We start from the raw sequence: 144,179 nt of genomic DNA, 5'->3' as shown, positions 1-144,179 counted from the left end.
TCATTTTTATTCTTTTTACTCTAACCTTTATACTTCTTATGCTGTTGGTGACACTGACTCTTTTGCATCTTTTCTGTCCAACCTTGATTTACCTAGGCTGTCAGATTTGGATTTGGATTACCTGGCTGAAACGATTACCCTTCAGGAGCTGGAGTCAGCAATCCGATCTATGAACAAAGTGAAATCCTCAGGTTTAGATGGCATTCCAGTCGAATTGTATACTACTTGTTGGTCGGATTTAGGCCCCCTAATGTTAGATATGATACATTTTTCAGTTAATCAAGGCTCATTTCAACCATCTATTAATATAGCTGTTATTTCTCTCTTGTTAAAAAAAGATAAAGATCTGACTTCCTTTTCTAGTTACCGGCCACTTTCTTTGATAGGGACTGATGTTAAATTATATGCTGAGGTACTATCTGGCATCTAGAGAAATTTATGAACACAGTGGTAAACATGGCTTTGTCCCAACTTTTTTGAGATGTGTTGGGTCTCAGGACCAGCACCCTTCTCTGGTTGGGAGGAGGATTGCAACGAGTTGCTATAGCAATGCCCAGTCTCCCTTAAACAACACACCCACCTATATCCCATGGAAAGATGAAAAATCTTGTTCATCATTCTGAAAGGTCACCTGGCGCAACATAGACGTAATGTATATGTACTTTTGAAACATTAACCTTGTTCTGTTGCCTCTAGGATTCTGAGCTTATCCTGTTACCTGATATCCCAACGATCTCCTGAATCTCCTGTGTTTCCTTCGAGCTCAGAGGAAAGTTTCCTCTCCCGAGAAAGAAAGGGACAAGCATTAGTGAACCGTGATTGTGTGTCATTGACCTATCTTGGACAGTGTTTTGGTCGCTGTTGGACAGTGTTTTCTGTACTTACTGTTTGCCTTCTGTAGCTAATCGTTGCTCCGTGTAGCTGGTTTTTATATTTTTCTCTAGAATCTTTATCTTACCATCACTCTCTTTTTTTTTAAAGTGATAAAATATAACTTAATTCACACCATATTTCTGATATTAGCAATCAATCTTATCAGATTAATTTTGATTGTTCACTTTTATTTTATATCAGTGAGTGCAGTACATCTACTAAGCATTAGCACTCGTTAGTTTTTCATTAGCGTTTTCATTCAAACCTATCGCTGTTTTCTTTTCTCCTCTCCTCTCTCTCGCTCCAGTTTTTCACAAGTTACAATATTTAATCAAGCACGGTGAGTAATGGCTTCCCCTGCTATTGTTATTTGCACCTCTTGTCACATGTACGGTTTATCTATCTCTTTCGCAAATGAGGGATTCATATGTGATAAATGCAGGGAAATAGTTAGGCTGAAAGAAAAGATTTCAGAATTAGAGACACGCATCCAAACTTTAATTGAGGACAGTAAGAATGCTAGGGCTCTAGATATGGCTTTTGATGTGTCTAGCTCAGGGATTCCTGTACATTGTTTGGTTCCGGCAACAGATCTCCTGCAGCAGGGCAACTGGGTGACAGTGAGGAAGCATAGTCATGGGTCATAACACCGCTCTTCTGTTCCGATCAAAACATTAAATAGGTTCTCCCCACTCAGTGATGCACCCACTGAGAAACCTGATGAAAGTGCTCTAGTTATTGGTGATTCTATTTTACTGAACGTGAATATAGAGACACCAGCCACCATAGTCAAATGTTTACTGGGAGCCAGAGTGCCTGACATCTTGGCAAATTTAAAAGTGCTGGCTAATGCTATACGTCAATACAGTAAGATTGTTATTCATGCCGGCACTAATGATGTTCGACTTCGCCAGTAGGAGATCACTAAAAATAACATTAAAGAGGTGTGTGAACTTGCAAGCACTATGTCAGACACTGAGATGCATAGCAAATTGTCATCACTCAATGGCTGGATGTATAAGTGGTGCCTACAAAATAACATAGGTTTCATTGACACTTTTGGGGCAGACCTGACCTGTTTAAAAGAGATGGTCTTCATCCCTCCTGGGGTGGTGCCACTCTTCTCTCTAGAAATATGGCAAATAGTCTTAGTGTTTATACTTGACTAACTGGGGCCCAGGTCAGGAAGCAGACAGACTGGCTCAGCCAACCGTCTGCTAGCTGCCTCACTTCAACGTGCAATATGGAATTTTTGGCTACCAGGGGTCACTCAATCAAAATAATAACATAAGACGTACTTTGATGACGTCGGGACAGAGCGTAAGGCTCATGGGAGTTGTTGTTCATTAGAACACGTGCTCTGTCACTCCCTATCATTCCTCACTCATTCTAACTTATTATTTTGACAATCACGTCTTTTCGAACGGAGAGACGGTTTCAACGGCAACAACATAAACAAACGTTACTTCACATGAGCGCTTTTGTGGACCTAACTTAACTTCCGGTAGACTTCCAAATAGAATCAATAACAACAGCCAAGTCCCTCTAGAGTAGATATTTTTTGATAACAAACAAAATGTTTGCTGCGTGGATCAGGCACACTTAATGAAAAATCAAATTCATTATTTGCCAACAGGAGATGTTTTAAAGCATAGACATAAAGCGCGAGAAATAGAGGTTTCCCCAGTAACAGCTGTAAACGAAGCATAGCTGGAACGCTCATACGCTGCTATCAGGCATATAACATGCAAGTCTTTCTTCAGAAATACAGCAATATAAAAACACCTGTGCCTCGTTTTGATAATTAAACATATAAATGTAAGGAATTATTATTATTAAACGTGCAGTAAGTACGGTTACTCATGTTTATTCAATGAAGCCTTTTTGAAAAAAGATCAGTTTTAAAATTGTGGCGAGTCTCCAAAAATAAATGAATGTATGGGAAACACACCCCGCAGCACGACCACCTGAGCCCAACTTCAGTCTACTCATCACCTTGCCTTTAACTGCGTTTGTAGAAGGCACCGCAGCCAGACCGATATACACGACCGTGCACCCGATGAAACCGTCTAAATAGTCAATATAGAAGTCTATATAGTCAAGACTTTTCTTTTTGAGAAAACTGAGATCTTTTAACATTAGTACAAAGCTTTTAGATGTTTTTTATCAGGGGATCTTGGCTAGTGTTCTTTTTTATGCTGTCCTTTGCTGGGGGGGCAGCTTATCTGTTGATGATAAAAATAGGATAAATAAGCTGATCAAGAGAGCTGGTTCAGTTATTGGTCTTATCCCAGACTCACTTGAGGTCATTGTGGAGAAGAGGATGAGGTCGAAATTAAAAATTGTTATGTTTTTTGAAGGCCATCCACTATATAGTGTTTTTAATGGACTCAGAAGCTCTTTCAGTGAGCGTTTAATTATGCCTCGGTGCTCCAGTGAGCGACTGAGAAGGACTTTTGTTCCTGCAGCGGTCAGATATTTTAATTAACTCTGTTGACTGTCAAACTGTTAAACTGTTTGTTCTTTGCCCTGCATTCCTGAATTGTGCAATTGTATCTTGTTATAATCATGTCTCTTAGGTCTCTTAATCATGTTTTTCATAGGTTTTAAATGTTGAATTATTTATTTATGTGTGTTAGCTATGTGGTGTGCTTGTTGGCTGTATGTTTTAAGTTGGTGGCAAACCAGTTTCCCTTTCGGGATTAATAAAGTTTTCTCTCTCTCTCTCTCTATATATGAATTATGAGACCCCTATCAAATCAATATTCCATCTAGCTAGTAATAATATATGTTAAAAAAACACGGTCGCCTTTTGTTAATAATTATGATTACATTATACTATGATATCGAACAAGTTAGAGAACTGCATTTGAAGCTACTTTATTCAGCTAGATATAGAACAAATGTAGATTTACATGAGAGCTAGTCTGTCTGTGTTTTACACAAGACATCATCGTTTCACAAAATATACGGATAGATACAGTTAGCTGAATGGATGCATAACCTGTTTATCAGAATGCAAGCGAGTTCGGCATCTCTCTGTAGTTTCAGCTTGTCACGAAGCTCTCTCTATCTTGGAAATGCAACTCCAATATTTACCCGTGTCTTGATGCTTCTCTTGTCCCAAAACCATCTCGGGTCATTTATTTCACCCCGTGCGTTTGCGCTTCACAGAACGTGCAGGCAAAGCATAATCATGATCCATAACTAAGTTATTAATTGAGGTTTAAATACTAATATAAATATAAAATATAATAGTCTCGATCAAGGCTACTACTTTTTCTTCTTCGTCTCGTCTTTGTTTCTGTTCACCTTTGTATTTGGCGGTTCCGCAGGAAGTTAGATAAACTAGAGGGGTCGAAGTTTATATGACGCCATAGACGGGCGACAAAACGGAAATAAAGAAACGTGCCGTGTCTTCTAATTAAACTATAATTTTCTCCGTATTTGAAAGTTCGTGGAAACTGTCGGGATGATGTAAGTACACAACTAAAAAATATATATAACATAGATATAGTGATTTCTGCTATTTTTAAAGCAGAAAAATTACATATTGCGCCTTTCACAGAGGTCAGCTTATTCTCAGCACATAGAGACTCTTTCACCTAGATATCACACTATAGAAAATATATCCACCTCAAAAATATATCTAAATTACGGCCTATGCTCTCAATGTCAAATGCAGAAATGTTAATCCATGTATTTATGACTTCAAGGTTAGATTATTGTAATGCTTTATTGGTTGGTTGTTCTGCACACTTAGTAAACAAACTACAGCTAGTCCAAAATGCAGCAGCAATAGTTCTTACTAGAACCAGGAAGTATGACCATATTAGCCCGGTCCTGTCAACACTGCACTGGCTCCCTATCAAACAAAATTAAAATATTGCTTATTACTCATAAAGCCCTGAATTGTTTAGCACCTCAGTATTTGAATGAGCTCCTTTTACATTATAATCCTCTACGTCCGCTACGTTCTCAAAACTCAGGCAATTTGATAATACCTAGAATATCAAAATCAACTGCGGGCGGCAGATCCTTTTCCTATTTGGCGCCTAAACTCTGGAATAACCTACCTAACATTGTTCGGGAGGCAGACACACTCTTGCAGTTTTAATCTAGATTAAAGACCCATCTCTTTAACCTGGCATATACATAACATACTAATATGCTTTTAATATCCAAATCCGTTAAAGGATTTTTAGGCTGCATTAATTAGGTAAACCGGAACCGGAAACACTTCACATAACACCCTATGTACTTGCTACATCATTAGAAGAATGGCATCTACGCTAATATTTGTCTGTTTCTCTCTTGTTCCGAGGTCACCGTGGCCACCAGATCCAGTCTGTATCCAGATCAGAGGGTCACTGCAGTCGCCCGGATCCAGTACGTATCTAGACCAGATGGTGGATCAGCACCTAGAAAGGACCCTCTACTGCCCAGAAAGACAGCGGAGACCAGGACAACTAGAGCCCTAGATACAGATCCCCTGTAAAGACCTTGTCTCAGAGGACCACCAGGACAAGACCACAGGAAACAGATGATTCTTCTGCACAATCTGACTTTGCTGCAGCCTGGAATTGAACTACTGGTTTCGTCTGGTCAGAGGAGAACTGGCCCCCCAACTGAGCCTGGTTTCTCCCAAGGTTTTTTTCTCCATTCTGTCACCGATGGAGTTTCGGTTCCTTGCCGCTGTCACCTCTGGCTTGCTTAGTTGGGGTCACTTCATCTACAGCGATATTATTGACTTGATTGCAAATAAATGCCCAGACACTATTTGACTGAACAGAGATGACATCACTGAATTCAATGATGAACTGCCTTAACTATCATTTTGCATTATTGAGACACTGTTTTCCAAATGAATGTTGTTCATGCTTTGACGCAATATATTTTGTTTAAAGCACTATATAAATAAAGGTGATTGATTGATTTATTTATTCTTGACTAACTGGGGATCAGGTCAGGAAGCAGACAGACTGGCTAAACCGACTGTCTGCTTGCTGCCTCACGTCACAGAGGTCAGCTAATTCTCAGCACATAGAGACTCTTTCACCCAGATATCACAATATAGAGACTGTGTCTGTATTTCCCCGCTGCCGCAGCAGTTTTTGCTTCCACAGGAGCCTTTGTCTTTATTTTACACTGCCGCAGCAGTGATCTCTTCTGCAGAAGCCATTTTCTCTTTTCAGATGCTGTAGCAGTTCCCACTTTCACAGGAGATTTTTTTTATCTGGGCATTGCATTAGTGGATTTTCCAATTGGAATTCGTCCAGGAGGCTCTTTTCTGCCCTGCACCTGGATAGTTTTTTTTTTTGTTTATTTTTCTTCCCTCATTTGAAATTCAAGCCTGTCTAATAAACTGACCTTTTGAGCACCTGCAACTGAGTCCCAGTCTTGCAGTGACAGAACGATCTTACCACCATGGACTCAGCAGGTGCAGATCCCCTCAGATCAGCGGTCACCCAGCAGGGCATTCTCTTCAGCCAGCATGCCTCCCAGCTAACACCCACATCCCGGGAGGTTGAGTTTCTTAATGCTCAGTTTTAGGCGCTGACTGCACAGCTCCAGGAACTTCAAAGACAGACATCTGCCAGATCGGAGGACCCCACTAGCTTTTCCTCTACCCGTCATGACCCTGAGCCTCATGCCAACAACCCACCTCCCTATGATGTGAACCCTAACTCCTGCAGAGCCTTCCTGTCTCAGTGCTCCCTAGTCTTTGCCCTCCAGCCCCGCCGGTATGCTCAGGAAGATACTAAGGTGGCTTATGTTTTAACCCTCCTCACAGGCAGGGCCCGTGACTGGGGACCTTCAGTGTGGGAGGCCCGGGCTCCCTTTTGTGCTTCTTTTGAGGACATTCGACGGGAGATGGTCAAGTTATTTGAACGTTCTGCTCGGGGTGATGAAGCAGCAGCCCAGCTGGCACGGCTATGGCAAGGAGGCCATTCAGTGACTTAGTTTGCCATTGAGTTCAAGACTTTAGCAGCGGCCTGTGACTGGAATGAGGGGTCTTGCAGAGCTGTGTTCTGCGCTAGACTGGATGAGGAAATCCAAGACAAGATCACCACCCAGGAGCTCCCAAGCAGCTTTGATGATCTGGTCGACATGGCCCTCCGTGTAGAGAGCCGCCTTCGCCTTTGTCGCCAACGATTGACTGCTCGCACTTCTTGGAGGTTGGGAGAGATGACCAGCAATTCCAACCCTGTCCTGCCTCTGCCATCACCTGCTGACCCTGAACCTATGCAGGTGGGACATCTGTGTCTCCCTCAGCAGAAGCAAGAGAGACTCACCTGAGGCTTATGTTTCTATTGTGGGAGGACCAGACACTTCGTCGGAAAATGCCTGCTAAAAGCCAGGGCACATCTCTTCTTAATTTCCCCCACTCTTCCCGCACACCTCTGCCCATGGGTGTTCAGTTTGGAGGTTCCAGTCACTCCTGTTCGGCCCTGGTGGATTCTGGGGCTTGTGGTAGTTTCATGGACACGGCACTGGCCAAGCAGTGGGGAATTCCTGCCATTGCCCTTTCTATTCTTATCTCTGTTCGGTCTCTTGATGATTCCCCTATCACCACCATCACTCACCTCACACCTCCTGTAAGTCTTATCGTTTTGGGTAATCATCATGAGATAACTGGTTATATTCCCTGTCTGGTCCAGAAAGAGAGGCTATGGACAAATATATTCATGAGTCCCTTGATGCCGGTCTCATCTGTCCCTCCTCGTCTCTTGCTGGTGTAGGATTTTTCTTTGTTAAGAAGAAGGATGGCTCCTTGTGCCCTTGTATTGATTACAGAGGTTTGAATGACATTACCATTAAGAATAGGTACCCCCTGCCCTTAATGTCATCTGCCTTTGAACTTTTGCAGGGAGCCAAGGTCTTCAGTAATTTGAACCTCCATAATGCTTATCACCTGGTTCGGATTCGAGAGGGGGATGTGTGTAAGACAGCATTCATCACTCCTTCGAGATATTTTGAGTACTGGGTGCTACCCTTTGGCCAGACAAATGCACCAGCTGTCTTCCAGAGCCTGTTGAGACGTGTTGAGAGACATGGTTAACAAGTTTGTCTTTGTGTACCTTGATGACATTCAAATTTTTTCTCCTTCACTTCAGGTACACACCCAACTCGTGTGCCAGGTGCTACAATGGCTGCTGGAGAACCAGCTATATGTTAAAGCGGAGAAGTGCGTTTTCCACTCCAAGTCAGTTCCCTTCCTGGGCTATATCATTTCGGCAGAGGGATTCAAAGCAGATCCTGCTAAGGTAAGGGCCGTAGCCAGGTAGCCACCTCCAGACTCTCGCAAGGCACTGCAGTGGTTTCTGGGATTTGCCAACTTCTACAAGTGCTTCATCAGAAACTTTAGTCAGGTTGCTGCACCCTTGACAGCTCTTACCTCCACTAAGGTACCGTTTAGGTGGAATTTGAAGGCTCAGGAGGCCTTTAATGACCTAAAGTCCTAATTCATTTCTGCTCCTGTTCTTTCGTTTCCAGACCCTGAATGTCAGTTTATTGTGGAGGTGGATGCTTCTGAGATTGGAGTAGGTGCGGTCCTTTCTCAGAGGTCCCCCAGAGATGGGAAGGTACATTCCTGTGTCTACTACTCTCACCGCCTGAGCCCAGCAGAACGGAATTATTACGTAGGGAACCGGGAGCTGTTGGCGTTCAGGCTGGCCTTGGATGAGTGGCGTCACTGGTTGGAGGGGTCAGCGCAGCCTTTCTTGGTTTGGATGGACCATAAGAATTTGGAATACATCCGTTCGGCCAAAAGAGGGAACCGGAAGGAACGGAACGGGAACTCGGAGGACGAGAAGGCAAGGGTAAGTCTCGGGAGACGAGAACATTGGTAACACGAAGGGTAAGGACTCCATACAAACAACAGGGAAAGACAGGTATTTATAAGGAGACTAATGACAATAGATTTCCTGCACCTGGTGCGATTAACTGGAGTGCAATTACTGTGAAGACAGGACCAGAGGAATTATAGTGCCTATAGTGAAGTGCCTAAGGAGAAGTGAGCTCACTAGTGGACACCCAGGAAAAAAGAGACTGACAGCGTGACATTACCCCCTCCTCCACGGAGCAGCTGCCAGATGCTCCACCTGAAACCAAGGGAAAACCAACAGATAAAGAAAGTAGGAGGGAGGTGGAGCGGCGGAGGACTAGGGGAAGGGACGGAGGGCCAGAAAACATGGTACACAGAGACAGGAGAACCAGGTAGAATTGGGAAACAGAGACAAAACAACCAGGTAAAATGGGGTAACAGAGACAAGACAACCAGGTAAAATGGGGAGACAGAGACAAGATAAATGTAACACAAAACAAGGAGTCCAGGAGGGTGGTGGACCGGCGGAGGATCAGGGGGAGGGACGGAGGGCCAGGTCAAAGAAGGACACAGACAGAAAAACAAAAGAAAACAAAAACATAAGTCCATGAAGGACATCACGTGATGCCCACCAGGGCGGAGCAGAAGACCACCAGAACCATGTGGTCAAGGCAGAAGCCCACCAGGGCAGAGCAGAAGACCACCACAACCATGTGGTCAAGGCAGAAGCCCCCCAGGGTGGAGCAGAAGACCACCACATCCTTGTGGTCAAGGTTGGAGTCCCCCAGGACAGAGCAGAAGACCACCACCACCGTGTGGTCAGGGCGGAGCAGAAGACCACCACAACTGTGTGGTCAGGGCGGAAGCCCCCCAGGGTGGAGCAGAAGACCACCACATCCTTGTGGTCGAGGCCGGAGTCCCCCAGGGTGGAGCAGAAGACCACCACATCCTTGTGGTCAAGGTTGGAGTCCCCCAGGACAGAGCAGAAGACCACCACCACCATGTGGTCAAGGCAGAAGCCTCCCAGGGTGGAGCAGAAGACCAACACAACCGTGTGGTCAGGGCGGGAGCCCCCAAGGGCGGAGCAGAATACCACCACCTCCGAGTGGTCGGGACGGATGCCCCCCAGGGTGGAACAGAAGACCACCATGTCCTTGTGGTCGAGACCGGAGTCTCCCAGGGCGGTGCAGAAGACCACCACAACTGTGTGGTCAGACCAATGGGAGGACAAAACTCTGGTAATCCTATGGTGTTTCTACTGGATTCCAGAAGATCAGTGCTGACTTGACTCTGCTCATGAAGATTATTGGTGACTTGCATTTGTTCATGAAGATCCCCGGTGACTTGACTCAGTCCATAAAAGATCACCGGTGACTTGACTCAGTCCTTGAAGATCACCGGTGACTTGACTCAGTCCTTGAAGATCACCACTTGACTTGATCACCACTTGACTTGACTCTGAAAGGTCAACGGTAACTAACCTTGTCTCTGGAAAGTCCATGGTAGCTAATCCTGACTCTGGAAGGTCAATGGTGACTAACCCTGACTCAGGAAGGTCAACAGTGACTAACCCTGACTCTGGAAGGTCAACGGCGACCAACCTTGATTCTGGAGGGTCGACGGTGACTAACCCTGACTCTGGAGGGTCCACGAACACCTGACTCGACTCTGGAGGGTCAACCAGAACCTGACTCAACTCTGAAAGGTCAATGGGCACCTGACTCGACTCTGGAAGGTCAACCGGAATCTGACTTGATTCTGGGGAATCAACTGGAACGTGACTCGACTCTGGAAGGTCAACGGTTACTAACCCTGACTCTGGAAGGTCAACGGCGACCAACCTTGATTCTGGAGGGTCGACGGTGACTAACCCTGACTCTGGAGGGTCCACGAACACCTGACTCGACTCTGGAGGGTCAACCAGAACCTGACTCAACTCTGAAAGGTCAATGGGCACCTGACTCGACTCTGGAAGGTCAACCGGAATCTGACTTGATTCTGGGGAATCAACTGGAACCTGACTGAACTCTGGAGGGTCAACCGGAACCTGACTCAACTCTGGAAAGTCAATGGACACTTGACTCGACTCCGGAAGGTCAACAGGAATCTGACTTGATTCTGGGGAATCAACTGGAACGTGACTTGACTCTGGATGGTCAAAGAAGCCTGACTTGACTCTGGACAGTCAACTGGAATTTGACTCGACTCTGGAAGGTCAACAGGAACTAGCCCTGACTCTGGAGGGTCAACGGTAACTAACCCTGACTCTGGAGGGTCCATGAACACCTGACTCGACTCTGGAGGGTCAACCGGAAACTGACTCAACTCTGGAAAGTCAACGGGCACCTGACTCAACTCTGGAAGGTCAACAGGAATCTGACTCAACTCAGGAAAGCCCACTGTAACCGCCTTCCTCTGCAGTGGCTTGTGCAGTGGTGCTGGCTCCGCAGATGTGACGTGAATAGTTTTGTGAATCTCTAGGATTTTTGACAGCCTGGAGAAATAATCCAAAAATGTCTCTGCTGCCATCTTGGGCGTTGGCGCTGAGCTGGCGGCCATCTTGCACTGTGGCGCTGGAATGGTGGCCAATTTGTGCTGTGGGGCTATGCTGGTATCCATCTTGCCTCCTGGCGCTGGGTTGGCACCCATCTTGCGCTGTGGCGCTGGACTGGCGGCCATCTTGTGCTTTGGCGCTGAGCTGGTGGCCATCCTGCACTGTGGTGCTGGACTGGTGTCCACTTTGCACTTTGACGCTGTGCTGGCGTCCATCTTGCCCCTTGGCGCTGGGTTGGCAGCCATCTTGTGCTGTGGCGCTGGACTGGTGGCCATCTTGTGCGTTGGCGCTGAGCTGGCAGCCATCCTGCACTGTGGCGCTGGACTGGTGGCCACTTTGTGCTTTGGCGCTGTGCTGGCATCCATCTTGCCTCTTGGCGCTGGGTTGGCAGCCATCTTGTGCTGTGGCGTGGGGCTGGCTTCCATCTTGCCTCGTGATGCTGGGTTGGTGGCCATGCTGTGCAGCGGCATTGGGTTGGCGGCCATTTTGTGCAGCGACACTGGACTGGCGGCCATCTAGCACAGCGGAACTGGCTTAGCCGATTTGCGTCTCCTCTCACCTCTCTGTCCATAATGGGGAGATGGCGGCTCCCATCCGAACCCTGGGTCAACAGGAGACCAAAGTGGAGATCACTGCCGGACCTCCTCTCGACTGCTTACTCCGGAGCGACCTCCCCTGGTTCCACGGAACACAACCTGGCGAGTACCCTCAAAGCAAATTCTCTCCCGCTTGATGGCTGGGGAGGAAACCGGAGCAGACATACCGCTGGATCTCTGGGATAGAGTCCTTCTGTGATGATCGCACACCAGAGAAACACAAGGAGAGGGAGTGATCCAATTGCAGGTAAGTTTATTTAACAAAAAGGGTAATTCAAAATAAACAGTCCAAGGAGACAAACAAAACAAAAGAGGGAACCGGAAGGAACGGAACAGGAAGTCGGAGGACGAGAAGGCAAGGGTAAGTCTCGGGAGATGAGAACATTGGTAACACGAAGAGTAAGGACTCCATACAAACAACAGGGAAAGACAGGTATTTATAAGGAGACTAATGACAATAGATTGCCTGCACCTGGTGCGATTAACTGGAGTGCAATTACTGTGAAGACAGGACCAGACTAGAGGAATTATAGTGCCTTTGGTGAAGTGCCTAAGGAGAAGTGAGCTCACTAGTGAACAGCCAGGAAAACAGAGACTGACAGCGTGACAGTGTTGCTCAGATCAGTCAGGTGATATGTGGCCCAAATCAGGCTAAGATCTGGCAGCATATTTTGTGACCCATGATAAACAAGATGAATACAATATTGCATGATAATGGTTAAATGATCACATACATTTAAAAAAAAGTGTAGTATTGCTCAAATGTAGTCTCTGAAATGGCAAGTCAAAACAGAATTAAACAATATCATTTAAAAATGAAGCAAATCAGTCAAGTGCATTAAACTGCACTAAATTGTATATATTTTTTAATTGTACATCATTATTCTAGGGACAAATAATCTTAGAATCCTTAGATGAAAATAAAGAGAAAGAGTATTTAACCCTCATGTAATATTTATTTGGTTTACTATGTGAGACACACTGACCAATAAAAGAGAGTGGGAGCACATAATTTTTATTAGTATGCTGTCATTCACATGGCTAACGCATCCAAAAGGCAAAAGGGGAGGTATTGCTTCAATTTATAACAATGTTTTCAGGATTTCTCAGAGGGCAGGCTTCATGTACAACTCGTTTGAAGTAATGGTGATTCATATAACATTATCCAGTGAAACAAATGTTAATGATAAATCCCCTGTGATGTTTGTACTGGCTACTTTATACAGGCCACCAGGGCACCATACAGACTTTTATTCAATTTTATTAAAGAGTTTGCTGATTTTACATCTGAGTTACATCTGGCTGCAGATAAAGTTTTAATAGTTGGTGATTTTAATATCCATGCATTGGGATCAGCAATTATAGACATCAATCCCTCTATTGGGGTTAGACAACACATCTCAGGACCTACTCATTGTCGAAATCATACTCTAGATTTTATACTGTACAGTATCATATCAGACAGTGCACTATAAACCCCCTGAGGAACAGTTCCACTCATTCTCTACTATAGGAGAGGAAGAATTGTATAAACTTGTTAAATCATCCAAACCAACAACATGTATGTTAGATCCTATACCATCTAAGCTCCTAAAAGAGGTGCTTCCAGAAGTCATAGATCCTCTTCTGACTATTATTAATTCCTCATTGTAATTAGGATATGTCCCCAAAACCTTCAAACTGGCTGTTATTAAGCCTTTCATCAAAAAAAAATACAACTTGACCCCAAAGAACTAGTTAATTATAGACCAATCTCGAATCTCCCTTTTCTGTCCAAGATACTAGAAAAGGTGGTATGCTAACAATTATATTCCTTCTTAGAGAAAAATGGTATATGTGAGGATTTCCAGTCAGGATTTAGAATGTGTCATAGTATTGAGACTGCTCTCCTTAGAGTTATAAATGACCTGCTCTTATCATCTGATCGTGGTTGTATCTCTCTATTAGTTTTATTGGATCTTAGTGCTGCGTTTGACACAATTGACTACAGCATTCTTTTGCATAGACTTGAACACTTTGTTGGCATTAATGGGAGTGCATTGGCATGGTTTAAATCGTACTTATATGACCGCCATCAGTTCGTAGCAGTGGATGAATATGTATCATATCGATCACAAGTGCAGTATGGAGTACCTCAAGGCTCCGTACTAGGGCCGTTACTCTTCATGCTTTATATGTTACCCTTGGGAGATATCATCAGGAAGCTTTAGCTTTAACCTTTATGCTAATGATACTCAGCTCTATATTTCTACGCGGACCGGTGAAACACAACAATTTGAAAAACTAATGGAATGCATAGTCGATATAAAAAACTGCATGACGAGTAATTTCTTACTGCCAAATTCTGAAAAAACAGAGGTGTTAATTATATGACCTAAAAACTTTGCATGTACTGTAATAACCTACAACACTGTCTAATACTTGATGGCTGCTCTGTCAATTCTTCGTCATCAGTTAGGAACCTAGGTCTGCTATTAGACCGCAATCTTTCCTTAGAAAGTCACATTTCTAGCATTTATAAAACTGCATTTTTCCATCTCAAAAATATATCTAAATTACGGCCTATGCTCTCAATGTCAAATGCAGGAATGTTAATCCATGCATTTATGACCTCAAGGTTAGATTATTATCCAGTACGTATCCAAACCAGATGGTGGATGAGCACCTAGAAAGGACCTCTACAGCCCTGAAAGACAGCGGAGACCAGGACAACCATAGCCCCAGATACAGATCCCCTGTAAAGACCTTGTCTCAGATGACCACCAGGACAAGACCACAGGAAACAGATGATTCTTCTGCACAATCTGACTTTGCTGCAGCCTGGAATTGAACTGCTGGTTTCGTCTGGTCAGATGAGAACTGGCCCCCCAACTGAGTCTGGTTTCTCCCAAGGTTTTTTTCTCCATTCTGTCACCGATGGAGTTTCAGTTCCATGCCGCTGTCACCTCTGGCTTGCAAAGTTGGGGTCACTTCATCTACAGCGATATCGTTGAGTTGATTGCAAATAAATGCACAAACACTATTTAAACTGAACAGAGATGACATCACTGAATTCAATGATGACCTGCCTTTAACTGTCATTTTGCATTATTGACACACTGTTTTCCTAATGAATGTTGTTCAGTTGCTTTGACACAATGTATTTTGTTTAAAGCGCTATATAAAAAAAGTAAAAATGCTAAATATGCAACAGGGGTGAAGAGGTTTTAACCAGAGGTTTTGTAGCGCAATCATGGCTGTTTTGTGGTACCCATGGTTTAACTATAGTAACAGTGTTTCACTTTTTTTTTTTACTATAGTATAAACATAATTTCTGCTCCCTCATATACTGCAGAAATTTGTTGACTCCTGCCCTTAGCTGAATGGAAAAATTGATAGTATGCCTATTAAAAATAAATGTAGAACATGATATGTGTGTGTGTGTGTGTGGGTGTTTAATGTTTTTTGTATTTTATTTTAGTAGTTGCAAATTTCCATTCTGTTCTTGGAAAAGATCTTATAAAATTTTGTTTAATAAAAATATTTCTTCAACTTAAGGGCTTTTTTGACCTTCCATTTAACTATGTAAAACAGTTCATTCTTAACAACTCTGAAACACATATATTGTAGCATAACTAAAATTGTTTAGTGTTACACTTACACAGTAACTAAACGTAACAAGAGGGTAACAAGGGGTCACTAGATTATTAAAGCCCGCGGATGTTACACTTACACAGTAACTACACGTAACAAGAGGGTAAAAAGGGATCACTAGATTGCAGCCCGCGAATGTTACACTTACACAGTAACCACACGTAACAAGAGGGTAACAAGGGATCACTTAAGATTACAGCATGCAGATGTTACACTTACACAGTAACTACACACAACTGGAGAGTAACAAGGGATCACTTTAGATTACAGCCCGCGGATGTTACATTTACACAGTAACTACACGTAACAAGGGTTTGTATTTGCATAGTGGTTAAGAAAAATGTTGTAGTACATTTTATTCTACTTGCCTCAAACCACATATGGAAGCTCAAGTGCACCAACAGCACTACAGCCATCAAAAAAACATCAATTTGGTAAATGTATATACATATTATGGTGTTATATTTATATGCTACAGTATATCCTGTGAGCAGCTATTTTCCAATGTACTGCACCTCAACGGACATGATTCACTGCTTAGATGACACAGTATGCCAAACACAGTAAGTCATGCATACCACATAATGTTAGAATAGTTACACATTACTTATGAAATACTAACAGTATAAATACTTTTTCCAAGTCATTACATCCTTATCCCCCAAAATTTGCACATTGTTTCCATTTACTGTACCTACATGTACGTACAGCTGTAAATTATGCTTGCACGGAAAATTGCACTTCTGTGTCATACATGATGCTCTATAAGATAAGATGCATAAGATGCCCTATGTATAAATGATTGTAATTCTACAGGTTATTACCCCCTTATTCCCCAAACGTTGCATATTGTTCCTGTATATGAGTAAGTATTGTGGAGGTACTCCACAAATATGTACGCTGTAAATTTTGTTTAATTATGCAGTACATTGCGTGCTGTAATCTAAAGCATTACCAAAACACCATATTAAAAGTTAAAATCATTCAAAAATTTAATTTAAATGAAAATAAATAATACAAAACAGACTACATTGCATGATAAGAGGAATATACATTAACTCATTTGAGCTAGTAATTAGGTCTGTATTAGCTAGCTTACATGCGATTTACAGTAACTGCTATCATAAAAATACACTTATAAGCAGTATTAAAATTCTATGTGCCACATATAATGTCCAACAACAAATATTTTAGCAGAATGCATATTTTACTCAGTATTATTGCGCTATTATTCTGTTCCGTTCCATCTGTTTAGCATGCATGCGCACAGCAGCACTCTTTCACGTGCATAAACCTTGGCTACTCCTGAGAGCAAAATTTATATATTTGCATGTCTTTCTAACATTTAGAGAAGAATAAATATACTTGTAACGTGTCAATTATGCACCAGGGACATATTCGTTGTTTGCCGTGGTGGAAGGATTTGAATCATGATCAATATTAGGGGTTGCTTAAGAATAAGCATGCACATCAAACCATCCTGACTCATTGAACTTGGATCAAATTAGTGAGATTGCGTAAACTTAAATTGTCGTTTATGAAACCGCTTGAGTCAGGATTGAGTTGTTAGGTTATTTCAAGTCAGATTTTGGACTTCAATCTCCTTCATTCATGAAACATCCCCCTGGAGTCATAAAATAACTGTGCTTGTTTTCCTAGGCCAGAGGAGAACTGAAGTAATCTGTATTGCATAAAACACTATATAAATGAAGGTGACTTGACTTATCCTACCCAGCCTGATGATCCCACAATCTTTCTACACTTTTTGGCAACTCATGACAGGCTAGTTTCTTCAAGAATGCAAACAGCGAGCTTTCAATCTGTGGGAAATGCACCCCAGGTCATCCAGGAATGTTGGGGTAGAAAAATATATGATCAACTACACAAATCACATCTCAGCAACTGTCTCATCAACAGTTTCATGCTTTATCACAGAGTTCCTCAAATCAGGCCTAGAGGGCAACTGGCCTGCTGAGTGTAGCTCAAAAATACCTACCCTCCTTAAGATCAAACTAACCTACTGTACCTGTAATTGTCTAGTAACTCCAAAACCTTGATTAGCTGGTTCAGGTGTCTTCATGGTTATAACTAAACTCTGCAGGGCAGAGGCCCTCCAGGTTGCATCTGAGGAACGCTGATATCATATCAGGTCTGGTGAACATCTGGTGTTGCCTGTTGTGGTGTACAACCTCACACATACTGTCTGTCAGAGGTTAAATGCAATTCCAACCTCCAGCCAAACCTTATTTAACAAGTGAGCCATTTCAGAGATGATGGGAGTGTTTGGGAAATCTGTTTATAAGCATACATTATTTTAGCCATTATGAATGTCTAAAAAACAAATGCTAAATTGTAACTATCAAAAACATTGAAGAAACGAACTACATGAAGCAGCTATTTGCAAGTGAAAATAGCATTATTTTCTTAGTGATATGCTATTTACACTGTTAAAATAGAAATATTTTCTGCTGTTCATACTACTTATTGCAAATAGTGGCAATTATCTGCACCTCATAACATACTGAGTGTAAATTATAAGTTTTCTTAAAATTAAGACACGGATGATAACAAATTGGGACAGTAACCCTACCCAATACATTTTCAACTTTGCAATTATTTTCCTTAAAGGGGGGGGGGGGGGAAATGCTCGTTTTCACTCAATATCCTGTTAATCTTGAGTACCTATAGAGTAGTACTGCATCCTTCATAAATCCAAAAAGTCTTTAGTTTTATTATATTCATAAGAGAAAGATAGTCTGTACTGATTTTTCCCGGAAAAACACGAGCGGCTGGAGGCGTGACGTGTGGGCGGAGCTAAAGAATCACGAACACGGATAGGCTTTTGCGTTGAGAGCATGTGGAAGCTGTGACATTACCGTGAGGGAAAACCCATCATCCAAAACAAACCATGGCTAACAATCAGATTCAGCCGTTTATTTATGATCCAGAATCAGATCCCGAGGCTGAAACTGAATGAGAGCAGCAGCAGCAACGACTCGCTCCGAGCGGGGCTCGAACCCGGGTCTCTGGCATGGGAGGGGACGCACTAACAAGGAGGCAGAGATATTTTAAGCAGTTTTACTCACCGCCTGCGGTTCCAACACACGATTGTGACCCTTTTTCGTTGGGATTGCATCATCCTTAAGAAATAAACGATACGCAAATCCGGCGTCAAACTGGGCCTTGTTTGTAAAACAAGCATCTTCGAAATGCAGGGAACAAACACAAACACTTGCACAACTCCGTTGATGCTCTGTAAAAATAAACTCCATCCACTGGTCCCTTAATGCTGTTTTTTTTTTGGTAATCTGTGCAGGGTTGTCTTGCCCTGGCAACCAAAAACACACTCCTTTTGTGACTTTTCGCGACGCTCTCGCTCTGATCAGTGAAATGTCTGTGCTCAGCCTCGCTATACGGGAGCACGCGCTCTTCCGGCAGAAGTGCCTTAGGACCCATATAAGGAAATTCCGCTCCATCTAACGTCACACAGAGCCATACTCGAAAAAAACTTTCCGAAACTTGTGACAAACCGGAAGGAGTTTTTTGGGAACATAAATACTCCTTCAAACGTACAACTTAATTTTTGAAACTTTGTCCATGTTTAGCATGGGAATCCAACTCTTTAACAGTGTAAAAAACTCAGTATGCATGAAATAGCATTTCATCCCCCCCTTTAATTTTTATTGAAAATAAATGCCTTTCTGATAAGATATTAGATTAGAAAAGGGACAAGTATGAGTTCAGGAAAAGGTGGATTGGAACTCGGGTTGATCATGTCAAATAGTCTGTGCTACGTGATTTACCACAAAAAGTTGTTGTTGGAGCATGAGTATTTTTTTTTGAAAAGCTGTCTTTTGTCATGTTGTCTAGCTCAATCACAAGTTGGTGGGTGGAGTTAGTGTAAATGGCCTCTGCCAACAAGGTGGACTATTTGCACTTTGTGTAAATAGACACTCCAAATAAGGCAATATAAATTTTTAAGTTATATAACATATTATAACAGATAGTTATTAACCTTTAGCTCACTGGCCTCGTTTAAATGTACTTGCAATTGGATAAAATCATTTGCTTTATGAATACATCTTAAAAAATAAACATAATTAGTTGTCAAAAAATGAATTAAACTCAAACTTTCATATCTTGCCAGGTCGAAGAACGCTAGAAAAAATATCCATAACTCAAACAAAGCAACCATTCAAATGGCATTTAATTTTATACATGGACCGTGAAACATCTTTCCTTCCCCTGGTCATTTTAATCATGACCCTACCACTGCTTCCCTTGAGTTTTATGAGGCAGACAAATTTGGGGCAGCAATTTATCATGCACTGCAAAAAAAAAAAAACATTACATTACGCACAAAATGACATTAATTTTTATGTTACCAATTTTGCCATTTATTACAAATGTTTGCTGCTTTGATTATTTTGTCTGGTTATTTTCCATTACTCTGTGAGGGCCGGTGTGGGAGGACATAAAAATACCCCCCCCCCCCCCCAAACACATCTCTCCATATAAATAAATCTACGTGTTTTTTATTTTTATTTTTTTGTTGTTACCCAAAAGAGCCATTTTTGATTGTATCTTTACATTGCATTTGAGTGGTGCTGGAATGGACTGCAGAAAAGCTGGAGCCATGACCTTTTCCCCTAGTAGAGTGTGGCTTCAGAAATGACCTTATATAACTACATAATGCTGCACTCTAGTTCAACTGCTGTCAACTCTGTAGACAGAGAGATGAAACTACACACCCAGCACCCTGCTGTTAGACTGCATGAATCTTTGATGGCCAGTTAGCACTGCATAAAGACAGCTGCAGTCCTTTTCATTTGGCACAGTTTCCGGCAGGTCTCTGGCAGAATGCATTCTCTACTGCTAATGTACTCACTTTACTACAAAACTCTTTAAGCAGGTAATATGTATTTGACTGTATATTGTAAATGTTGATGTATGACAGGAATACAAGTTAAGGAATAATAACCCGAAGCAACTGAATGTACTAAGGTGTTGCAATTATCTTGTGGTGTTAGTTTTCAACAAAATGTTCATGTAAAAAAACACCCATTATTACCCACTATTATCATGTAAAAAAAAAACTGTGATAAAGTGACTGGAGGGGAGCAAGAAGGCTTATGATACCTAGTGAAAGCTCATTTTCATTATGTCATGGAAATGTATTTGTAAAAGACATAATTTAAGTGCAGTGTGTAATAGTGCTGCAGTGATGGCATCTTTTTTTAGTTAGCTGCACCATGTTCTGCAAAAAAAAAAAAAAAAAAACATACAAATAACAAATAACCTTTGTAATTGTTACAGAAAATATGCTCTGTGTGTGATTCTTATACATACAACAGGAATTTAATGCATATGCACATATACACTGTATACAGTATGTATGACTAATGAATTTTACAGATTTAATGCAACTGAACTGAATCAATACTCAACTGACTTGGAGCTGCAGAATGACACTATTGACTGTAAGAGCTGCTTTACAGCAGATTGTGAAGTTGCTACTGTTGTAAAACTGTGAAACAATCTATATTGTATAAAGCACTTTAGAAATAAAGTTTGTATGCATGTTCAGAATAAACATAAACTGTAAAATGATATATAATTTCGGATAACAGGAAAATAATATGGCATAAAGGTACAGATGTTAATTCTGTATTAGTGCGTTTTTACTCATTTTAGAATTATAAGAAAGTCTTCAAGGCTATGAAACAGGGACCATGGCAATAATTTAGTGACCTGATTTCAGCTCTAGTCATTCTGGATATTCTCAACCACCTTCATAACTTCATAACTTCAAGCTAGGATACTTTAATAAAAAGCATGTTTTATCTTTTTGTAATGACATATTTACATATATTTTCTATTTTAAAAAAAATTATAGGAAAGTTTATGTTGGTGAAAGTAGTTCTGTTGACTGGAAATGTACATCTTCTCTTCATTTTGTATTGCCCCTTGATACAAAATATGTGCTATCCCTTTTCTTTGCCATTGCGCACATTAATTCAACTGTTAACACACTGTGACATACTTGGAGCTCCACCAAATCAAACATATCAAAGTGAAGACATACCAAACAATTGAACCCTGTCAAGAGAGAGGTACAGTTTTTCATATCTTGTATAGGATTCAGGCAAAATAAAAATGATCTGCTGACAAATACGCAGATGCAAAGGTGTGAAAACCCTTTAATTAAAATCTGCCAGAGTCGGAAGTTATTAGCCATTAGTTAGTTAATAGTTAACTAAATTTAAGTTACATAAGTTTTCTTAAAAACAACAACAAAGACAAAGTATTTGTGCTTCTGACAGGACATCAGAGTGTACTATTTTGGGGGAACGCATCAAGTTCGATTTTTGTTGCGATATCATGTGACGATTGAGTTTATAAACCTTAATCAGGTCCAAGGTTCAAAGGCCTTGTAACCAGCTGCTCTGAGAAAAGGTTTTGTTTAATCTCTTCTTTTGGTCTCCTATGCGAACGTGGAAAGCTGTCATAATGTGTTCTGAGGCAGTCGATCACTTTAATAAAAACATACTTCTTATACTGTATATTTACAGATGGACAGTGTTCCTTAAAATTATTTGTTATGAAGAAATATTATTTTTATTTTCTTTAGTGTACTTAAACTGCGAATACAAAAGTAGACAAAATACACAAACAACAACAATAACAACAAAACATTCACAACATTTTATGGCATATTGTGAGAATTATAGTACGGACCAAATAAAATGGATATGATATATATGATATATATAAATAAAATAAAGTTTTCAAACATATATTTTACTTTTTTTTTCTCATCATAACCATTTTGAGTGAAATGTTAGAGAGACAATAGAGATGAGAAACCCTTAAAATGTCAGAAACACAATAGAGATGAATGTCTTACAAATTTAAGCACAATGACAGTTTGAGCTGACATGAACACAGTCTGTTTTGAATACATTCCAAAGCGCATCAGTGGTGGCGAGAAAATCTTGGCTTACATTATTTCAACATTTGAATTCATTTATACATTACATATATTAATTGCACAGCATTCATAGAGTATTATTTCATTCTGAACAGCCAATAAGCTAAGTGTAAAGCAGCTGTACTGTACTGTAAGGGATAATGTACAGTCAGATGAATGTTATTACAGGATAAACCCAGGTCATGTATCATACTAAAGGATTTTATTCAGAAATAAGGACCAGCTGAATGTACTGTACATTATCAAGACAGCAAAGTAACCTATAGTGAGAACACTTAAATTCAGTTCAGGTTTAGTGCTTCATGATCTTTATCTTGTTGATAGTTCATGGATCAGTACTATAGCTCATCATCAGTCAGCTTTTATGGGCTTTGAACCTTCATATCAGTAACAACTTGACCACACCACCCTGTTTCACACCCTCGTCCAGATATGACATTAAGCAAATTTCATTATAATCATCTCTTTTTTGTTATAGTAAATAACAACTTGTTATTTAAATCAGCATAAATTAGCATCATACACTAACATGATGTAAAAAGTATCCATTATAAAACGGATAGTTCCGGTCCTTGATTCTGATTGGTTGAGGCAAGTTCGAAGCTGTTGTAAATTACTCTGCTTCCCAGACAGCAAGCAGTTTCGGCCCAGATCTGGCCCACATTTGGCCCACACGGATTTCACGTTCTGGGCCGAAATTGCTTGCTTTTTGGGTTGGCGTCCTGACTAACAACGCCCCTTAGCTGTTATACATTCACTGTAAACCACAGCTTTTTGGGGCTTATTGCTTTATTAAATCATACAATATATATATATATATCTTTTTCACATTAGAAGATTGAGAACTGAGGGCACTGTGGCAAAAAAATAAAAGTCACAGTGCACAAAAAAAAAAATAAATAAATAAATAAATATATATATATATATATATATATATATATATATATATATATATATATATATTTTTTTTTTTTTTTTTATCTATGCTCATCTCTTTATTTTGTGTGAAATATGACTAGAAATGTTTCGTTTTCGTGAGATTCCCGTATTATATATCTAAAGCAATGGTATTTATTCATCTGAAGAGTGCATTATAGTTTCTGGGCCACTGTAAAGGGTTAAATCATCTTTGGCCAGACGTCAAATGCTCTCTGATTCCCCACAGCGATCAGATGAGAGAGCTGCACGTTTCTCCGCGAGTCTCGGGTCCATGTTGGCGTTGATCTGCTGGGTCATTTCAGGCCACGTCTGTCCGATCACAGGGGCAAACGCTGACATTACAGGCAAATCTAATAAAGGACATACAAACAGACTGTGTTGCAGCTTCGAGGTGAGTCATTATTTCCTGTGTTTGACGTCTGTGTGAAGTAAAACGGCAGTGCTTTGCTGTAAAATGTATCCGTGTTAAACATCGAGAGCCAAGTGCAACTCGGTATCGCGCCGATAGATATAAAGCTGCCATGAAACGTCATAGCGATTATTTAATGTTTCACGTGTGTTTTCAAGCGGATGTGGGTTTCTGTACTTTTAGAGTCTTTCGGCAAAACCATTAAGAGTCGTGAAGGCATTTGAAAACATCACCTTAGCCTGCTTTACCCCGAAGCAAAAACAATCCTTGTTGACATTCATATGAATGTTTTCTGGAATGTCATTAAAACAATATCCTTCATGTAGTGCTCTGCACTGTTGTTGTCGTTGCTGTTGCTGCTAAAGTTATGGTTGCAAGCATACGATCATGCATTCGTGCATGCGTGTATCCCTTTGCAAACTTTAGTCAGATGTTACAAGAAACTTTTATGACATCCGACCGCTTTTTGCTCTTAAATGCGTTAAGAGCTGGCCAGTGTTATTTGACTGGCTTAGGGGCAGAGCCCAACGGTTTGACCCACTTACAGAAACTGCATCCTTTCAACATATTCTTGAAGAAATATCATCATAATTTACCAGTACGTGATTATATTAGCCCAAAACTGCCCAAAATACAAATTTTGCCTTTTAATCTGGCTGCATGGTGTGATTACTAAAACAATTTTTTACATTTGTGCATACAGGAGTAGGCCAATTATGTTATATCTGTAATGATTTACTTTGTTTGCAATGTAATACTAATATACTGTGCTTATTATTTCTGTAGAATGCAATATGTGTACTTTTATACATGGAATACCCAGATGACCTTCTGCATTTTGCCAAATATGCAGTATGCAACAACAACAGGCTGCATGGAGTAAAACTGTATCTGTGAAATATAAACTGTATGCATGTAACTGTAAACTGTATGTACTATATTTAAAATTTTATTGTGCCCATTAAACGGAAAGTGTTTGCTGAATTAAAAATGCAGCATATATAGTTTGTGACTACAGTTTACGTACTACTGATTGAAATACTTGTCATTGCATAGAGCACAATATGCATAAAAAAATGTGTTTTGCATGAAGCATACAGAACGTTTTATTCTAGTAGTCCATGACATGTATCTGAACGTAAGAAATAGCCAAATCTACTTCTATAAATGCAATCATTCAGTAAGGGACAAACGATGCAGTGAACAGCTTATCACTTTTCTGTGTGTAACTGAATAAGCGATATAAAGATTTATAATGAAGTTTTTTAACAGGCAAGCAGAAGGAAAGGGGATGTTGAAATATGGAGACTATTAGTGTTCCTCTTGACTCTCTGTAGATGAGAATTTCTCTGCAGCTGTAGGGTTATTTCAGGTCAGCTGTGTGCCATGTGGATTGGTGAATCCATTTAAAAGCCTGGGCAAAACTGCAATCGGCGAGATGAGTCTTTGTAACAAAGTGCATTTCATGTCAATTTACCATCAAGGCTGACTGCAACCTTTTGTAGATCTACTTGCACTGGAAAAGGGGATGCAAGGATCTCTTTGTATGATATGTCTTCTAGAAGTATGGTGAATATGTATGCAGAATATACTGTACATAAAATAGTCAAGTTTAAATGAGGTGACCTGTGAATGTATTTAGTGAGACTGCTTTGGACCAATTAAAGATTTAAACCTCATCGCTCCCTATAATACACCAGGCGCAAAGCAAATGCATTTGTGCCCATATGTGCACACATGGGCATGCTGATCTAAAAAAGATGTGTTTAGGCGCATTGCTATTTTGAGGAACTGAAAAGTTCTGTAGTCTGGCGCAATATTTTTCTTTGTTATTTAAAGTGTGCTAGTAATATTTGCCTAAAGGCAGGTGTACAATGTGCATACACTTTGCTCATTACACATACTGGGACGGACAGCAGCAAACAAACATAAAAAAAAAAAAATCTTTGGTGTGAGAGACCAGAGTTCAAATTCACTGTGAGACACCAATGTGTCCCTGATCAAGACACTTAAACCCCTAGTTGCTCCAGAGGCTTGCGACCTCTGACATATTTAGCAAATGTAAGTCACTTTGGATAAAAGCGTAAGCTAAATGAATAAATGTAACCTGCCATGGCACGACCACAAATGGCTTTTAAAGAGGAGACTCTGATTGGTTTATTGCACGTTACGCCCAAAAAACACCCATTATTCATTGAAAGAATAGGGACAACACATTTAGATCATGCGCCTGGGCACACCGACCGTTTTCACGTCCTTAAACTAGCAAAAGTGGATTCGGACATGTCCTGAGTGTACCTGCGCCATGCACTTTAGACCATGTGCTTAAATCGGTAAAATAGGGCCCCATAAATTCTTGGCTAAAAATGCAACATGGAGGAAACTCTCGTTTTGGCGGTTTAGTGGCATCCTGCAACATGCAGATAGACTCAAATGTCAAAACACAAATTACAGATTTGAACTTGCCATTTGTCACTTGTGCTTAGGGGAGCATTGCATACTGTAATCACTCACAAAAATAGCTTCTTGAGAACACACCCAACAAAACAACTTCTTGTAAGATATCTCCGTAAAAACCTTTGGGACTTAGGCTGTCTAGTCTTTCATCAACCTTCTTGTGTCATTACTTGTCACAACAATGTTTTCATGTCTTTCAAAGTAGCTTAGCCATTCCCAAATCTCTCCTCAAGGTTGCCCACATAGTAATTACAGCATTTGTTGTTGCTATCAAATTCCAATAGTAGCATATCTGTGGTATGTGTGGAATAGTATGCTCCCCTACTACTAGTAATGTTTTCGCAGTGTGTGTACAGTGTGCAGATTTTCTGTATGAATGGAATACCCTGATGACCAAATAAAATAGCCAAAATGTGCACCAGAGCACACACAATATGCCCAACACTTGAAGGATGTTGTAACACATCCTCCTTGAACATGATACGGATATGAATGCAACACACATGTAGTGTAGTGTACTATACTGTAGAATTAAATTATTAAAATATACATTTTTAAAATAGTTTTCCAACTGTGTGGACTGCAGTCTATACTATTTATTAGGGCCAGAACAATATATAGTTTTGCCGATATTATCAGCTGATATGAGCCTTTCACCGATATATCGGTAGTGAATGTGGTGCAAGTTACATTGTAACTTGACCATATGACAGCTTAAATCTTATTTGATTGAATGAAACAAAAAAATATGCAAGACAAACTAAAATATTTTGTTAATAAAATAATATATATAATTATATTTATATATTATTATTATTATTTTTTTCTTCTTCACATAAAATAATGGGGCTTTTTTATTAATTAAAAATAATCTGATTTTAGAGCTAGCCAATGAACACATTTTAACCATGCTTGGGTCGGCCCACATAAATGAGCAAAAAATTCTTTACATGTCTTGAAATAATAATTTCTAAACATTAAACATTGACTATCATGCTTTATTAACCTGTTTTCCATTGTTTCTCATTAAAATGAAAGTAAATGGTGTAGATGACATCGCTAATGTAATATTAAAGCACATTGTAACGCAGTCTTACAAATAATAAATAAGATCGGAGATTAAAATAATAGCAGATTTGTCTCATTTTAAATGAATAATAAAAACTGAGATAAAATTTTCTTAAACCAGAATAAATTAGTGAACAAACTCTATCGCACACCTGTAAGTGATAGGTGCGTAGAAAATAAAGACCAGGTGGGTCGTATCAACATATAAATGCCAGTGGAGACGTAGAGGTGTACATATTCACAGTAAGTGTAAAAAAAAAAAAACAAAGTTAGGAAACTAAACAAAGAAAAAAGAAATTAAAAAAAGTAAAAATAGACACTTAACTCAATGCCCACTTTGATGTATAAAGAACAAAAGAAAAAACAAATTGCTACAGGCAGCAAAACATAGACATATACACTTTAAGCAGTATGGCCCCACCTTTTCTTCCAAGGTTCAGTTTAGACTGCAGTTTAGACTGGCTTATATAGCCTAAGACAGGCTCATTACACACAAGACGATACCAACTACAGGGGCATCAATACCAGAAATCTTTGAAGCATAGACACAATTTATCAATTAGCCAGTTAGACTATTAAACTTCCAATTAAAACATAAATGCAATTCTTCAACATAAGCAAAATGTAAACAACACCATAAGTCATCTCTTCATGTCTACATCACCAAGAGATAAGTACAAATGGTTTAACCCAACACAAGAAAAAGAAAAGCTGTAGTCCTGCTTCTTCCATTGAGTAGTCACATGACCAAGATATGGTGAGTATGCAGCATGCCAGGTAACTGTTTGCAATGTGGAGATAAATACAGACTTGAAATAATAAATAACACATAACTACACCGTGTCTATGTGTGGTTAATGTAAAAAAAACAAAAAAAACAATTCAAATATCATAGGGGAACTAGACATAACATGATATATGCTCCTATCTGCAATAAACACAAACCGCATGCTATCTTTAACTGTATTATAAATGAATATTAAAGGATAATGAACCAGATAAAACATAGTTGTATCTTAAACCTAATAAACTGCAAACTTGACATACAAAATACAACTGACACCAGAAATACAAAAACATTAGTAGCAGACTTCACATGCTCCCGATATCACGGTAGTGATGACGTTACACTAGCTCCCGTCATCACACGTGAGTGTTGCATTCTTTAACATTCCACCTGGAAACAAAAATCCTGCGGTGCCAAACCCCCTCATGAAAGAAGAAAGCCATCGAGTTTGTGACGATGAACGCTTATCAGGATCAATTAAACGTTGGATAGTCAAAAGGATGTAAAAAATTAAAAGTTCATGGCATAGAATCTTTAAAATACATCTGAGAGTTTTACACACCTGTTATTGTGGCGACATTTCCACGCCCCGAAACGTGATGCTGAATGAAACTAACTGTTATTGGTTGTTTGACATGTTGGCAACGGCCTCATGGGTGGGCCTTAGCCAATGAAAGCTGCCATAGATTCCAGACCTACAGCCATCAGTCTGAAGGTCTTGCTACTCGAAACTATGGACATTTCTCAACTATTTAACGTTCCAAACTGACTGTGTTTAACTGGATACTTGGCAAGATGGCCATTTTGACAATTTTGTATGTATTTGAATATTTTAGCGCAGTTAGACACTCATTTTGGTATTTGTGGCTCACAAGCTGTTTGCGACTGAGTGCCGGCCAGCTTGTGCACTCCGCTAATATAGATCAGTGGTGGTGCGCGCGCTTTTGGTGTAAGTGTGTAACCTGCTGGAATGACTAAAATAATGTGCAATACAAGCACTATGTAACCGGGAGTGAGAATACGGGACTGATGTCATTGCCTTTGTCACTGGTAACAAAACCGATTGGCTCTAAATTGGAAAGTAGTGAGACTGATTTTCCGGTCACCGATCCGGGCCGTTCATGAGGAAAAGCGTCTGATTCTGATCCATGGCCAATCGGTGCATCTCCTATTAAGATACAAAATCCATTTATTTCCATCAAGTCGGTGTGATATTTCTCATGATTCTGTACACAGTTCCGTCTTTTTACAAACTGTAATTGAATGTAAAAAATGTTTGATTTATATGTCCTTATCTTAACCTCCCTAAACTCATGTCTGGCATATTCTGTGGCCCGCCTTGTGTTCCAATGACTGTAAATCAATAATTCCTCAAATTCCTCTGGATTTCTGCATTTCTAATACAGTAGTCGTATTCATGTGGCAGAGATTGTTTTCTGTTCCATAAAGGAATGGATTTAATTTCAGAATCGTATTAGGAAACACAATTTGGCGGCTTTTCTTTCATGCCTAGTTTAATTTAGCTCTGTTTAAAAAAAAAAAAAAAAAAAAAAACAAGGTCTGTGAAAGGTTCTCTGAAGATTCACTTGTGAAAAGTGAAAGCATTGTAATTTCCTCAGGCTAAATTCTTCTTTGTCTATATCGTGCATTAGTTCACCTAAAAACAGGTAAGTCTGGTTTGCTTGCATGCATTTTTGTGTAGGAGTAGTCTGTGTGTCTTCATAACCAGACTGGGCTGAATACAAAATGGTTTTACACTGGGAAATGTTTTTGTACTGTGATATTCTTTGCATTATGGACACAATACTAGCAAAAGGGGGTGGTAGTAAATGTTGAAAATAGTGAAAATGTATGAAAATGGCTCCATACAAATCCCTGAGCAAACCTATGGTTTTTCGTTCCTGAATAAATTTGTGTTTTTGAATAAATTAGTTAAGTGAATGATTTAAATTTTGTGTAAACCATGATGCATCAGATCTTTGAACATGCTGTTTTCTATAAGCATCCAGCTATGACCCCAGAAGCTGCGTAGCATAATGTTAATGTACACTGATTTCAACCTTGGCTGTGTGATACATTTTGTAATGTAAACTTCATACTATAATGTACTTTCTAACATTTTTGTTTGTGTTGTGTATGCTGTTTCCATGAAGTTGAATTTGAGTATGCAAATACTGAAGGACACATCTGGTCTGCAAAATGTTTTTCATCTGGTATGCGACTAGCTTGAGAAGTTGTAAGTAATGTGTGTAAGCAATACATAACTATAGACGGTAAACATCTTGCTAGTTTTTGGGTATGAGCTCTTTCCTCTAATGTGATTTTAGGAAAATTCTGTGTTTCTCTGGATAAATATGTGTAGTGTTTTTTCATTTGATAATCGTAAAGTTTGAGAGGGGCAGATTTATTAATCTTATCTTCTGATATCGATTCATCAAAATGAAGTCATTAAATCCAGAAAAACAATATATATTGTATTATTATATGCTATATTATTATAAGTAAAGTATAAGTATTATATATATATAAGTAAAAATAGAATTTTTCTTAGCGATAGATGATATTTAGGATTTTAGCGATATGCTATTTCTACACTAAGTGCATGTAGCTTTAAAGTGATAGTTCACTTTCAAATAAAATTTTGGTACGTTTTAGCTTACCTCAAGGACAAATAAGATGTAGGTGTCTTCGTTTCCGCAGTAGTTCCCATTTTTATATTTTTAGGTCAAACCATTCTTGTCTGTGACTCATATAATGGATGTGTATGGTCACCACCTCGAAGTCCAAATAAAAAAAATTCCCCAACGTAAGTACACATTGATGACCTAAGACACAAAACGAGCGGTTTGTGTAAGAAAATGAACATTATTTATATAGTTTTTTACCTCTTGTACACAACCATGTCCAACTGATCTGAGGGCGCGTGTGCTTCCTGTTGTGTGACGTGTGCACGGGCTCTGGTCTGCGGAAGCACGCAAAGTGCCGGAAGTGACCTCACGCGCATGCATGTCACTCATTGTTTACTGTTTACCACACAATATGCCACCATTAGGGCTGGGTATTGTTCAAAATCTTTCGATCCGGTGCCAATTTCGATACCTCAGTTTCGATACCGGTTCCTAACGATACTTTTTTCGATACCATATGTTTTGAAACCCATTTCAACATCAACACAAATACATTAAACACAAAACTTTTATTTTTCACCTAAATTAAAACAAATTCTGGTAACACTTCCCAATCAGGATAACATTATTAATACAACTGTTTGTGCTTTTTGGATTGGGGTGTGCCATTTAAGGGCGGACTGGGACCAAAAAGTTGCCCTGGACTTTCTAGCCCACAGCAGCCCACCACATCACAACGCAAACGCCCCTGTTCTGATGTCATTTATTAATTTAATATTTAAGTAAACAGTTTGGGGATTTTAACCAATAGGGCAACTGATCCTCCGTTAAAAAAAAAAAAGAAAAAAAAGAACAGCAGCTGTTAATTTAGCGACTCCTAGTGAGCGATACATGCTCATCAAGACACAAACATTCCTCTAGAACTCACACTTTGCATTCAGTTAGCAGATCCATACGAATCATGCATGAAATAGAAGTTTATAAATTCAAACGATAGCTTTATGTGTTTTAGAGATGAATTTGAAGTCTTTATTCATTCGAGATGTTCAATAATAGATCATCTTTGGCTCGGTAAGTTCATGATCCGATTAGTGAACCGATGATTCTTTTGAGTCAATCTTTTAAAATAATCAGTTATTTTGTTTAACGAAACCAGTGTGGAAACCAGTGTTTCACAGACTGGATAGATCTGAGGGGCAGGGCTCGCAAAATCATTAGCCCCACGTCCTGGGGCTATTGTGTTTTCCAGTCCGATGGGCTATCGTGAATAGTGATGTAAAATTCCTAACTTGTTTCGCGTTGTTCACTCGCTTGAAGGGGTGAAACAAATCGTATCGTTTGCACTTGTTTCTACATATTGCTGATTCAAGCGTTGTAAACAATTCGCGCGCGTTCAGAGCTTGTGCTCACTCATTCAAAGCACACGCTGCGAGCAGCATTTCAGACAATGCGCGTACAGAGAATTAATTCATCTTTCGCGTGTCGTAGCTTCTGAATGAACACACACACACACACACAATTATATAAAAATAATTGTCTCTGCAAGTATTCTCGTAAACGCAGTTGGTTGTGTTTTAATTGAACGTATACCTGATAAATCTGTCTCTCGCTCTGTTTTTTAGACGACATGAAAGGGGGCATGTTTCATGATACGCAATGGAGTAGACCAAACTAAACAGGGAGGGAGGGCAAAACACTCATCCAAACAAATGTGCCGGCTTTGGTTGCAATACTCTTATCGCATATGTTGCACTTTGCTGACTCGGCATCCACTTTTATAAAGTGTAGCCACACTTTAGACCTCTTTGGCATTGTAAAATGGAAACGTTTTGAGAAAAAACAACTACACTTGTGTTGTGTGACTGCGAGTATCTTCAGTTTATACATGGCAAACAAAACACAACGTGCAAAATGCTGCAACTCAACAGCGGAGAAAACTCAGGATCTTCAGTCAGGCAGGTGTGTGATGCGATACTGTCAATGTCCTCGTCGTCATCTTGTAGTTGTTCCATTCATGACAACAGACTGTATGCTCTCCACTTCTGTTGCCATTTAACAACACTTGCTACTAAAACACCACCAATTTTGAAGAGATATGTCTCTCTGAGGCTTGAAGACGTGCTGCCTGTAGTGGATGATTCCTCCATCGCTCCTGAGTACTTGATATGTGTATTCTGGCTCAAATAAATATGGTTGTGAAAAAATTTAACGTTGTCTGTTGATATATTGAAATCGTCTTCCATTGCAATTTCCTGTACGTCTAAATATGTTTAGATCTTCACAGTGGAAGGTAACAAATCTCTGTGTAAACCATAGACAGTAAGTGTAAACAATGAGTAATGTAAATGCGCGAGAGATCACTTACGGGGCTTTCCGCGCTTGCACAGACTAAGCCAGAGCACGTGCACACACGTCACATCAGGAAGCACTCGTGCCCTCAGATCAGTTGGACGTGGTTTTGTACAAGAGGTAAAAACAATATAAATACTGTTTGTTTTCTTAAACAAACCGCTCGTTTCGTGTCTTAGGTCATCAATGTGTACTTATGATGGGGAATTGTTTAATTTGGACTCCTCTGTGCATGCTCTTTGAGGTGGTGACCATAGACCTCCATTATATGAGTCACAGACAAAAACTTTTATTGAAAATAAATGCCTTTCTAATGTGATATGAGATTTGAAAAGGGAGGGAAAAAAAGTTTGTCAAAAGGCAGATTTGATCTCTGGTTGATTGTGTCATAAAGCACACACTTTGCATCTACACCACTGGAACCAACCCTCTACGGACACTTTGGCAATTGAATCACTATTGGCTGGTAAATGTTTTAGTTTACTCGCCAGACTGCTAGCCATGTTTGAACGCATATTAGTCATTTTAACTAAACATTTTAACTAGACTGGTGGTGGTGCTTTTCTGGTCTTTCAGTGTTTCTGTAAAAAAAAAAAAAAACCTTGGGAAAAAAATCCTAACAAAAGTACTGTTAAGATAATGCTACGAATTCTACTAATAAGAATTATAAAATGCACCAAGGATTACTAAGGATTAATGTGTTGCTGGATTCAAGAATATTAATCAGGTGTGTGTTCGCTCGAACTGATTTGCTGAAATCAAAACTGGGACGATAATAGATGAGCGCCAGCCAATGAGATTGCCATTAGCGTATTAGTTACACCCATTACCGAAAAAAACCCTGGGAGTTCCAAAGGAATTCCAAAGGAACGCTGTTATTTTGACAGGAAAATACATCAAAGAATATCGTTTTCATGTAGCGCGTTAACTAATTAATATTAGACATAATTTTTTTTTTGCCCAGATTGAACATTTGGTCGTATATGCGAGTGATTTACTCGGAATGTAGAGGGTTGGGAACTGACGTTTAACAGTTGTCTTTTGCATTGTTGTTTTGCCCAATCACATGTTGGTAGACAGAGTTGGTGTAAATAGAGCATCAAAGTCCCGCCCACAGCCGGTGCCGGAAGTAAAAATTCAATACAATTTCTGCATGGACAGTTGGGGTATAAGCCATAAAAACGTAACTATACATGGTAGACTTAATACCAGCTCATATAAACGCCAAAGGTTCATGGGGCACTAACCTTGTTTTGAGATAAATGACTTTTATTCACGATGTCTTGGATAAGTACTTCATTACCCACAATCCTGAACAATCCCACAATCCCACAGTGATGCATCTGATTGGTGGAACTCGTGTAACCGTCTGGTTAAGCCCCTCGAAGGTCCGTGAAGACTGAAGATCATTAATAAAAAAATAAAATGAAAACCTGTTGCGTTTTTTTGCAAGGTAGACTTATCAGTGCAATCATGATCTCCTTGGCTGCCATCATGGCTTTTTTCATGGAGGAAAACAAAAGTGTTCAAAGGGCTAAAAAAAACACTTCAGATCAGGTCATGTAGTTGAGTGTAGAGTGTCCGAGGGTCAGCTTGTGGGTTTTGTAAGGGTCAGCATGAGGGACAAAACCTACAAAGTTTTGGTGAGTTTGCAGGGAGGTTACGTTAGCTAGCATTATCTTCCACTTTAGCTAGGCTACTGTAGCCTTCATATGGTAGAGTCATATCAAGCATTTTATAATGCCACTGTCAAAAAAATATTAAGCCTAGGCATACCTTTTTGTGCATTTACTGAACATTTGTGTAATGGCAACGACGTGTTGATGACTGAGCGGTGATTGCAGTCAGGTAAAAAGCACTGCACCATGTTGCATAATACCTATATAAAACACTATATAGTTACACGATTAATACTGAAAGAACTGCTATTATTGCACATTCACTATATAAAATAAAATTCACTGGAGGAAAAAGTTTGAGCGGCCGTCGTCATATTTGAAGTCGCTCAAAAGGCTAGTTCGCAGTTGTGGCTTCAGTCGACTTCAGTGAGGCGCGGTGGTTTATGGGATGAGTAGTTCCTTCGCTCGGAAATGAAAATATGTACACAGTCTTGTACCTTTGACTATTTTGGGATTTTCTCTTAATTTTTTCACTCAAAATTATATGTTATATGCTTATGTGTTTAGCCGTAGCTGGTTATCCTCACACATTTTCTAAAACTCTTTTTCGGAAACATTTTTCCGAAAGTCAATGGGAGAAATGAATGGGAAATTTACTTCCGGCACCAAAGCTCTCTCGGGCTGTGGGCGGGACTGTGATGCTCTATAGCCTCTACCAACAAAAGGGCTATTTGCACTTAGTGTAAATAGACACCCAGTTTAATATATAAACATAGCTCTTTTTTGTCTGAAATATATAGTACATGCATGTGTGTGTATTTCTATATACATTTAATAAAATACACAGTACACATTATGTAAACAACATTTAATTTTTATTATAATACACATTCCTTATAAACATTTTTGCACATTGACTGCTATAGTTGAGGGTAGTCTCTTGACATACTAAATCCATACACACTTGAGTGTTAGAGAACTCTGCAAACAGATTATTTTCAGTATAGATGGTGCATGACAAGGATGTTTATAAAAATGCAAATATTTGTAAAAGTGATGCTTTTAATGTAATCCATATTTGCTCTAATGCACTGTGATGTAGACATCCATCTCACCAGTGGGGACTTCCAAAGAAACTGTTCCAGTTATGCTTTAGGAATTCCCACTTCATTCAAACTGAGCCAACTACTTCCTCACCATCAAACCAGAGCTTGCAAAACCCAGTCGTCAAATGCCTCCCCAGAGATCTCTCTGTTGTGGAAATGCCCAAAGTTGTTATGGCAACCAATGTGGATACACTAGATATTCACCATTAGACTATCTAAAAGAACAGATCAGATTTCATCTCTGGAACAGTGGAGATGTAGTGCAATATATCTGATTTGAAAACCAAATCAGAATTGGTCTATAGTGAAAAAAGCCTAAGGCATTTAGCGCTCATGTTTTCAAGGGCGGAAAGTTTTTCCTTGCCGTTGTCAGATAGGACAGAGGCAAAATGGCATCAGTCTAACTGTCTTTTCAGCTGCTCATTTATTCAATCAGTGGCTTATCTCTCTTCTCTCCCTTTCTTGCGTCATCAGCCTTTCCTACAGTTATGTATCAGCACCTTTGACTGGCCTGCCTGCAAGTTCCATGTCTACCATTGTTCTATCATTTTAATCAGCTGGGCCATTAATAATTATGCAACACTGAAAAAAGCAGCTTTACCTCAGCCTTAAAAAGCTTTTTTAGATAAGACCTCAGGGCTAAAGGTGAAACCCACACAAACATCTCTTTGTTTCCTTCCATTCTTATTTAATTTTGTTGACTTCATAGTTTTCAGTTCTTAAATGTATATATGAATCAGTGATTTAAAAGTAATGTTAGCTTGCCAAGCTACAACAGTCTTTGACCTCACTGAAAACTAACAAGCTGAACAGTTTACATTTTTATTAGTTAAATAATGCAATACCTGTCTGTCAAGCTTGGCTTATTGGAAAGAAAAAATGTGCCTGTGATGACTTTTTTCATTTAAAAATTACATAAAATTTTCTTAATGTTAAATAACGTATTTTAAGTGAAATGTACAATGGCTTGTGAAATGTCAAAAGACTAAAATAATTTATCACATGTGAAAATAACATTGAACACTGAACCCTACCCAAAACCTAAACAAAGACATCGGAGGAAATCTGCAGTGTCTGTGGATAGAACTGCAGTCAATGCCTTACTATCAATTTTACAACTAAACAGTTTAAATTATTCAGTAGGTAAACATTTAGAAAAAAAAATACATAAAACAAAAATTTAGAATGGCTTTACTATGATTATTATATATAATACATTGATTTTGACATTAATTGAAATGGTAGCACTTCAGTTTAGGGACCAACTTTTACTATTAACTAGTGGCTTAATATCATGCAGCATATTACTAGCTTATCGGCTGTTTATTAGTACTTATAAAGCACATATTAATGCATTATACTGTATGACCATATTTTCAACATGCCTCTAATCTGACCCCAGTAATCAGTAATTCTACTCAAATTGTTAAATAAATCCAATGCACACAGACTGAAGTAGATTAAGTCTTTGGTTCTTTTAATTGTGATGATTTTGGCACACATTTAACAAAAAATCCACCAATGCACAACTCAACAAATTAGAATACTTCATAAAACCAATAAAAAAAGTATGAAAAAATATGTTCATTTACTGTAAATGTACTCAATACTTGGTAGGGGCTCCTTTTTACTTTAATTACTGTCTCAATTGGGTGTGGCATGGAGGTGTTCAGTTTGTGGCACTGCTGAAGTGGTATGGAAGCCCAGGTTTCTTTGACAGTGGCCTTCAGCTCATCTGCACTTCAATCACCTTTATTTATATAGTGCTTTAAACAAAATACATTGCGTCAAAGCACTGAACAACATTCATTTGGAAAACAGTGTCTCAATAATGCAAAATGATAGTTAAAGGGAGTTCATCATTGAATTCAGTGATGTCATCTCTGTTCAGTTAAATAGTGTCTGTGCATTTATTTGCAATCAAGTCAATGATATCGTGGTAGATGAAGTGACCCCAACTAAGCAAGCCAGAGGTGACAGCGGCAAGGAACCGAAACTCCATCGGTGACAGAATGGAGAAAAAAAACCTTGGGAGAAACCAGGCTCAGTTGGGGGGCCAGTCCTCCTCTGACCAGACGAAACCAGCAGTTCAATTCCAGGCTGCAGCAAAGTCAGATTGTGCAGAAGAATCATCTGTTTCCTGTGGTCTTGACCTGGTGCTCCTCTGAGACAAGGTCTTTACAGGGGATCTGTATCTAGGGCTCTAGTTGTCCTGATCTCCGCTGTCTTTCAGGGATGTAGAGGTCCTTTCTAGATGCTGATCCACCATCTGGTCTGGATACGTACTGGATCCGGGTGACTGCAGTGACCCTCTGATCTGGACACAGACTGGATCTGGTGGCCACGGTGACCTCGGAACAAGAGAGAAACAGACAAATATTAGCGTAGATGCCATTCTTCTAATGATGTAGCAAGTACATCGGGTGTTATGTGAAGTGTTTCCGGTTCCGGTTTACCTAATTAATGCAGCCTAAAAATCCTTTAACGGATTTGGATATTAAAAGCATATTAGTATGTTATGTGTATGCCAGGTTAAAGAGATGGGTCTTTAATCTAGATTTAAACTGCAAGAGTGTGTCTGCCTCCCGAACAATGTTAGGTAGGTTATTCCAGAGTTTAGGCGCCAAATAGGAAAAGGATCTGCTGCCCGCAGTTGATTTTGATATTCTAGGTATTATCAAATTGCCTGAGTTTTGAGAACATAGCGGAAGCGGAGGATTATAATGTAACAGGAGCTCATTAAAATACTGAGGTGCTAAACCATTCAGGGCTTTATAATTAATAAGCAATATTTAAAAATTTATACAATGTTTGATAGGGAGCCAGTGCAGTGTTGACAGGACCGGGCTAATATGGTCATACTTCCTGGTTCTAGTAAGAACTCTTGCTGCTGCATTTTGGACTAGCTGTAGTTTGTTTACCAAGCGTGCAGAACAACCACCCAATAAAGCATTACAATAATCTAACCTAGAGGTCATAAATACATGAATTAACATTTCTGCATTTGATATTGAGAACATAGGCCGTAATTTAGATATATTTTTGAGATGGAAAAATGCAGTTTTACAAATGCTAGAAACGTGGCTTTCTAAGGAAAGATTGCGATCAAGTAGCACACCTAGGTTCCTAACTGATGACGAAGAATTGACAGAGCAACCATCAAGTCTTAGACAGTGTTCTAGGTTATTACAAGCAGAGTTTTTAGGCCCTATGATTAACACCTCTGTTTTTTCTGAATTTAGCAGTAAGAAATTACTCGTCATCCAATTTTTTATATCGACTATGCATATTGGTCTCTGGTTTCTCATTTTCCTCTTGACAGTACCCCATAGATTCTCTATGTGGTTCAGGTCTGGTGAATTTGCTGACATGTCAAGCACACCAACACCATGGTCATTTAATCAACTTTTGGCAGTGTGGGCAGGTGTCAAATCCTGCTGGAAAATTTAAATCATCTTCAAAAAGCTGGTCAGCAGAAGGAAGCATAGATTGCTCCAAAATTTCTTGGTAAACGGGTGCAGTGACTTTGGTTTTCAAAAAACAAAATGGACCAACACCAGTAGATGACATTGTACCCCAAAAGAGTACTTTGGACAACTGGGCAACAGTCCAGTTGTTCTTCTCCTTAGCCCAGGTAAGATGCATCTGAAGTTGTCTGTGGTTCAGCAAATTTCTTGACATGTTTGTGTGTGGTGGCTGTTGATGTCTTGACCCTAGCCTCAGTCCATTCCTTGTGAAGTTTACTCAAATTCTTGAATCGATTTTGCTTGACAATCCTCATAAGGCTGCGGTTCATTTGGTTGGTTGTGCATCTTTTTCTTCCACACTTTTTCCATCCACTTTTTTGTTAACTTCCAACCTTCTGTTAACATGCTTGAATACAGCACTTTGTGAACAGCCAACTTCTTTGGCAATGAATGTTTGTGGCTTACCCTCCTTGTAAAGGCTGTCAATGATTGTCTTCTGGACAACTCTCAGATCAACAGTCTTTCTCATGATTGTGTAGTAGGGCTGTCACTTTTGTGAAAAAATAATTTCCGATTTTTCGATTTTTAAGACATAAGTGTTCATTGAATCGATTGTAAAATCGATTTTCCATGTAAAAAAAAGAAGTTTCCTTTTTCAACGTCAAATAACAGACGAAAGAGAGCGCTGGAAACACACAAGTCAGCAATATTTCTCATTTATTGGCATGAAGTTTCGTGCAGAATAACATATATAAAAAATATATATGCAGAGGGGACGGCTGCCATAACAAAAGAAAAACATCACTCCAGGCTTCAACCCGGCTGCATTTATGATTTAGGCAATTCAAAAATCTCCAACATTATTTTAAATAATGATTCAATGCATTTCAAACAACTGTTCAAAAAAGTCGATCAACATTTTCGGGGTCCAGAGCAGAGTGCTTTTTATTCACTATATGTCCAGCTGTTGAGTATACCAGTCCAACTGCACTGATGTCCCAGGGACACTCAGGTATAGCTGCGCAAGGTGGGGGTATTACTGCCAATTTTCCACCACAAAAGCCGGTCGCTGTCAGCTTGCAATGGTCCTTTTCATAACTCAGAATCTCCTGTAACTAGATGCACGAATGAGGTGAATTCGCATCTACCGCGCCATGAGACCTCCAGACGCGCTTAAACGCATCTTATTATTGACTTAACATTGAAATAATTTGCGCCAGATGCTCTATTCGCGTCTTATATGCGCATAAAATTGCTGGTATTTTATGTCTAACTTTCGCAAGGCATTCTGCACTTTCGGATTTCTTTATTTTCTTTTTCTGCTTGTTTGTGAGTTTTGTTACATCTGTTTTTTTTTTATTTCAAAATTAATAGTGTACATATTTGTTTAAAATCGATTCCCCATTTTCATTTTCGAAACTTTTTTTGGTTGGTCCGATCGATTGTGCAATCCATTTTTAACTAAAAGTGACAGCCCTATTGTGTAGCCTAGTAAACCAAACTGAGATACCATTTTAAAGACATTTGTAGGTGTTTTGAGTTGATTAGCTGATTGGCATGTCAGCATATTCTAATTTGACGAGATTGATAAATGTGAGCCAAAATCATAAAAGAACCAAAGATTTAAACTACTTCAGTCTGTACATTTATTTAATACATGAGTTAATTCGTATTTATTTCGCGTTAAAACTAATAGTAAAGTGGAAGAGGTGATCACGCTTACTCGTTTTAATTGAGGCTTGTTGACAGTTATACACCGTTGTGCCAGACCAGAGTGCCAAAACAACACTTATTGTCTGAATTTCCTGAAAAAAATTAACAATTAGTTTGGTACATGTGTATACCGAACCAAGATACCTGTACTGAAAATTTTCAGTACGAAAACGTGTACCGTTATACCCCTAATATTCATACAGCAAGGTTTTTACATGTTGCTATAACGTGCTTAAACGAATACCAGGACAGTATCTAACAGTCATTTGTGCAGTGGAAGCTTGTTTCTGCTATTAGCTTTGTGATTATGGTGGCCAAGGAAGCAGTTGGTCAGTTGCTTGAATGTGGCCCAAATGATTGACTGAAACACTAGGTTTCTCATAACTGCTTGATGTCCCAGTTTGCAGCTGTTCACACCAACTGTAAACCTGCTCACAAATAACACACACATTCACAAACACTGCTTACAGATGCTGCACATCTGAACATTGGCAGTAACTGGGATAAATTTTTACATGCTCTATATAAGAAGCAAATGTGTGTGGTTGGTTTTTGGTGTTTTTTTTTTCTTCTTTTTTCGCCTTAGTTGGTTTGGAATAATACATGTGAATTCATGCCAACACACGGCTTCTTTCAAATGGTTACCTTTTTTACGATAAACCACAGTAAAAGTCCTGATAGTTTCTATTACCATTAGACATTTTAATCATTATTAAAACTGTATTTGATGAAAAATCATGGTAAATAGCTCACGTATAAAATGCAGTGCATGAGCTGTCAAATGCATAACATTATAATGACAACACGATTACAATACAGTGTTCAATTCCTTGTGCTTTATAGTTGCCTGTTGCAGTGTGTGGTAGGGATGTGCAGTATATATTGCCTGCAATGATATTATATTATTGCTGTGTTAACATTGTGTGATTTTGCAAAACCATTCAAAACACACCTACAGTATGCACACATTAATTCAGTGAAATCTAGACTAGTGTGTGTGTGCGTAGAGTCGGGGTGTCCATGGTTAACCGATTAACTGATTAACCGTTAAAATTGCGTAACCAAGTGAAACATTTTGCTCGGTTAAGTGGCGTCAATGGCGTGCATTGAATTGAGTTATAATACATTTTTGCACCACTAGAGACTGCCAGAGCGCTCCCAGACATTTGTAATGTCCACAAGAAGAAGTCATGACCAGTTTTCTAATATGAAGCGGGCAAAGAAAAGTACAGCGTGGGAGCACTTTAAAATTGAGAGTGACGGGGCAAAATGCAAGTATTGTAATGCAGTGCTTAGATATACTTAAAATACAACATCGTTGTTGTACCATCTCAACAGCCAACACCCGGGCATCATTAGAGAGGCGGCCGAATCCATAAGGGGATTTGCAGAATGATTAAAAAAGGACATGATGCCAATTAGAATGGTGGAGGGCGAAGGCTTTAAAGAACTGATGAATATTGTTCAACCCCGCTACAGCATTCCTTCGCCTTCGGCAATCACACGCCCCATTGAAAAACGATATGAGGCAAAAAGAGATTCACTCAATGAAGATCTACAGTCACCTGATTTAGTTGCCATCACTACGGATTGCTGGACTGCTCTAAACACGGAAAGTTACATAACTATTACAAGGCTTTACATTACATTGACGAAGATTGAGTTTTAAAATCATTCGTCCTTTTAACTGAAGCCCTGCCCGTTCACCATACAGCTGATAACCTAGCAGGGAAGTTAATGGAGTCCGTGGAAAAGTGGGCTTTTACGGGACGAGTGATTGCCTGTGTTCATGACAACGCAAAAAACATTGTGGCTGCTAACAGAGGCCGTTGATTGGCATTCTGTGTCATGCTTTGCACATACGCTTCAGCTAGCTATAAATGATGGATTTTCTCTTTTTTTGAACCGCGTCATCTCCGCTGCAAAGCATGTGAGCCATTTCAACAACAGCTCAGTGGCAATAAAAGTGCTTGAAAAATAACAACAACAAATGAAACTGCCACACCGCAAATTAATACAGTCCTGTAAAACCAGGTGGAACAGCGTCTGTGACATGTTTGAGCATCTATTAGAACAGCGGTGGGCAGTTACTGAGGTGCTGTCAGATCGCACTGTAACAAAAGTTTAAGATGCATGGATTTTGGAGTTAAAGGGCGTTAAGTTTGGAGTTAAGCTGCACTTGCAGCTTATTGAAGATGTTGTGCCAACTCTAAAGGCGCAACTACAGTTATGTCTGCAGAAAAGGAAGTGTCCATTTCAAACACCTATCCCATCACCTTTGGACTAATAAATGCACACCTACAAAGCGAAGGCGACGCGAACAGGGTTCTGGTGGAGTTTAAAACTAAAGTCCAAAACTCCCTGTCTGAAAGAATGAAGGTAGGTACCAGACGGTTATTGATAATTTCACTAAGTTAAAGATTGCATGTAGTAAATTCTAAATACATGTGCGCAGGTTGATGAGCCAGAGATGTTGTCATCCCCAGCGATGACTGCGTGCATGTTGGACCCGCACCATAAGCATCTCGGGTTCTTATCTCCAGAAAAAAGAGCGCTGGCAAATGCAAAACTCGATAGCCTTGCAGCTAATGTTCCATACAATGTACCAAATGTAACAGAATCCGTTACGCAAAGTGTAGTACACTGGCAAGAAGAGGCGGCCGCGGCCCCAGCACAAATGCCAAAGACAGCGCAGCCACGGCGATGGCACTCATACTTGGCGAAAACTACTTTTCATCAGCCCTCAACAGTTGTGAAACAGAAGTCAAAAACTTTCCTAGCGACAGTCCCATTGGCCTAGAAATGAGCCCCGTGGACTGGTGGAAGCTAAACGCCAGTCAATTTCCCAGATTGGCCAACCTTGCTAAGCAGTATTTGTGCAAACCTGGCACATCTGTACCTTCAGAGAGTGTGTTTTCGGCAGTAAATAGACTGTGCACCAGTCTGACTCGGTGTGCGCACACCAGAGTTTCAGTTAGAATTTTTTTGATGATATGCCGGTCAAGTATCGCCTCTTAATAAGACAGGTTGAAGAAAACTGGAGGTAGGTTATGTAACTTAAAAAATGACACAATCAGTCCGCCGAATGCAATATGTTTATTAGCCTAACTTTCAAATAGACGGAAAAAACATTTTCTACTATGGTTCGTTTCTTCATTCGGCTCTATTTGGGATCGATTCCATTCATTAAGATAATAATTCATAAATGCACGCATAATTATCAGGTAACTTAATAAATGTTGCAGATATGTTTTACATGCGTGCACAAACAAATGCCTTTCAACTTACAGTATGTGTGCAAAATTCAGAATAAAATGAATGTGCAGCAATTTGTACAAACAGAGAGTCTAGGTCTACTATAGGTGTTGTAGCCATTAAATAAGCTTATTTAGTTTAATATTTGTTAAAATATTATAATGTTATTTTGGTTGCACTTTATTTTACAGTACGTGAACTAACATGTACTTATAGTGTACTTACAGTGTATTTATCTAAGAAAGTTCTGGTAATACAAGGTAACCACATGGGGTAGGGTTAGGTTTAGGGGTAGGTTCAGGGTTAGTACCTAGTTATTACATAGTTATTGTAATTACTATAATAAGTACATAGTATGTACATGAGGAACAGGACTGTAAAATAAAGTGCTACCGTTATTTTTTAATTTATGTTGATTATGAAAAGTGAACCGCACAAGTAAGATAGGATGCGCAATATCGAGAGACATGGAGCGGGCCAGACGTGATTTTGACCACTTAATTAAGTTTTGTTTTGTAGAAAGACTAAAACTAAAAGAAATAGGCTACTCTCTGATTATGTAATCCATGATGTGCATTTCTCTCTATAGGCGCGTTCACTACGGAGATGGCGATCGTCAACTTAATAAACTAAAAATAATAACCATGGCGCACACTATGGTTAACCAAGTATTAACCGCTAAGGGCCTCGGTTAACGGTTAATGAAAACTTGAAAACGTGCAGCCCTAGCGTAGAGTAGGGTTAACCATACCACCTTTTTAAGCCTAATTTTTTTTCTTCTAATTTTTACTGCTTTCTACTGTGACTTGCTGCCACCTACTGGCAGTTTTAATTTCACATTCAGAGAATCTTTTATTATTTAAATAATTTTTAATGTTGGTATTTAATGTTTTATGCTTAATAGATGAAAACATGATTTATGCATTTATATTTGCAGGTTAAATACATTAATATATTGCGTTACACAGTGTGTATCTGCATTTAAATGCAACTTCAGATGCAGCTTCTATGTTTCTCTGCATTGCAAATATGAATTTTGTTGATACAGATATTATTTGTTTGGTAACAGCCCAAAAGTCTTTATCTAAATAATTGATTAAATGTAAGAATTTGACTCAAAAGAAAATGGACACTGTTAGAAAAAAATGGCTTTATAAAGGTGAAAATGTAAAAATTTGTAAAAACTTATTGGAAAAGATACATTTCTATCTGTGTGAACTGACCACCACACAGAACATGAAGAATATTAGAAACTTTAAGAGTCACCTGTCCACGACAGTTCTTATGATACCAGCACAATAACATGCAGCATAAATATCATCAAATTATCATTGTTGCTAAAATCCCAGAAAATATTGAGCTATTATATTTTGGTCAATATCGCACACCCCTAGTGTGTGGTATTAAACATTGGACATTCTGTTGCCCCTTGAATACTGGATATTAGAGTTTTTTTTTTTTTTTTTTTTTTACTAAAGTAGCCTAAAAAATTGTATAGAGAAGGAGATGCACTTGCAATGCGCTGGCTAGGAATTTGCCCTCTGCATTGACTATGTTGCCGGTTTTACATTTTCAATGTCTTAGCTTTGTGATATATGTGCACTTCACTGCTGTCCATATAGACCAAAATAGCACATTCTATACCAAGATAATAGTCGCCTTGTGACTCCAAAACCAAAGTACGCATTCATTCTCTATGGGAGCTTTGTGCAGGCCTGTACAGGGATTGTGGGATTGGCAGCAGAGAACAGCAACTGGTGAGAGTCAAAAGTTGAGAAATGCTGCATTTTATGCAAATGAGATGCAAAAATAATGCTCTCTGGGGCTCATCTAGGTGATCAACAGTCATGACCTTGTCTCCTAGACAGCCATCGGGACAAGACCACAGAAAACCGATGATTCTTCTGCCAATCTGACTTGGCTGCAGCTTGGAATTGAACTACTGGTTTCGTCTGGTCAGAGGAGAACTGGCCCCCGACTGAGCCTGGTTTCTACCAAAGTTTTTTTCTCCATTCTGTCACCGATGGAGTTTTGGTTCCTTGCCGCTGTCACCTCTGGCTTGCTTAGTTGGGGACACTTAATTATCCGCATTTTCATTGACTTGATTGCACAGATACTATTTAAACTGAACTGAGATGGATGAGGACATAATTGAATTCATTGATGAACAGATTTACAGTATTAAATTGAAAATTAGTGTGTCAATAATGCAAAATGGGAATAGTAAACACTCAATTTTCTCAAATTCTGCCTTTCAGTTAATCATTGAATTCAGTGATGTTATCATCCAGCTCAGTTCAGTTTAAATAGTATCTGTGCAATCAAGTCAACAATATCGCTGGATATCAACCCTCTCAGGTCTAAGGGTGTTTTGGGGCCTGGAGAAGTTTTGTCATGCCCTGATATTTGTGCTTTTTTTCAGTTGCTTATAAACATCTAAATGTCTAAAGTCTAATATCACTGTAATCAGCACAAACTTGGCTTTAATAATATGTGAGCAGCATGTACATATATGGTTGTGTTTTTTTAGAAAACAATGTTTATGCGTGGTTAGTGAAAACTAAAAATGTTAAATCACTTGAATAAGGCAATAAAACACATACAGAAAAAAAGAGCCTATAATTTTTCTTTCTAAATTATGTGAAAATTATCTTGTTTACTCACTCGCAGAAAACAATATATTGATTTAAATTTTCTAAGACACTTTTTGTGTAGAAAGGGTCTATGCGATAGGGCGTGAACTATTGTGCATTATGTTGTGAGTTACACCTGAGAAGACAAAGGCCTGCATAATAAGCTGCATAATGAGCTGCATAATGAGCTGCATAATGAGCCTTCCAGTCAGCTGTGTGTCACTGAGAGGGAAGAGTTACAAGAAAGAATGTAAGGACAAAATAAATGTATATATTTTATGTTTGTAGTTTATTTAGAATATATTTAATTATCCAACAAAATAATTTGAGATTCACTTGCGAGTGCAGTTAAACAGTTATCAACTATGCATTCCATTAGTTTTTCAAATTGGTGTGTTTTGCCGGGCAACAAAGTTATATAGAGTGTCATCAGCATAACAGTGAAAGCTAACACCATGTTTCCTGATGATATCTCCCAAGGGTAATGCTAATGCAATTCCACTAATGCTAGCAAAGTTTTCTAGTCTATGAAAAAGAATGTTGTGGTCAATAGTGTCAAACGCAGTGGTAAGATCCAGTAGCAATAATAGAGAGATACAACCATGATCAGATGATAAGAGCACATACTTTGTAACTGTAATGAGAGCAGTCTCAATACTATGATACAGTCTCTTGTTTAACCTTTATTTCTTTTACTCAGTTACTTAGTCGCAGTCAGTTGACCAGTTATTATGCTTTTGAAATGTGTGTTCCGTGTCGGAATGTTCTATTTTTGTTTTGGTCTGTGTGACTCCGCCTAGTGACAGTTTGTCCAGTAGGGTTTCGATACCATTGGTTGCCAGTTGTTGGAAAACACTGCGTATTCCTGCAATTAAAGCCAGCATACGAGCTGAAATCGCAGATTCTACCCGACTTAAAAATCCTCGGCATCATCTTAAAAAGCTCTATGTCCAGAGGAATATTAAACAAGGATAAAACAACTCATTGTCTTATGCTGTAAGGCTCACTGGCTAACATTATCAGCTGTGCTCATTCCTTGTTGCATCTGGCAACCTGTGAAAAGCCTTGAGGAAGTGGTGGGAGAAACAATACTCTCTATAAAATTTGGACTGCAGTACCTGTTTAAACCTCTAGCTGTCGAAATTACATGCATTGCAATTTTAAGGTGTGCATCAGACAGCCGTATCAGTGACACACAAGATGCCATGACGATGTAGGCATCATTGCATTTTAATGTTTTTTTTTTTTTTTTTTTTTTAGCCTATCCAGTTGAACCCACTGCTACATTGTTTATTACAAATATTGCAGAAAAAGAGACCATCAATGTGGAGACATTATTTATGTCAAAACTGAAACCAAGCCATTCAGACAGAATGCATATTTATCACATTTACAAGAAGGATATTTATCACCATTGCACTCGCATCTCACACAAGTTCATCTTTTAAAAAATGTCTCAACTTTATGCCAGTTTTTGCCCATCCTACTGCATCTTACACTTTTTGTGATTTTCGGTCCTTTGTATTAAAGGGGGGGGTGAAATGCTATTTCATGCATACTGAGTTTTTTACACTGTTAAAGAGTTGGATTCCCATGCTAAACATGGACAAAGTTTAAAAAATTAAGTTGTACGTTTGAAGGAGTATTTCTGTTCCAAAAATACTCCTTCCGGTTTGTCACAAGTTTCGGAAAGTTTTTTTCGAGTATGGCTCTGTGTGACGTTAGATGGAGGGGAATTTCCTTATATGGGTCCTAAGGGCACGTTTGCCGGAAGAGCGCGCGCTCCCGTATAGCAGAGCACTGAGATCAGAGACATTCACTGATCAGAGCGAGAGCGTCGCGAAATGTCACAAAAGGAGTGTGTTTTTGGTTGCCAGAGCAAGACAACCCTGCACAGATTACCAAAGAAAAAACAGCATTAAGGGACCAGTGGATGGAGCTTATTTTTACAGAGCATCAAAGGAGTCGTGCAAATGTTTGTGTTTGTTCCCTGCATTTCTAAAATGCTTGTTTTACAAACAAAGCCCAGTTTGACGACGGATTTGCGTATCGTTTATTTCTTAAGGATGATGCAATCCCAACGTAAAAGGGTCACGATCGTGTGTTGAAACCGCATGCGGTGAGTAAAACTGCTTAAAATATCTCTGCCTCCTTGTTAGTGCGTCCCCCTCCCCTCCCGGAGACCCGGGTTCGAGCCCCGCTCGGAGTGAGTCGTTGCTGCTGCTGCTCTCGTTCAGTTTCAGCCTTCACAGCTGTCACAGCTTCCAAACGCTCTCAACGCAAAAGTCTACTGGCGCTCATGATTCTTTAGCTCCGCCCACACGTCACGCCTCTAGGCGCTCGTGTTTTTCCGGGAAAAATCAGTACAGACTATCTTTCTCTTATGAATATAATAAAACTAAATACTTTTTGGAGTTATGAAGGATGCAGTACTACTCTATGGGTACTCAAGATTAACAGGATATTGAGTGAAAACGAGCATTTCACCCCCCCTTTAAACTATGGAGAGAATGGACTGTTTGTTTTTACGCTTTGACTGGGATTCCAGCGCTATGAGCCACATCAAGCGAATTAGATTTGAAGGGAATCTGAACAATTAAATTGTTCTCCATAATCCTGGGATTTTTTTTTTTTCTCTGAACAGTGGGCTTGTGTTATTTAAAGGTGTTGTTTGATCTTGTTTTTCTGGATTTGTTTCCTGGACACTCCATTATTCCACATCTGCATTAAAAGTGCTAAAAGAAAATACAACAACAGAATCTTCCAGAAGGGTTCATTTTTCTTTGGTAAAGGAAACTGTTAGCAATTTGTGAATGCATACAGATTGAAGTAGGCCGAGTTGCTTAGTGACAGGGCTGATTTGGCATTGAGAGCGTTTGCCCTTGTTTGGCTGGATTTGAACTGTGATTGATTGTAGATGCTAATATGGGCAGGAACACATTTGTACATTTATCAGCTCTGTGTGAATCCAGTCACATTCCTTGCACTGTTGTTTGAGGTATTGGTTATAGAGCACAGCTCTAGGTTAGCCACAAATGACTTGAGAAGGTCTACATTAAAAAAAAAAAATTCTGTCAACCACAACTACTACCACAATCTTTAGAAATAGATGAATAGTCTTTTTTTCTTTCTTAAAATCATTTAGTGTGAAAATGTTGAACTTTTTAAGCACTGATCTCTGGCTCTTCATTAGATGTGGTGTATGTGCTAAGGCATCTATAGAGAGCAAGACCCTATGGCAGACAGTGGCGGCTCTGTCAGATATTTTCCATGTGGAGAATGAGGTTTCTCGCTCAAATCCCTGTTTGTCATCACATGCAAGACCAAAGATATTAAATTGCTTATAATAAAGTACTGTGATGGTACAGTATCAAATGGTGTTTGTCAGTTGGAGGCACTTTGAAATACTGAAAGGCTACACATGATGTGGATGAAATAATACAACAAAGAAGCAATTATGACATGAAAACCACAGCTTTAGCAAGAAAAGACAAATGTTTAGGACCTTCCTCAGTGCCTAATTCACAATTCCAATTAAGAGTCATCTTTAAAACAGTGAGAGAATTGAATGATCAAGGTTTTGGGTTGGGTTTAGGGATGCAACATTTCTCTATTTTCTCTTTCATTTTGTAAACGTATTAATCCTTTAAAAAATATATATATATAGCATATAACCCTATTTATTTATTTTATATATAAAGCTTTATGCTTTTCTCTGTTCGCAGAAGCTCTGTGCGTGACGTGACCATGTGAATCTTCATGTTCTGTTGTTAATGCTGCTTTTTACGTGTATTACATTTATTTAAAATTTATTCAGGTATTTTTAATCAGTCACAACCATGTATCATTTAAAATTAAATTTAATTGTCATTTAAAAATCTTCTAGGTTAACGGTAAATAATGGCTTAACGACCGTCAGTTGTCAGTTAGGAGAAATCAAATAACCAAAATGAACTATTTCCTATACAGTCTAATCAAGTTTAATCAGAAAAATAATAAAAATAATAAAACTGCACCTGCTTATGAATATTGCTTGAGATCAAGTATCTAAATAGTCTATAACAAAGTACCAAAAAAATTAATACAAAAATACACAGAACATTTTATGTATGCCTATAATTTAATAATAGGCTATATAATAGTTAAAGTAGTTTTTTTTTTTTTTTGGCTGCTAGCCAATATAATTTGCGCAGTAGGTGAAATTATGTGTTGAAACAGCTCAAGGGCAGTTTAATTTTATAATAAACAAATAAAATGATAAGTAGTTTTTAGGGATGATGTCATCACGCACACCATTTTCTCTGTAAAAGGCCAGTTGGATGGAAACGGGCTGGACACAGCAAATGTATTTATTATAAATTATAAATTATTATTTATTTTTAACAATCTCTTTGTTGATAACAAAACCGCTCAGAAACTGGATGGAAACTTGGCTATAGATGCTGAATAATTGAACTAAACTCAAGTGCATTACTACACAAAAATAATAAATGGTTTGCTAAGTTGTAAATAAAGGCTAGTAGGCATTTACTCTACACCCAGTTAATCATTAATTACTAGCTTAATCTTGCTTATCACATGAATGGGAATCCCCTCAATGGCTAAAATCCCCTAACTATATGTTCATTTAATCCAGTGTTGACAAGCGTTACCAATTACATAATCATGATAAGTCTTTTCATGACTATTATATCATATTATATTATATATTAGTGAACTTAACTAAGAATATAATGGTTATGTGTGTAGGTGTAAAAGTTTTATTTTGCTTTTGCTTTGTTGTTTTTTTATCCTCATAGCCTTTTTTGCAACTTTCTGCAAATTATCAGCTGTTTAGATCTTTGTGGATTATGCGTCTACAGTTTTTGACTTTTCAAGCACAGCGTGTTGTTGATTTATTCACTATTTGAATACTAGAAATCATGAAAATTTAAACTGCTTTATATTATAAAACACTTAGCACATGGAATTATTATTATTATTTTTTTTATGAATAGAGTTAACATACTTGGCTTGGTAGCATACACTGCATTATTAGCAGACAGCAACTGTTATTATAGTATTATAGATCATACTTAATGCATGTTATTTTGTATTTAGTACTGTCCTGAGTAAGATATTGTACATAAAAGATATTAACATTTATTCCACAAGACAAAAAAAATGCTGAAATTATTAAAATAACCCCACTCAAAAGTTTGGGAACCCTTGGTTCTTAGTACTGTGTTCTGTTACCTGATGATCCTCGACTGTCTTTCTGTTTTGTGATGGTTGTGCATGAGTCCCTTGTTTGTTCTGAACAGTTAAACTGAGCAGCGTTCTTCAGAAAAATCTTTAAGGTCCTGCAGATTCTTCAGTTTTCCAGTATCTTCGCATATTTGAACCCTTTCCAGCAGTGACTTTATGATTTTGAGATGCATCTTTTAGGACTGAGGTCATTTGAGGGACTCAAACACAACTATTTAAAAAGATTCAAACATTCACTGATGCTCCAGAAGGAAACAAGATGCATGAAGAGCTGGGGGGTGAAAACTTTTGGAATTTAAAGATCAAGGTAAATTGTACTTAATTTGTGTACCGGGAAACATACAAGTATCTTCTGTTGCTTACAAAGGGCAGAACTAAATGAAAACAAATATATATTTCAACAAAAAAAGACAGATTTGGCCATCTTCATTGTGTTCAAAAGTTTTCATGCCCCAGCTCTTAATGCATCTTGTTTCCTTCTGGAGCATCAGTGAATGTTTGAATCTTTTTAAATAGTTGTGTTTGAGTCCCTAAAATGTCCTCAGTCTGAAAAGATGTATCTCAAAATCATAAAGTCACTGCTGGAAAGGGTTCAAATATGCAAAGATGCTGGAAAACTGAAGAATCTGCAGGAGCTTAAAGATTTTTCTGAAGAACGCTGCTCAGTTTAACTGTTCAGAACAAACAAGGGACTCATGCACAACCATCACAAAACAGAAAGACAGTCGAGGATCATCAGGTAACAGAACACAGTACTAAGAACCAAGGGTTCCCAAACTTTTGAGTGGGGTTATTTTAATAATTTCAGCATTTTTTTTTTGTCTTGTGGACTAAATGTTAATATCTTTTATGCACAATATCTTACTCAGGACAGTACTAAATCAAATATAACATGCATTTAGTATGATCTCTCTTATTTTTTGAAAATTACTCATATTTTCACAGATTCTGCAAGGGGTGCCCAAACTTTCGAGCCCCACTGTATATTGTAAAACAGAAAATGTGTGAAAAAATAGCAAATTAACTGAAAGTATGATTTTTAAGGGAATATGAAAACATCCTGTCCTGATTTGGTACCAAATTATTTAATTAGGAGAAGCAAAAAGTCTGAAATGGAGAAATTCAGGCAGAAGTTAATAGTAATTAAAGAAAAAAATATTAAAATATATCCAATTTAATTTTTAATAATGTTTTGAGGATTTCTGGCTTTTTTAACAATATTGCAATAATACTAATAAGCAGGGCAATTTTTATAATTATAATCCTGACATAATCTTCATCTCCGTTTCATCTATTCCAGCTTCATATTGTGCCAGTTTTGTGTTATGTATTGTATTGTTACATTTTAAAACCTCAATAAAGAGACAACACAAAAACGGGTTAGTATATTAGTTTATTATATTTTTAATAGTTTAATGTTTTAATGTTTAGTTCATTTAAGTTTTAATGTTTATTTTTTGATTAAATAAACTATTTTTCTTTAACATCGTAGGCGGCTGTTAAAACTCCGAAGCAACACATGAAACATTGTGTCTCTACAGAAAAGTATTTGAGTGTTTTTTTGGGAAATGTATTCTGTGAGCAGAAATAGCTGCGCTTCTCAGAGACATAATTCAATGAGATTTGTGTTCCTCGTGATGGGCGGCTTTCTCTTTGGAGCAGTTGCTTGCTTTGTGCTCCTCATGCCCAGAACTGATAGCTTGATGAGCATGTCGGGGAATCTCCGAGCAGCTGGCAGCGGTTTGTCTGAGCTCTAAACATGAGCCCTTGAATGCCACTGCTCTTGCCTTAGACTAGACATGTGCAGGCATGTTCTTTGTGACTTATTTTAAAATATTTTTTAACAATATAGACAGAGAATGGGAATAGAGTCTCACTGTCCCCCATCACCCCAGCGAAAAGCGATTCGGTGCATAAATGTGGAACACTGAAGAGCACTGGTGTTTCAGGGGATGGAAAGGGAAATTTCTCCAGACTCTGATAGATTAAAGGTTTTAGTAAAAAGCTCTGTCATCATTAGCACCCACAGACAAACCCTGAAATTCAGCATCTTTGCTAACTGATAAAGTCTTGCAGAATGAATGTTAGATTCAAGTTTTAGATGCATTTCCATTTTGAATAGAGGCTATTATTAAAGTAAATTGAATAATTTTTAACATTAATTTAGTAATAATGAATAGCATTGTGCTAAATGAATAAATCATTCAAGCTGGAAGATTTGAAATATCTTACTGAAAATTTCAACAGCATTCAAAATCTACTATATCATTTTTCTTTAAGCAGTAAATTAATTAAACACTATTTTTAAGTCAGATTTTTGTGATGGAGTCCATATATTATGCTTGATCAGAGCCTGGTATGCCTTTAAACCTAATGACTTTAAAAACATGAAATCACGAATGTTAAATAAGAATAAAACTTAACAATTTAATCTCAATTATGTCATTTAAAGTGACATTTATCTTTAAAATAATAATTAACCAGAGATGGGAAGTAACAAAGAACAAATATGTATTGCTTGTACTTAAGTGGATTTTTCTGGATAACCATTCGATAATACATCATGAATCTGTTCTTTACTAGCAACGCAAATAGGTTCACACCAAAAGATTTCTGTCAGACTAATCAATACAAGTGACTTGTGAAAGGAGTGGACCACAGAGACAAAACTACTGACCTGTTCAGGACTTCAAGTGCAGGTCAGTCTCATCTGTAAACAGGCTACTGTTTTGTCTCCGTTTACTTAGTTAAGCATTAAACTCTTAGTAGCAGCCAGAGGATTAATAATACTGTAAACTAAAGTAAACTAAATTACTATCATCATTCAAAATACTGAATGCTAAATGACATTATTATTATGTACTGTACAGTAGTAATTTAGCAAACATAATGTTATAAAACATTGTTTTATAATACGTTTAGAGGGAGCTAGGGCAGATAAAAACACAACCCTTACAAAAATTGAAACCAAAAGCCATAGTCACTAAAGGTAAACCATGGTAACCACATATGAACCAAGGATTTGCTACACTAACCATAGTCTAGCCACTGATGTTTGCCAAAAACATGGTTACTATACTTTTACTGTAATAAACCATAGTTAATTTTGGTATATTGTCATTATGTAATTATTATTATACACTTAGGTAATTTAGAAAATATAGTTTTGTTAAAGTATAGTTTTTAAGTCATTTTAAGATAAAACAACAACACATAGTCATAATGTGATGCTTTAAGTTGAACTAAGAGTCTGAACTAAAGTTATTGCTAACAGAATACAATGAGGTGATTGTTTAGCAAAAAAGGTGGAGACAGTTCTGTTCATAAACATAGATAGCTGATAGAAAAATTGACCGTTTTTTTTATGATGGCCATACAAAGAAATAGGGTTGCCTGTGGTTTCAGAATTTGTTGTGGGTGTATGGCATGGCCTGGATGAGTGTGAGATTTCCTGCACTGAAATTTTGTCCCAGTTCTACCCTGTTGTGAATGGTGTTTGTTCTGCCTTGATACATTCATTAGATAACAACATTTTAAATGCAAGTTATTTAGGATTAATGTGTCAGTATGATGTGAGGTCCACTTACCAGCGTGACACTAAAACAGGTATTAGTACTTTAAAACTTAAACTTGAGTAAAAAAGTGTAGTCAGTACTTCTACTTTTACTAGTATTTTTAAATATGAGAATATGTACTTTTACTTGAGTAAGCTGTATTGTCTTTTGCTACCTCTGTAATAAACGTGATATGAGTGGAAAAGTAAAAAAAAAAATGTTTACTGTTTTTAAAATGTCCATGTATTGAAGCCTAGCAGAGCACTAAATCATCTTGATTCCTAATACAAAGTCATTTTTGTTGACTGCATTTGCCCAAACTGATAGGCTGAAATCAGTAGTGGGAGGCTGGCATTAGCAAATAAGTTTTCTGCTTACACAATAGTTCCACCCATGATCAAAGGAAGGTGTAGGTTTCTGCTTGGTCTTAAAGGGGACATGAACTGAGAAATCAAAATTCCCTCGCTCTTTTGATATGTAAGAGGTCATTGTACTATAAAAAACATCCTGTAAGTTTCATAGCTCAAAACTTTGGTTTTGCTCTAAAAACAGCTTATATTAAAGGCAGTCTGCAAAACCACAGCTTGTGGAATGTTCTACTCTATGATGTAGTAGTGTGAATAAGCTCCGCCTCCACAGAAGAAGATCAATACCTGCTTCTACATCACTGCCTATTTAGCCCCGCTCCACGATTCTACATCACTGCCTGTTTAGCCCCGCCCACAGATTTTTTATCCCTGTCGGTTTAGTCCCACCCACTGATTCACACATGTAGTGTTTCGGAGAGAGGCGAATGAGCAGGTCTACACAGAAACCAATTGGGCTAAGCTTGTGTTGCCTTCCTTCTGATCACAACATTAAGAAAAAGTGAATTAACTTTATTTTAAATGAAGTTCCATACTGTGTCCATAAGAATTTGTGACAAACATGTAATATTGATATATAAACAGTTCATATACTGTACAGATTGCTAGATAGCGGTCTTCAATCTCTGAACAGTGACAGGAAAATGAAATTGCGTAGTAGGGTCACGCTGGTGGGGGTGTTTTGTGTAGTTGGGCGGTGCTCACATCGCGATCTCTGAGATTCCAAGCAGAACAGAAATACAAGTTGAAAAACCTGTATAATCCAAGTTGAAAGGTTCTGAGAATGTTCAACATTCGTATTTATTTTATTATTTTACAATTAGTTTTTCACTGATATTAAGCAGATGTAATTTTTTGCTCAGATCAAAATGTTATGCCATTGTATGTCACAATTGTAAACATAAAGGGAGGCTATTATGCTTTTTTCACTTTTTTTCACTTTAGTTAGTCTGAAATGTTGCTGTTTGAGCATATTGAGCATATTAGTGTGTGTGTGTGTGTGTTCTTAATGATAGCTTTCCTAAAAATATATTCTATTCCAAAAATAAGAAATATCCCAATATATCACCTTGCTTATAGAATCATAATATATCGTATTGCAACCCATGTATCGTGATACATATCATATCACCAGATTCTTGCCAGTACACAGCCCTACTTTCCTGCCAGACGCTCTGCCTGAGTGTGCTAATATAAAGAGGTCAAAGATACAACTCACTGTGAAAATATGGCTGTGAAAAACTTGTTCTTAGCCTCTAACTCTGTCACTGGTGAGGGAAATCTAACAGTTTATCAGCCAATGATTAAAAAACAGGCATTATTTAGGGTAAACGTACAACGTACACAACAAACAGACATTTTGGAGAATCTGAGCAGTAAACAGGCAGCTTAAGCTCTTCTGTGTCAGCTACACTGCATTGATGCACTTTTTTTCTTTCAAATCAAATTGTAAATATATGGAGAAAACGTATCCTTGTGACGTGGCTGACATCAGCTCAGTGAATACACTCATTTTCACATAGCTATGAGATGCTTTATACATAGACGCATATGCAGTTGCCTTACTCTATTACAGCTTTAATCAGGATAAAACTGTATATTAAAAGCTAACCGAAGCAGTAACTTTACAAAAATTTACAAATAGCAGCATGTCTAAAAGTAATGGACAACAACTAACAAAAAACGTACCATTAAGAGCCGTGCTTGCACAGGTTCTGCGAGATAATCTTCACTAATATCCTCCGCATTTCAGTCGGGCTCAGATTGATAAGCAATATAGACAACGCCAATGTTTACAAATGAGGTGACTGTGCGTGCTGCTCCGATTCTCAAAACGGCGCTACGCTCATGTGGAGTGACACTGAGGAGACAAATGTTTGAATAAAGTCATTATTTTTGTTTTATTTGTGTACAAAAAGTATTATTGTCACTTCATGTTGAACCACTGATGGCAGATGGACTATTCTGACTTTGCTTTTTATACTTTCCTGGACCTTGACAGTGCATTTTATTTGCCAGTCTATCGGACAGTCACAAGCCTCCCAGTTTTATCCCTTTAAAAATGACTGATCAATAAATAATTAGTGAAAACAAATCTAGATGAACTTTAAGTTGTCAGAATAGATGCTCATCGTTTGAATTGTCAGGATTGGACCAGTGAGAGAGTGAGAGAGAGAGAGAGAGAGAGAGAGAGAGAGAGAGAGAGAGAGAGAGAGAGAGATTGTGTAAATGCAGAGAAAGCTGTTGTGGTGTGAATGGTTGTCTAGAAAAGCAGCAGTAATGTATTGATGTTCTTTGGGCTGGCTGGATGGATGGAGTGAATAATTGATGAGGTCAGGGAGGAGGATAAGAGAACCAGAGAAGCTAATGTGCTCATTTTCATGTCTCTCTCTGGCCTTCATTCAGGGCAACTTGAACCAGAACCAGAACTTAAAGAGAGTCAAATGACATTTCTAAAAAAAAAAAACATTATTTTGTGTATTTGGTGTAATGAAACGTTGTTTATGCGGTTTAAGGTATTAAAAAAAAACAACAACAACAACATTATTTTCCACATACTATACATTATTGTTTCTCCTCTAAGCCCTGCCTTTCTGAAAAGCGTAGATTTTAACAAAGCTCATCCTTCTGAAAAGCGAGGTGTGCTCTGATTAGGCATCTATCGAATGCGTTGTTTACATAAGCGTAACCCTAAAACATGTCTGGGGCCAAAGGCCACACTAAAATCAAGCAGAAGACGAATGGGTAGTAAACCAGAGTCAACCGCTGGAAGGAGGTCATTCTTGATTTTTATGATTGCTGTTTCTGTGCTATGGAGGAAATGGAAACCAGACTGGAATTGTTCATATAAATTATTCTAAGCAAGATGGGTATGGAGTTGAGCAGCAACTATTTTTTTTTTTTTCAAGAATTTTGGAGATGAGTGGAAGATTTGACAGGATGATAATGATTAAGGTTGTTGGGATCTTAACCAGGTTTGTTGAGAATTGGAGTTACAGTAACTGTTTTGAGAGAAGGAACAATTCCAGTTGTCAGGGAAGAGTGAAAGATATCCGTGGTTAGTGGTCGACCAATATATATCACCATGGCCGACAAGTTTTTCAGCTTGGCCGATGTGTTCGAAGTGGGAATTTTATTTTGACGGCACTAAGAGAAGCAGCGCCTGAGCACACAGTGCTCACATTCTACTAAGGACAGAAGTATGTCTAATAATCAGATAGAACGGTTAAACAAAGGAATTAATGTTTACAAAAAATTTGAACTACCAAGCATGCAAGCCCCAAGTTTGCGTACTCGGTATTGTGAACCCCCCAAGTAGTATTTGGTTTGGTGAGAGTGTGGAAAGGTGAGTCAGGAAAGCAGCAAAATCACTAATAAAATCCTAGTTAAGCTTTGGTGGACGGTATAAAGTGGAAATAGTGGGAGTAGGTCCAGAGAGCTGACATACAGTATCCTCCAATGAGTGACAAACAGGAACATTCAGAGGCAGTGTGAGCCTGTCGCTCAGGATAGTAGATAAAAGATGGTTTGATCTAGAAATACAGCCCTATAAAAACCTTCTTTTTTTCTTCTACATTTATATAGGGGAAGGGAATGTTGGAAATGTATTCATGCGTTTTAACCTAAATCACAGCAGCGTCCATCTATGAGGAATGTCGCTGTCAAAACTACACAACTCTTACTAAACCAGTCATAGCAGTTGGCATTTTACTTCAGGGTTTACAATCCTCAACAACTATTCAAACAGTGAGGCAGTCAACAAGACACATCTCCTTTTATTTCTCAATTATATATATATATATATATAAAAGACAAAGACAGTTCATGACCCATTTTAATGATGAGATAAATTAGTCTAATATTCATCAAGTTTCAAATTAATTCAAATGGGTTTTGATGCTTGATATAGGCATTAACTCTTGGTTATTTAATACATAAACCATTTTTAAATCAAAGGAAAGGAAAGGAAAGGAAACAGGAAAAGGAAAGGAAAGGGCAAAGGAAACTAGCCTCCATCACAATTTTTGTCACTACTGTAAGATTACATTTAGAAATTGTGATTTAAGTCTTGCTGTTCACTCCTCATGTAGCTACATTTGAACAATGTCACAGTAGCTCAACTGTTTTCAAAATATTGTTGCCTTTTAGGTAACAATTACCCCTTGTTTTCCCACGAGAAGCGGTCTAGTGTGACAAATGCGTACATCTGGTTTTTATGCTGCATTGTAATATACACTGAGTGAGCAAAGACAACAATTGAACACTTTCTCCTTCACTGCCTCCCTCTGTAAACTAACTTCGGAAATCTGATTCATTTATCAGATTGGTTTGTTGAGATGGTTAATTTCAGTGTTGTTCACCAAGATCCTTGCATAGTGGGGTCAGGGTTTGGCTGGCAATGTCTGACAGTTTTCTCATGTTAGCCCCATAACCATTTTGCAGGCAAAAATCTTTCTCCATTGACAGCCATTCAAAAGTGCAATGAAAGTACTGAAAAAACACTTTGGTTTATGGACTGACTGTTTCCATTACATTTGTCATTGTCTTTAAGGAGAGCTGGGTGAGATGCTTTGCAGAATGTCTGCTTCATACACATTTGTTCAAAACAGATGTGTCCCAATGTTTCCAAGATGTCCCAGAGTCATTGAGAGGACTGTCTACACACTTTAACCTCTCAACATTAAAGATTTAGTTAAAAGCATATGTTTTTCTTTATTTAGACTCAAGCTCTTGGTGACCTCCTTATAAACTCATTGGATTCCTCCAGATGACAAAGAGTCTACCGCTAGAATCCATTATATGCAGAAGATTCGGTCTTAAAATTAGTGAAGACAGTCTGTTATTCTGCTGCGGTTCTCAGCCTCTCCTTATTCTCTTTTATGCTAATTTGACCGTTTAGGTTTTCAAACTGTAACAAAAGAATTTGCCAGAGGTAATTGCTATGCTTTTGTACTTTGTGATCATGGGCTGCAAGCAAGAGAGCTACTCCACTTTCAAACTCTGAAACAACGTGAAAAAATAAATAAATGTTAATTACAAAGATGCACATGATCGTCAACCCTGTATTGCCATTATATTATTCTGTTCTATCAATTAACCCTCTGGAGTCTAAGGGTATTTTTGGGGCCTGGAGAAGTTTTGTCATGCCCTGACATTTGTGCTTTTTTCAGTTTCTTATAAATATCTAAATGGCTGAAGTCTAATATCACTGTAATGAGAACAAACTGGGCTATAATAATATGTGAGCAGCATGTATGTACATGACTGTATTTTTGAGAGAAAAAAAGAATGTTATGTGTGGTTAGTGAAAAACTAAAAATGTAAAAAAAACTTGAATAAGGCAAAAAAAAAAAAAATGAAAAAGAACAATGGTCCCCGGGACTGTTGAGAACTGGAGCTTGTAGCCTAGAATTTTTTTTTCTAAATCATGTGAAATCATCTTGTTTACTCACTCAAAGAAAACAATATATTAATTTAAATTTTCTAAGACACTTTTTGTTGGTAAAAGTCATATGCGAGTAGGCGTCAACTATCATGAATATCATTGTGATTTACACCTGAGAAGACAAAGGCCTGCATAATAAGCTGCATAATGAGCTGCATAATGAGCCTCTCATTCAGCTGTGCCACTGTGAGTGAGGAGTTACAAGAAAGAATGTGAGAACAAAATAAATCTATATAATTTTATGTTTGTAGTTTATTTAGAATATATTTAATTATCCCACAACATAATTTAATACCCAATTGGGAGTGCAGCTAAACAGTTTATTGGGAACAATCAAAGCTGACTTCCAAACTGATTTGAATGATTGAATGATTTTTGCATCATTACTCCAATCACACAATCCTTCAGAAATCATTTTAACAACATTATTTTCTACAAAAAAAAAAAAAAAACATGTATTGTTGTTGTTATTATTATTATTATTATTATTATTATTAATGTTGAAAAGAGCTGATAATATTTTTCAGGTTTTTAGGGGGGATAAATTGAAAGAACAGCATTGTTTGTTACATTGGTTACAGTTATCTTTTATTGTTAAATTTATATTATTTACATTAAACTTTTGAATGGTATAGTATAGTATATTGTTATTGAAAATTCATAATATTTCACTTGATTATACATTTAGTCAGGAATTATAGTTTGGAAAAAGTCCTTATTTGAAAACTAGTACAAGTATATAAATAAATAAAAAGAGACTTACTCATGTTTATGATCTCTGCTGAATAAAGTGCTACATTCTTTTTTTTCTGAGGAAATCCATTTCTCAAATCTTTTTGGGGTGAATTATGTCTTATTCCTCTCATCGCGAAGCAAACAGTAAAATAAAATAAAAACTTGAAGAGCAGTCTCGTTGCGTTGTCTTCTGTGTGTGTGTATTCAAGCCGTGCGCTTCTGTTTGAATCTGAATAGCGCGTTCAGTGAGGGGGCGTGGTCACAATAGAAGATAATGAAGGGAGACGTGAAAAACGGACATCGCGTTGTTTTCATATGGATTACTTTATCACAGAATATTTGTTTTCGCCTGCACTTGTTTAGTTTAAAAGTAGACACATCAAGCTTTCTATTGATATATCTCTCATGTCTCTTCGTTGAGTATTCACGGAGTTACAGTTCATTTTAATGACGTGTTTGTAAATGAAGATCAGCGCAGACAAAGGCTGCAGACAGCACACCTTGTTTGTTATCTTTATTTTATAAGTGCACAAAGTACTTTTACAGATTTACAGACCCTTTACAGATTCGATTGATGTATTGCTCCTATCTGTACGATTAAAACTGAAAGTGTAATTTAAGTTCTTTTTGGGCTTATCAGGAGAAAATGACTCAAAACGTGTATCGCGTTAATCGACTCCAGAGGGTTAAGGCAAAAACAAAACTGAGGACTGACACTGCTGTGCAATAAATATAGTGTATTTTGATGCTGTCTAGTTTGGTATAATTATTTCAGTTAATCCTGCTGCTCAACAGCACATACTAAGTACATCATTTAACTTTACGTTCTTTTAAATGTCTCTTCTTGTCAAGATTGGTGATTTGATTTGGCCTGAATAAATTGCCATGTGACTTTACGCTAACAGTCAACAGTCTGGCTACACGAGACAATTGAAGTTCTGCTAGGTGTAAAAATCGACTCAGATTGGAATGATGAGTTTATGATCACTGTAAACAGGCAGATTTTTCCTTCAGCACATCCTAACGCTCTTTCAAAACCAAACTCTGGTTCTCACCACAACAGTCTTCACGAACTAGCATCACAATGTTCCTCCCATGCTTAAATTCTGTTCATTTTAATGAGGCGATGCAAAATTTGCTTGCTAACTTATTAATGATATTTTTAAATCGAGCGTTGTACTTCACTTATGTCCAAATGTCCACGTAAAACCTTCATGTACAAAATTGTGTTAAGTGTATCGCTGCCGTTGATATGGCCCCCAGTGAATGGGTATTCATGCTCACTGGAACAGCCCTGGTTTCCATTGAACTTCACCTCTTATGCCTTCATTAGAGTCAAACAGGAAGCACTGGTGTCAGGTCAGGCCATTTAAACCTTCAGATCAGTATTTTGAAAATGCAGAACAGTCAGTGTTTCCACACTCCTGGAAGTCATTCTACCCATGGCTTACTTCACTGGTAGATGTTTGTTCTTGTTTTGGGTGTAAAATAATTTCATTTTGATCACTTCTATCACTAAACAAGACATGGTATACTATTTGGCTTCTAAAATAAATATATTTTGATACGTGATATTAAGTGTGTCAGCTGCTCGCATTAAATATTAGGCACTAATGTTTGCAAAACCAAAACTAGTACAAAACCACCACTAGTTCTGCACCCCTGTACCTAAATTCATTACTTCAGACTCATGTGCCCTCTAGAAGCTTGTGTTTTGCAAGTGAACTATGCTTTGTTCATTCCAAAGAGGCTCAAAATCACTTTCACTGACTTCTACATTAAATGTGACACATTTTTACATTATGTAATTTAAGTCTCTGGTGTCCCCATAATGTGTCTGTAAAGTTTCAGTTCAAAATAACCCACAGGTCATTTATTATATTATTTAGAATTTTTTTTAGTAGAAGCAGAAACCCTCTGTTTTTCGTGGCTGTATCTTTAAATGTAAATGAGCTGCTGCTCCCTGCCCCCTTTTCCAGAATAGAGCTGCATCTTTACAGCTCTGGCCTGCTAAAAACATTTGTTTTGGTTCTGATTATCATGCATAGTAACCAAGGGTGCAAAATCTTACGTACTCGTTTTATCAGACGCTTGAAGAATAAGACTTACCCAAACAGTTACTGGGTTAATCTTTTTCACATTTCCTTGGTTGGTAGATGCACCAGAGACCTGATTATAGCACTTAAAACGTTGAAAAGCCAGATTTTCATGATAATGTCTCCTTTAACTGTTCCCTCCTGGTGGAAAGACCTGACCAACTCAATCCAAGCAGCTGAATCCTTAACAATATTCAATAATCCGCTAAAAACAAATCTCTTCCATCTTGGTTGTCCTTTTAACTCTAGCACTCTCTGTTCTAATTCTATTTTATCTATTTGTTTTATTTTTATATATTAAAAAAGAAAACATTTTCTAACTGGATGTTTTTCTGTTTAAAAAAGACCTCTAACATTAAGCGTTTGCTATTCTCTTTCTATTTTATAATATCTATTATATAATTATATAATTAGAAGCCACATGTGGAAGCTAATGTGATTTGCTGTTTGTTTTGTGTACTATCTCTCCAGTTCTGGTGATACTGGTTTGGCAGAGATGTGTTTGTGGCAGGATCCTGAACTGGGGCAGAGTAATCTCAGCTAACTGGTTGGGATTTTCTGAATCTGCAGTGCTGTCCCCTGCTGTTCTACGAGCTGTCTGGCTCCACTGGTGCTCGATGGGAAAGTTTAAGTGTTGCTTGACAAACCTGATTTAGCAAGAACCCTGAGTTTCATTTGGAGTTCTGCAAATTAATTTTGGTATGGCAGACAAAACCTTCACAGTTTTTACAGTACTGTGCAAAAATCTTAGGCCACAAGTATTTTCACCAACAATGTTTTCTTTTTAAGTCGGTTATTTCTATCTTTTGCTGTGTCAGTAGTAAATATGTTTACATTTCCAAACATTATTTTTGCCATTAATTGTAATAATCCAGTGAGATTTTTGTGTGCACAAGGAGTCTAACAGCAGCCAGTGCACCACATAGAGATCTGATCTCACCATCATCCAGTCTGTCTGGAAAAACATGAAGAAACTGAACAAACTGAGACAGACTGAGTCCAGAAGAACTGTCGCAATGTCTCCAAGACACTTCAAGAAACCTACCTGCAAAGCTACCTGAAAAACAATTTTTAGGGCACTGAAAACGGCAGTGCCTGAGCACACAGTAATCACATTCTCTTTCTTGTTTGCTGTCGCCGTTAACCGTTCTGTCCACTTCACACAAAAAAGTATTATAACTATTGCTTTTATATTGTAAGTAATAGAAATGCAAACATTTGAATACTTTCATGTTTGCCGTCAGCATTCCGCAAATACACATTTATATAATTTAAAGGGGTCATATGTAGGGCTGCACGTTTTCAAGTTTTTCATTAACCGTTAACCGAGGCCCTTAGCGGTTAATACTCGGTTAGCCATAGTGTGCGCCAGGGTTTCCGTTGTCCGTTAATTGCCGGACATTAAAGTGAAGTGACATTCAGCCAAGTATGGTGACCCATACTCAGAATTTGTGCTCTGCATTTAACCCATCCGAAATGCACACACACATAGCAGTGAACACACACACACACACACACACACACACTGTGAGCACACACCCGGAGCAGTGGGCAGCCATTTATGCTGCGGCGCCCGGGGAGCAGTTGGGGGTTCAATGCCTTGCTCAAGGGCACCTAAGTCGTGGTATTGAAGGTGGAGAGAGAACTGTACATGCACTCCCCCCACCCACAATTCCGTCCGGCCCGAGACTAGAACCCACAACCCTTCGATTGGGAGTCCAACCCTCTAACCATTAGGCCACGACTTCCCTTAACATTGGCCGGAAAAAAATTAAATGTCAGACAAAATTTAATCTCTCTGGTCAAATTGTCAGATTAAAATTGCCTAATAATGCCGCCCCCTAACACAATCTGAATTTGAGAATAAGCCTAAAATGTATAAAGCTAAGATACACCGACCTTTGGCTATGTTATAAAGGAACAGGCTCTAGTAATAGTTAAGTAACTTTCCGTGTTTAGAGCAGTCCAGCAATCCGTAGTGATGGCAACTACATCAGGTGACTGTAGATCTTCATTGAGTGAATCTCTTTTTGCCTCATATCGTTTTTCAATGCGGCGTGTGATTGCCGAACGCGAGGGAAATGCTGTAGCGGGATTGAACAGTATTCATCAGTTCTTTAAAGCCTTCGCCCTCCACCATTCTAATTGGCATCATGTCTTTTTCAATCATTCTGCAAATCCCCTGTGTTATGGATTCGTCTTTAGCACCACTGCACATGTTTTGAACAGGCTCCATGGCTGCCTCTCTAAGGCTATGACTATGACTATGTTTGAGAGGTGCAATATTTGAAAATCGATAATTATTTATTTATTTTTTAAATAACATTTATATCTGAATTTATGTCAACCTATAGACTTTCAAATATCAAAATGTCATGAATTCATATGTATTTGTGTACAAAATGACATATAAACATATTTTCCTATTATATTTTGCCTGGAAATGCTTCCGACATGTGCGCGTGTCGCGAGAAAAATAGGCGCCGGTTCTGCCGCGCGTCTCACGCAGGCAGTCTGCAAGCTCTAACCTGTTAGCATAGGAGCCGAATTAAAAACATACACGCCACGCAGCTGAGACACTTGCGCCACGCATCCAGTGTGTCGCCGGCCTAATGATGCCCAGGTGTTGGCTGTTGAGATGGTACAACAACGAGGTTGAACTTGAAGTATATCTAAGCACTGCATTGCTTCACTCTCAATTTTAAAGTGCTCCCACGCTGTACTTTTCTTTGCCCGCTTCATATTAGAAAACTTGTCATGACTTCTTCTTGTGGACATTACAATTGTCTGGGAGCGCTCTGGCCTCTAGTGGTGCAAAAATGTATTACAACTAAATTCAATGCACACAATTAACCCCACTTAAACGAGCAAAATGTTTCACTCGGTTACGCAATTTTTAACGGTTAATTGGTTAACCATGGACACCCCTAGTCATATGATGACGCGAACCATTTAAAACGATTCAATTTGGTTTGGTGAACTGGTTCAAAAAGATCCGGTTACATTGAGCGATTCTTTCGCGAACCAGATATCACAAACTGCTTTGTTTTGAACTCTCTCACAACAGACAAGGAAGAGAAGACAATGCTGAATAAAGTCGTAGTTTTTGCTATTTTTGGACCAACATTTATTTTCGATGCTTCAAAAAATTTGAACTGACCCTCTGATGTCACATGGACTACTTTGATGATGTTGTTCTTACCTTTCTGGACATGGACAGTAGACCATACATACATTTTCAATAGAGGGACAGAGAGTTCTCAGACTAAATCTAAAATATCTTAAAATGTATTCCAAAGATGAACGGAGGTCTTATGGGTTTGGAACGTGGGTGAGGCATTAATGACATTATTTAGATTTTTGGGTGAACTATCCCTTTAATCTTCAGCACAGTGACTAATTGACTTAAATGCTGCTCTTTTACTGATTTGATTTTCTGCCTCTGGTTTTGAGCTCCATAAAGGACAAAAAGAACAAGTGGGAATTTAAGAGGGGAAGTCATGGTCTAGTGATTAGAGAGTTTGACTCCTAACCCTAGGGTTTTGGGTTCGAATCTTGGGCCGGCAATACTACAACTGAGGTGCCTTTGAGCAAGGCACCAAACCCCTAACTGCTCCCCAGGTGCCACAGCATAAATGGCTGCCGACTGCCCCGGGTGTTTGTTCACGGTTTGTGTGTTCACTGCTCTGTGTGTGCACTTTGGATGTGTTAAATGCAGAGTGTGAATTCTGAATATGGGTTACCATACTTGGTTGAATGTCACTTCGCTTTTCACTTACAATTGATGAACAGACACTAACAGATGCTTTTTATCTTGATTGATAATCTTGCTCTTCACAGATTCTCAAATCTTCTTTGCAGCAAGTTTAAATTTGGCTAAAAAATTCAGTTACTATAGTTGTGGTTCATTAATGTCAGACTTGGCATTTTATATTTAAATGCAAATATGAATTTGATTTGAGAGCCGCAGTGGAGCAAAATGTTCCTCAAACAAAGCCTGTGGCTGCAGAAGACACTGAATATTAGAAAGAATACAGACAACTGTTATGATAATTAAACCGTGCAATTGGTTTTGTTTTTGTCAGGGGTTGGAACAACCAACGCCCCTTAGCTGATATAAATTAATTGTAACCCATAGCTTCACGGGGCTTATTGCTTTAGAAAATGGTTATTCCATATGTAGGAAGGTTTCACAAAATAAAGTGTAATGATATTAATAAATAAAAAATATTCTTCCGAGATACTCTGATCACTTGTGGTTCCAACAAGTGGTTGCTGAGAAAGACATAAATGTAAACAAAGGTGTGTGTTTGTAGAGCAATTTATAACAACTTTGAACTTGGGTCAACCAATAAAAATCAGGGACTGGAAACGATCCATTTTATACTATAAAATATACTCATTATACATAGAAAATGCATGTATTAATTATTTAAAATATTAGACTCATATATAATTAAAATATACATTTTATTTAAAATGTATTGTCCACATATTTTTTAATAAATAATTCATTTCAAATGTATTGTAATTGTTTACATTCCCTTTACATGATATACTTAACTATGTTTATGATTTCTCTCACTTATTCAGATGCAATCGCTTTCTCAATAATGCATTCAAACAAATGTAATCTTACTGTGCTACTTCATCTGTATACGATTTTGAATGAAAAGAAATCTTTAAGAAATGCATCAATCCATAGGTAGCAGCATTTATACCTTTTAATGCTGACATATGTTATTAACTTGTCATGTGGTAGAAAAAAAGGACTCTGGTTGGAAGAGGTGGGCAAGAGCACGATTCAGTTATATATAGATCAGTGAGTGTGAGCGATACGTGATATCAGATAAATGATTGTGTGAATCATTTGATTGAGTGGCGAAAGTGGTTGATCTGTAAAGCAATATATTGTGAGAGGACCGTGTGTTACCGCGTAATAAACCACAAACTTAACAAAATGATTCACTCCACTGTGTTGAGCGAGAACGCTTCTCTGCTGTCTTCACGTGCTATCGGAAACTTCCTATTTCCAACTTATAAAGCCATGACATACGAACTCATTGCATTGTTTTCTTTTAAAAATAACAGTGGACAGTGGTTTGTGAATGTTGATGCTTAGCCTAAATAATTTGATTGGGAGCATCCCCTCCCCTGTGACCCATGATTTGTCTGTATGTGTATTCAGAGCCAGTGAGCAATGGACTTTAATAATAATAAAAACTGCGTTAACGTGCAATAAAATAATCGTCTGTGTTAATCAATTAATGTGTTAAAGCGATAATAAAGCGGTAACTTTCCCAGCCCTAGTATTTATATAATGTGTACTTACAGTAAGTAAGTTGCGAGATAAAATTTTTTGGCCTGCACTAATTTCAAATAATGTCAATAAAATTCAAAAGCAGCATCAGAAAGCGACATTAACTTACATTGTGTCTACACCGGATGCGAGCGGAGCGGCACTACAAAATACAACAGAACTTATTATAATCAGTGAAGTGGTCTACACTACTTACTCGTTCTGTTTATGACTACTGACACAACGTTCAAATGATTTGCAATGCTTTGTCAATGTCCAGTGTAGATATACGATGTGACCGCAAAAACATGGCAAATGTGAAGTAAAGAAAAGTGGACACTGAAAATAGATGATTCAGATGTGAATGGACTGAACAGTTTCGAGTGAGTGAGTGATACAATCTTTGTTATGGATGGTTCACAGTGATTTCATAGTTTTAACGTTTGATTCATTTATTTTCAAGATTTGAGGTAAAACATCTATTGTTGCTTTCACTATGGCTATAAAAATCACACTAAATAATATTAAAAATTGCATTAGACAGATTTAACATTGAAAAAAGCACATAATCATTACCTGAGATTATCACTGTCATATTTTGTATGTTTTTCCTGCCACAATGTCGCAGAAAAGAAAAATCATGTTAAATCATTAAAAATCTATTTAAATATCAGTGGTATTTAGTATACTTTGCACTGAAGTACTACTGAAGTACAAATATGCTTTTAATTAGTATATTTATAGTGTATAACTGTAAAAATAAATATTTAGCACAAAAATGTATTAAGAATGTTCTACAAATCTACTTGCTTGTATCTTTCGTGTATTCAAGTATACTTTATTTCTACCTGGGTCATAAACATTACCAGCAGTTTTGGCACAACATCAGGGTGAGTAAATAACAGAATGTTCATTTCAGGGTGAACTATTCCCAAGAGTGTTTATTTAAGCTTTTCTTTAGCTGATCTACATAAGTTGTGTGAAAAAAGAAAAAAGAAAGAGAGGGTATAGAGAGAGGGAGAGTGGATAAGGGGCTTGAGCAAACATGCTGTGTGAGCCAAAAAACGTGTGCCAGTGCGCTGGACGGCCTTCAAGCAATGAAGGACAGCGAAAAGACAGAGGATAGAGAAGGGCAAAGAGAAAGATGGATGGTTGGGGAAGGAGAGCAGGCAAGGTAATGACTTCTTTGGTCATTTCTGTAACAACATGAACAGAGTCACTGAGCAGATGATCACAGACACACATTCGAGCTATTAGTGTTAGCTAGATTTCCTTTAGGGCTGAGCAACGTTGATAAAACATACATAGTTCAATACAGAATATACATCTTGACATTTTAAAGTTTTTTGTTACAAGCTCTTGGTGCATAAAAAATACATGTAAAGTGCAAATCCAAAGAGATATTCAGTGTAAAAGTTAATAGTCAACCACACCCTCCTAAAACAGCTCATTCTAACATGTTCACACAAAGAAAGAGGGCTTGTGGAGACACTGTGTGTTTCATTGTGAAAGCCAAACTACTTTGTTTGGCCTTCAAAAAGAGGACACAACTAGAAATCAGTGGTTAAAGGGATACTCCACCCCAAAATTTCACTTTTGTCATTAATCACTTACCCCCATGTTGTTCCAAACCCGTAAAAGCTTAATTCGTCTTCGGAACACATTTAAGATATTTTGGATGCAATCCGGGAGGCTTGAGACTGTCCCATAGACTACTAAGTAAATTACACTGTCAAGGTCCAGAAAAATATAATCAGAAAAGTCCATCTGCCATCAGTGGTTCAACCGTAATGTTATAAGGTGACGATAATACTTTATGTACAAGAAAACAAAAATAATGACTTTATTCAACAAGTCATCTCCTCTTTCTCTCCCCACATCACCGTAGTGCCATTTGGGAAAACACCTGCTGAATGAAAACGGTGTACGCTCTTCTGTGTCAGCTGCAATACAAGGATGCACTGTTTTCTTTAAAAACAAAGTTTTTCTGTAAAGTGGTGCAGTTCCAACTTTGCAAGGACAGTCTGGCGCTCCTGACTCAGTCTGTAAGTATGTTTAGATATTTAAATAGTTTGCCACTGATGATTCAAACATGAGAAATCGTGCACGCTCAAATTGTGATTTTATGATGATTTTGATTAATCGCACAGCCCTACAGTGTGTGGAAAATAATGTTTTCTGAACCTTAAACCGCATAAACCTATTGCATTATACCAATACACAAAATAATGTTCTTTTCTAGCAACATCATGTGACCCCTCTAGACCTTTGTAAGTCAGTTTAGCTTCTCATCCAGCAGGTCTTCCAGCTCTCTCGGGAACCCTGTAAAAGAAATAAACTGACACGGACACTGTTTCAACAGAAACAATCGCAGTACTTGCTTCATCAATGAGACGCTATGAAAACATCTCTGTTGTGATGCTGGTATTCTCTCGAGTCATGAGTCGAGGAAGGATCATGAAGTCAATTTTTTGGCATAAGGGCCACATTAGGCTTTAAATAGTACTTTGGCCAAACAGTATAATTCCTCATAAATATAATGTTCTGCTTCGATTGATTCCTTCGAGCCCAGAAACAGTTGTGTAGCTGTTCTAATACATGTTGCACAGGTTTATGAAGTGTGTCTGTGACTTATGGGATGATTCTGCCATCGCCTGAAGTATTGCTCTGCAAAGAGGTGTTAGAAAACCCTGAAAAAGGAGATTATAAATGGTCTATTTTACTTTCTCTAATTCTATGGTGAGTTTTTAATTAACATCCTCCCTACATTTATGGAAGTTCTACAAATAGAAAAAAAATCATAATAATAACCTTGCAAGAGTGAAATGATTTATTATAGTTTAAGTTCATAGATATTTTTCATTTAATACTGCAAATACATGGAATAGCACATTTACACAGGACTCACATTCACACAATCCAAAGCAAACTGATTTTTTTATTCTCACACACAAAATTAAAAATGAAAAGCAGAGTTTAAGGTGGTAATTTTAAGTAGAGCCAACCAGTGGATGTGTGTGTTTGGATTTAATGAAGTTTATCACTGAAATTCACGCTCTTGCAGGGTATAATTTTGGACATGATTCCTTTAACAAGATTGTGATACATTTGACAAATAATTGACTGTCAGAATAGTTTCAAGCAAGAAGATTCAAACACACACATGCTAAACATGAATATGAATCCTTAAGCTATTCAATAGTTATTAAAAAGACATACACCGTAAATTATTAGAAACATCATAGTCAAATATGTGGGTTACATAAATGATACGGAGTTAAGCAATGGACTGATATTTATTTATAAGTCTTTATGAAATGTCCATCAATTTCCATCTCTCTTATGCTTTAAGATCAGGATATGTCACACCTGCATTTAGCTCCAGAGAGCAAAAGCTCTTGAGTACAAGACACCGTGGTTGTTCTCAGCATTTCTTTAAGCAGAGGATCATGCTGGAAATCAATCATTTTCTCTAGCAAGTGGAAAGAGGGCACATGCTTATGGTTGCCAGATTGGACAACCTGATTAGAAAATTAGACTAATCCCAAATTGTACAAGTTTAATGCACTGACTGGGTGGTTTGGATCTGGGATCTGGCAACACTTTTGCAGAGGCTCATTAGGTCGTATTGCAATATAATGGAGCTATTGAAAGGAGAAGCAAAAACAAGCATTTTTTTAGGATAAATGATCCACGGGCTGGATTAAACCACATGGAGGGCAAAATCCAGCCAGCTGGCTAAAATGTACGCAATTCTAAACCAGTGTAATGGCATTAAAATCATCACAATATTCACAGTGTTTTGCATCGCCACCATATATATTTGTAGCTGTCTGCTTTCCCTTTGGGATGAAATGATGATGGAAACTCTTATATGTGTTCATGTTTGTGTATTTCTTGTTTTCTCTTCATGCCAGAACAAGCTAGGCAGCTCTCATGACAAGCATCGGGGTGAAGTAAGGCAGGATGTACCGTAAGGTGATCGTTGTCTATTTTGGTGTGTTTGTGGTTGTGTAATGTCAGCTCTTCTGTGGGGCTCACATGTCATGCAGTGGGCATCGCAGACATGTGTGCCGTGGAATTAAAGCCAAATCTCCCTGTCGGTCATCAGCTGATGGCAGATGCTCTGCTGTCATGTTGACAGATTTTTATTATTAAATTAACCATTTTTATTAATGAAAATTCTGTAATCATTTATTCATCCTCGTGTTATTTAAAACCTGGGGTGCATTTCCAAAAACCATTGATATCTAAACATGGTCGCGAGTTTCATCATTAATGAGATGTTTTTTTTATAACCATATTTCCAACAAACATTCAAAACAGCTTCGCAACACTAAAGCTCTCAACCTGTGATTAGAAACAGTTTCTTTTTAGTATGATGAGGACTGACTTAATGCTTTTTGCCAAAAGCAAGCAGACCTACATTTCCATGTAAATTTAAATGCATGTCATCTTACATATTTCAATGTGTCAATAAATCAGAGCTGTTTTTGAAGAATGCACATGTGAAAATGAACTGCAGAATATGACTTCAGAGGGAAGCTGCAGTGAATCAGACATCAAATAGAGTAAAACAAGGGGATTAGAAATGAGTCTTGCTGAAAATCGTCTTCACCACCAAAGCTTTTAAAATTGATTTGCATTTATACAGACCAAACTTCCTTGGACTGCGCCCATCTCTCCATTCTAATTGCCCTTCTCATGAAAATTAATAGTAACTTTTTCCAAGCAGCTGGGCTGTGTGATATAGAAGAAATAGTAATGGCTGCGGTAGCTTCATTTATTTTACCCTTATTTTACCGTTTGCATCCAAATGCTCATGCTCGTGGGGTTTGAGTTTGTTTATTCACCATTCTAGATGAATTTGCTGGGTGATTCTTTGCTTCCAAACCATGCATTAAAATACGTTCATTTGGAAATACAGAAGAAGAGGAAGAATGTGTTAAGAGTGGTTATTAAACACAACAATTAGAAGCAATTAAATGCGACTTTGGAATTTTGTTTTATAAAACGATTAGCTAATCAATCATACTTTTAGAAATATACTTTTGGATGAACTATTCTATACAGAAGTAGAAAGGAAGTCGTTCTGTCAGCTTTGTATCAATTAAAGATGTTTTCTGGTCTCTCACATGTCAAAAGATCAAGAAAATGTAGATTTCTCAATTCAAGACCAAATTCTAATTTTTAAAGGTATTCTTTACCCCAAAATTTAAATTTGATGTTTATTATCTGCTTACCCCCAGGGCATCCAAGATGTAGGTGAATTTGTTTCTTCAGTAGAACACAAACAGAGATGTTTAACTCAAACCGTTGCAGTCTGTCAGTCATATAATGGAAGTGGATGGGAATCACGGCTTTCGAGGGTCAAAAAACATACACAAACAAAACCAAATTAAACCCTGCAGCTTGTGACGTTACATTGTCCCGGGGGGGTAAGCTGATTTTTGGGTGAACGGTCCCTTTAAACCCTAAAGTCCAAATACTCATACAGATCACTTTTTCTTAGAATTTCCAAATGCAAACGATTGTGATATACTGTGTACCATACCTATTTAAAACCCATGTTGTATGTTTACATTAAACAAGCTGGACGGCTCGATCTCTTGTCTGATTTCTTTTTTTTCCGGTCTAAAAAAACTAGTCCCATCCACGATTGGTCAATACAGTGTTCCAGTCATTTTCATATAGTAATTGTTGTGTCGAGTAGGCCGTGATATTCAAATTAAGTATTAAGACACAAAAACGTATAATCTGGAACAGGGCTTTAATTTTGGTGTGGGATTACGGGGATTGCACATATTTCTACTGATTCCCGCAGTTTCCACGCTTGTAACGTTGGAAATTCCCACAAATATTTTAAAGTAAAAGACACTTGTGACAGATGACGGAAAGTATGATTTGCATGTGCTTTTAAATCTTACCATTTTAAACATTCAAGTGCTCAATTCTCTGTGACTGTGAGACCCTTTCTGTGAGCCGACACACATCCATAGCGCACGTACATAGAGACGCATCAGAGAGTGCATGCCTTATTGCGCATAAATGGCCAAATACATACAAAGATATATCAAAATGCCCATCTTGATGAGTATTCATGCAAACAGTCGATTTATACTAAACACTGTCATTATACAGGCTATTAAGTTAATGTAAACCTGGGCTCGCGACTCATTCTTCCCACTGGCGGCTCTTTTGCAACTAACTTTCTAACATTTTACAAAAAAGATAATTGTCTGTTTTGCTCACATACATATAGACACCTCTCACACTTTTAAGACTAAAACAAGAGATGGATTCAATGTTATTCTTAATCAAAAAGCACAACAACAACAATAAAACGGTAAGATACAATGGCAAACTAGCTTACAAAATGTTTATTGACAAAAAACGTATAAAATGAGGCATGGCATACAACAAATGCTGTATTATATGCTACTCACTAATAACTTACAGAACGTTTAGCAAACACTGAGGAACAAAATAAAAAAATAAAAGAGCCTCCATAATGTAACATGAGGTAAACGGCAAAGATAACCAGCTTATTCAGATGAAAATAAAAATAAAAGTAAAACTAAACTTGATGTCGGTGACTGCTGCATGTGTTTTTCCCACAAGAGTACAAACATGTTCACCTCCTCCAATTTAAGCAGTCTTTACTTTACCTTACCATCCATTGTTTCATCAATATTTGCATAATTTTTGCTCCAGGCATCTTTACGCTCATACTGAGGCGACATGCGTAAACCAGTCTCTACACTCGAATCACTGCACAGTTCAAATGAGTAGCGTGAATTCGTTATGCTTTCAGTTTAGATTGCTGTTTGATGTTTCTCAAATGAAACCGAAATGGCAGCACTTAAGCGTTGAACAAAAGTTTACAAATATTTCACAAAGTTTAGTCGCACAGGCAGAAAAAAATGGTTACAAAATGGAGCCCTAAGAGCCCTGGGAAACAGTTAAGAAACAAAACGTATGTGTAACAGTTGATCCATGCATGCGGTCTCAAAGAGATTTATACATTTAAGATTAGTCAGTGTTATTTGAAATTTAAGTAGATTGTTCTGTTTCTGTGGTATTACTGAATCCTGAATATTACCTAAAATCCTGAAACCTAAAATATAAATTAAATTAAAGCACAGTGAAGTTTAGTTGTAGTTTTATATTGTCTTTTAATCTATTCTTATTTTATTACTGTTTACTTGTCATTTTTTGTTAAATTCAATTCAGAGTTTGAAGAATCTTCCTCACAATATAAATATGAATCCACAAAATTATAAATTGTAAAACACAAATACACTGGGTGATGAAATTTAGGTTGGATGATTGGCCCCCGACAAGAGCCACCTAAAGTGGGAATCCCCTGCCCCCCTTCCAAAATGAAATTCAGGCCCTGTGGGAAATGAAGTAATTGGTTAATAAAACCAGTGAGGTTGTGCTATACCACACATTGTGACTTTAGTCACTCTGCTGTGTGAATCTAACAGCAGTCTTTTGAATTCACAACATGACAGGGCTGTCTGAATAAAATACTGATAAATTCCATCTGTTTCTTTATCAAATTAGCAGCACAGCAATCAAGAGGAAGAGAGTATACAATTATGGAAGGATGGGCGTTATGAAAGAGAAGTGAAAATGGAAAGAGAGGCAGGCAGAAATGAAGTCTGGAAAATGTTCTAGATCAGGGCCATTCAAGGTGAGAGTGAATCACACGATAGCCAGCTTTGAAAGTGGCCTGCTTTTCATTCAGACATAAATTACAGCACTTCTAAACTAGCAAATTTCTTCATTATTTGTTAAAGGGATCATATTTTCAAATTGTTTAGTTATGTAATCTTGAATTTGGGGAGGGTCTTTCTCATTCTAGAGAGCATTTGATTGGACAAGAATCTGTGCAGTTCAATGTGAGTGATCAATATTTTTACTCCTTAATTCTAATTGAATGTGAACTTTACTGAGTGATTTTTAAATGCAAAAATCTGCAAAAAACATTCAAGAGTACATTGTAGCATTTACAGTAGATGGCATTAAAGCTGACAAACATGAATTGAAATCCAAGAACTCTATTTTCTCCTTTCATGAAATGCTTAAAAGGGAAGTAATGTGTTTTTTTTTTTTTTTTTCATTTGAAGCTGGTGTTTTGTTTGAAGTGTTGAATCTCGTGCACACCTGCTCACTAGGCATTCACCACGCCAGTGCTTGTTTTCTGTCTCAGATCTTAAAGGCAAACTCCTCGCGGTGACGTGAATGCACAGCTTGTGTCACGTCACAGCTCTGTTGGCACAGCTGACCTCTCGCCAGCACTTCTCCTCTGTATTTCTGCCATATGCTCTCACTGTCATTTACAGGCCACAGTGGGGTGGGCAGATGGACCAAAAACTGATATCCTGCTATGTGATAGTATTATTAGAAGTATTGTGTGTGATCTATTATGCATCATTGCAATGTTATACTGTATATCACAATCTAGTAGGGCTGTAACCACCAAGTTTCCCTTAAAGAACCATATATATCTGCTGTTAAATATATATATAACTAACCCTACCCCATTTAGTTACCTTATATTACCAGTACTTTCTTAAGTAAGTACACTTACTTTAAAATAAAGTGCAACCTAAATTTGTATCAAATTTCACTGGTTTGAAATGAGAATAGTTTAATATATTATTTATGTCTACCTAATTCATGTAATGTTATTTTTAATTGAATGTGAGAAGCAAGATATTTTACCACAGCTGTTTAGGCATGTTATGCGTACAATGTGCATATTTGATAATAAAAATATTACTGAAAATTTCAAATGTATAATGTTACAATAAACTCAAATTTACACAAAATTAATTTTTTAGTAATATCTAGTAGTAGTTTATCAGTGGTGACTGTCAGTTAATGTGCATATGGCGGAAATGTGTGGAAAAATCAATTAAAGATGTAATCAAAGAGACGCTGAACACGATTACCAACAATTATTAAATGATGCAATCACACTTAAAGCAAAGTTTGTTAGTTTCAGGGTTCGCATCATCTGAGGTCCTCTGAGGGTCAGCATCATCTCTTGTCAGGTGTTCTGGATCCAGACTGGAGCTTGTGTAAATCCTAGTTACCACGGGATGAAGATCCCAGCAAAAACAGAGAGACAAATAGAGACATCATTAGCACAGCTGCTGTTTCAATCAAGCAAAATTGATTTTTTTAAGAATATTAATGTGCATTTGATCAGATATAACCGCACTACAAGATTATGAGATGCATTATTTGTATTTGAATGCTTGGCCAAAGAGATGTGTCTTTAATCTAAATGTAAAAATAAATAAATGACAACACAGACGTAGGGAAATGCACTTTTTATTAAACAAGTTCTAGCTTAACAAGTTCTGTTCAACTTGGATTGAACAGATAAATTCATATGGATTATTGGATTTGATTTATACTTCTGTAATAAGTAATTAAACAGAATCTAGACCATTAAAACAGACAAAAAGCTTATTTCATAGGGCTCTAAATTGTATTGTTAAAAATATAATAATTTATTAAATTGTTAATTCAATTTTAAAATATTTTTAGCACTAAAATGTAATTATACCACACATATACCATAGAATCCAGATAAATTCCATTAGATTTTTTCGCAAATCCATGTTTTGCATTTTAATATGAGGCAATAAATGAACCAGATTTGTACACTTATGCTTTACCAGCTGCATGCATGTAGCAATAGCAAGTAGCAAATCATTCTTTGTTCATGGCTCTGACACAAGGAATTGCTAGGGAACCGCCCAAACTTCCTGTGTCAATAGCAAATCTGTCAACACAGGAAAATCTAGGCTTTGTTTAATGGGTTCTTTAACATTTGTGCATTACGCTTCATGTGCATGTCCTGGACTAGTCTTCTGAAAAGAGTGATTTGTTTCCTGTAAAACCTTTAATACTCTAGTGAGAGTGCTGAGCTTTGGTGCAGGGTGATGCATTGCTTACATGTGTGTGCTGAGTGGTTTATAGTAGTAATGTCTGTCTCCCGAGGTCACTGCGATTACATAAACATTGTCTGAGACAGTAAACTGGGACTGCTGCGTCTGAGAAATCCTGCTGCAGTGTTCTGTTGTTAAAATCTCTTTTATTGATGGCCAGAGGTTTTCCCTCTATGTTCTGCTCCCATTAGACACTTTAGAGAGTATATATATTATTTAATTATTGATTCAGGCATAGGGCAGGAAGATTATGAAAATAATCATAACTGCGACTATTACAGTAATTACAAATATTACAATTTACATTAAATTATATTTATACCCTTGTTTAATGCAACTGCATGCCATATTTTTATATATAAAAATAAATAAGCCAAAAACATTCTAACTGTTAAACTGTTAGTACTTTTCTATAGTAGTAAGCCTCAAATGTCATATATGCATTGGATTGGTTTCTTCCCTAAATTATAAAAAAAAGTAACATTTTGAATGGTATTATAATGTTAAAGAAATCTAAAAAATTAAAACCTTTCAGATAACATGTAGAAAGAAAAAGAAAATAAAACATCTTAAGCATGCATAATATATATATATATATATATATATATATATATATATATATATATATATATATATATATATATATATATATATATATATATATATATATATATATATATATATGTGTGTATGTCAGTCATTTACATAAAAGTTTTAGAGCATTTATTAAGCAGAATTTTTTTCAAGTATGTTGGAACATAAGTGTAAACTTAAATATACATTTAAATAAAAATACAATTGTATGAATAAAAATCAATTAAACTGAAAAATCTATATAAAAAAAAAATCTATAAAAAATAAATAGTAGTGCTGCAAACACACTAGCAACCAGCAACATTTGTGTTTGGTATAAATGACACAGAAAATCTAAAGTGCATTCTAATTTCAAACTTACATCACAGTCTGTTCATTATTAAAATAAAGTACAGTCAACCAAACATTTAAAGGGTTACACTGGTCAGTTTAAATAGACCATAGTATACCGGTCCACTCTGCTGTTATTCCAAGGACGTTTTTGCTCATGTGAAGAGGATGATCTTTTCCATCTAGTTTACATTTAAAAAAGATACAAATATTATAGTTTAACATTCAGATACATTGTGAATATTGTATATGTGGATATGTTCAGAACGAGACGAGAGCAGTAACCTCCAAATAACCTCGCTTGTCCTCGTATGCAAGAACTCATGCACTCATGCGTCTCGATATAATGCTCTGTAAATTTTTAAACAAATAGGCCTAGCGGAATACAAAAATTCTAAATCGAACATTTTGCAGAACAGGATTCAAACAAAAAAGTACTGGTCATAATACTTGCACAAAATGTTTGATGTGTAAAAAGCAGTTCATTGACTGCGCAGCACAGCCACAAGTGCCACAGTTACGTTTGCGTAATTTTATTTTTAATTCTATAGTGTCATTTGAAAACATTGCAATTGTTTAAAATAAATCGGCGCTACTAAACACGGATATCGGCCGATGCCGATATATATATATATATATATATATATATATAAATATATATATATATATATATATATATATATAAATATATATATATATATTTGCTTGTAAATATAGCCTTGATATACATTTACATCTAATAATTTAGCAGACACTTTTATCCAAAGCAACCTTTGAGGATAATAGAAGCAATTAAACAACTACTTTCCTACATTGTATTTACTATAACATATATGCACCTATTATAGTAATTACATATGAAATATTGTATTTTGCTAGTTCTTTTATCCAAAGCAACTTACAAGTACCATGTGCTTCTGTTTGAGCTTCAGATATGCTTGTAACTACAAGACGTAATCACAGTAACTTGATGATTGCTTTAATAACCAAAATTGTCTTCAGAATATCTTTCGTGTCTTCAGCAGAAAGAAATGCATTCAGGTTTGGAATCAGGTATTATTTTTTAGGGGAGTATTTTAATTGAAACCTGTGTCTAGCAAAAATGAGTGTTAAGACTTGAAGATATTCTTAGATTTATAGTTGGTGTTTGTTGAGAGATGAAATGTCAAGCACTGAGCGCTGTGGCTAGACGAGGTCAGTGAAAACATAGACGGCTGGTCCATGACCCCTGCTGCCTGCTCGTCTCGCTCTCACTCTCTCTGTCAGATCACCTCGCTTTTAATCCCAGAGGCTTCTTTTTTTAGCTGCCTTGCACTGAAAAGCATTTTTTTATCTCTTCTACATTAGTTATTTTTGGTCTCTGAATGCATTACTGTGGTTAAAAGGCTCCGGTTAATACAAAATATTTCAACCATATGCCGTTTCTGATTAAATCAGACTAAATACCACTCAGTATGTGACAGACCCTTTAAAACTGAGAGCTGTCGGTCCAAGAACCATGAAAAGTATTTACTTAGATTCACTTTTCACCATGGCTCCTCCCTCCTTCGACCTCATCGTGGGTCACTGTTATGGCTGTGGCCTGGGTCCCACCTGGCACTGCCTGCTCCAAATCCCTCCTGTCTCTGTCTGGTCTGGCCTGGCACCTCCCTGGACTTTGTCTGACAGCCGAGGACACGCCTTCCGGGAGGAGGGTGATATGTCATGCATATGGACTGTCTGTGTGTGTTTTTCTCCGCAACTGTAGCTACAAACCTGATTCCAGTTGGGACATTGCATTTCGCATTGCCTTTCGTTGGCTGTGTTACCTTTCGCATACTGCATTTCGAAAGGTAACTGCCATGTTACCGTTCGCATACTGTATTTCGTTGCCTTGTACCTACATGTGCAGTGACAATAAAGTTGAATCTAATCTGATCTAAAACATTGTACAAATTGTGAGTAAAAAAGGAATGGAGTAATTTACAAATGTCATAAACTTCAATAGAATATAGATAACATATCAAATGTTGAAAGTGAGACATATTGAATGTCATGCCAAATATTGGCTCATTTTGGATTTCATGAGAGCTACACATTCCAAAAAAGTTGGGATAGGTAGCAATAAGAGGCTGGAAAAGTTAAATGTACATATAAGGAACAGCTGGAGGACCGATTTGCAACTTATTAGGTCAATTGGCATCATGATTGGGTATAAAAAGAGCCTCTCAGAGTGCCAGTGTCTCTCAGAAGTCAAGATGGGCAGAGGATCACCAATTCCCCCAATGCTGCGGCGAAAAATAGTGGAGCAATATCAGAAAGGACTTTCTTAGAGAAAAATTGCAAAGAGTTTGAAGTTATCATCATTTACAGTGCATAATATCATCCAATGATTCAGAGAAACTCTATAGGTAAAAAAATAAGCCATATCTAAACATGATCCAGAAGCGCAGGCATTTTCTCTGGGCAAAGGCTCATTTAAAATGGACTGTGGCAAAATGTAAAACTGTTCTGTGGTCAGACGAATCAAAATTTGAAGTTCTTTTTGGAAAACTGGGACACCATGTCATCCAGACTAAAGAGGACAAGGACAACCCAAGTTGTTATCAGCGCTCAGTTCAGAAGCCTGCATTTCTGATGGTATGGGGTTGCATGAGTGCGTGTGGCATGGGCAGCTTACACATCTGGAAAGACACCATCAATGCTGAAAGATATATCCAAGTTCTAGAACAACATATTCTCCCATCCAGACGTTGTCTCTTTCAGGGAAGACCTGGCATTTTCCAACATGACAATGCCAGACCACATACTGCATCAATTACAACATCATGACTGTGTAGAAGAAGGATCCGGGTCCTGAAATGGCCAGTCTGTAGTCCAGATCTTTCACCCATAGAAAACATTTGCCGCATCATAAAGAGGAAGATACGACAAAGTAGATCCAAGACAGTTGAGCAACTAAAGCCTGTATTAGACAAGAATGGGACAACATTCCTATTCCTAAACTTGAGCAACTTGTCTCCTCAGTCCCCAGACGTTTGCAGACTGTTATAAAAAGAAGAGGGGATGCCACACAGTGCTAAACATGGCCTTGTCCCAACTTTTTTAAGACGTGTTGATGCCATGAAATTTAAAACCAACGCATTTTTCCCTTAAAGATAATAATAATAATAATTTTCATTTTTAACATTTGATATGTAATCTATGTTGTGTTCCGAATAAAATATTGAAATTAGAAATTCCAGATCATTGCATTCTGTTTTTCTTCACAATTTGCACAGTGTCCCAACTATTTTGGAATCAGGTTTGTACATGTACTAACTATATGGTTAGGATTAGGTTTAGGGCTTGGTTTAGGGTTTGGTTTAGGGTTACTCGCATGTAGTTATGCATAATATATTGCTATTATAATAGTAAGTTCAAGTAACATGTAACAAGGACACCTTCAAATAAAGTGTTACCGAAGAAGTTTAGTAGCTTCACATCACTAAACTCAAGGAGTAATATTCTAAAACTGATAGTTCTGTCTTATTAGATAAGCTACGTTTGAAGTCATTAAATATCTAAAAAAATTCTAACATAAATATACCATACCTGTGAATACAACACCATTAGTATGGCAGGTTATCACACTGCTCTGCAATAATTAGCTGTCTGTGTTTGTTTTTTCTTCTCTAAACTTGTTTGGGAATCATTCTGCTCTGAACTGTCTGCTGCCACAGTATTTTTAGCAAGTGCCATGTGGAAATATGTAGAAAATAAAGGAATCTACATTAAAATCAAAAATTTTCAAGTTAGAATGATGTAACGTCTTTATTTTGTTGCAGAAATTGATATGTCTTCTGTTATTGCATGTGGTCTGAATGCAGAAACACTCTTTGGGCATCATCAGCACACTGCAGTTGTGTGTTTGTGTTTGGTGAAGTGCTCACACTGTGGGTGGATGAGCAGCAGGGGAAGGTCATAGCTTTATTGTGCTGTTTTTCGCCACTCTAGTGCTTTTTGAAATACACCAGCGTTTCTGTCCATAACCTTGTTACTGGCATTTGCTTGGCTGCTGAATGTTTAGAAATGCCCAGAGATTTGTATCTCCCTTTCTGAGCTCTTTGTATACTTCAGACTGTGATGTTGGAGTGTATCAGATTCGGACGGTGTTATATGACCTTTTACTGATAGATTTTTTCAGACCTGTCTTGCTATTACTCTGTCTGTCTTCCTAAAAGACCACATAGAGTTTTACTGCTTTAGACCGTGTTGTTCCTATGTGGGAATAAATATGTAGCTGAGAGACATGCAACTAAGTGCAATTTTTGTAGTAGTAAGATAATGATCCAAGAAGGAGACCAGCCAATAGTCAATAACACTAAAAATTGTTTCATCCAAACTTTGAAAAATTCTGTGTCATTTCGGGTCATACAGTAAATTCGATTTATATGACGGAATTCCGCAATTCCATTCGTATTTTCCACATCTCAGAAATCAATAACATTGATATAATATTGAGGTGTTTTGTTTTGTTTATTGCACCTTAAGCAATGTCTGCTGCTGCCTTACCTTTGAGAAAAAACTGATGCTTGACCACTGAAGCAGCTCCAGTTAGCAAGCACTTTCGGCGTGAGAGTGAATTCAGCATTGATTGGTCGGACTCGTAACTCCCAGCAAATCAGATGGGCCACAGAGTGGTGAGTTCTGACAGGCTGCATCAGAGCCAAATAGCGCATTTCAAAATTCAGTTATTTTATCGGCTAATCGGTTTTGAAAATGACTGACACAGATAATCATAAAAATGCTTAATACCGGCGCCAATAATCGGTCAGGCCGATAATCGGTTGACCCCAAACGCTGAGTAAGATTTCAGAGTATGGACCAGCCATACTTGGCTGTATTTAAAAATAAATAAATAAATAAAAAACTAAGAAAACAAGCAATTAACAAAGTGAACATAATCAAAAAACATAACAATAAACTCAAAACCAGGAAGGGGAAATGGGAACAATGAAAGCAAAATGCTAACTAATATCTAGATATAAATAGTATTTTTATCCCATATCAAAATTCTTGATACACTGAAATTTCATAATTTTAGTTACCAATTTCAATATCACAAAAAATAATACTAGCCTAAATAAAAGTAAGCTTACCGAAGACAAGTAAACAGTAAACAAATAAAGCTACAACAGAACAAATATTGAAAAAAAAATCATCCCACTTGAAAAACTTAAAGCACTGAATAATAAATATTATATTGTATAAAGAAAATGTGCAACTACTGAATAGTCTTCACTGTTTAAATTCAATATACATTCATTCATGTTTATTTGACAAAAGTTATTCAGTAAAGAACAGTAAGCCATTTTCTTTCTGATGTTTGATTTACACCGTTGCCACAAATGGCAACAGCAGCTATATTAGGATATTATAGTTCACCCAAAAATGAAAATTCTGTTGATGTTCTAAACCTGTATGAGATTTTTGCTGAACACAAAATAATATATTTGGAACAATATTGGTAACCAGACAGTTGCTGGGCCCTTGTGTTTTCCATATATGGGTTAGGTCTATAAAGTCTATAAACAGTTTAAACCATTTGTTTTAAAACCTGCTTAAAATACCTTTAAATGATAAGCTTAGCTTACATCATGATGAGCTTTAATCAACGATTGATATATCTACCGGATTATCTCCCAATTCTTAAACGAATTTAGTTTTTTCAAACACAAAAACAATATAAATCCAGTTAATAATTTTGTTTATAACAATCAAAGTAACCTAAAATCTGTGTGGACACTGTTTTTGATCTGCTTTATGTGTCTGCTTCATTTACATTTCCAGCAACATCCACTCCATTATCAGCTTTAGTAAAATAACCTGTTAGCTGGGGATTCTACTGACTAACTTCAGTTTTTTTTTTTTTTTTTTTTGAGCCACTTTCTTTCAGAATTGCTGAAATTTTTACTTATCGGATGTTGTTATTTGCACGTCCATTTCAAGATTACTCCAGAATGAAGTGAAGAGTGGAGGTGAATACAGACATAGGCTAGTGGGCAGTGATCATCTGATAGATACGCGCACTGTTAAAAGCTTTGAGAGTTGGAAGATAGTGTGTAGCAAAATTTCAGTATTCGGTACTGATACCAGTGAAAATCCATGGTTCTCGGTACCAATTTCAGTACCAAAGCAAAGCACAAAAATATGATACAAAATAAAATAAAAAACTCATCATCTAAAATTAATTCATAATGCATATGCATAACTCATACAGTATATATGTGACTGTCCATGGAAACTACAGAGCCAATATTATCTCTAAATATTGAACTTACAGTTTACATTTACTGCATGTAAAAGAGATGGGGGAATTGTTGCAAGCCAGACTTGAAACTGCATCTCCAATCATGCATTTGTACAAGCTGACATCAGTTTTAGCTTTAATATTTGTTATGCTTTGTGAATATATTTGTATTTGAATGTTGGAAAGGCATTACTCAACCTGAGGGTAAACTTTGAGTTTGGTGGGTTATTATTTCAGTAGAGTTGCATTAGACAGCATACATTTCCTTGTGTATATGTGTTCCCTGCTTCTCTCCATTCACAAACACAGAAGAAAACAGCCCATTTGTGCAAGCCATTACATGTGATTAGGAGTTTTTTGGGGGTAAACACATTGCATGAACAAATAGCTGTTTTACCTCTCATTTGCTTTCTACTGTTTTCATCTCTCTCTCAGTCTCTTACTGTTTCACACACTCTCTCTCTCTCTAGACACTTTAATTATTATGTGTGAAATGTTGCACTTTCCTAAACCGCAGTCTTGCTACTTCTCAACAAACTTTACTATCATTTAATTCAGTCATTTAGTACTTACAGTTCTGCTCATAAAAATGCATGTTATTTTTTATTTACTACTGTGCTGAATAATTTGTTTCATTACATACACTCAACAAGACAAAATAACTTTTTTATATATATAAAAAATAAACATTCAAAAGTTTACAGACCTTTGCCTTGTACTGCTGTGCCGTGTCATTACATGAATGATCCATGAATGTTTTTGTATTTTGTGATGGTTTTGTACGAGTCTCTTGTTTGTCCTGAGCAGTTCAACTTCTGCACATTCTTCAGTTTTACAGCATCGGCATATTTGAGCCATTTCTAACAGTGACCGTTTGATTTTGAGATCTCTCATCACAATGAAAATAACTGAGGGACTCAATTATTACAAAAGGTTAAAACATTTTTTGATGCAAAATAATACTTTTAGAGATGGAGGCTGTAACTTTTTGATTTGGATGATCAGGTTAAATTGTACTTATTTTATTCTCTGGGGAAATTATTATGTAGCTTTTGAAGAGCAGTACTAAATGAAAAATGAAAATGAAAATGAAAAAAAAAAGCTTAAAATAAGAAACATATGAAGGTGTCATTTATATATATATATTTGAAAAGCATGAAAACTTTTTCATAGATACAATTTTTTATCCTACTAATGGCACACAGTTTAAAAGGAGAACTATTACAGTATGTCCCTTTTTACACAATTTAATATTGGTAATGGGTGTTCCCAAAATGTGTTTGGGAAGTTTCAGCTCAAAATACCCTACAGATAATTTATTATATCATTTTGAAATGCTTATTTTGAGTGGAAGCAGAAACAGGCTGTTTTTGTTCATGTCTCTTTAAATGCAAATAAGCTGCTGCTCCCCACCCCCTTTTCCAGAATAGATACAGTCGGCATCTAGTCATAGCTGGAGGGGTGTGGGGAGGGCGAAGTTGGCGTGGGGGAAAACACTGCAAACATTGTGTGTATTTGAATGACAAAAATGCACATATTGAGCGCTCATTCCCAGAGACATGTAGAACAGTTGTAGTCTCTTTTAACTTTAATATTCATATACACTAGTCCATATCGATATTGGATTCATTTTAACAGCCCTAATGTAGATGTATTATTTCAAAAATAGCCAAATTCCGTGACGTTCTGCTTCATACAGCAAGTTCTATTTTTGACTGGATTCTGCCGTTCAGTAGTTCAGTAGTTTGAATTGAAAGAAAGTGTAAAAGTTCAGGCACAAAACTAAGTTGTTACGTGTCCACACGCTTTTTTAAGTGGGTTTATGTTCGACACTAGGCTAATGTTACATAGTTTTGCTCCAGGTAGAATGATAAAGCTAATTATACATGCATGCCACTTTCTGAAACAACCTTACACAGTTTTGATAGCGTTAATAATGAACACGATGTTAATATAGCCTGCCTGTGATGATATGCCGACTGCACACATACACATGCTTAGCCTGGGATTCCACAACTTCCCTTGATCATCCTCCAACTTATTGCTTGTAGCCATTTTGTCATTCTTTCCGGCTCTGTATGTTTATTAGGAAGGATGTAGAACTTCAATTCATAATTTGTTAGTTTATTGGAGGTACAGAAAACGACACGGCAACTCTTCGGCGTGATTGTCCCGTGTATTTCAATTGGCGCCAAGGCAATGTTTTTCCCCAAGGGCTAAATTCACATCACGTGATGGGGCATTCCCGGGGGCGTTCCCAGACCAACCGTCTGTATCTATACAAGCTTGTTCCTCAGATACTCTGCTAAAAAATAAAGCATCTCTGTTTGGTTTTGATTATCTTGTCTATCGTGTTGAAATAATGCATTTTAAAGTGATCTATGATCTATATATGACTGGATCGCTCATCGCGTTCTAAACTGCCAACAGACAGTGAAGCCACTTCTATATTATAGATCAGTGGTTAGCAGTATGTCCGCTGTCTAGCAGTATTTCAGACTGGACCAACCAGACAGTAAAACGGCGACTAGGGATGCCACAAGTACTGGCACTTCACTATCAAGTCGGTGGTGAAAATGTTAAAATGTGATGATACCAGCATCTCTGTAGTACCGGTAGTAAGTTACCGAGTCCTGAGTATATTCGTTACCTGCAGCTGCGTTCATTCGCTTCTGTGTTAGTTTAAGCGATGGGCTCCAGACTGTAGCTGAATATATACTAGTGTCTGTGAATATTAAACTGCAAAATATTATTTAAATATTACTCCTGCGAATTCTACTTCTCTGTGGGTGACGGGCGCAGATGCGCGGGAGCTCGCTGTTTTGTAGTCTCTGCCGTGTGTCACTATATGAGGACATGAACGCATAAACAGTCACTTCATCAGAATTTACCGTTTCATAAACACAGACACTCAAAGATCTTCATGGCAACCCATCAAAATAAATGTTTGGTTTAACATGAGTAAATTGACAATATATTAAGCTACTGTTGTAGCCTTCAGTAGATTTTGCTACGTCTCTATGTAGTAATAATAATATGTCTCTATTAATAATAATAATTATGCCTAGACAGTTGCTTGTTTTTTTACTTCTTTTGTTGTAAAGAGATTATCTGATTAATATATAATTTGTTATATTCCTAGACTTATTTTGTTGCAGTTTTTTATACAGTTATATTGTAAAACTAAAATACCTTTTTTAGTTTGCGCTTTTTTGGCTGCATTTGAAGTTCTTTTTCGCTTAAGAAAATACGTAATATTACTGTCAAATTCATGTCAGATAATAAAAATTATGTAATAAAACCAGTAATTCACCATGTATTTGTTAATGTTTTATTAAGGGATAAAAACACACCAGTTGCAAAAACAGTCGGTTATGTCTGTCAAGGTAAACAGTTATATATATATTGTCCTCTCTGAGGTTGGGACTTGAAACAGTATTCTGTGCTCATCAGTGCAGCTAAAGACAGAACAATTATCAATGCCCTGCTCAAACTCTCACCATGGCATTAGAAATGGTACACCATTGTCACTTGTGAAAACACAATGGCGCACTGTTGGTGTAAATCTACATCCAGGAGCGGTCATATTATAATAAGATACCCTTTCTACAACACGGGGGGAGTGAAATCTGAGTGGTTCATTTTTTCATAAGCTTGTAGAAAAAGGCTTACTGGGTTGCTTTTTCACAATTTCTGTGTTGCAGTTTTTTAAATAAATAAGCAAACAACCCAGCTCAGGTGGGAAAAGGAATGCAAAAGTTATATAATGCATTATTTTGCAGTTAGTTATTTTATTATGGAGTAACACAATATTGTAATGCATTACATTAAAAGTAACTTTCTCTGACACTGATCAGAACTAAAATTAAACTGTAAAATAATCAATAATGTCAAACCTGGTGTGAGGCAGATTTACAGTAATTGCAGATTTGAGTGCCATTTCAGATCTTAGCTTATATTCATAGTAAAAAACGACACTTTTCTTTTTGTGGGTGAACTTCCTTCATGAGCATGACTCAGAAAGAGTCCCTAGTCGATCAGTTTCGCAAACCCAAGCCATCTCCTCAAAGACCTTCTAAACCGTTTCTCTCACTTGAACGTGACTTGAGGACAGATCACAGGAGCCAGTTTGGGAAGGCTCCTGAAGGACATCCTCCTCTGATGTTGTGTGGAAGCAGTCTGGATTGTCAGCAGAGGTCAAGCAGATGGTAATGCTCCTCAGGGGAGAGACGGGGCGGTGGGGAAAACCGCATCTGGAAGGCTGGTTTCCTGAAACGCTGCGCTCTGCCATTAACATATATCCTGCTATACAAACACAGACTTACAGATAACTGTTAACTGGAGGTTGCATAATAGAGGGGTTATATATTACACTTTTGTTTTTGGCAGTGTCTGTGAAAGTATCATACGGGTGTATTGTGTGCATGTGTGTTTTACTCTGAGACATAACTCCAGTTAAGCCATTCGTTGGATGACATTCAGAAGAGTGTAAACACTGGCTCTGTGGTGCTTTCATAACATGAATATGATAATCGGTATATCAGTTTTCTCTTGTCAGTGTCAAGTTGGTGTAAATTTAGGGTGAGTTTATATGTACCACACTGAGAGAGAGCTCTCCGTTATATCTCTGTTATCACTGGCACTCGTCCAGCTGGTGCAGGACGCCACAGAGGTAAAGAAAGAACACATTTAAGGAACAAATCGTGCATAGTAAATGTGTGGTTGGTCATAACCTTCTTGATTATTAATTCGTTGTGTGTCTGGACAGATTCATTTGGCCATGTATTCTAATGACTCTCTACATTTCATTCTAGATTTTCATGTTGGGAGGGATTCGTGCAGCTCAGCCCTGGCAGGACTAAACGGCCCCCCGTCTTTCTGGTAAGAACAGATTTAACACATTTATACAAAACTAAATGAAGATTTTAATTTAGTCAAAAATGTTAACTAATTAATGCAATAACACTCAAAACAAAGCAAAGACACAAGGCTTTTGTTTTAGAGACCATAATGTCATAGAGACTTAGCTGTGGACTCGGGGTCAGTAAGCAATGTCCCGACACAACTGCACCACAACTGTATTGTGCTACAAACACCTTATTACCAATCCAGAAATATCAAAAAGAGTCATACTGTATATTAATGTGGACTTATTCCACCCTTTTTTAAAACAATCTCGCAGAAAGGCAGTTTTCCCTTGGAAATGCACCTCTGTGACTGTGATGTGTATATGTAGGCCTATGTATGTATTCCACTGATCGGGTTTATTTTTCAAATTTGCAGACTTTTTTTTACATATAGAAAGCGTTTGTCCGCAGGGACATTAGAAATATGTAATTTGATCAGGACATTCTTCCAATGAAAACACCATCTGCTGTCCTCGTTCACACTGCCGTTGCCATGTCAATGAGTCTATATTTAATAAAATCATTTCATCCTCGCTTCCAAATTAACTAATAGCGCATCCCATCAGCTGTTCAGATACACCTGTGTTCCTGCTCGAGTCAAGAGCTCTGTTTGTGGTCCTTTTGTTTCTGTACAACACTAGTACTAACACGAAATGACCAATAATACCATGGCAATCATATTTATTTTCACATATACAGTGTCAACATATTCTTTAAAGTAATTTGAAGTACAATGTAAATATGTTTTTGGTGAGAAATTAACAGCAGTCACCAGCCAAAAGTAGGTATTTCTTTGCAGTGGTAGGTACACTGAAAAAAAAAAACATTGGTGAAGGGTTGACTTTAAAATCTTTTTCATTAGAGTGTTTTTTTTATTTCTGTTTCTGTGTTTAAGTGCTATAATCGCATCCCCGGTGCATCTACCAACCCAGAAAATGTGAAAAAGAAGAACCCAGTATTCATATATATGAAAAAAAAAATTAGCCGCTTAGATTTCGCTCCCTTTAAACCTTTATAGTTTAAAACTTATTATTTCAGCACAATAGACATTATAATCAAAACCAAACAAATGGTTTGTTTTTGTGTGTGTGTGTTTTTTTTTTGTTGTTTTTTTTTCAGTGTTTCTGAGGAACAGGCTTGAATTCTGGAAACGGGGCGGGGAGCAGCAACTCATTTGCATTAAAAGAGACATGAACAAAAACAGCCTGTTCCTGATTACACACAAAATAAGCATTTCGAAATGATATAATCAATGATCTGTGGGGTATTTTGAGCTGAAACTTCACAGACACTTTCTGTGGACACCTGAGACTGATACTGTATTACATATTGTAAAAAGGTAATAATAGGTTATAACAGGTCTCCTTAAATTTGACACCCTGTTTCAGTCAGGCCATTGAAAATAAATGCTGTTGTTAATTAATATCAACATATCAGTGCTGAGGTTACAGAGAAAAGAAAAGCTGGTTACATATGTGTCTGATTCACTTAAAACTGCCAAGTCCATCATTTTGTGTAGTACGACCACAAATCTTCCTTCACAAGCTCTTGCTATAGGTTTTTTGAACATTGTAATTACAGTGGTGCTGCTAAAGGGTTATATATATATATATATATATGACTATAATTTATACCAATATGTCTTTTCTGATTTTTTTTTCCTGCATTTTGCTCCATAAAGCCCTGCTTCTGACTGGTCACGTAAGGACAGTGAGGGCAGAGTGTGCAGCTCTTCATAGCATGAGTGTGTGCTCTTGTGTTCCCACATGAGTTTTTCTGCATGGCTGGGTTCTCCTCAGATGGCCTTTCCCACGTTACGGCTCACACACACACACACACACACCACCTCACGGGGAACAGATGGCATCATTATTCACAAAAACTGAGGCAGCATGTTGCACTCTGGCCAGCAAAACATGTCTGTCCTGTGTGGAAACAGGGGTCAGCAGTGTGTGCTTACACGACTCTCCTAAAGTTGAATACAGCATAGGATATTATTACAGTATATGCTGCACATTCTGACCTCTGTGAGACTTAATGGAATACTTGAGGGGAAAATAAAATTGCGTGCTCATTTGCACTCATGTTGCTCCAGTCCTGCATGTTTTGTCTCAAAAGGGAGTAAGTGTGCAATTACAACCTAGGATCAATGGAAAAACATGCCTGAGGCACACAATTATATAAAGTCTCTTTTTGCCAAAGGTGATGGCGGCTAGGAAACATAACTTTTTGGATTGCATCCAGCTCCTTCTGCTTGAAGATCACGATTTATTATTTTGGTATTATGTGGGAAAGGAAGAGTTGTAGTCTTGCCAGCAGGTTATAAATGAAGGTAGAGCTGTGACCACAAGCATGATGATAGTCTGTCTTGATTTAAGCTGCATTGTGGTGCTATCTGGTCCTTTCTTGAAGTGATCATAGTGGCCATAAGGATCTATGCCGAGCACTTTGAGGTGTTCACTGAGGATCAGTTGTGAGGGCTTGTGTAATCGCAGTAGTTTTTGCTGAAATTTAAGAGTGGTGTGTTCTGGTTGTTTCTGGATGTAGGTCAACAATCTGGTATTAATACGAACCAGAACTATGGTAGCAAACAGACTAATATAAGCATAGATGCTGCCCCTCTTTCAAGATAACGGGTGAATTTGATGTCGTTGAAGGGAAGTGTTCCTGGTTGAAGTCCATGAAGTCAAGATCTTTTAGTGTTAAAAGAGAGTGGTGATGGTGATGGTGAAGAGCGATGACAATGTTGCACCACCTTACTGGACTTCTGTCTTCACATGCAAAGTATGAAACAACAATCACAACAACAGTTTCAAAGAGAGGTTGCTGTAAAACCTTTTTATAAAAATCTTTTTTGTTAGACTGTTTCTGGGGATGTGGTCAAAATCCCTATCGAGGTGCAAGAAGCTGATTTTAAGTCAACTCTGCCACTCAATGTTTCGCAAAGTGAATATCTTGTCACAACATAACCTCTTCTTAACTGAATCATGTCTGTTCATTCCTTAGTTTTTTTGTCTACTGTTTCTGAGATTTGCTGAATGAAAGATAATCTTTGCAAAATCATTGACAAATGGGTGATGCCGCAGAAGCTCTTGCAGTTACTCAGGTCTACTTGGTTTGGGATCTGCTCAATGATCCCATCTGTACGGAAGTTCTAAGCAGCTTTCCTTTTTTTTTTCTCTCGTTATAACGACTTAATTTTCTCGTTATCGCGACATAACGAAAGTCGTTTTCTCGTTATAACGACTTAATTTTCTTGTTATCTCGACATATGGAAAATGTTTTCTCATTATAACGATAAAATTTTCTTGTTATCTCGACATAACGAAACTCGTTTTCTCATTATAACTACTTAATTTTCTCGTTATCTCGACATATCAAAAATGTTTTCTCGTTATAACAACTTAATTTTCTCGTTATCTCGACATAACGAAACTCGTTTTCTCATTATAACGACCGAATTTTCTCATTATCTCGACATAATGAAAGTCGTTTTCTCGTTATAACAACTTAATTTTCTCGTTATCTCAACATAAAAGTCGTGTTCTCGTTATCTCGACATAACGAAACTCGTTTTCTCATTATAATAATTTAATTTTATCGTTATCTCGACATAAAGAAAGTTTGTTTTCTCGTTATAACGACATGATAGTTTTACTGTTGCTATAATAAAGAACTCAACTTTGATAGGCATCTAATTAACAACCATGCAGGCACTCCTACTGTAGAATATATTTCAGCAAATTTTGCTTTGCCTAGGTAATAACATCTACTATACTGCACATAAATAAAGACTGATCAATCACTGTTGATTTTTCCAGAGACAGTAAACTAAACGTTTTGTTTTTGTAATTAACATGTTTAAATGGCAACACCACAAACACTTTTCAGAAGGATGCAGAACTTGGATTAAAATCACTTTTAATTTTCCCTTTATTTGAAATAAAATTATACAAAATTTGTCATTTTAGTAGTCATTATATGCTGTGGCAGATATCATGTGCGTTACAAGCTTCTGTTTGAAAAGAGCACTCATGTGCAGTGTATGTGTGTGTGTGTGTGTGTGTGTGTGTGCAGAAAAAAATGATTACAACATTATAGAACAAAACTGAATTAAATTAGCCAATGCACTTTACATATACATCACATTTCTCATCAATATGTTTAACAGTAAAGATTAATAATAAGGGAAAAAAGCACATCACAAATACCCTATATCAATAAATCCCATCCTACTGTAAATAAACAGAACATCACCGCTTCGTATCTATCTAATCATGTGCCTAAAAGAAGAACAAATAAAGATATAGGTGCTTGGTTTGATAAGCAGTTATTTTATGACAGAACACATTGGTGAAACTCATACATCTAGCAAGAACTTAATACACATATTGATTCAAGCATTTAACATTTATTAATTAATTAAATGTCAGTAATGAACAAGACTGCACAAATTATAGTGACCATGAGGATGATCCGCAAAGAGTATAATGGATAGTATAAAAATTAAAATGCATGGAAAGAAAATTAAATGCAAAAATTATAATGCATGGCCGCTTAGAACTTCCGTACATCTGTCCAGTCATCTGGTATTTTCTTTTATTCTCATATGGCTGTAAAAAGTGTTCATAGTATTTTGGCTGTAGATTCTGTTTTGGAAATCTGTGTTGAGCTTATCCTATCCAGGTGCTATTTTGTTTTTGAGGAATCTGATGGTTTCTTCTTTGTCTTGTGGGACTATATTAACATCTAGATCAACCTCTGCTGTTGGTGACAGATTATTTAGGATTTCACTTAAGTGCATTGCCCATTGAGTGTCCTGTTCTGCTTCTGATGTAAGAAGTCACCCCTGAACATCAGTATTTCCACTATATTTTCAGGCTATCTTGGTGATCTTATACACCTTGTTCCTGTTTGTCAGCTGCTGCTTCGCTTGGCTTGTGATATTTTCCATGTATAAACACTTGTCTGGTCTTGCCATTATTCTTTTTTTCATCGTTTGATCAGCTTTCTGATGGAATGCTTCATTGGTAACAGAATGTGCTACTCTGATCTGGTCCCACACTTTCACTGCCTGTGTGAGGTTCTCAGTATCTGCTAGAGTCTGGAATCTGTTCTTTAGCTCCAAAATAGAAGCATTCTTTACTCTGGGGACACACACGTTTTCTCCATTGCATACTGCTGACATTCTCTTTGGATTCCAAGTTATGTGAGGCATATGTGAAAATGTGTTAGTCTAGAAACCATGCACTATGAGTTTGAGATCAGAATATAGTGTTATGCACAGACCACATGGATCTAATTTTGTGTGAAATAAATAAAAGTTGGTGTTTAGCTGGAAACTGCAGTGAATTGTATTAATACTTTTTGGTTTAGTTTCTGGAGAGCCATGCATTCCAGCAAGCCTAAGTGGTGGAATTACTACATCCATCAACCAAAAAAAATAGGATGTTTTTTTTCCAGTTGAAGTCAGTGCTCTCCTGCACTGGAGGTCACAGTGCTCTCAGCTTGGAGGTCCAGTACACCTGCATTTTATGGACTTACACAGATGGATTGTATCTCTGCAAATCGTTCTTTGTGCTCATCTAAAGAAAGATACATATTTCGTTGTGACATGTTTCTGTGATTTCACATTGTTTTCTCCATTGCGCTAATAAGGGAATAACATATGACACTGAATCAAGCTGATGAACCCATCTGAACCATTGGATTTTGCCACATTTTTGACACTGTGTGTCCGAGTTGATGTTCTCAACTCTGACACTGAACTCACAGGTCTTCGCTTGCCTCTGTTTTCATGAAGAAGTTCCAGTTTGGCCCAGGGGCTCTTCCTAGAAAATCTGTCATAAAACTTTTCTGTTTTGGTGCTTTAAGTCATGACGATGAGTTCTCTGAACTGCAAACCAAGCGCACAGAGAGAGATCATTGAAGGCCTTTGAAAGGAGTTACTTGAATTTGATTCATGTCTCGTAATATTTGTATCTGCCAGTGTTGCTGTGTGTCTGTTGGGCACGTGTATCTCACTTGTCTTGTGAGCTTTGTATCAGTGTCTAACTTGAGTCCAGGTCCAGTTATTTATTTGTCTTGGTATTCATTCAGTGACAAGGATCTGAGGATTGTAATGACAGGATTTTGAAGTAGTACTGATGATCACAAATACTTTTCTTAATGGTCTGCATCAAGTTCATTATAGACATGCTAACATAAACAGAGCTACTGAGTCAGATCTCAGACTGAGCTCTAAATGCTTATTGATCGAAGTCATTTGGCCTCGTTTAGAGAAGTTATTTCTTTCTGTAGACCAGTAGTGATTCAGAGCTCAAGTGTTGCTTTGAGGGTTGGAAAAAAAAATCAGAATTAAAGAATTGGACCCCTTTCAATAAGCAGGCTGTAATTAGGACCCAAAAACCATTTGGTAGCATTTTTGCTGCATTTTGGTTTATTTTGTTCATAAAGCCCCGATTGATTTCCAACCCTGGTCTACACACACACAGCCTCTGAAATGCTGGTGGAACATAAATGTATTATTATATTTAATTACATTTTAATAAGATTTTTGGTAACAATTTATTTTAAGGAATCCTTGTCACACGTTAAATGTACTTACCATTTTAATAATAATATATTATGGATAATTACATGCAAATAACCCTAAACCAAACCCTAATCCTTACCCTAGCAATATAGTAAGTGCATGTAGTTTATAAATATTACTCAGTACTTATATGTATAATTTCACTGTAACAAGGACACTTTTTTTGTAGTCTTAAATTTAAGTTTTTGCACATTGCGTTAAATTAAGTGGTTAGTAAAACAACATAACCTGTAATACTATGTATCTTTAGGTGTTTCAATTAAAAATCTGGGGGGAAATTGCTGTTTGCAAAGCAGAATGCATATATACAACATATTGATAATGAAGCCAATGTGAAAAATCATTTAAAAAAAAAGAATTCTGCCACTGATATGATTTTTTTTTTTTTTTTGCATATGTTGTCTGCTTTGTATATTCAGAACTAATTTTGCCTATCAAGTAAATGCAAATTGATTAAACTAAGTGAGTACTACTAATTGCAGGTTGCACAGCACAAAACCCCAGACTGTAAGCCCTTTCGGATTGTTTTTCAGCATACAGCTAATCACCACAATCTGGTGTACTTTACTGCTGTATTACAGATATCCTTATTAAATTAAATTCTGTTCACAACAGTCTTTTTATGGTGGTAATAGCACAATGTGTCAAGTACATTTGCATAGAAAGAAGGCAGTTTACTCAAAAAAATGTTGAGTGGCACTGTTATGTTGCAGCTGTATGTAAGGCATTACATTATCAGTTATTCTGATGGCACACTGACTTATAATAAGGTGAATAACTTCTGTTTTTGCCAATGCTGTGCCCCAAACATCTGTTCTGGGAGCATGTTAGGGGAACAGTCAGGGAAATGCCATGGCCTGGTGACTTATTGTGCTGCTCGTTCTGTGTGATGTTCATGTGTGTGGTTGTAGATCTTCAGCGGTATGAGGAAGCACAACGTGAAGGAAGTGTGGTAATACGCTGCTTCAAAGAATGTCCTATCTGATATAGACTCATTTCCTGTTAACTGCCTCTGAAAAAAAAGGGTAAGCATTTAACAGATTTCTACTAGATGAATTAGTTCTGTCGTGAGCATGTAAACAATGTTGATTAAATTGACAAATGATGCATTTTGTCATTTAGATTTTCTTAATCAGCTTCAGGAAGTTCTGAAATTCCCATTTATTATGATGTTTTTAATGTTATGTTTGTAATGTTATCTTTGATGCAAAATGCCTTTTTTCCCCCAATTGAATTACTTTCACTGTTTGAAAAATTGAATTTGAATGATCACATTTAGTCTTTCTTAAAAAGAAAAGCTTAAATACATTGTTGCCACTGTTTTGTCATTACCATTCACCAAGCTTTGCTAAAAAGCTTTTTTATTTTGACATTAAAGTAGATATACAATTTGGACAAAGATGTAACAGTTTGCCAGTCATTGCACACAGCTGTACACTATTAAAAATAAAGGTGCTTCAAAAAGTTATTTAAGCGATGCCATAGACCCATTTTTTGGTTCCACAAAGAACCATTCAGTCAAATGTTCTTTAAAGAACCATCTCTTTCTTACCTTTTTATAATCTGGAGAACCTTATTTCACCACAACCTTTTGTGAAACAAGATCTTAAAGGTTCTTTATGGAACCATTCAGACAGAAAGGTTCTTCTGTGACATCAACCTTTATTTTAAGAGTGTATGTGCTGCAGGTTCTCCAGTGAAGAGCTGAAAGTAAACCGTCTTATTGCAGGGTTTTAAAGTAGATGCTTAGCAGGGCTTGTTATTGAAAGTGTGATCTTTGTAGATTTGTTTTCTCTCAAAGGGTGTGCTTTGTCTTGTTCTCGCCTCACTCTGAGGTTCTCTTGGCAGCAGCGAGTCCTGTAACAACAGCACTTCGAGTTTCACACCCTGCACTTTTACCCTCGGTCTGAGAAACTACAGAAACTCCCTTTACAGTATTTGTGTTCCAGCTCGGTGAAAATATTCCTCAAACAAGGCTTGTTCTGAACCATTAACCTGAGCATGAAACGATTCCTATGAATACCACTTGACAGACTCAAGCAGTTCAATTTTGTGTAGATCATTTATTTTAATACATCGATGGATTGATCTTTCTTTTCTTACACGTAGCCTGAAAAAGGGACAGTTCACTCAAAAATGAAAATTCTGTCATCATTTATTCACCCTCCACCACTCCTGTTCAAGTTTCTTTCTTCTGTTGAACACAAAAGAGGATGTTCTGAAGAATTCCACTGAGTTCCATATTTATGCATTTTGTAGAACCTTGTGCACAAAGCAACTGAATTGCATTGAAGACATACAGGGGTTTTTGCATTCTTCAGAACCACGGCATTGATAGTGTCATGCTCTGTTATTTGACAGGTTGTTTCAGAATTGTGTTGATCAAAATTCAATTTTCAGTTTTTTTCAGTTTTTTTTTTTTTTTTTGCCTGATTCCACTGAACAGCATTTGAATCCATTGCCGGTCCTAGTTTGTTCAGGTGACTAACCCTAAGTATGAGAAACAGTAAGAGCAGTGTTTGATCTACAAAACACCAATAATAACATGCACAAATTAGTTAAATGAATTAGTTTTTGGTACTTCTGTGTTTAATGCATATTGTCCTCTGAAAGGCGTTTCTATGCATTATGTAAGTCTCTCTTCTGCGTGTCTTCCTCAGCCTCTGCTGCTTCACACGGCTGTGGGACGACTCCGATATCACGAAGAACAAGGTAGGCCAAAGCAACTCTCATTTTGAGCCACAGAACAGACCACAGGCAGGATGCCTTAATTACTGCATTATTCTGCTGATTTTGTTATTATTTGTTGTTCTTCCTTTGACTTTGTTTGACTTTGTGTGTCAGATATCAGCGAGTCTGTGGATGACAACAGCATGATGTTTAAGGCCTAATACACAGCAGTATGTCAGGTAATGTAAAAACAATTCATAAATAAATGTTAACTTTCAACATCTACCATCTCAGGCAGAATTGCTTTGTGTGTATGTGTTTTTATAATCCAGAACAATCCAGGATGTCGTTCCACCATCTATGATTTAAAAGAGAAAGGAATGATTGGCGTCTTGCTTGTTTCGTATGCGTACAGTATGTTCCAGTTTAGAATGTTCCAGAACAGTTAGCCAGGGTTTCCCAAACGGGGTTCCAGAGGGAATTTCAGGACATTGGTGGGTTGATGAAAAGCTATAAATAAAATTATATATAATTAAATCATAAAATGTAATGAATGAAATAAACAAATGCAATATTTTAAAACTAATAAAATTAAGTACATACGTTCTGGCACACAGCCTGCTGGCATTTTTGTTCAGACCAATGAGAAAATGTTTGTCCTAAATCTATATATATATATATATATATATATATATATATATATATATATATATATATATATATAGATTTAGGATTAAAATTTAGGACAAATATTTTCTATATATGTATTATTATTATTTTTATTTTTACCTTATCAAATAGTTATTTTGTGGCAATATGAGAAGTACAGAACCAACACACACAAAAAAGTAAAACAAAATTAAAAAATAAACTAAAGATACAATTTTAATGATGTTAATTGTCATGCAGAATAAGGCATTATTATGTGCTTCATCTAAAGTGTTAATCTAAAGTGTTTCCTTGATGTCTGTTCTAGCTGGTTGAAGTCGAATCATTAAAACAAAACAAAACGAGTATTAGGTCAACATTGCAGCAATATCTGACACTTTTACTTTTGACCCAGTTCCTACCTATGTGTGTAATCTCAGTGTGTATGTGTGTGTTCAGCAGTGCTTCACGTCTTCCTTCGATTGTGATCTTTGGACTGAATCATGTTTGGCTTTCAGATTCCTAATTGCCTTATCTTTAGCATTCTCTAAAAACAGCTTTGAAGCCATTGTCTCAGACGCAGAGGAACGCTGATTGCTGGTATTCTCATCCTGTGATGCACCTTGAGCTCTGTTATTGTGGCATCACACTGATCATTCTGACCACATGATCCTTGTTGAGTACCCAAAAGAGCAAAAGCAAGTCTTTTTTTGCCTTGCTGTCTTCAGGGCTCAATAATAAGTATTTATGTTTCTGCTCATCTGTGACCCTGTCTGTGAAAACCCAGCTAAAGTCTTTTTGTGTGTGTGTGATTTCACTGGTTTTTTTTACATAAAATCATCCTTCATAAAGGTGTAGAAAATTCTGTGAAAATATAGCCTTTATATATTTAATATTGACTGTGTAAGGCCATGTCAAAGATGGAAATCATAGTAAAAATTAATGGATGAAATCAAATTTTGATGGTTGTCATCTTATATTTATATTTTGAGACTTTAGCCTGGATTTCACAGACAGGGCCACATTTCGGATCATTTGGGTAGATGATTTTTATTTGTGGCCATATTTTCAGTGTCTATACTGGGACAATAATAAAATACATGAATGGAATATAACGTTTTGAAGTTTTTCATTCCAAAAAAATACAGTAAAAAATTTGAAATATTATTACAAATGGATTATTTCATGAATAGAAAGTTTTTAAACATTAAACAAACTTTGTACCAGTATTAATGTCTTTACGGTCACTTTTGATCAATTTAATGCATTCTTAAATTAATACAATTATTAATTAATTTAGTTTTCGTACTTACCACAGTCTTTTGAATGATATTGAATCATGGTTTTCACAAAAATTTTCAGCAGCACAGCTGTTTTCAACATTGATAATAATCAGAAATGATTTCTGAAGGATGGAGGACTGAAGTAATGATGCTGAAAATACAGCTTTGATCACATGAACAAATTGCATTATAAATTATATTACAACAGAAAACCGTTACTTTGAATTGTAATAATATTTCTGAATATTTACTGTATTTTTGATCAAATAAATGCAACCCAAATTTTTGACCGGAGTTTTAGGCCGTTACATGGGACAATTTGTTTTGAGCAACATTCCCGTTGAGAATGTGTAACAAATGTCTGTCTGGACTCTTTACATCAGTCGTGGGTCCCGTGTCTCACCTGGTGGAAATAGTAGAAGTCATGTCCTCCAGGCCAGAAATGACACCACAAGCACATCTGAAGCAAATAAAGGAACAAAGTACTCTTAAATAAATTAAATAAAAGAATAAATTCAGACCTTGGACCCTTCTTGTCGAGTCCTGAATTCACTGTTTCTCAAATTGTGTTCACAAGCTGTTTCTCTCTCCCTTTCTCTAAATGTCATTATAATAAATATAATGTGCTCTCCCATTTATTTTAGAGCAAGCAGACAAATGCACCTCCCGCTGGAAAGATGAGGCCATGCAGAATGGTACAGTAACTCCCTCCATCATCCATTTATCCTCCTTTTCTCTCTCTTCTCTCTCTTTTGTGAAGTGCTGCTATAGTGGGTGTTTTATGAGGGAAAATAGATCATCATGTCAGAGATGGAAGAGTGTTAACCTCATTTTACTTACTAATGTGACATATTTACTAATGCGAGGCAATCAGTACATTCAACCAGAAAAGAAAAGAATGTAGAGATGGATGATTTTATTCATCTGGAATTGATTGGATGGTAAAGAAGTGACTGTTGCATTCCAGATATCTGTGAGTTTGTTAAACAGTGATAGTGGCTAACGGCTAACGTGACAGAATCCGTTTCATCAGTGGTAAAAGAAAGTCGGCAAGGAGCAAGTTTTGGTTTTTGTTTTCTTTCCACAGTGCGATGACTGTGGTCAGAATGAGTTTATTTCAATTGTTGCGATATATTATTCTGCATTCTGGATTTTTATTTTATTTTAACAGTTTCCTTAGGTCCCTAAAGTTTTTTAATTTAGTTTGATCAAATTTGAGGTAATGAAAAGATTTTAATAGTAATGACGCAACTTTAAACTCATTATCTTATCTGCAAAATCATTTGACGTTTAATGTGTAAGTATTAGTAAAACATTTATTGTGTGAGTATTTTAAACCTAAAACTGTTTCAGTTAAAGATTGTGAGATACACGATTATTTTGAGATCATATATGGGTTTGTTCTGTATTGACAGTATTCATCTTATTTGGGCAGGTCTTACATTTAATTTTAAAAACTGACAAGATATGTATATATATATAGAGAGAGAGAGAGGTGGTTGTTGATCATAACTGTACTCAGTTTACTCTTTGCCAAAGTTATAATAAAAGCTGATACTGGAGCAGTTTAGTGGGCTGTACTAGTGCAACACAAGACCCTGTGCTTTGTGCTTTCTAAAATACTAATGTTCACCATGCTGCTCTACATTAGCCGCTAAAAGCATTTCGATATTTATCTACAGTATCAACAAAGAAGGTCTCATTTATTTTTAAGGGCAGCACAAGCAAACTTTTCAAACAAGATGTTTGTTCGGTTCAATGTTTTGATGTCAGATATTTGAAACGATATGTAAACTCTTTAAAATAATAATAATAATAATAATAATAAACTACAGTATCTGGACACTTAAGACACAAAAAGTCTGTATTTTATTGGATCAAAATAACAAAAATATCCAAACAAATAGTACTTGTAGGCTTTCCTGAGAACTAACTTCTTTCCTGAGGCCCTTTTGCAGTGGCACACTTTCTAACACTCATGACAGTGTTAAATCATTGAGCAACACTTCATTCATGATCCAGAATGAAGTTGCCAGCCTACATTGGTCTGGAAATCATAGTTTTATTTTTATTTATCCAACATACTGCACTTTTCAGTCTTCCTCTAGGCGGCAGTAAAAGCATATTGCATCCCAGCTGCAAGTCCAAACAGTCAGAGTTAGTAAAGCTTTACTGATTACAGCGTTTACAAAGTGCTTTACAGAATACATGTGTGCATTCACAGGAAATAATTCATGCACAATAGAAATAACAATAAATTCCATGAAGGAAAGGCCCTACTGAACAAACATGTTTGAGTGAGGTGATTTTATTTATTTATTTATTTATTTGGTGTGTTTTTGGCACAACCAGCAAGTTAAAATAGTCCAACAACAGTCGAAATCGATTTGAAAGAAAATGATGATGATAATCTTTGTCATATCTGAATATCTTCCAGCTGTAGTTGTGTTTAGCAGATTAGAGCTGTGTGGTAATATAGTTTACAGATTGTGAAATTATAAACAATCAAGATTAAAGCATTATGTGAGTGTTAACCCTGGGTCATTTTAAGGCCCGGTTAAACTGAATTCTGGCTTTTCTTGTTTCTCGTTTCACACTGCACACAATTTATCCAGGGTTAACAATTAAACATGGTATTCATAAGTTTCACACTGTACATTCCTGAACCCTGGGTTAGTTATCTTGACACTGATTGGAAAAATTTAGCCTGCATCCTGTTTTACAAAACCGCTTTATCAGTGCGATCCTTCGTATGACATTTTTCCGGCTGTAATATCACTTGTTTCATAAATGGACATTTCAGTTGACTGTAAAGGTAAGAATAATACGTGATGGTCAGTGGCACTGAGTTTTTGAACATCTTCACAGATGTTAATCTTTCTGATAAACTGAAATATACACATAAAAAGGTTAGGCCTGTATATTATTTTGTAATTAGGAAGAAGTCTCTTGTGCTCACCGAAGCTGCATCTGCTTGATAAGAAATACAGTAAAAACAGTAATAATGTGAAATGGCATTACAGTTTAAGCAGCCATCGCTCCAGTTTCAGTGACACACTGTTATAAAAATCTCATTGAGCTTTTAGAATGTTTTAGAAGTGACATATTTTAGTCACATTGGGCTTTTGAATGAAACAGTTATTCACCAGAATGTTTTCAACATAATAAACAGAAATGTTTCTTGAGCCGTAAGGATCACGTGACACTGAAGACTGGAGTAATAATGCTAAAATTCAGCTTTGATCACAGAAATAAATTAAATTTTAACATGTATTCCCATAGAAAGCCTCTTAGTATTCAACAATGTGCTGTTTTACTGTATTTCTAATCAAATAGTTCTTTCATAACATAAAAAAAATCTCATCGATCCTGAACTTTAGCATATCTATGTAAAACTGTTTTTAATACATTCATTTTCAATGCATAGACCGTGCTGGAAGAACAATAAAAGACTTTTTAGATTATGAGAGACGTCAGTGTGTCTCTTTCTCCGTGTGTGTGTGAGCACGAGTGTGATCTGCATGATATCATGATGCTGTTTGCCAGCCATCTGTTGCATGATGGGCCCCTCGGGACGGGCCTCTGCCGTCCCACCAATGCTAATTGAGAGTGACACATCCTCCCGCTTCAGCGTGATAACGGCCTTTGTGTTTGTGTGCCATTATTGTAAAGAGTGTCAGACCATGTTAAGGTCAACGTGTGTTACTGTGGACTCCATCCTGTCACTGGAAAGAAATAAACCAGCACACAACTTCTGATTAGTGGTGTTTGCATCACTATTCATCACTATTACTGTTGCTTTTACTGAGAGTTTGAGCAAGAATGGCATTGACTTTCATTTAACTTCTCTTTGTGTAGAGCTAAAACATTACTAATAGCACGCTCTTAAACTAGGTAAGATGCAGGCTTTTACATTAGAAGATAGTGCTAGTAAATTTGCATCTTATTGTTCAGATGCAGCATCATATTGAAAAACAAAATCAAATCATTTTATTGCATCAGATGTGTAATCTAGACCATGTGACGCTGATCCTGGCTTCTGCCCATGCAGCCCGTCTTCTCTGTGAATGATCGCTTGTCAGATGTTCTGCATGGAGCATGTTTTAATGGTGATGTGATCAGGGTAAATTGCACAATGCACTGCAGCAAAGAAAGCGGTAACACTTTCTACGAAGCCTGTCTTTATAATAGATCATAAGGGTATTCTTAAGGCATTATAATGAATGCATATAAAAACCTTATAATATGTTGTATCAACTCATGAATATTCATAAGAACAGTTTTAATGTATTATAATATTTACTTATTTGTGGTTATTGCTTTTAAGAGTAGGATTATTTATAACACAATGAACACATTACATCCACTTTATCAATGGATTATATTTCTCATAGTTATAATGGATTATACATCTCATATCTTGCCATTTTTCTGATGCTACTTTACTTAAAGCTGTCAAATACCACTTAAGTCAGTAAAAAGTAGTAATAATGATATAATTAATAGCATTTTCTTCTCTCAAACAACCATAAGATCAGATATCAGATAAGTTGAATGTGTAATATGACACGTTTGCTTTCAACTATTTTTATTGTAATATCAGTTTGATTATTTATTCTATTTATACTAGTACTCTAATGACAGTTAGTTGGGATGTAGTGGCAAAGTTGCTTACAGTCGATTGATTAAGGGGACCATCAAAATAAAATGTAACCATATAAATCATTGCATTTTTTTTTAGTTGGAGTATTAATCCCACATAAATTAATAACATTAGCTCCACAGAAACACTCAAATAACACTTAACATCACTCACAAGATGTAGTAAGATACTGTGCAGATCTTAAACAATGCCAATGTCCATTATACTGTAAATGAAGTAGATTTAATATAGTGTTCATAGTGTGTTATAAATAATCATCATCTTAAACTTATAACCACAAATGCGCAAGTATTATGATGTATTATAATTGTTATGATTATTCATCAGTTGATATAACATATTATAAGTTTTTTTATAATGCATTATTTACTCATTATAATGACTTAAGAATACCCTTATAATGTATTATAAATACGGGCTTCATAGAAAGGGTTTCCAAGAAAGCTTGTAAATTCACCACAGAAAATATGCAGTAGGCGGTTTTTTGTAGCGTGTTTGTGTTTTGTATCTTTGAGTTGCTTTGTTAATGAGATGCTGTTTGTGTTCATTAAGAATCAGCCGTCTCTTCCAGCCCATGACGACTCAGGTATTATCTAATAATAAACCGGAATTGCTTGTTTTTGCGTCTGCTGATAATGTCACATATGTATTTTGTGTTTATGGAAACTGATGTCCCTATAATGAGGCTTTCGTCTTAAATTCCTTTGATTCATTACTAAAGAGCTGGTGTTGATACAATTTTGTGTCTGACTTAGGTTTCACTTTATTTTAAGGTGTCCTTGTTACAGTGTAAGTATACATTTAAGTACGGAGCAATGTTAAAGGGTTAGTTCACCCAAAAATCTAAATGAAAACATTAATAACTCACCCTCATGTTGTTCCAAATAGAAGTCTTCACGGGTCCAAAAATTCTTGCCCGAACCCAACAGAGACCCGTAATGTACTACACCGAACCGACCCGGACCCGTCTATTATTTCAAAAGCTGGACCCAGACCCGTGTAGATCCGAGAAATGCCTACCCGGACCCGACCCGGACCCGTATATTATTTGAAATCTAGACCCGAACCCGCCGGGAAGACAGACCCGACTGGACCCGACGTTGACATATTCCACCTTAAATTGCTATTACAAGTCAATAAACCTGTTGCGAAGAATACAGCTTTTTGTCTTACCTAATTTAAAGAGCCGTGGTCTCTCTTCCTTGTACCTGACTGCCTGTGATGCATTACAATCCTCCGTCAAGAAAGTTATTCATGTTATTCCTCTCATTATTCCAAGTCCAAGCTGAATCCACTCATTATTTCAGCTTCAGAAGTCCACTTGATGTCACGGTGACGGATGACAAATGCTACTGTGCATTCTGACTCGAGTTAATTCGCATAATAACTTACACTGTTTGCCTTTTGAACTATAATAACGATCGCTCGTGCAATGCCATGGCCGCTGACATTATTTATTTACTATCATCTGATCTCTGTCTGTGCTCTCTGCTCTGCATCGAGTCTGAATCTGAACCACTAAAACTTTAAGATTAAACGGTTCATTTATAATATTATAAAAATGGGAGAAAATGTAAATGCGGTTTGGCGGTCGAAGTGTCCCTCACTGCTTGCCATAGAAACATGACTGCACATGCGTGCTAGCTTTATCAACCTAAAATGCCTTAACGCAATTTGAGCGTAATAGAAAACATTAATGTGACAGTTCACCTCAGATTGTGTTGCTGATTTGAAATATATTAAACATGAGTGTGTCAAGTCTGCAAGCATTACCATGTGTGCACTTGTATTAACTCGAGTCTGCGAGCGAGAGAGATCACTGTTTTTGGCTCACTCTTTTCTTTTCCTAATTTTACAAGTTGCAAGTTACAAAAAACACAAGCAGTCTTTGATAACGGCCGGATGTTCTCCGAGTCCTATGACTCCGATCGGCGATCGCACGGGTATTACACAAAATGTTAAACAGACCCGGGACCTGAGGTAATAGATTCGGACCCGACCCGGACCCGGCTGATGATTTAAAATATAGACCCGAACCCGTACGGGTCCCGGGTCGGGTCCGGGGTCGACGGGTCTCGGGTGCACTGTGAAGACCTCTAGTTCCAAACCCATGAGACCTCCGTTTATGTTCTGATCAAAGTTTAAGATATTTTAGATTAAGTCGGAGAGCTCTCAGTCCCTCCATTGAAACCGTGTGTATGGTATACTGTCCATGTCCAGAAAGTTAAGGAAAACATCATCAAAGTAGCCCATGTGACATCAAAGGGTCCGTTAGAATTTTTTGAAGCATTGAAAATATATTTTGGTTCAAAAATAGCAAAAACGACGACTTTATTCAGCATTGTCTTCTTTTTTTTGGCTGTCAAAAAAATAAATAATTTCAAATATTCGTCAAATTTAAAATAAAAATCCACATTAAAATATTGCATTCTAATTTTAGGTGTCCGTTAAGGAGGCTGCTTTAAGGCCCGCCCCGGGTATACTTCACATTCTGTGTTCTGTTCCGTTTCACACAGCTTCTGTCCGCAGGCCGCACAGCTTTCAGAAGCGGAAGAGCTCGACGAGCAGTAGCACTTCTGTCATCATTCATCTCGTGTATGGGCTGTTGACAGCCGCTCACCCCGTCCGCGTGCAGGCACTTTGTAAGACCACATGGGTCTTATAATATAACTGTCATTTCATTATAATGTTTTTGTTAACCTATACAACTGAAGCAGCTAGATGCAGCTATGCTGTGATGTTCATTCAAAATACTGTGGAAAAAGAGAATGTGGAGAAGATCTTATTTACGTCAACTGAAACCAAGCCATTCACACAGAACGCATATTTCACGCATTTTCTAGAGAGGGATATCTTCTATTACCGTTGCACTCCCGTCTCGCACAAGAGAGCTGCATGTTTAGACAGCAATGTAAAATTAAGTTGGGTTAAATTTTTTCAAAAACATGTCTTGACACTTTATGGTGGGTTTTTTCCCCATCCCACTGCCTCTTATGTTTAAATGAAAACTGTACTCTGTGTGATTGGCTTCACTCCTTTGTATTAAACTATGCATGCACACAATGCGGTTTTGTTTATAGTTCTTTAAGCTACTTAATTATAATTAGTTTGTAAACATTATTTTAAAAATATGCACTTTTTTCACAGTCATTTTTTCTTATGCTTTGAATAAACGTAAATTAATAATTTTTGTACATTAAGAATTTTGATAATATATTTCGCATCTCCAATACGCATTAATCCACAAATGACTTAAGCTGTTAACTTGTTTAATGTGGCTGACACTCCCTCTGAGTTAAAACAAACCAATATCCATCCCGGAGTAATTCATTTACTCAAACAGTACACTGACTGAACTGCTGTGAAGCCAGATAATGAACAAAAGATTGACTCATTCTCGAGTCAAGAACCGTTTCTGTCAGACGCGTCAGATTCGTGAACCAAGGAGCTGATGATACTGTGCATTTGTGATTCAGTGTTAAGCAGACCGACACACAGAGCGTCTGAACTGAACTGATTCTTTTGGTGATTGATTCTGAACTGATTCTGTGCTAGTGTTATGAGCGCGGGTAAACCGAGGGCTTGAATGAAGAGCAATCATCGCCAATGACGTCATTATGGTGAGCACAAAAGAACCAGAGAACCGTTTTCTTCAACCGGTTTATTGAATTGAACTGTCCGAAAGAACTACTGGTGATTCGAAAATGATGCAACCGGTTCTTGACTTGAGAACGAGTCGTTATCTGGCTCGGCTTGGTGTTCATCTTCAGTTCTCTCTTCACAGCAGTTCAGTCAGTGTACTGTTTGAGTCAATGAATTACTCCGGGATATTGGTTTGTTTTAACTCAGAGGGAGTGTCAGACACATTAAACAAGTTAACAGCTTAAGTCATTTGTGGATTAATGCGTATTGGAGACGCAAACCATCTAAATGATTCAGTTCGATTTGGTGAACTGGTTAAATCGAATGATTCGTTCACGAAAACCGAACATCACTACACTTGAACGCACTCATAACAGACCCGGAAGAGAAGACAATGATGAATGCCGAAGTCGTAGATTTTCTTTTTTTTTTTTTTTTGGACCAAAATGTTTTTTAGATGCTTCAAAATATTCTAACTGACCCTCTGACGTCACATGGACTACTTTGATGATGTTTTTCTTACCTTTCTGGACATGGACAGTAGACCGTACACACAGCTTCAATGGAGGGACTGAGAGCTTTCGGACTAAATCTAAAATATCTTAAACTGTGTTCAGAAGATAAACGGAGGTCTCACGGGTTTGGAACGACACAAATTAACCCTTTAACTAACCACATGTACTTACTGTATGGTTAGGGTTTGGCTTATGGTGCCTTGCATGTAGTTATGAATAATGTATGGTCATTATAATAGTAAGTGCATGTAATATGTGTAAGGACACCATAAAATAAAGCGTTACCCAGATTTATTAATAGGTGGATAGACTTTAATCCTGATGTTTTTGGCAGGACAATCTGAAGAGAGTCAACACAGTATTGCTATGGCAGATCCCAGATGCTGTTAACCAGTTCACTCAGGTTCTTGTCCACATATCTGCATCTGGTTAGCATTCTATTGATCCTGTGAGATAGAGATTACTTCTGACCCTCTAATTAACCTCCTAATCCTCTGTCCTGCCCCGTTCACAGCCCTGCTGGTCTTTAGGGATAGGAGTTAAGCAAGGGGAGCAACCCTTTTGACACTAAGTGTCATTTTCAAATTTTCTTCTAATCCCCTGCTTGCAAGTATCATCACCTCATTGTCAAAGTATTGTTTCCAACAGTGTGTGACATGTGGCTATAGATGTATATTTCTTTGAAAAGACAATTTTTTATTTATTTTTTTCATCTGGGTCCTGCAGGTTTTGGAGTGTGTTCAAACTTGATCAACCCTGCGTGGTTGAAACTGAAATGATTTCTTTGGTTCAGTTGGGTTCGACGATTTGATTGCCTTTATGGAGCTCGTTAGAGAGGATATTTAGATAACATCACTTGATTAACTTATATGGAAAGTATTTCATAACTGCCTAATTTATCGTTGGTTAAGTGTGTGTGCTGAGTCAAACTACACTCTTAAATATAAAGGTGCTTAAAGGGTTCTTAACCAGCAGTGCCATAGAACCATTTTTAGTTCCTACAAAGAACCGTTCATTCAAAGGTTCTTTAAAGAACCGTCTCTTTATTTACTGTTTATAGAACCTTGTTTCGCTAAAAAGAACCTTTTGTAAAACAGAAAGTTTCTTCAGATGTTTAAAGGATCTTCATGGAACCATTTAGACAAAAAGGTTCTTCTATGGCATTGTGAAATACAGACATATACTACTATAATGATATTTAACACATCCGTAATTTTGCTGCGGCTTGTAGGAGGATCTTTAGGAGTTTAGGAGTGATATGTTGAAAGTAATTTGGTAATGCGGTTAAACTTTCAAATTTCCTTTTAATGATCGATGGTTGAAGGTTTGTAAAATAATGTCACCTCATTGTACCCAGTTTTTGTACCAAGACTTTATTATTGAAAACTAAAATTAATTCTACAAAGTATATATGCAGTGCTGCTTAAGATTTGGGGTAATATGAGGTCTTATTTTAGTCCAATTCTCGCTCTTAACAAATCATTAACAGTGACTTTTGCCTCAATAAACTCCTGACTATTAAAAGTTAGTAAGCTAGTTGTTAAGTTTAGGTGTTGAGAGGGATTAGAGATGTAGCATATGGTCATGCAGAATATGTGCTTTAAAAGCACTAATAATAGGCATGCTAATAAGCAACTAGTTTAAAGTGAGAACTGCTCCCTATACTAAAAAGTTACATTCTTGCAGATTAAGCTTGTTTTATTACAAGTCTTGTAAGTCTTTTTTTCCAATTTACTAGTGCGCTGAATCAGTATATCCTGCCAGCAGTCCTAACCTGACGCTGGTCTTTATTTTCCACAGATTATGAAATTAAGATGATTAGTTAATTGATCGCTGCCCTTGATTTGCTCTCAACAGGGGCTGAATTATGTCTAGATCAGTAACCATATTGATCAGTTATGTCTAGATCACTAATAGTATTGATCAAGGCCTCTTGCCATGACAGCTTGTAGCTTGGCTTCTCTTGTAAATCACATCGAGCCATCACGAGTCCCTCACTGTGGGTCTTTTGTCTTTGTGCTGTTGGGAGTCATGGGTGAGTCTTGTAGGGATGAGAGCGTATTGTTTTGGTCTTTCCTCAGGTCACCCTTGCCGTGTGTTTAAGGTGGCCTCAGCGAAGCTCTCTGCTCAGGTAAGGCTGGGGACATCTGGCTCAGGAAGCCATGTCAACCCAGGCCCTATCCCCAGTGCTGTGAGGGCCACCATCCGAAACCTGAACATGACCAGCCTTGAACCCCGGGACCTCAAGTGATTGATCCCGGAGGGAATAAATTGGTGGAAAACACGCTAGTAAGTGCATAATCACTCAGACCTGCCAAACTGAGCACACGGGTCCTACATAAACCAGCGAGCCGCCTTTTGAGACTCAGAGAGTGAGCAGTAGGGTTATGGAGGTGTTTCTGATTATTGGGAAACTTTAGGATCTCCAGTGCTCTGTGATGAATCAGTCATCTTCGAGGTGTTGAGGAGGCTGCGGTTGGGATTGTGGGAGGATGTTTCTTCCTTAAATCTAGGAGTGTTATTTTTGGTAAGTTTGTCATGTTTCTTCAGTAAGATTATATTTTATGATAACTGCAGTCCAAAGTAACTGTATGTGTTTGTTTTAAACCTGTTCTGATGTATTGGGTTTGGATGTTGACATCTGCAATGTCAAGAACATTAACAGTCCTGGATATTTTAATTACTGGGCAATTGGATAATCACTGTATGCAATTAGGTGGAAATGCCCAAAGTGGCGAAGGGCTGTTAAAGGCCACAGGCTCTAATCCAGAGTGCTTGATGTTTAATGCAGTTTACCTATAATGATCTAGAGCATTGTGCGCCTGCTCGGTTAAAAAAATTAATAAATAATAATATAAATTAAGCGAATCAATAAAGCATCCACGGTCCAATACTCACTATTAACAAACCATTAACTTGCTGATTATTAATAGTAAGGAAGTTAGTTGTTACGTTTATGTTTTGGATACAAGATTTAGAATATGATCGTGCAGATTATGTGCTTTCTAAAAACTAATAATAAACCAATGTGTTAATAATAGGCATGCTAATAATCAACTAGTTAATAGTGAGAATTGGTCCCTATGCTAAATTACCACATTTTCAAGATTTCTAATCTGAAAACGCTTTCTTACATGTGTTTTGTGGCATTCTAATGTGTTCTATATCATAGTATAGATCAGATATACTGAAAATATATCTTGTAAATGTTTGGGGGTTGCTTCTTTTTTCAAGCACAGAGCAGATGTGTGCTAATGTGTCTGAATGTTGTTTTTGGCGGTTAAATCTTTATGAAATCCCTGTGAAGATTAGGCTTATGTGAGACGGTCACCTCATCAAAAAGTTAAACTGGTATCAGGCTGTGTTGTGGAGGGGCTTTGCCTCAGGAGTCCTTGCTAAAAACAGCTGTTACCTGCTGCTAACTTTGGCTGTCTTAACTCTGAGCGTCATAACCCAGTTTCCACATCCGAGTTATCTTGATCCAAGGCACTGTTATATAGTATGTTCCTGAAGATTTATAATAAAGACCTCAGTATTTTTAATGATTCTTCAGTATATAGACAGTGGTTTTGCTGAATGGACTGTGTGGTGGCAGTTGGGTTCCATAACACATTTAAATGTTGCTTTAAATTGTATTTAAGGTTTTATAGAAGATAACAAAAGAATGTTGAACTAATTTGGTAAAACTTTTCAATAAGGTTCCATTTGTTAACGTTAACACTGTAAATACTTCTAAAGCATTTATTAATCTTAGTTCAGGTTTATTACAACATTTACTAATACATTATTAAAATCAAAAGTTTTGTATTTATTAAAATTATTTTATTAACTAACTTTATCAAATAAAAATAAATACTGCAATGCATTGCTTATTATCAGTTAATGTTAATTAAGGCATTAATAAATGGAACCTTTCTGTTATGTGTTGCTCCTCTTTTTTTTTTTCAGATGAAAAATATGGGTAACACTGTATTTTAAGGTGTCCTTGTTACACCTTACATTTACTTACGTATAACAACAAAAAAAATACTCTGCTAGTAACTCCAAACCAAACCCTAACTACAGTATATAGTAAGTGCATGTAGTTAATCAATATTGCTCAGTAGTTAAATGTATAATTACACTGTAACAAGGACACCTTGAAATAAACCAAGATATGTTTGTTAAATGACAGGCATACAGTGGTCTTTTAGTATACTTCAATTTGTAAGTGCACAACTATCAGCACATTGTGTTTGTTTGTACGAACAAATACTTCAAAAGAAAAAAAATCTTCTGTAAAAAAGCATTTGGATTCTGCAGACATTAGTGCTCATGGACAAAAGTGTGTTTTTCTGTAGGACAGTAAATGGACTGATGGCAGGACCGGTCCACATTTTATTCATTGCATGATCATTTGCATGAAGTTATGCATTAGTAAATGTCTGAAACCCTCACATGTGTCACGAGTCGCTCCGTTTAGGATTAGGCCAAATGACAATCAATAAGACTGATCAGAGCTTAAGACCAGCGCATGAAGCGCCTCACATCTGAAATCAATAAACTTCAGCTTTTTGGGATTGTGATTGTAATCTCCGCATCAGGCTGGGTCTGATGGCGACATTAGCATTCAGGGATCTGTTTGAAGGTGCGTCATGCACATGTATGATGGCCTTCCGTCCGAGGATGTGTCCCCCGGCTGTTCAACCTCTTGGATTTGTCCGGTGTCAGATTAAGAGCGCGTGCTTAGAAATCTTCAATTCACCCAATTTGGCAGGGCGAGGGGCGAGTGGGCGGGTGGATTCTCCATATATAAGAGCCAGTGTCCTCCAGGGAATTTTCACGCAGTTTGCTTTACGACTTCATGTCGCCAATGCGACTGCCGATCGCATTCTGCTCAAGTGCTTTAAGCTCAGACATTTCTGTCACGTTATCTTGAGATTTTTATTTAGATCATTTTTTTGTGCTTGTGTGTGGTTGTGCCTTTGAAGATTTTCGTAATGAATTACTGCATGTCAGACATGTATGACATAGGCCCCGGTGTGAGCGGGGGATATGCGGGGCCTCCCGGAGGAGAGTATTGCATGTATGCTGGAGAAGGGCCAGGTTTCGCTCGCTGTGAGCCTCAGCCGTTACACCACCATCCTCCCAGCATGGAGCAGGCCTGGCCGCCCAGCCAGCCCTACGGGTGCCCGTTCACTGGGGGCAACCCTGTGTTCAAGAATGAGTTGTGCTCTATGGAGGTGCCTCTCAGTCACTACCACCAACCAGACTATTACTGCGACGGCAGGCCAGACTTCTCTCAGATGCAGTGGATGCAGGGGCCACACAAGAAAGGTATCGCAAGCTCCAGGAGAAGCATAGAGGTGCTATTGAGTGCCAGAGTTTTCTTCTTGAGCTGTTTTTAAGCTTATAATTGGCATGTTTTTACATGCGTAATAGTCTAATATCTCAGTCCAAAAAGAATGTACTCAGCAATTATAGTCAGTAAATGATGTGTTTAAATGTGAGATTGGATTAAGTAAGATTTAAAGAGTTTATTAGCAAAAAACAGATCAAATATATTTTCAAAAATCATGTTTTATTGTGTTAAGATTTACTTTTTATTGTTGTTGTTGTTGTTTTTTAATCTAATCCAAATAAGCAACTGCAGTTTGATTGAGATTAATTGGAATGCACAATGAAAAAGTGTGATATTTGAAAATTGTAAAAAAAAAAAAAAAAAAAAAAAAAAAATCTGCTTTTGCAAATGAACTCTTCATTTTGATTTACAACTTTTAATGTAGTATTTTATTGTCTGGCGTTTGGGGATTGATTAAATGTACAGCAGTGGATACTTCTCAAATGTGTCACTGCAGTCGATACTGAAGACAAGCTGAAGGACTTTCCTCAGGACTAACTTCATTTGTCCGAGACATTTTTCAAAGGCTTGTAATCAGCTGTGTTTTGGTGATTTGTTTTTGTAGGAGATGTGTGAAGTATGTTTTCCTCAGATGTTCTAGCTGAGTAACACACACGTTTAGTTCATCACATTAAAACTATTATTAACATTGTTGAAAACACTCTGATTTTATTTATTTTTATAACTGAACAACTTGGCTTGACACAATAACTTAATTCTAGTGCAATTATATGCAACACTTTTTAAGTGTGGCTTAAGAGTCTGAATAGTTTTTGCTGCCATTGTATGTCTGTGTTCTCCGTTATATCCTTAATTTGTGCCACTCGAAAAAAATCAATGTTAGCAAGCAGAGTTGAGGAAAGTTATTTTTAAAATTAACGTATTACAATATTACGTTACTCCATAAAAAGAAAAGGAATTACATGTGTTACTTACTAATTTACTTTTTATGGGTAACTGGATAATTGAAGGTCAGCAGCAAAGACTCTGTTTAATGTAATTGGATTATTCCAAAAGGGTATTTGTGTCACTTAACATATTTAGTTATTGCAGGTTTGCGTCACATTCCGAGTCAGTATTTTACTGTTTTTAAACATTTTGAGGAATATTGTGTGTTATATTTGTGTGAGCTTGAGATGAGTAAATACATGTTCACATTTAGTCTAGATCTAGTCTAACATCATGTTCACACAAGGCCAATGCACTAACTCCCGATGTCCCTCAAAATGTGGACCGGAGAGCCATGTGTCTGTCAATACATGAGAAAACAAAGGGAAAACTTATTTGAAATAGTACCTCGGAAATGTTCTTGTAAATGTCTTCCTTTACTAGTAGCTTGAAATGAGTAATCCGGTTTTATAACTTGTGTTAATTGTAATGCGTTATCCCAACACTGTGAGTAAGTATTGGAAAAGCTTTTATTACAGTATAGTGAAGCTGCTGCTGTCTTCTGGACTGAACTTGAAGAGTTACTCCTTTAAAGACCTGTTGCAGATACTCATGGAGCTACATTGTGTAGTGTATTGATCTTCAGTGTAGGATGGAGGTTTGGGGTATTGTGTGTTGTATTGATTTGTAAGGACACAGACAGAGGAACAGAAGGTTTGAGCTCATGTCCTCCTCTTGACCTCCACTAAAGGTTTCAGATTGATTTGTGAGCTGCTGCAAGCTGCCTAAACATATGTGTGCCTTAAAACTTGTATTTCCTTGTGTTTATGTCTCAATATAAAAGCATTCGGTTAAAATGATCCTTTTTCCTCTATTTTTTTTTATTTCTCGTCTTTCTCACATTGCTCTGTTTTCTCCTATACTTTTATTTATTTGCAGACTCTTAGTTTTAGTCACAATGTAGATGTTATAATTGGAAATCAAAACCTGTATGATGGTAAATTTAGAGTATTTTTGAGTTTTTTGTAGTTTTAAAACTTTACAAACAATTTTAATTATTTTCATGCAGATATTTTCAGGTTAAATTAGCTTATTTTATTGTAATTTGTTTTTGACTGTAGCTGTAACTTCTTCTAGGGTACATACCAAGTTATCTGGACAAGGATGAGCTGTGTGTTGTGTGCGGGGACAAAGCGACTGGATATCATTACCGCTGCATTACCTGTGAGGGCTGCAAAGTGAGTTTTTCAGCTATAGAAAAGCACACTGTAAGAAAATCTGTAGCAAAGCACACTGGTAATTTTCTGTTAAATTTACAGATATTTCCCAAACCCTAAAACACAACACAATGCAATGCATAATAAAAAAACATGGAAGATTTCTTTATACGAACAGTAAACTGGACCCTATTTTTACATACTCTTTTTAAAAGTGCATTAAGTACACTATTAATTACATTAATTAAATGTCATATTTATCAAACTCTGTTTAAACTAATTTATGATATTTCGAGGAAGGTTCATGCTTGGTAATTAAATGAATTCTTGTTTTTAAAGGGTTTTTTTCGACGCACAATTCAGAAGAACTTGAACCCGACATACGCGTGCAAGTACGAGGGAAAGTGCGTCATTGACAAAGTCACGCGCAACCAGTGCCAAGAATGTCGCTTCAAGAAATGCATTGCTGTCGGCATGGCAACAGACTGTGAGTAACACACCTTCTGCAAATACAGGCACTTTACCGTCTCAGCAGCCGCCAAAAAGTTGATTTTGTGTTTGAATGGTAGATAAACAGACAGATGTTAGCTATGTTTCTGTCCACCTATTTTTATGCACAATTTGGGATATTGCATAAAGAACGCTGGATGGAAACGCAAAGATGTTCAGCAATTCTAAAAATGCACATAAAAAAACTACATTTATTATCCAGTAAGAAAAAATACCAAATAATTCCTTAATGCGCATTAAAAATGTATTACATTTCAAATTTGCACCTAACATACCTGTAAATAATAAATGCTCTATTTTGTATATTGTGTTATTGCTATTTTGTACATTGTTTATTTTGTATATTTGTATATATATTTTTTTATTTTCTGTCTTGTCTTGTCACTGTCATTCTGTTGCACTGTGGAGCTTCACTAAAACAAGTTCCTTGTAATCAAGGACGGACCGTAGTGAAGTATTTTTACTCTGCTTTAAAAGTACTTTTCAAGTGTCTGTACTTTATCAGAGTGTTTTGGTTTAGAAAACTTTACTTCACAACATTCCAAAACATAATATTGTTTTTTTACTGCACTATGTTTCATATTAAATATGATTTAATACTTAATTAAATCTATTACGTTCTTCCTTTTACTCAAGTAAAAGTAATTCAGAAGTTAACTTAAGTACAAGAAAGTAAGTACTTAAATATTAAAGGTAAAACAAACACCAACTTTTCTTTTTGTAGTGCAGTAAAAAGTATAACATTATTCTTTGGAATGTAGTGAAGTAAAGTTTTCCAAAGAAAAACATTCTACAGATTATTATTATTATTATTATTATTATTATTTACTTGAGTAAAGTAAAAAATAATTCACTACAAAAAGGCATGAAAAAGCCCACCAAAATAACTAACAATAAAAATACTTCGCTACTATCATCCTCTGCTCATAATTTATTGTATACAAAAATGATTATATGCAGTGCCTTCTCCTACTGCAGCGAATGTAATTTTAATTTGAGATATTTAGCGCAAGGTAATCAGAAAGAGATTATTTTTTATTCTCTTTAATTCATTAGATGGAAACGGTGTTATATTTACAAATGTTTTACATTTTGCATCCAATTTTGCATTTAATTTGTAACTTTTAGCAGTTCTGCGTAGTTATTGCACACATGTTGTTGTCCGTCCTCCAGTGGTGTTGGATGACAGCAAGCGTCTGGCCAAGCGGAAGCTGATCGAGGAGAACCGCGAGCGGCGGCGGCGCGAGGAGCTGCAGAAGACGGTTTGGGAGCGACCCGAGCCCACGCAGGAGGAGTGGGAGCTGATCCGGGTCGTCACTGAGGCCCATATGGCCACAAACGCCCAAGGCAACCACTGGAAACAGAAGCGCAAGTTCCTGGTGAGAGGTCTCTTCCCTGACGAGCGCAGCGATGTTTCTTGTGGTTAAGGATGTTTCTTTATTTTGGGTGGGATTCTGTTTTTTGTTTTTGTCTTTTTTCTTTATTTTACCCTACCACAACCCTAGATTCCCATTCCCCAACCCTTCCCACACAATTCCCAAGCCCTTCCTCACCGCTGTTCCTATGTTAATATGTGTTTTTGTATCTCCTTGTAGAGTGGGGAGTGTTAGATGGACGCTGGAGTCTCTACCACAAAGGCAGCAGCACTAACTTTAATGGAACACCTTTGTCCTTCTTTTCTCAAGCTCTGTTTCCTAAACTAAAACTTCTATCTCATGTTTGTTTCTTTCTGATCTTCTTCTCTCTTTCTTTCTCTAACCCAGTTTCTAATTGTTCTTCTGTTCTCTTAAATCTAACTCTCCTCTACAGATTGAAGTTCTGTTTGAGGACTCTTTTAACACTGCTGTGGGTTTCCATGAGACGTCTAGTTGTCTTCTTAAAATGGTTGCAATAACGTTTCATTTCGCCATTACTTTTAAGTTCTGCAAGTTACAGCATTAAGTGTGGGTTTAATATATTTTCTGATTTGAATTATGTAATTTCTAAACGACTAGATATTATTGCAGCAAGACACAACAACATAAGGACATTTTGTGTGTGTGTGTTCGGTAACACTACAAGTTCAGTTAAACTTCACTTACCCCTCAGTGGGAAAAAATGCATTTGAGTTAAGTTCAATTTATTTCTGTTTCTGATTCAGAGATTTGTTAACATTGCTGAAAAATGTTCTCGGAAGTATATGTAAAAATTGATGTATTTAAATATTACTCATCATTAAAGTGCATTGGTCTATATAATTAGATTTTTACTTTTTGAATAAAATGTTAAATATATAGCGAAAATGGAGCTCATTCATGAAACACAGACACAGAATACATTTCTGTGTTAATTGTTCATAAAACTATCTTACACAAGTTGTTGGATTGAATTAAATGATTTTAACAAAACTTATAGCCAGTGTTAGGAAGATTACTTTGGCAATTTTATAGGTTACAGATTACAATTGACCCTATCTAAAAGTATAACTATTTAAATTACTAAAACACTAAATCACCTAGTCCTAATTTCCATATACTGTGTAGTAGAACGTCAAATTTGTCTTCCTAAACCATTTCACTGTAAAAAATCAAAGCTATCTACGTGCAGTTATTCCGTGCGTGCTGCACGATTATTTTAAAGCCTGGAAATCCATGGAAACTCCACACTAACTTAATATCTCACTGTCACTTTCTGTCTGCACTCTCACCTGTCCAGTTTAAACTTGTTCTTTTTAGTTGACTTGACTCGGGTTCTTCATTGAAACTTCACGATCCCTGTTGATTGCCCAACAGGTCGAGGAAGCAATGCTACTTAATGAAATAACATGTAATTTATTCTGTACTTCTGACCAGAGTGCAGTGGGGGTGAAGGAAGCCAAGGTAAGAACCAGCAGAGCAAACACATTTAATTATGTTTTTATCCAAACCAAACGCTCTCTCAAATTCTCAGCTGCTTCCATTTCTGTCACGTGTTTTTGTTTTTTTTTGTTTTTTGCGGACAAATCGATGTGCTGAATGCTTAAGGCATTTGTTTGGTGTGTTTGTGTAGCTCTCTGCTCGCTGTGTCAGAATGAAGGTGTACAGTACACAGAAGAGGAAAGCTGAATAATTGACTAATGTCAAAGGGGAAAATCAGGCTGGTTTTGTGCTGTACTCAGCTCCCAGTCTTCATCTGACCCTCAGTCTGGCTTTGTTTTTTTGTTTTTTGTTTTTTTGCTCTGTCTTTCACATCACATTTTTTTCTGGTCAAAAGGGGCACAAATCTAAAAAAAAAAAAAAAGAAGAAGAAAAGAAAATAATAAAAAATAACATTCAAATATCAGTGGATAACCCTAGTCAATACACTCCCCACAGAAGGAGATACGCTTCTCTGCTCTGATCTTCTAGTTTAAGTTTCTCATCTTTCCTCTTTTCCCTCTTAATAACTGGGCTCCACTCGTTTCAATGATGTGTCTTGCTGTATCTCTGGCATTCTTTGTGCTTTAGAGGGGAATGAGGATTTGCTGTGTCAGACCTTTGTCTCTGTGATTGTCCACTTCCTGTAAGTGCCTGTGTTACTGAGCACGATGCCCCTCCCCTTCCTGTCATTGCAGCCTGAGGACATCGGTTCTGCACCCATCGTCAACGCACCAGAGGGGAGCAAAGTGGACATAGAAGCCTTCAGTCAGTTTACAAAAATTATCACCCCCGCCATCACTCGAGTAGTGGATTTTGCCAAAAAGCTGCCCATGTTCTGTGAGGTAAGAATGGCACCTCAGCCCACTGTAGCATGCATCAAAAACAGGGAATAAAAATGAGCTCGCATCCAACCAAGTGGTTGGTAAATGTGGGTCGATGTACAGTGGCCGGGAGAGATCAGCATGCTACAAATGGAAAAACACATGCAAATTAAGAAAACATCTTCATCAGTTTGACAGCACACAGGCTGCAAATGCTCACAACACAACCATAAAAGGAGCATGCTGCAAATAGGCAGAGACCACTTCGGAAATTTTTAAGGGAACCCCAAAATGACAAACATGACTGGGACATGTTTATTAAAGAGCCACACAGATGGGAAATCAAAACTTACCTGTATTACAGTGTATGATGTAGCTGTCCATCAGTGTAAACAATGTGCAAAGTAATTAAACCAAAAATTAGTTATTGGCTTCTAAAGTAAGGAGTCGACTCTGAATCGCTGAAACGAGTCGTTATTGGTGAGTACAAGGCGGGATTTTCAAAGCGTTTGGCCATGAAAGAGGGTTCATTACCAACTTTATTTAGACCAACAAGCATCTCCGAATCACAACGCGAAGTATGATTATGAAGTTATGTGTTTGTTTTCTCCCGAGCGTCTTATCAGTATTTGTGCTGTCTGCAGCCCTTGTTTGCGCTGATCTTCATTTACAAACACGTCATTAAAATGAAGTGTAACAAGTGCTGCTAACAGATTTTCTGTGATAAAGTAGTCCATATGAAAACAACGTGATGTCCGTTTTTCACGTCTCCCTTCATTATATCTAATGTGACCACGCCCCCGCGCTGAACGCGTTATTCAGATTCAAACTGAAGCGCGCGGCTTGAATACGCCCACACAGAAGAAAAAGCAGCGAGACTGTTAAAGTTTTTTATTTTACTGTTTGCTTCGCGATAAGAGGAATAAGACATAATTCACTCCAAATAGATGCTAACGCATAGTTTACCATGAAGTTGTGTGCGGAACAACCAATCAAAACTGACTATGTTAGTTGACCAATCAGAACACAGTATGCTGCCGAAAGGTGGGGTTTAAGGAAACTGAATCTTTTGAACAGCTTTGCGCGAACCGTTTGGGGATCTCTGAGAATTGAGGTAATTTTAAAATGATATTTTGACAAAATGACAATGTTTTTTAACCTCGGATGGATTTAAACCTATTGTACAGGACTTATAAACAGTGAAAGGAAGCTTAGAATTTTCATCTTACTGGCTCTTTAATGTTTGCTCTTAAAGGTGAGTTTTTCATTTATTTTGACATCCATTATACAATTCCTTGCAATTGCTTTTTCGTGTGTGGATATTGTTAGCCTAAATAAGTTGACGAAATACACAATTAGGCTACTGTAAATGTGAAACATTAGCAGGCAATACGCATGCTGTGGCCAGGAGATGATAGGTTCATTGCATGTAGTAACTAAGCTTGTCCTGGTCCTTTTTTAAACATTTATATGAGCTTTAAAGAGATTATTCACCCAAATTATTTACGTTTTTCAGCTCACATTTTTCTAGACCTCAGTCACTTTCTTCGGTGGAGCATAAAAGAAGAAATTTTAAGATTTAAACAATTTTAGTTACCATTAACTACACTGGAAGTCAATGGGAGCTAAATGGTTTGGTTATGGCAACATTCATCGAAATATCTTCTTTTGTGTTTTGTAGAGAAAAGAAAGGTGCAATCACATTACTTACAAAAATTAACCATAGTCTATGATTTTACTATTAAAATTAATTAAACTTCAAAAAGAGCTTGGTGTAGTTTCAAATGCTGCACCATTTATTGTGGTTCATGCAAGCCGATGATGGCCACATCGAGTGCGATTCCTGCTTTTGGAAATCCCACATTTGCGGCTATGGACTGTTCTCATTGCGTCAACATCAATCTAGCCCCTCTGCACTTGCGGATCACTTTCTTTACAAAGAACGAATCCATCCCTCGCACCCTCCTGTTTCCTTCCTCCCAAGAACCTGAGGAAGAAACAGTAGGACAGAGGACTTCAGCACTTGGTCATAAGCGGACATCGGCTCAGATCCCGCGTGCCTCACCCTTGCCACACAGAGAGGTTTCCCCTGTCCCATTCACCAAGGCTGACCAGCATCCCTATGCTAGTGCGAGCGATCTGGTGTTATTTGGGGGAAGTGACGATGAGCTGCCCGATAACAACATGTCATTGGCAGCCTCAGAAGCAGAATGGTAGCTGACCCCAACCCCTTTGCCTGACCGCACCCAGCACCGCCAAAGTTGGGATGGGTGCTGAACTTCTCAGAATCCTCTCAAAAGCAGATTATAGTGGCCTCCACCAGAGGAGCCCTCTCACAGCCGTCTGGACGAATGGTTCCTGTCGGGGCACCGTCAGGCCTTTCGCCAGCATTCCTCGCCATCGTTCCTAGCCATTCTTTCCAGAACTCCACGATGAGCTCACAAGGTTATGGCACACGCCCTACTGTGTAACAGCCCTGGCTCCCTTGGGAGAACTCTCACTGGATGGAACAGGGCATGGACATGGGAACAGTTAGCAAGAGAAAGGCTGTCATAACAGATGCCTCCAACACAGGTTGGGGGGGGGCGTTGTGAGAGGGCAAACCGACTTTCGACCATTGGAAAAATTGTGGTTCTTCCAAGCTGTGGGCTCTGCACCATTGACCACTCAACGCGAGCCTGCAAGCATTCCAGAATGCATGTTAAACATAATTTAGGAAGATTGCGTCAAAGCAACTGAACAACATTATTTAGGAAAACAGTGGTTAATAATGCCAAATGACAGTTAAAGGCAGTCCATCATTGAATTCACTGAAGTCATCATCTCATTTCAGTTTAAATAGTATCTGTGCAATCACTTGCAATAAAGTCAACGATATTGCTGTAAATGCGTCCCTTAGCAACTTAACTTAGCAAGCCAGAGATGACAGCGACAAGGAACCAAAACTCCATCTGTGACAGAATAGAGAAAAAAGTTTGGGAGAAACCAGGCTCAGTCGTGGGAACAAGTCTCCTCTGACCAGATGAAACCAACAGTTCAATTCCAGAGTGCAGCAAAGTCAGCAAAGTGCAGAAGAATCATCTGTTTCCTGTGGTCTTGTCCCGGTGGTCATCTGAGACAATGTCTTTACAGGGGATCTGTGTCTGGGGCTCTAGTTGTCCTGGTCTCTGCTGTCTTTCAGGGCTGTAGAGGTCCTTGCTAGGTGCTGATCCACCATCTGGGCTGGATACGTACTGGATCCGGGTGACTGCGGTGACCCTCTGGTCTGGATACAGACTGGAACTGGTGGCTACGGTGAACTCGGAATAAGAGAGAAACAGACAAATATTAGCGTAGATGCCATTCTTCTAATGACGTAGCAGTTCCCGGTTTACCTAATTAATGCACCCTAAAAATACTTTAACAGATTTGATATTAGAAGCTTATTAGTGTGTTATGTGTAAACCAGGTTAAAGAGATGGGTCTCTAATCTAGATTTAAACTGCAAGAGTGTGTCTGCCTCCCGAACAATGTTAGGTAGGTTATTCCAGAGTTTAGGTGCTGAATAGGAAAAGGATCTGCCACCTGCTGTTGATTTGATATTCTAGATATTTTCAAATTGCCGTAATTTTGAGAACACAGTGGACTGTGGAGCATTATAATGTAACAAGAGCTGGTTCAAATACTGTGGTGCTAAACCATTCAGGGCTTTATAAGTAATAAGCAAGATTTTCAAATCTTTACAATGTTTGATAGGGAGCCAGTGCAGTGTTGACAGGACCGGGCTAATATGGTCATACTTCCTGGTTCTAGTAAGAACTCTGGCTGCTGCATTTTGGACTAACTGGAGTTTGTTTACTAAGCGTGCAGAACAACCACCCAATAAAGCATTACAATAATCTAACCTTGAAGTTTATAAGTGCATGGATTAACATTTCTGCATTTGACAATGAGACCATAGGCCGTAATTTAGATATATGTTTGAGATGGAAAAATGCAGATTTACAAACGCTTAGAAACATGGCTTTTCTAAGAAAAGATTGCTATCAAATATCACACCTAGGTTCCTAACTGATGACGAAGAATTGACAGAACAGCCATAAAGTCTTAGACAGTGTTCTAGGTTATTACATGCAAAGTTTGCAAGATGCCTCTACAGGACTGAGTGGTCTATTTTCTCCGCTTGGTGCCTAAACTCCAGTGAAGTCCCATCTACCTCTGATTTATCAGTGTTTTTGTCCTATTAATAAAGACTCTCCATCACGATCTGCTCCGATCACGATCGGCCGATCGTTATGCGCATCTCGTCAGTAAAGCCGGTTCTCTAATCAGCGGTAAATTAAATCAGGTGCGTGATTTCACATAGAGCAGCTGTTACTACACAGAGTCATTGTTAACTGAGAAGCTGCACTAATCCACATTCATTTTCAGCGTTTATTTGCGAATCTTCTCAGTTAACAATGGCTCTGTGTAGTAACAGCTGCTCTATGTGAAATCATGCATCTGATTTAATGACCTGATTTAATGCACCTGATGGAATATTAAAGGCAGCGAAGGATACATCTGTGCTGCCTTCAAAAATCGGCCAGATGAAGGCATCTCAGGAGACAGAAACTGAAGCTAACATTGAATTTGGACGTGCCTTGATGTGTTCCTACCTTGGAATGTGTCCTCCGAAGGCAGCATTTTTCAGTTTTCAGATGCAGCCATTGATTCACTTGTTTTATCGATGTATCGATTACAAACCCTGATGATGCATATGTATCGATCGCCGATTTCAAACAGTAACTGATTTAATACGCTAAAAATTTAATGAATCACCATTTCTGAAATTGTTCAGTGCTTTCAAAATATATACACATTAAATTACTGTACTACAAGCAAGAATAAATGAAGACCTTGAACAGTGTACCTCGCATCTCTCCTTCACGTACTCCACTATTTGGAGTGACTCACAGGATCCGTTAGTGTCTGACACAGCTGATATGTCAAGTCAAGACACCTTTATTAATATAGTGCTTTAAACAAAATACATTGCGTCAAAGCAACTGAACAACATTCATTAGGAAAAAAGGAAAATAGATATGTGGCCATTAATGCTAAAATTAAGTTGTTTTACTTTTCTGTAGCTTTTCAATGGCTCTCAGCATCTTACCGTTGACAGTACCTGAGCAGTCGAAATCTGTGTATTTATTGCAGGGGTGGAGCAGAAATTTTAGTGTTTAAAGAATACACACAGTTCCATTGGATGATAAATGTGTTTGAACAATGTCATTGAACCGAATGTACAAAGGAAACTGTTAAAATAACCACAGCATTAAATGCAACCTTAAAATAAGAATGCAAGAGTTATCTTATAATAAGATGCATGAAAGTAACATTTGTTGCTATAGTAAACAAACATCGGCGTGTGTTCTTTCAGAATCATAATTTGCCAAAGGATAGGAAAAGTTAAGTGATCTCTAAAAAGCAGAATAGACAATAAACACAATAAATGAATACAATTTATGAATGATGCAGTGCTAATTCACATATAATTTATTACAGTACAGAAATTATAACGTTTATTGTCTACCTTATTCTGTGTAGAAAATTGAAGTAATTGTTTGTAATATAAAAAACAATAATAAAATTTACATTAGGAAAAAATAGATTAATTTATAGATTACAAATGATTGATTATCTTCCAGCAGTGTATTTAATTTTCTTATAGCAAATTCAAAGTAATAAATAATAGCGCCCCTGGTGTGACAAAATTTTAGCCTAAACGGAATACTTTTAAAGCTCCTTTTTTAAATCTTGGCATAAATAAATTTTTATGTATGCCATGTCATGCCATAGCATAATTAAACTATCATTTAAAAATGGACAAAAGAGTGTCCCATAAAATTCTCTTTTCCTGTGTCTTTTGATGACAATCACCCCTTTGGTGGTTTAAGTTTTTTTTCCAGATGGAGGAAGTTCTCTCTCCTGTTGATTGAGTTAGGTCTAACACTGCTTTATGTATCTTTTGAGAAGATAATGCAGAGTGTTCTCCTGACAAGGAGGTGTCGTTATTGGCGTTGCAGACGGTTTGGGAGGGGGAATCCTTAGATTCTTCTGGAATGTGGTTATTCTGCAGGATATTGGGCTCAAAATAGCAAAGCCCCTACAGTTGTGAGCATTTGCAGCACATGTTCTGTCAAACTGATGATGTTTTCTCAATTTGCTGGTGCTATTTATATTTGCATGTGTTGTATAAAATTCTATTTATCAAGACTGAAATGCATACAAATTTGGAAATTATATAATTTAAAGAAGAGATTACATGTTCGGTTGCACAATCGTACACATTATGACTAATTAATGTGTAATTTGTGTCCTTGTTCAGCTGCCTTGTGAGGACCAGATCATTTTGCTGAAGGGCTGCTGTATGGAAATCATGTCTCTGCGAGCAGCAGTGCGATACGATCCTGAGAGCGAGACTCTGACACTGAACGGGGAGATGGCTGTCACACGGGGCCAGCTCAAGAATGGGGGTCTGGGTGTGGTCTCTGACGCCATCTTTGATCTGGGTGTCTCGCTGTCCTCCTTCAACCTGGATGATTCGGAGGTGGCATTGCTACAAGCCGTGATTTTGCTTTCCTCTGGTCAGTTACATCTTTATCTTACATCTTTCAACCAAATCATTCATTCTTTTTCTTGTCTGTCATATTATGGTAAAATATGTTCACACAATAACCAGCACTTTTAAATATAATTGCAAAAATGTCCATCTCTCTGCTCTCCTTTGAGTTTTTGTTCCAATTTCAGCTGATGCAGGCAAATGTCATTGTATGTTGAATTCTATTACTGTCGATGAATGGAAAAAAAGAGGGGGGGGGGGGTGTTCTCAGGACATCATGATATAACCTTATAATCAGAGATCTATAAGGTACTAGAGAACCATACTTGAGTAAAAGTACAAGTGCTTTATCAAAAAAGTGACTTGAGTTGAAGTAGAAGTGCTCTTTAAGCACCACACTTAAGTAGAAGTACTAAAGTATTCAACATTTTTTGTACTTAAGTATTGCAAGTAGTCTATTTTAAAATTTACTACTCAAGTACTGAAAGTAAAAGTAGAAGTATTGTGTTATGTAGCTATTAAAGAAAGTAGTCAAAAGTTTGAACATATTGTTTTTACTATTTCAAATGATTAACCTAAAGGACAATCACAATTCCTTTGACTGTAACTTCTTGTAAACAAAAAAACGGTTACTAGGGTTAGTTAGCCCAATTTGCAAAATGATGTCATTAATAACTTACCCTCATGTTGTTTCAAACCCGTAAGACCTCAGAGGGTCATTTAGAATTTTTTGAAGCATCGAAAATACATTTTGGTCCAAAAATAGCAAAAACTATGACTTTATTCAGCATTGTCTTCTCTTCCGTGTGTGTTGTTAGACAGTTAAAAACAAAGCAGTTTGTGATATCTGGTTTGCGAACGAATCATTCGATGTAACCGGATCTTTTTGAAACAGTCCACCAAATCGAACTGAATCATTTTAAACAGTTTGCATCTCCAATACGCATTAATCCACAGATGAATTAAGCTGTTAACTTGTTTAATGTGTCTGACACTCCCTCTGAGTTAAAACAAACCAATATCCCGGAGTAATTCATTGACTCAAACAGTACACTGACTGAACTGATGTGAAGAGAGAACTGAAGATGAACACCGAGCCGAGCCAGATAATGACTCGTTCACGAGTCAAGAACCGTTTGTGTCAGAGGCGTCCGATTCGTGAACCGAGGAGCTGATGATAGCTGATGATGATGTCTAATTTAGCGTGAAGCAAACCGACACACAGAGCGTCTGGAACCGAACTGATTCTTTTGGTGATTGATTCTGAACTGATTCTGTGTAAATGTTATGAGCCCATGTGCAGTCAACGCCAATGACGCCATTGCATCGAGCGCAAAAGAATCGGTGAACTGTTTTCTTCAACTGGTTTATTGAATCGAACTGTCAGAAAGAACTAACGTTACTGGTCATCCGAAAACCGATGCAACCGGTTCGTGAACGAGTCATTATCTGGCTCGGCTCGGTGTTCATCTCTCTCTTCACAGCAGTTCAGTCAGCACGCGCAGTCTCGCTTGATTCGCTTAATGATGTGCCAGCTTCATCAAACCTGCCATCTACAGTTCTGGCAGTGGTTTGTAATGGAATGATTCGTAACATTATTATAATTGTAACGAGTAACGATGCAGCACATAAAAAAAATATCGGAGTAAAAGTATTAAACTCAGCGAAAATATGTACCGAAGTAAAAGTGGAAGTAGGAGAAAAAAATAATACTCTAGTAAAGTACAGATACCGCCTTTTAGTACTTAAGTACAGTAGTGAAGTAGTTCTACTTCGTTACTATACATCTCTGCTTATAATTGAGTTATAAATTCAGAATTGCAATATATAAATACACAATTGCGAATTATACAGTCAGAATTGCAGGATATAAAGGCAGAATTGCTAGATACTGCTTGGAAAATCTTAATTGTGTGATATAAACTCACAATTGTGAAAAATTACTTATTTTCTTACAATTCCGACTTTTTTCTTGAAATAGACCATTAATATAGTTACTCACAATACTGACTTTTTTCTTGCAATTCTGACACTTTTCTCAGAATTGTCTGATATAAACAGGCCGTTATGTATAATAAAGTTAAAAATCCGGTTATACCTCAATCATGACTTTATAACACAATTATGCGTATATATCTTTCAATTCTGAGAAAACAATTCTGAATTACAAGATGTAAACTCACAATTGAGAGAAGGAAACAAAAACAAGTCTGAATTGTGAGATAAAAGGTCACAATTTTATTTTTATTCAGTAGCAGAAATCAGCTTTTATAGTTGTCGTCTTTGGATTTCTACTTACAAAATATTAGCTAATGGTAAATGGGCTTAAAGCACATTTATGTGGCACCTTCATAATCGAAACAAAGCCAAATGTAGTTGTAGTAAGGTAGTTGTTAAGTTTATGTATGCAAGCCCCTGCAGAGTTGTGTGCTTAGCTGAGCGTATTTCAGGATCTGCTCTTCCCTCACTGCAGGACATCTACCTCAAACGCTTCAAAAGCAGAACTGTTCAAATCATGAAGGACTCCAACTACCCTAGTAACTGTCTTTTCAGTTTGCTGCCGTCTGGTAAGCGCTTCTGTAGCCTGATGGCAAAAACTGAGAGACTTAGGAGGAGTTTCTTCCCCCAGGCTCCTAAACTCAGACCCAACCTCTTAACATCTGAATGTCTCAACTTAAAAATCACTTAATCAGTAAGATATTCATCATCCTCTACCTCATATTGACAACCTGTTTGCACATTCGCCTCTTATACATTCCTGTGTATCTTAATATTTAAGACAATATACTGTATACTTCCATGCACATTTTATTTCTAATCTATATTTAAGTCAACAGTATAGTTTTATTTTATATTTTATTTTTATATTTGTATGGTTTACCTTTTATTTCATGCTTTCATACTCTATATTTCAATCTGGTTATATATTCTCCGTATAATCGTGTATGTGACGAATACAAATCTTGAATGCATTGGGTGGAATTTGGGATGTACAATACGGTCATGCAGAATATGTGCTTTATAAGTACTAATAAACAGCTGATATGTTAGTAATAGGCATGCTAATAAGCAACTAGTTAATAGTGAGAATTGGTACCTGTACTTAAAAGTATTTCTGAATATCCTTATGCATGCAAATGCGTGTCTTAAAGAAGGATATACTATAACTAAAATTATAGTTTTGAACAGTGAAAAAATATTATGAACTGCTAGATCACACAAAGCAGGGTCTTTGCTATCCTTCATGAGTGATTAATGCCGGTTATCAATACTAGCCGTGACTTCCACCGGGAGTCTGTTTAAAAGCTATTAGGCCAGCTGCAGAGGCTGTTCCTGAGTGTGATTACCCAGGATTACACAGGCCACTGAGGGGAAACCTCTTAATAACACTGTTAAAACAGGATTACACTTCAACTGAGAATGTCACAATCACTAGGTAAAGACTTCAGCGCCCATGTCCAGTCCTGAACAGATCTGTTATCGATTCCTGCCCATTTAAACAGATTGTCCAGTGTTAAAGCTGGGGGAACCTGAGCAAAGACTATAGTGTAATTATTTTGTAAATCTTTTTTTTTATTTATTTATTTTTTTTGCATTAACACACAGAATGTTTCTAGTACTGTAGAAAATCAGTTTTTATTGGTCATGCAAAAACCAATAATAGCTAGATTCCAATAGTGTCTTGTAAATCTACATGGATGTTTTTTTTTTTTTTTTTTTCAAATGTCCAATTTCTATAGCACACTAGTGGCACAGGTTTGCAGTCAGGTGATGGAACAGCTGTTCCACTATAGTTTTTAGTATTTAAAATGTTGTTGTTTACTGGCCAAATTCCCTCTTTTCTATGCCATTTAAGCTAACTATAGAATGTGCTGGCAGTCAAAAGTGTTTTATGAATAGGGGGGAAATTGTCATTATGTGAGCAGTAATTTTAGACTGGCTTTTAAAATTTTGTGTACAGAAATCTAGAGTTGCCTAATTTTACATTTGTGCTGTCTTTCACCAGTTTAGAACATAATAATTTTCTCCAAACATCTGAGCTGCTGAGGATGCCTCAAAAGCTACCTAAATAGTGCTTAGCGTTTTAACCATATTTGTGTGCGTACATTAAGCATTTTTTAAATAATCAGCACCTTGCTTGTGAGATTTAGATCATGCTGTTCGTAGCCAGTATCCCTTACAGCAGAACACAAGATCCAGGGGGCGTGGTTGGATCCACAAAACAGCGGGTGGACATTGGTAGGTTTAGGGGTCGAGGTGGGTGGGTCTAGGGATCGGGGGTGGAGACGAGGGTAGGTTTAGGTTTATGTAAGGGGGTGTGGTTGGATCCAGAAGTTAGATCTGGATCCAACCATACCCCCTTGGTCTTGTGTTCTGCAGTGAGGACCGTCTCTTCGCAGCATGAGATTAATTCAGTAGCACGGTTACGCGGCTCGGTCAATTGATCTGCGCCAATGACAGATAAGCGTGGCACAAGCTCTATAACATTGTGCTGTTTCATCCCACTTTCAGTGTATTTGGCTACCCATATTTACGGCTGAACTCGGTTCTCTCACTCTGAGTTATGTTGTGTTTACCGGCTGTTAATTGCTGTAGATATGCAATGCAGAGAGAACGCCCGCTTCTGGAGACTGGGTGGGAATATACAGCTCATTTGCATTTATAGCGATACACTCCAAAACATCTTTTTTTTAGACACATCCCCAAAAATTACATTTTCCAGCTGTTATAATAAATGATCTGTTGGGTATTTGGGGCTGAAACTTCACAGACATATTCTGGGGACACCCAACACCAATATTGCATCTTGTAAAAAGGGCCATAATAGGTGATATTTAAAGTGTTAGTTCACCCCATTATTTTCATTTATTTTTTATTCATCTACTCGGCCTCAGTACTTTCTTCTGTGGAAAAAAAAAGAAAGATATTTTGAGAAATGTCTTAGAGTTTTGTTTGTTATGGTTGTCCATACAATGGAAGTTATTCTCGACCTTTGTGTGAACTACCCCTTTAAAACAGAATGTAAATAAATGCTATCAGCAGGCTGGTCTTTACACATACTTTTCTTCTGGAAGTTAAATGACTAGGAAAAAGAATTATAATATCACAAGGCATCACCTTCTAGCCCTTACTTTATTTAGAGTTAGTGGGCCCAAAAATTTAAATTCTGTCATTAATAACTCACCCTTTTTTCATCTTCAGAAAACACAAATTAAGATATTTTTTATGAATTCCGGGAGCTCCAAAATGGCACTAAAGGGTAATGCAGAAGAGACCAATTGTTGAATAAAGTCGTTATTTTTATTTTCTTTGTGCACAAAAAGTATTCTCGTAGCTTTGTAAAATTACGATTGAACCACTGATGTCATATGGATTATTTTAATGATTTCCATGCTACGTCTTTGAGTCTAGATCGTTTTACAATTCTTGCTGTCTATGGGAGGGTCCTAGAGCTCTCACATTTCATCAAAAATATCTTAATTTGTGTTCCGAAGTTGAATGAAGGTCTTACAGGTTTGGAATGACATGAGGATGAGGAATTAATGACAGAATTTTCATTTTTGGGTGAACTATCCCTTTAAATGTTTTGAATGCATTTTGAAATGAAACCCTTCATCTTTTCCCTTTATTTCACCAACAGATCGTCCAGGTTTGACGAGCGTAGAACGCATCGAGCGCTGTCAGGAGGAGTTCCTCTTGGCCTTCGAACATTACATCAACTACCGCAAGCACAAGGTGTCTCACTTCTGGCCCAAGCTGCTGATGAAGGTGACAGACCTGCGCATGATCGGTGCCTGCCATGCCAGCCGCTTCCTGCACATGAAGGTGGAGTGTCCCACTGAGCTCTTTCCGCCCCTCTTCCTGGAAGTGTTCGAAGACTGACAACCAACCAGTCGGCCAAGCTGCTCCCACCAACCCAACCTCCACAGATCTGACCTCCCTCAGACTCCGTCTCCCTGTTTCCGGTCAAATGACTCTGTTCTAGCACTACTGAGCGTCTTTCATTCCATAGATTTAGGAGTAGCTCTCTGGCCTATTTTGAATGGAACCATTCCTCTTACAAAGCGGGTACATGTGAATAGCGTTACAGTTTTTTTTTTTTTTTTTTTTTAACTCTTTGTAAAAACTAAAATCAACTTTCTGTTACTCTAGTTTTTTTTATGTTAAATTGTTTCATTTCTGATCATAGTCTTTGATGCCACTTAACAGAGATATATGAAATATGCATTTGGGTTTTATGTCACACGCCAGGCCTCAGAAAGGAAAAAAAAAAAGAACACCACACTGCGAAGGAGGACAGCAATGTTTTGGTTTCCTTTCACATCCTTTATCTGTTGGTCTAAGGGTCTTTTCATGCTCACATTAAGCCATAGATTGGTTTTAGTTCTGGTCCAAACCCCAGTGAGCTGTCTACCTAGACAACATTTCAAGATAAAATAGGAGCATCCTTATATTGAGACAGTAAAAAAGCAAACGAGGGCTCTTGAAATATCACAATTGTGTTTTCTAGATAAGATCACTACATGGAAAGCAAATTTTGACTTGACCCAGCAGGCACTGGGCATCAATATAATGTCAGGTTGATGTCGGACAGACGTTGCATTTTGGTTGAGAATGAAAATTGAGTTGATGTTAGTGTTTGACTCCAATTTGATGTTGACTTGACGCAGGATTTTGGTTACACAGCCTAAAAACAACAAACATTAACGTCAGCTGATGTCGGTACTGGACATCAAATAAACATTGGCATTAGACATTGAATTGACATCAAAATTTAACCACTTATGACATTGTGTGCCTGCAGGGAATTTTTTTTCTGCTGCTCTTGAGAGTGAATTCACAGTAATATTATATCTCATCTTCCTCGCTGCTCTTCACATTCATTTGATTGCTCTGTACTCTTGTTTATTCGTATGTCGTGTTTTCTCTGACATTTTAGGAGAAACATTTTAGGGCACCCCAGAGCAAAAAAAAATGGTCATGTGAACAGTAGGCATAAAATTATACTGCCTTCTAATGTCAGGAGTTTCAAAGTTGTCAGATCGCTGTTCCTTTCACACTACACACCAGTTTTTTGTATCATTTGCTGGCTTCACACATTGCACAATATTTCATTAGGAAGAATCTCCAACAAAGCTCATCATTTACAAAATGCGTACATGAGAAGTGATACAGAGTATGATCTCTAATTGGCTGTAGGTCGTGGCTGATGCATTTCAAGTCAAAACACGTGGCAAGACTGCGTTCGTGTTCAATTTTTATGCCCTTCACTCATTAACTTCCCTCTCTAAATTAAACATGATCTATGATGACGTCATGATCGTGTTGCATTGTTTTCTCTGGAGCGGCCTGGAGTGTCAAATCCATTAGAAGTCAAGGCTGCAACTATTAGCCGAAAAAGTGTAAAGGCTAAAGCTAACACGTCCGTTCTAGCAGTATGTGGGAAAAGAGACCAGAGGCCATTCTTTTTAAATGAATGGATGTCAATGGAGGAGAGTCTTCACTCCGCTAAATAAACAGATTTTTTAAGGGAAACGGCTTATCATTTAATAAATCAACAGCCTATCTGCTAATGTTCAGCATGTTTTACACTAAACAATACTTTGTAACTATTTAACGATTTGTAGACCTTACAGTGAAAAAAAATGCTGTTTTATAATCGTAGTCACTGATTTTGTTTGCGACAGCTGGGATTCGGCTTATAGCAATTCTCATTGATTCCTGTGGGATCCGTAAATGGCGATTGAGTGTCGCACAACTCTGACTGAAATTCAATGACGTCAGGGCTGTAATGTGATTGGTTATGAAAGCACACGTGATTCAAGTTGACTACTATGCTTTCTCCATACAGACCCTTTCATCTCCCTACAGCAAGTCAGTCTCTGTGAAGTATGTAAATGAAGCAGACTCACTCCCTCGGTCAAAATCAAGTGGTTGAGGGCACTTAAGGAAGTCGTGGCCTAATGGTTATAGAGTCTGACTCACAACCCAAAGGTTGTGGGTTTGAGTCTCACACCGTCAGGGATTGTAGGTGAAGTGAGTGAATGTACAGCACTCTCTCCACCTTCAGTGCCACGACTGAAGTGCCCTTGAGCAAGGCACCGAACCCCCAACTGCTCCCTCAGTGCTGCAGTATAAAATGGCTGCCCACTGCTCTGTATGAGTTCCCCGAGGGGACGTGCTTAGGGAAGTTTCCGAGTGCATGTCTAAAAGTGGAGTGGAACACAGTCTGAGTCACAGACAGGTCCAGATAATTAGCCTGCTAAACATTTTTGGGCATTGGCAATAAATCTGTGCTTATCTAAAATCATATCTTTGATAACACACTATGCAATCATCACTCATGTGATCAAGCACTGATTTGACTCACATTTCAGATTTCTTTCAGTGATCTCCAGAGAACCGAGTCAAAATGCCTTCTATATCTATATATATATATATATATATATATATATATATATTAATTAAAAGACAGTTTTGCATTTGTAATACGTCCTTTGTTGTGTTGCATACATATGCTTTTTTCAAAGTAGCTCACTGGGTTTTTGAATCAGAACTGATTAAAAAAAACAAAAAATCTAAATGGCAAGGTGAAATGCCAGTCTTGATGGTGGTTGTGCCCTTGAGTTAAATCTTGTTTCTTTATTAGTGCACCTAAAAGCTTTTGGAAAGGCAAACCTACATGATACCGCAGTTAGAGTTCACAAATAATATTTTTTTGTTTTTTTTGCTTTCCATCAACTCTAGCTCTTAAAGAATTTAGAATAGAAGAAGATAGCCTCCAGCCAGCAGCCACTAAAGTTAGCTCATTATGCCTCTATTAAGGTGCCAAAAACCTCCATAAAACATCCGTTCTCTGTTTGGTCTTGTGTCAAGCTGATCGGGGGAGCTTGAGGTCATGATATTTTACCCATCTGTCTCTAGATCTTTGACCCGCAGGGATGCAACTCTGTTCAGTTGAACGCTTCTTCTCTTCTATAGCTGTCACACGACAGACCAGGGCAATGCTTCTGCTTGAACTTGTTGGTGCTATGAGTTTGCCGATTTATACCTCCGGGAGTGCTGTCAGTTAACCTCCGAATCGTCTGGAGGATGACGAGCGCAAATACACAAAACGCTGAGGTCAGTGGTCAACCCTGCAACAAACAGGGATGCTTTCGGATGTGTCTGTGATTGTTGTTTCAGCCGTTTCTGTTCTGGTTTTCTTCTTTTACTGTAGTTTTCAATCTTTCTAGAGATGTCCTTGTGTGCTGCAAGAGAGTTTGAATCTCGCATACCTCTACTGATTACCAGGAACCGCCAGACCTTTTTCTTTTTTTTTTTTTTACTGTTGAAAGATGGACATGAATTCAGATTCTCACCTCAAAACACGGAGCATGTTCAATCAGTGTTTTGTTATAGTGATGCCTTTTGTAAGCAATAGAATCGCTCCAGTGGTTTTTCATGTTTTGAATTACACATACAAACGTACAGGCCAACGTAGATATTAAACAGACTCAAAGTCATTGCACAGACAATCAATGTGTTCACAGAGAGTGTTTTAGAAAGAGGGGAGTAAAAGGGTCACAGCCAGGGTCCAAAATGAATGTTTTGCCACACCTGTCAGTTTACTCTTCGTCAAGCTCCTCACCACTTTAGTTATGGTTGTTTGCTCAGACAAGCTTTACAGAATGTACCGTACAAACATTTGTGTTTAAGTAATTGTGTAAAAGTTCATTTACAGCTTTCACACATATGAATTTAGTTGCAAAAAATAAACACATGAAAATCACAGTCTGTGACAGATTATTATTATTATTATTTTATTTTTTTGTAGTTTATATTTATTTGATTTTAATCTCTCACACACATGTGAGATTCAGAATATCTGTTTTTACAATTTGATTTAAATCATGCATTATGTGTATTGTCTTATGTACTTGACAAAGCCAAGTTTCCTTTTCTTTTCTTTGTGTCAGCACTTGGCAAATGCCCATTTTGGACCCTGGCCACAGATCAACACATGCATGCACAGACACGCTGGGAGTCAATACTATTTCCTCGGAGCGCATAGGTGAAAAAATACACAAACGCACTACAGAAATAAAGATATTTATGGTGTGAAGGAAAGAGGCTGTATTTTTTTCAGACTGCAGATATTTTTGACATGTTATATGCACAATATGAACACTTTTGAGCAGTTTTACAATAAGGAAACAAAAGACTATCTTTTCTCAAAAATCTCTCACCATCCTCAAATAGAAACCAGAGACCTGTTTTTTAATAATCTCTCTTTAATGATCTCTTTAGAGTGTGTGTTTCATCATTCCAAATTCGTTGTTTAACCATGGTAAAGACAACTACTATATGCTATCTAATAATTACAACAAAAAATCTGACCAGATCTCACCAAGCTGAACTGAAACAATTAAAGCACATGTACTTCTGTTTCTGTGTGTCCACAGTATGCTGGTGGGATGATTAAGTGAATTTTGAATGTGAATCAGTTGTCCAACATAAAATGTATTTTACTCTTACTCTCTCTCTCTCTCTCTCTCTCTCTCTCTTTTTTTTTTTTTACCAAAACGAACATATTGCACAAGCCTGCTGTGTGACAGTAGAGCCTTGAATTAGAGTTTGGATCAGGATGTGATTTGGATATCCTGGAAGAGACATTGCACTAGAAAATAATCCTGGATTTGGTAAAAGATGATGATGATGATGATGATGATGACAGCAATGACAAATGCACCTAGGGTGAATAGGAGAATAAAGATGGTTTTGAGAAACCCCTGAAATATTTGTTGTTCTTTGTTAGACTCTGTATGCATTTTTTGGCCTTAATGAATTTATTGTATATAGCAGTCATATCGAATAGAATAAATGCGAGTTTCATTTAGACTGTCAATATATTTTGCAAAACAAGCCAATCAGTTTGCACTCAGATATTTTAACTTAACCTTCAGTGAATGCCCCGATGATGACAATTTCTGCAGAATGTAATTGGTCACAGCTATGTTCATCTGTCCTTATGACCATAACATATGACCAGACCGCAACACTATGATCACAACCAAAGTGTTTAATCAAAACAACACACTGGTAAAGATGAAACTCTATAAATACCTATATTTAAATGCAAAACAATTATAATATCAGCCGCTGCAGAATTTCGGGTAAAGGTGTCAGAATTTTGCATTAATATTTGATGTGTGCTAGAGCCTCTGATAGTTAGGATATTATGACACAAATAGAATAAATAAAAAGCTTTAAAAAAACAACAACTCAAAAGCTAATTTTAGCCCCAAAGTTATACTTAAATGAAATAACCTCTATTTAAGTTTTTACAATTAATTGTGAAAAATGTGTCCTTTTTTTGTTGTTGTTGAGAAACAAAACTAGCTTGATTTGCTGTTTGATTTGATTATATTATCTACTGGACAATATCACACACACATTTCAAATGAAGCCATACCTTTACCTACTAAATATGTTGTATTGGTGGCATTACCACCGATTTCCTAACAGTTGATCCTGAGTTGTTATAGAAGCATGTGCTTCTCAACAATCCTCTTATCTAGCACATCTGACGTCTCACACACCTGTCGACGGCCCTCACTTATTCAGAGCAGGAGGCATGTGAGAGGAGGCAATGTCTCCATCGCGATATTGTTTGTTTGTTTGATCGGTTATGATTGAATATGATTGGGTTATACGAAAAATCCAGCCTCTCGGCCAGAATGAAGAAAAATTATGGTGTTATTGACTAATTATAAAGTAAGTAAACAATGCACATGCTTAGATATCACTATTTTGTGTCACACCAGAGTAAAACTTGAAATGGGCTGAAAATGTGATGACTACATTAGTTTTTAGTGAGCATTCAGCGTGATTAAATGAAAGATATATCTTTGTGTGTCTATAAGTTTTGATGATGATGAGCCAAAATAATTTGATTATTAAAAACCACAGCTGAACATCAGTTCACAAATAAAAAAATATTATAATACATAAAAAATAATATTAATAAAATACAAAATAGAATTATATTTGTTCTTTTTTATTTAATATTTAAACAGGAAAATGTGACAACATTAAGTGTAGATAGATAGATAGATAGATAGATAGATAGATAGATAGATAGATAGATAGATAGATAGATAGATAGATAGATAGATAGATTTAATAATAATTCATATGTTCTGGAGATGTTCTGAACTCTTTTGACCTTCTGTATTTCAGACAGCTTCCTAGCACAGGTTAGAGACGTTTAACAAATGAACTGTGATGGTTGGGTGAAGGAAAGACTGGAAACAAATGCGATTTAACAGTTTTAATGGAAATAAACAAACAGACAAACATGAAGGGACAATGATGCTGGGAAGATGACAATCCAAGATGGTGGTGAGGAGGTGAGGAATCCGAATGATGGCAGTAAGAAGGCAGCAGGAGAGGATGGCACAGGAACTGCAGGGAATAGAGCCAAAGGTAAGTGTATGTGGCTGAGTGGAAGTGCGTAGAGTGGATGAGGCTCTGGGAAAACACGAACATCCAACACAGACAACACTGAAGCTGACAAACAGGTTAAACGACACGTGAGACAAGCCAATATATAGGGGATGAGTAATGAGTGACAGCTGCTGCTGACGACAATTAATGGAGACGCCCACAAACTAATCAGTGCAGATGCGAAACACACAGACTTCACCACAAGGTGCAAACACTCAGAGACCCCCCCCCCCCAGGAACTCCTTTTGTAGTTCCCAGAAGGGCCTACCTGCTGATTGTAGTCATCAATAAGGGAGTGATCCAATATGTCCCTAGCAGGTACCCAACTCCTCTCCTCCGGACCGTAACCTTCCCAGTCCACCAGGTACTGGAATCCTCGTCCTCTCTGTCTCGAGTCCAGAATACGATTTAATGAATAAGTCGGTTCCCTATCTACGAGACGCGGCAGCGGGGGAACCGGAGTAGGCGGATTAATAAGTGCATAAAACACGGGTTTAATTTTGGACACATGAAAGGCAGGGTGTATCCTCTTGTACGCAGGAGGTAATTTGAGGCGGACTGTCACCGGACTAATGATCTTGGTGATAGTAAACAAATTTGGGAGCTAATTTATTAGAAATGGAACGCAGAGGAATGTTACTAGTAGAAAGCCACACATTTTGACAAATGCGTATGGGAGGGGACCGCGACTTCAGATTCCAGACTGGGAAAGACAGGTGGCTGGTACCCTACACTACACTGAAATGGAGAAAGGCCCGTAACTGACACTGGCAAAGAATTGTGGGCGTACTCCACCATAGAGAGTTGTTGACTCCAAGAAGAAGGATTCTTGGAGACCAAACATTGCAACGTCCTCTCTAAATCTTGGTTGGCTCGCTCAGACTGTCCGTTACTTTGGGGATGATAACCCGAAGACAAGCTAACTGACGCTCCTAGCAATTTGCAAAACTCTTTTTAAAATTTGGATATGAAGTGAGATCCCCTGTCAGAAACCATGTCTATCGGGAGGCCATGAAGCCGAAAGACGTTATCTAGGACAGTGACCGCTGTCTCCTTGGCTGTAGGTAATTTGGGCAAGGGAATGAAATGTGCCACCTTCGAGAACCGGTCCACTACGGTCAAAACGACCGTCATGCCATTAGAGGGCGGGAGGGCGGTAACAAAATCTAGAGCGATGTGGGACCAGGGTCTCGAAGGGACAGACAGCGGTTGAAGAAGCCCATCAGGAGGTCGGTTAGATGACTTACCACTGGCGCAAACTGAGCAAGCCAAAAAAAAATCATGGATGTCACGAGCCATACGTGGCCACCAGAATAATTGTCTAACCTTCCCATTAGTTCTACTTATCCCTGGGTGACAAGGTACATTAGAACCCCTCAGACCTTAACTCCTCCGGCACAAATAAACGGTTCGGTGGACAACCGGACGGAGGCGTTACCCCTTGTAAGGCCGTCTTGACCTTCGACTCGACCTCCCATACGAGTGCTGAGACCACTAACTTCTAAGGTAAAATACACTCGGGAGTCACCAGGCAGGCGGAGGGATCAAAAAGACATGATAAAGTGTCTGGTTTAACATTTTTGGAACTGGGGCGGTACGCGGTGGTAAGTAAACTCAAAGCGACCGAAAAAAGTGCCCACTGAGCCTGCCTGGAATTGACTTTTGGCAGTTCTAATGTAC

The 144,179-nt window shown here is 37.6% G+C and overlaps 1 protein-coding gene across 8 annotated transcripts; it reads left to right on the top strand.

Moving 5' to 3' along the window:
* Positions 1-23,628: 23,628 nt before the first annotated feature.
* Positions 23,629-140,786, top strand: LOC113119095 (thyroid hormone receptor beta). 8 transcript variants are annotated; one of them, XM_026288289.1, is made up of 14 exons: positions 23,629-23,805; positions 73,564-73,624; positions 91,627-91,693; positions 99,226-99,339; positions 100,975-101,026; positions 101,159-101,223; positions 103,560-103,610; positions 119,141-119,241; positions 119,560-119,707; positions 120,904-121,109; positions 122,502-122,588; positions 123,302-123,448; positions 129,777-130,035; positions 135,652-140,786. In XM_026288289.1, the coding sequence occupies exons 6-14, from the start codon at positions 101,217-101,219 to the stop codon at positions 135,891-135,893; spliced, it is 1,248 nt and encodes a 415-aa protein (XP_026144074.1). In that variant the 5' UTR covers positions 23,629-23,805; positions 73,564-73,624; positions 91,627-91,693; positions 99,226-99,339; positions 100,975-101,026; positions 101,159-101,216; the 3' UTR covers positions 135,894-140,786. The 8 variants fall into 8 exon arrangements, with proteins under 8 accessions (XP_026144074.1, XP_026144073.1, XP_026144071.1 ...); XM_026288288.1 differs by lacking the exon at positions 73,564-73,624; XM_026288286.1 differs by lacking the exon at positions 99,226-99,339.
* Positions 140,787-144,179: the final 3,393 nt, after the last annotated feature.

The sequence above is a fragment of the Carassius auratus genome, chromosome 19 (assembly GCF_003368295.1).
Source record: "Carassius auratus strain Wakin chromosome 19, ASM336829v1, whole genome shotgun sequence".
Lineage (NCBI taxonomy): Eukaryota > Metazoa > Chordata > Actinopteri > Cypriniformes > Cyprinidae > Carassius > Carassius auratus.
This window is presented reverse-complemented; position numbering and strand designations above follow the sequence as displayed.

Bases quoted from the DNA above. Each gene is read 5' to 3' on its own strand.
- LOC113119095 (XM_026288285.1), top strand. The intron at 119,708-120,903 runs GTGAGTAACACA...TCCGTCCTCCAG, and splicing joins TGTCGGCATGGCAACAGACT to TGGTGTTGGATGACAGCAAG. The intron at 121,110-122,501 runs GTGAGAGGTCTC...ATTGCCCAACAG, and splicing joins AACAGAAGCGCAAGTTCCTG to GTCGAGGAAGCAATGCTACT.